Below are 144,179 nucleotides of genomic sequence, written 5' to 3'. Positions count from 1 at the left end.
ATTTTGAAACACTCCCAGCATATACAGCAGTGGCGGCTGGTGCTCAAAATTTTTGGGGGGGGCGCAAACGAAAAATAAAAAAATTACAGCCTCACTGTGCCCATCAAATGCAGCCACTGTGCCATCAATTGTCACCACTGTGCCATGCCATCAAACGCAGCCACTATGCCATCAATTGTCACCACTGTGCCATGCCATCAAACGCAGCCACTGTGCCATGCCATCAAACGCAGCCACTGTGCCATGCCATCAAACGCAGCCACTGTGCCATCAATTGTCACCACTGTGCCATGCCATCAAACGCAGCCACTGAGTCATCAATTCGCACCACTGTGCCATGCCATCAAACGCAGCCACTGTGCCATGCCATCAAACGCAGCCACTCTGCCATCAATTGTCACCACTGTGCCATGCCATCAATTGTCGCCACTGTGCCATGCCATCAAACACAGCCACTGTGCCATCAATTGTCGCCACTGTGCCAATTGTCACCACTGTGCCCTTTAATTGTCGCCACTGTGCCAAATTGTCGCCACTGTGCCCATTCATGCCACTGTGTCAATTGTCCCCACTGTGCCCATTTTCCCCCCACTGTGCCAAATTGTCACCACTGTGCCCATTCATGCCGCTGTGCCAATTGTGCCCATTGTCCCCCCACTGTGCCAAATTGTCGCCACTGTGCCCATTCATGCCGCTGTGCCAATTGTCCCCATTGTCGCCACTGTGCCCATTGATGTCACTGTGCCCTTCGTCGCCGCTGTGCCCTGTAAAATTCCCCTTTCCCCCCCCCCCGCCCAACACTTACCTTTACTGGTCAGCCATCCACGTCCCTCAATGTCTTCTCCCGCCCTCGATGACGCTTCAGCCAATCAGGTTACCGATAGCCAGAACCGGTGAACCTGATTGGCTGAGACGCCTGTCAGTCTTATCCAAGGAATGCACCGCCGGTACGTCCCGAGGATAAGCATTCGGAAGCCGACTACAGCCTGAGGGCTGTACTCGGAAAGCCTATCAGAGCCACTGGTTCTGATAGGCACTTCCGTACAGCCAACCAGCTGCTGTTATTCAGGTGGCCGGCACTCTAGGTCCGGCCATCTGAATAGACCAGCGGCAGCGGCGACAACAACATCGATTCATGCAATGCAATTAATCTATGTTATTAGTCAGTGGTGGTGCGGAGCCAGAGGGGGCGGCGCTCCAGCGCCCTCTATGGACGAACTGGAAAAAACATGAAATACCCCCTCAAGGGTGGGACTTTATAAGTGACACAAACACGTGAATGAGTAGAAAAATATATAGCAAATTTATTTAAACAATTTAAGTAAGGACATCATACAGTGTCCTAGCAAGGATAAAAAACCACATGCAAGTGGTATACAGATCCTATTTGTAAAGCAATAAAACAGACATAAGACAAAAATTGGTCCAACCCGACAGCCGTTTCGGTATCTGTGATCCTTCTTCAAGGGGTATTACAGACGATCATTGTGTCAGAGAAATACATGTCTATTAGAAAAGAGATATATACATATATTACATAGAAAAAATTCAACTTAAACAATATTTACAACTCAAGTGACCGAAATTGTTAAAAAACATGGGGAAGGGGGAGACAAGAAAAGGACAGCCATACAACTATGTCATTTGTCAAAACAGATATGAGCTACTTACAGTCAATAAGATCTGTAGATAGAGTCCTGTCTCAGTGTGAAAGTACGCCAAAAACAAGGGGAGAATGCTGTATATGGAGATCAATGTCTCTGTGTTCACGGGGAGGATATACAATCATAGCCTACCAAAAAGGTCCACGCCTAGGGAAGGAAGGGAAAAAGGAAAGAAGAAAAAAAAAAAATATATATATATATATATATATATATAATGGGCCAAATCCTCAGCCAGGCGGCGTAACTTAACTTTCAGCAGTTAAGTTACACTGACTTAAAGTTTTTACCTAAGTGCCTGATCCACAAAGCACTTACGTAAAAATTTCAAGCCGTGTAAGTTAAGTGCCGCCGTCGTAAGGCGTTCCTCCTCTCCGGGGGGCGTTTACAATTTAAATGAGGCGCGCTCCCGCGCCGGCCGTACTGCGCATGCGTGTGACGTCATTTTCCCGACGTGCATCGCGCGAACGTAATTGACGCCGGGCGGCTTTGTGGATTGCGACGGGACACTAAAGTTGCGACGGGTGAAAAAAAGACGCGCCGGGAAAACAAATAATTAAAAAAAAAAATGACAGCGTCGCTCAGCATGCATTCCTGAGAGGGAGAACTCCATGCCAATTTTCAAAGAAAAAAACGGCATGGGTTCCCCCCCCCAGGAGCATACCAGGCCCTTAGGTCTGTTATGGGTTGTGAGGAGACCCCCCTCCGCCGAATATTCGACGTAGGGGGTCCCCCTACAATCCATACCAGACCCGTATCCAAAGCACGCTACCCGGCCGGTCAGGAATGGGAGTGAGGACGAGCGAGCGTCCCCCCCCCTCCTGAGCCGTGCCAGGCCGCATGCCCTCAACATGGGGGGGTTGGGTGCTCTGGGGCAGGGGGGCGCACTGCGGGCCCCCCCACCCCAGAGCACCCTGTCCCCATGTTGATGAGGACAGGACCTCTTCCCGACAACCCTTGCCGTTGGTTGTCGGGGTATGCGGGCGGAGGCTTATCGGAATCTGGGAGTCCCCTTTAATAAGGGGGCCCCCAGATACCGGCCCCCCACCCTAAGTGAATGGATATGGGGTACATCGTACCCCTATCCATTCACCTGTAGGCAAAAAGTAAAAGTTAATAAACACACAACACAAGGCTTTTTAAAATATTTTATTATTCTGCTCCGGATGCCCCCCCTGTCTTCGTTATTAGCTCAATTACCAGGGGGGGCTTCTTCTTCCACTCTCCGGTGGGCTTCTTCCATCTTCTCCCCTCTTCCGCTCTTGACTCGGCGAACCCCGGTTCTTCTGCAGCTCTCCGGTGCCTTCTTCTTCAGCGCTGGCTGCCTGCTATGTTTGTGTGTTAGCTCAATTTCTAACAGGCAGCCGGCGCGGTCTTCTGTGACGTCATCTTCTCTTCTGTTCTTCTCCCCTCTTCCGATGTTGCCTCGTCGCCTGTTGTCGCTGTAATGATGGAAGCGCGCCTTGCATCACATTTATATAGGCATCACCGTCCCATCATGCTCCGGTAGGTACCCACGTGGTGGGTGCACGTGGGTAGGCACCCACCACGTGGGTACCTGCCGGAGCATGATGGGACGGTGATGCCTATATAAATGGGATGCAAGGCGCGCTTCCATCATTACAGCGACAACAGGCGACGAGGCAACATCGGAAGAAAGGAAGAGAAGACCCTGACGCCACAGAAGACCGCGCCGGCTGCCTGTTTGAAATCGAGCTAACACACAAACATAGCAGGCAGCCAGCGCTGAAGAAGAAGGCACCGGAGAGCTGCAGAAGAACCGGGGTTCGCCGAGTCAAGAGCGGAAGAGGGGAGAAGATGGAAGAAGCCCACCGGAGAGCGGAGAAGCCCCCCCCCGGAGAGCGGAAGAAGAAACCCCCCCCCCGGAGAGCGGAGAAGACTCCCAGAGAGTGGAAGAAGAAGCCCCCCCTGGTAATTGAGCTAATAACGAAGACAGGGGGGGCATCCGGAGCAGAATAATAAAATATTTTAAAAAGCCTTGTGTTGTGTGTTTATTAACTTTTACTTTTTGCCTACAGGTGAATGGATAGGGGTACGATGTACCCCATATCCATTCACTTAGGGTGGGGGGGCCGGTATCTGGGGGCCCCCTTATTAAAGGGGACTCCCAGATTCCGATAAGCCTCCGCCCGCAGACCCCGACAACCAATGGCAAGGGTTGTCGGGAAGAGGTCCTGTCCTCATCAACATGGGGACAGGGTGCTCTGGGGTGGGGGGGCCCGCAGTGCGCCCCCCTGCCCCAGAGCACCCAACCCCCCCATGTTGAGGGCATGCGGCCTGGCACGGCTCAGGAGGGGGGGGGACGCTCGCTCGTCCCCATTCCTGACCGGCCGGGTAGCGTGCTTTGGATACGGGTCTGGTATAGATTGTAGGGGGACCCCCTACGTCAATTTTTTGGCGGAGGGGGGGTCTCCTTACAACCCATAACAGACCTACGGGCCTGGTATGCTCCTGGGGGGGAACCCATGCCGGTTTGGAATTTACAAATTGCCGTGGAGTTCTCCCTCGGGAATGCATACCAAATGCCGTCGCTTGAATGGGCCTTTACAAGGTGTGACTAACTTTACACTTTGTAAAAGCAGCCCTAGTTTTACACCAGGCAAACTAACACTTACGGCGAAAAAACTAGGCACAAAAGCTTTGAGGATCGCCCTAAGTGCTAATTTGCATACTAACAGAGGCATTTCGACTCGAAATGCCCCCAGTGGCGGATGCGGTACTGCATCCTAAGATCCGGCAGTGTAAGTCCCTTACAGATGTCGGATCTTCTGCCTAACTTAGGAAAACTGCTTCTGAGGATCAGTTCCAAAGTTAGAACCAGAGATACGACGGCTTACGCCGGAGTATCTCTTCTGTGGATTTGGCCCATTATGTATATATCATTATTTGTTGCATTCAAAGAGTTAAATGCAGACACACATTTATAGCAAAAAAGAGTAACTTACCAGATATGGAAATCCATATAGGAGAGGGTATGCATGTGCCAGAGAACAAAAGTTCAGCCACAAGGAGACAAACTACCCAGATTATCCTATGTTTCAGGAAGGGTGGATTGCTGGGTGATCGCAGGCAGAGATCACTGGAAAAAGGAATTTAGGAGTATATATAAATAATATGTATGGCTAGTCTGGTGAAGTGTGCATAAAGGCACAGCACCAAAAACAAACAATAAGCCAAACATCAACAACCAGTGGTCCTACCTGCATTTGAGAAGTCTCCATAAGTCCAGCAGACGCCATGACAGTCAGAGACAATAGTGTCTGCAATGGGCTTAAATAGAGTCCATTGGTGGCTATGGCGCATGCGCGCGCGCGCACGTGCTGCGTAGTGACGCAATTGCGTCTTGGAAAAAAAACAAAAAACGGGATGGGATTGAATAGAGTACATTAGCGGCATAGGCGCATGCGCGCGCTTATGCGCTGCGTAATGACGCAATTGCGGAAATGACGCTATTGTGATGAAACTCGCAAGTGGACACCAGCACATTGATATCAATGCGGTGACTACACTCGAACAATTATTGCCTGCACAGTCCAAATACATTTAACACATGCCATGATAGTCAAAAGCATGGACGTCGCATGTGTCGATCAGCATGGTAACACCATTGCTGCAATGACACATGTAGTAGCGTTGGCATGATGACGCAATCGCGGCAGACGGATATAAAGTCGCAATTATATCAATGTCAATATGGTGATTCCATATATGACATTGATTAAAAATTGAAAATAAAATTAAATTAAAAATTGGAAATAATAAAGGGAGGAGATATCACTTAAATAAGTGATTTTGCCAGTGCCAATCCACCCTTACACAAGTATATAACCCGAATTAGGATGACAATGCCATATATGCCATATATAAACAATACCCCCCAAATGTTATTAGCATGCCTTTCAGCCATGAATGACAACACATACAATTTAACCTTCACTATGACTTATAGTGATGTTTCAATCAATTTTTTGGATGTGACCATTGAGAAAGACCCATCTGGTAAACTTACAAGTGCGTTGTTTAGAAAGGACACTGCATGTAATTCTATTCTACATGCACAAAGCGCACATCCTGTATCTTTAATTAGATCTATTCCTTTTGGCCAGTACTTGCGGCTACGCCGCAACTGTACAAAGGATGAGACCTTTAAAATAGAAGCTGACAAGCTAAGAGATCGGCTCCTTCTAAGAGGCTACTCTCCAACTTGCCTCAAAAAGGCCTTTAGGAAAGCCAGTGCCAGACCAAGAAATGACCTACTTACCAAGAAAAAACAATGTAAGAAATTACCGACCGACGCAAATCCAAATGCCCTTCGGATCATTACCAGGTTTAATAGGCAGAGCAAACATGTGGGCAGGATTATCTCTAAACATTGGCATCTGCTAAGTTTAGATCCATTACTAGCCCCCTATGTACCATTAAGACCCTTGATCACTTACCGTAAAACCAAGTCACTCAAAGATAGCCTTACTCAGAGTGAATACGTGGGTGAATTTCGCACAGATCCATGTAAAAGGCCTGGCACCTTCCGATGTGGAGGATGCAATCTGTGTCAATATATGAACATTGGGGACAATATTCTATTACCTGATGGTAAAACTTTCAGACCTTCCCACTTTGCGAACTGCAAAACACCTGGAGTGGTATATCTACTTTCATGCCACTGTGGGGCTTTTTACGTTGGAAAAACGAAACAACCTTTCTTTAAACGCGCTTCCAGACATATTACATGTATGCGGAAAGCAGACCCGGACCTCCCCCTGGGGCGCCATATTCGAGACGCCCATGGTGGGATGATCCCTAAAATCAAATTCCTCATTTTGGATAGAATACACCCCAACAGTAGAGGGGGCGACTGGAATAGGACCTTGCTGCAGAGGGAGACAAGATGGATAGCCATGCTAGATGCTACTAGAAAACCAGGCCTTAATGAAATAGTTAGCTATCGCCCTTTTCTGGAGGGGTTTTCCTCCGGGGGATGGGAGGAATAGATTTCTCCACATCCATCCCCCCTCCTCTCCATTTTTTTGTTTGACTTCCAAATATCCATGCTCTACTATGTACGACCATTTTTTGTACACTCATTTGCTGTATAATGCTTCGCGGGTGAGGGTATCTGTTTGGCCCCCACCTGACGCACGTGGGGGGCATGTCATGCGCACCTAAGGTTCACCACCTGGGTTTTGTTATGTTTGCCCCCCATATTTGCAGTAATTACTGCTTTCTTGCGTCAGCGCACACTCCATGCCGGCTCCTTCCCATTATTTGGGCGATATCCGGCACGCCCTGTGCGAAAGGCCCTCTCCATCTCCCTTCCTTCTTTCTCTCTTTCCCACCTTTTTTTTTTTTTTTTTTTTTTTTTCCCTTATTGATGGCATTGTCATCCTAATTCGGGTTATATACTTGTGTAAGGGTGGATTGGCACTGGCAAAATCACTTATTTAAGTGATATCTCCTCCCTTTATTATTTCCAATTTTTAATTTAATTGTATTTTCAATTTTTAATCAATGTCATATATGGAATCACCATATTGACATTGATATAATTGCGACTTTATACCCGTCTGCCGCGATTGCGTCATCATGCCAACGCTACTACATGTGTCATTGCAGCAATGGTGTTACCATGCTGATCGACACATGCGACGTCCATGCTTTTGACTATCATGGCGTGTGTTAAATGTATTTGGACTGTGCAGGCAATAATTGTTCGAGTGTAGTCACCGCATTGATATCAATGTGCTGGTGTCCACTTGCGAGTTTCATCACAATAGCGTCATTTCCGCAATTGCGTCATTACGCAGCGCATAAGCGCGCGCATGCGCCTATGCCGCTAATGTACTCTATTCAAGCCCATCCCGTTTTTTGTTTTTTTTCCAAGACGCAATTGCGTCACTACGCAGCACGTGCGCGCGCGCGCATGCGCCATAGCCACCAATGGACTCTATTTAAGCCCATTGCAGACACTATTGTCTCTGACTGTCATGGCGTCTGCTGGACTTATGGAGACTTCTCAAATGCAGGTAGGACCACTGGTTGTTGATGTTTGGCTTATTGTTTGTTTTTGGTGCTGTGCCTTTATGCACACTTCACCAGACTAGCCATACATATTATTTATATATACTCCTAAATTCCTTTTTCCAGTGATCTCTGCCTGCGATCACCCAGCAATCCACCCTTCCTGAAACATAGGATAATCTGGGTAGTTTGTCTCCTTGTGGCTGAACTTTTGTTCTCTGGCACATGCATACCCTCTCCTATATGGATTTCCATATCTGGTAAGTTACTCTCCATTTTTGGATTACCAGCTCTATGGGGTTACTCTTTTTTGCTATAAATGTGTGTCTGCATTTAACTCTTTGAATGCAACAAATAATGATATATACATATTATATATATATTATTATTATTTTTTTTTTTTTCTTCTTTCCTCTTTCCCTTCCTTCCCTAGGCGTGGACCTTTTTGGTAGGCTATGATTGTATATCCTCCCCGTGAACACAGAGACATTGATCTCCATATACAGCATTCTCCCCTTGTTTTTGGCGTTCTTTCACACTGAGACAGGACTCTATCTACAGATCTTATTGACTGTAAGTAGCTCATATCTGTTTTGACAAATGACATAGTTGTATGGCTGTCCTTTTCTTGTCTCCCCCTTCCCCATGTTTTTTAACAATTTCGGTCACTTGAGTTGTAAATATTGTTTAAGTTGAATTTTTTCTATGTAATATATGTATATATCTCTTTTCTAATAGACATGTATTTCTCTGACACAATGATCGTCTGTAATACCCCTTGAAGAAGGATCACAGATACCGAAACGGCTGTCGGGTTGGACCAATTTTTGTCTTATGTCTGTTTTATTGCTTTACAAATAGGATCTGTATACCACTTGCATGTGTTTTTTTATCCTTGCTAGGACACTGTATGATGTCCTTACTTAAATTGTTTAAATAAATTTGCTATATATTTTTCTACTCATTCACGTGTTTGTGTCACTTATAAAGTCCCACCCTTGAGGGGGTATTTCATGTTTTTTCCATAACTCTAGGGATGTGGTGACTTACAAACACTGACATTCTCCTGATTGTGGGGTCCCCCTTTTTCTCTATGGACGAACCGCCACTGATATACAGTATGTGCCTCTTTTCCCACACCCTCTCCAGCAAAGCAGTGTTTTCTCCTATTTGTATTTGTGTGCTTTGATGTTATATTTGTGTTATATACCATCTTGACAGACATTTATAACTTGCTTCTATCTATTGCTGTTCCGTCTGCTAATTGAAACATTTTCAGATTCTCTTGCTCACTCCAAGTTGCACCAAGTTCTGCTTCCCACCTATCCAAGGAAGACAGTACCAATGATTCCGACAGAGTAAGAATCTTATAAATCTGGGAAATTTCATGCCTTGGTGCTTCCTCTAAATTGAGCAATTTTTCAAATGGTAATAAGCTTTCTCCTGATCTTATTGGGTGTGGCAGTGTCATTATAAAATGTATTAACTGATGGTATCTTAAATTATCATTTGTGTCTTAATTCCTGGATTGTGTATATCTCTCCCTCTTTCATAATAGGCTTTAATCATGATTTTGTTTCCCTTTAATCTCTATAGAGTCTTTAATGGTAATTTTTGTTTCTTTCTTAGACTTGGTTCATTTTTTCTATCTTTTTTAAACAATTTAAGAAAGCTTAATTTTTATTTTCTTTCAAGATCAAATCAACAGTATTTTGATCTGTTGTCGCAGGGCCCATAGGCCGGTGCCTATTTTGTCTATTTGATAATCCGGCACTGTCGTTTGCTGAGGAAAACCCAAGCAATCATTCCTTATGCCCCGTACACATGACCGGGTTTCACGATTGGAAAACTGCGAGGAGAGCTTTTGGCCGGGAATCCCGGCCGTGAGTATCCCCCTCGCAGGCGTTGCTAGGGGGGTGCGGGGGGTGCAGTCCGCACCGGGTAACACACGCTAGAGGGGTGACACCGTTTTTTTTAGCTGACATGCCCAGCCTGCCCTGTACCACCCCAGCCTGCTCTGTGCCATACCAGCCTGCCCTGTACCACCCAACCTGCCCTGTATCACCCAGCCTGCCCTGTACCACCCCAGCCTGCCCTGTACCACCCCAAACAGCCCTATACCACCCCAAACAGCCCTGTACCACCCCAGCCTGCCCTGTACCACCCCAGCCTGCCCTGTACCACCCAGCCTGCCCTGTGCCACCACAGCCTGCCCTGTACCACCCCAGCCTGCCCTGTACCACCCCAAACTTTCCCATGCCACCCCAACTGCCCAATGCCACCCTAACTTGCCCTGTACCACCCCAACCTTTCCCATGCCATCCCAACTTGCCCTATGCCACCCTAACTTGCACTATACCACCCCAACCTGCCCTGTACCACCCTAACTTGCCCTATACCACCCCAACCTGCCCTTTGCAACCCTAACTTGCCCTATACCACCCCAAACTACACTATATCACCCCAACATCCCCTATACCACCTTAACCTGTCCTATACCACCCCACTACAGCAACCTGCCACTATACCACTCTATACTACCCTAACCTGCCACTATACTGCCCTATACTATCATTTACAGGGGCTGGTTTGGAGTGCGCCCCGTGCCCGTGCGCTGCCTGCTTGGTGCTGGGCAGCCTAGACAGAGGGGGGCTGACACCATGTTTTACCGCACCGGGTGACACCAACCCTAGTGACGCCACTGCGCCTCGCAGTTTGTCCTGCTCTCTTTTTTCCACCGGGAATCTTTTCCCGGTGGAAAACTTACATTTTTGGCAGTTTTCCTGTGGGGAAAACCTCAGATGGAGCATAAACACGGGCGGAATTCCTGAGGAAAAGCTCTCATCTGAGTTTTCCCAACGGGAAAACCGAACGTCTGTATGGGGGAAAAGTCGAGAGCAGGTTCTCGGTTTTCCCCTCGGGATTCCCAACGGACCTTTTCCCCGTCGGGAATCTCGGTCGTGTGTACTAGGCATCACTTTCATTAGAAGCATTATACCAGCCTTTGTCAATCAAAAAAAAAAACTGATTACAATTTGAACTAAAGAATATATCCACGCTGCATATTCTGTGACCATCTGAAAGCTAGACTCTGGATGCGATGCATAAATGTGACATATTATGCTTAGATTTTGTGTACGATATGATAGATTGCTCATGTATTTTTTTTTTTTTTTGAGTAGGCCATTTCTTTCTTTGCTACTAAACAAAGGAGGTCCTACGGAAGCTGGTTGTTGCGAAATGCGTCGACCTCTTGGATCATACAGTAAAGATAATCTGCTATTGTTATTGATATGGCCTATACTGCATATCATTTTTTACATTTTTAAAATATTTTTACTGTAATTTTGTTATAAATATACTATTTTATAAGTTTTGTGTGACCATCTCTCTATGGTACCAGTAAAGTCCTTAATGTGGATGGACCCAATGCTGTATCCTGGCCTAGGCCAACAAGGCCCAAGCCTAGGGCAGCACTTCGCAGGGGGAAGCACGGAAAGAGTCCCCTGTTAGTGTAACACGAGCTGCTTCTAATGTTGACTGTCCTATCAGCCTGGACCACAAACCTTCCTCACTGTGCTATATGTTTTCTGCTGTACCATTGGCATAGTTATATCTTCTTAGTCCTCTCCATAAAATTATCAGAAATGTGTGCTTAAAGTAGAACTATAGGCAACACTTTGTTTTTCATTTTGGAGAGAAAGGAAGGGTTATAGCCCCTGTCAGTTTATTTTTTACCATCCCTGTCCCAATGCAGAGATTTCCCTTCACTTCCTTCCCCATGGCCAAACAGGAAGTGAGAGGAAATCTATGCCAATTAAGGGAATCCATTGCCCCCCCCCCCCACCAGGCCCTAAGACCCCTTTCACATTGGAGAAGTTTTTCAGGCACTTTAGTGCTAAAAATAGCGCCTGAAAAAAGCCTCAGCTGCAATCCCAGTGTGAAAGCCGAGTGTTAAGAAAAGTCCTGCCAGCAGCTTCTTTGCAGTGCTTTAGGAACAGTAAATACACCGCTCCTAAAGCGCCCCTGCCCATTGAAATCAATGGGCAGAAAAGAGATGAGAGATACAATGAACACCCTTGCTAAGGTATACCATATTGCTCTCAACTCTAGTATCTTGAGACATTTTGTATATGGCAATGCTTATCTCATGTAAACAATATTTTGCCTTGAAAATTTGATATGTACAATTTTCAATAAAAATTATTGGAAAATAAATCAATGGGCAGCGCTGCCGATCCCCTCTAGAGGCCGAAAAGCGCCACAAAAATTACGGTAAAGCGCCGCTAAAAATAGCAGCGCTTTACCGCTGATGCCCAGGCGCTGTGAGTGTGAAAGAACTCTAATGCCGCGTACACACGTTGTTTTTCAGCATGTCCAAAAAACAACGTTTTTCCAACTTCATCATTAAAAATGGCGTTGCCCACACACCATCGTTTTTAAAAAATGATGAAAAAAGCGCGGTGACGTACAACACGTACGACGGCACTCTAAAGGCGAAGTTCTTTTCGGATGATGTCACCCTTTGGGCTGTTTTAGCTGATTTCCTGTTAGTAAAAGACGATTTGCGCTTTTCTGTCTGTTACAGCATGATGAATGTGCTTACTCCATTATGAACGGTAGTTTTACCAGAACGAGCGCTCCCATCTCATAACTTGCTTCTGAGTATGCGCGGGATTAAAACGTCGTTTTAGCCCACACACGATCATTTTTTACAACCCGAAAAACGACGTTAAAAAATGCAGCATGTTCACATTTTTTCAGAAGCCGAAAAACGATGTGAAGCCCACACACGATCATTTTAAATGACGTTTTTAAAAACGTCGTTTTTTTTTCATGCCGAAAAATGATTGTGTGTACGCGGCATAATGCCGCGTACACACGGCCATTTTTAATGGTCTAGAAAAAACAACGTTTTTTTCAACGTGATTCTTGTCAAGCCTGCCTTGCCTACACACAATCATGAAAAAAAAATGCTCGAGCAAAGCACAGTGACGTACAACACGTACGACGGCACTATGCATTCGGATGGTGCCACCCTTGGGGCTGCTTTTCGTGTTAGTAAAAGTTTGGTGAGAGACGATTTTCGCTTTTCAGGTGTCATGCTTTTCAGTCTGTTACAGCGTGACAAATGTGATATCTCCATTACGAACGCTATTTTTACCAGAACGAGCGCTCCCGTCTCATAACTTCCTTCTGAGCATGCACGTTTTTTTCACGTCGTTAAAGCGTACACACGACCGTTTTTCACGATGTTAAAAATGACAACGTGAAAAGCGACGCGAATAAATAGAGCATCATAAAAAATGCTCTGGAGCCCACACACAATCGTTTTTATTGACATTTGATTTTTCACGTCATGAAAAACGGTCGTGTGTACGTGGCATAAGAGTGGGTCTTGAACAGAAAGGGGTGTGGCATTGACAGGAAGGTTATATTTAAATTAGGGGGTACACGAGTTTAGTCAGGCCTAGGGTAGCACAAAACCTAAATAAACTACTGGATGGACCTTTTATGGTTACACAACCTGGTCACATTGCTATAATCATTTTATATGGACTATAAACTGAAGAACCTATGAGTAAATTGCGGAACGAATCATTTGCGTTTTCATTATTTCTTATGGGGAAATTCGCTTTGATTTACAAGTGCTTTGGATTACAAGCATGTTTTTGGAACGAATTATGCTCGAAATCCAAGGTTTTACTGTATTGAGGTTCATTTCAGTAGCACAGCTTATTCAGATTTACAGGAAAAAACATGTGTAATTTACACAGCACTTTACATACGTTACATTCTAATCCGTCTTTGCCGTCAAGGAGCTTCCAATCCAAGGTCCCTATTTCATATAGATATGTACACACATATTTGGACCAGTTTAGACAGGAGACAATTATCCTCCAAACATGCCTTTGAAGGGTGGGGGAAAACCCAAACTAGAACAGGAAAAACATGCAAACTCTGTGCAGACTATGTCCTAAGTAGGCATCATATCAGGCACCCCAGTTCTGCATGGCAGAAAAGCTAACCACTGTATTGCCCACAGTGCCAGTATTGGAATTATGTTTGTTCTTAGCCGGAGGCAGGGGAGGTTCATTGCTCAATGACTGAAAGGAGGTCATGAGTCAGTGTTTGCTCACAAACAACAGTACTAAGTATTTCACAAGCCCTAGTAGTCGGGTGTGCCCAAGATTAGATATCAGCGATACTTTTATATGTAGCAAAGTCCCGGGCCAGTTTTGGCCCAATGGTGACCTCCAGAGCAGGGCTGGACTGGGACAAAAAATTGGCCCTGGACTTCATCCAGACTGGCCCACTTTGACAGGTCTCTCCCACAGTGGCCGGACAACTCCCGCACCCCCCCCCCCCCCGGCCACCCAAGCCCCCTCTCCCCCTTCACTAGCCATTTTGCTTTATTAGAGTAGAAGGGCTGGTACTCTTATAGGCAGTACCAGTGGGGAAGATAGACATTATTTCTCCCGGGGCAAAGAATGAGTTTGGTGCCCCCCCTTATGGGACAAGATTAGGCAGAAGTGAGAAACTCCCAGGCTGCTGTCACTGAAGCCGGCCCACCGGGAAACTCCCTGTAGTCCCAATGGCCAGTCCATCCCTGCTCCAGAGTCAGGGAAAGCTGACATCCTTCTGTGTAGAGTGGGTTTCAAGGCATGGTGGGTGTAATGCAAGATGAAACGGTCGGCGCCAGACACTTTCAGAATGCAAAAATTGTCTCTTGAACAGAACTGTGGGAGAGAGGGTTAGGGCCAGGACACCCTTAGGTAGATGCAATGTTAATTGGCAAACTCTGAGACTTCTATAGGCAGACAGCTATACAGGTGAAAGACATCACTTCTGTATAGGTAGGATGCTTTCTCCTATGGCAATGGTCTTGTAGAAGTTACTAACTGTATTTGTATCCAACTATTTGAAACACGAACAGTTCTCAGCTTACTCCACAATCACTGACTGTGGGTCTTCACTCAAAGAGCTCCCAGTCTCTCTCACTAGACTTCAGATCCAATAGCCACTGGATTCCCTGAGCTCTTCAACTGTTAGCACTCAGTATCTCTCCCTTCTATGTCATGGTAAAGTGGGGACAGGGAATTATGTTTACCATATTTATCCCTATTTGTTCTGTGTTGGTAGAACTTCATTATCAGTTAAAAACTAAATGTGCACACTGTTGGTACTAATCTCAAGGGGCTCTGGTCAGATGAGCTCAAAATTTAACTTTTTGGCGTAAAAGCAAAACGCTATGTGTGGCGGAAAACTGCACATCACCCTGAATACATCATCCCCACTGTGAAACATGGTGGTGGCAGCATCATGTTGTGGGGATGCTTTTCTTCAGCAGGGACAGGGAAGCTGGACAGAGTTGATGGGAAGATGGATGGAGCCAAATACAGAGAAATCTTAGAAGAAAACATGTTTTACAGTCTGCAGAAGACTTGAGACTGGAGCGGAGGTTCACCTTCCAACGATCCTAAACATACAGCCAGAGCTACAATGAAATTAATTAGATAAAAGCATATTCATGTGTTAGAATGACCCAGTCAAAGTCCAGACCTAAATCCAATTGAGAATCTGTGGCAAGAATTGAAAATTGCTGTTCACAGACGCTTTCCATCCAATCTGACAGAGCTTGAGCTATTTTGCTAAGAAGAATGGACAGAAATGTCTCTCTAGATGAGGCAAGAGTCCACTGGGACCTGTAGTCCAGCATCAGGTGCCGACTTATCGGGACATCCCAAGGACTTCTCAGTTTGAGCATTACCAAGTATGGATTATTCCCGCTGTTTCTTTACTTGTTCACGTAACCTGGGGCAGCTTAAGTTAGGTGTAATTAGGTTGAGAACCTTTATGCGTGTTATACATGTTCTACTGCATTCTTTGTAAAGTTGTTTTTACTGCACTAAGCCTGGTTTGAAGTTACTCATAGGGGTGCATGTTGGGTATTGCTGTAATCCTAAAGAACCTGGGTTTGTAAATCACTACAGGGTATGTGTAACACCACTACAAAAAGGTAACCCCCATGGCTGAAAAGAGGAGGTGATTGCCATGGGTAACCGCACGGAAGAGCAGCTACAGCAAGCAGTGCTGGCGTGTCTGGGGTAAGTAGTGACTTGAACCCCGACGGTTCCTGTTTCCCAGCTCCTGAGTGTGCAGGTCCGGAGTAGGGTTGCCACCTCTCCAGGATTCACCTGGACAGTTCAGGTTTGGAATCATGCGTGCGGGTTTCAGACTACCTGAAACCCGGACACATTATTCAGACTGGACTATGGCTTCCGAGCAGGGTTGCTGGCTGCAGTTGTTTAAGCCGAGAGTGTCTGTTACACTCTCTTTCACCCTGCCCAAAACCAACACTAACAACCCCCCCAAACACACACACAGATGGGAGAGGAGAGAGGGCTCGATCTGCACCTCTTCCCCCCACCCCTACCCCTCTGTGTCTGCCCACACTCCAATCCCCGGTTCTGTGCCTCAGAAAAGGAAAGCTGGAGCCGGAAATTTGAAGTCCAGCAGCCTCATATACATCTGGATGAGAGGTGCCCTGTCAAGGGCACCATCCATCCCTGTCTGTGACTGAAGTCTCACCCCCTTCTCTCTCCTGTCTCTGAGGGAGTCCAGTAAGGAAAATCAGGGTTCTCAGAGCACCCCTTACATCAGAGTTCCCCTTTACTTCAGAGTTCTCAGTGTTCCCCCTTAAATCAGGGTTCCCATAGCATCCCTTATGTTAGAGGCGACAGAGTTATCCCTTACACCAGAGTCTGCAGTGTTCCCCTTACAGTGAAAGGGAACGCTGCGAGTTCAGATGTAAAGGGGAACTCTGTGGACTCTGATGTAAATGGGGACTCTTGTTATTAACTTTATATGATTAGAAATGTTATTTATTAGCAAAATATATGTATAGTTTATACTATAAAAAATTGCCATGCGCCGTTAATGTGTTCGGGTTTGACTTGAAGAAAAGGTGGCAACCCAAGTTGACATGGCATCAGCTTTGGGTTGCCACCTTATCTCTTTAAAATGGAACACATATGAATTACAATTACAATTTCTGTGGCTGATTAAGGTGGTAATTAAACTCACTTGGTGCCTTATCTGCATTAACCACTTGCTTACTAGGCACTTAAACCCCCCTCCTGCCCAGACCAATTTTCAGCTTTCAGCTCTGATGTACTTTGAATGATAATTGCGCAGTCATACAACGCTGTACCCAATTTTTATAATTTTCCCCCCCACAAATAGAGCTTTCTTTTGGTGGTATTTGATCGCCTCTGGGGTTTTTATTTTTGTGTTAAATATATTTATATAAATATATATATATAATGTAGCACTACCCCCGGAGGAGCTGCTGGATTTTTTGGGCGGCGTGTTACCTCGTGGCTCCTCCGAAATTCCTAGGGGTGAGTGATGCGTATTGCATATAGTAGAAGTAAAGGAATGTCCAGACAGGTGCTCTTTGCTGTGCTCTTTATTACCCAGCCGGGTAAAAACAGTAAACTTGTGGTGAGGACATAGGCGTGCGCACGGGGTGTGCCGGGTGTGCCTGGGCACACCCTAATCACCCCGTGCTGTCTCCTGAGATCTCCCCAGAAATGCTGCATCCCATTGGCTGGTCCCGCCCATCCTCTACATCACCGCTGACTTAACAGCTGGTGTCTCTTCCTGCATGTAGTGTCATTATCTGACAGCTTCTTACACTGAACAGCTCTGGCAATTTTCACAATACCCTGAATGTGAAACTCCCCCTCTCCGCTATCTGTGCCAACCAATGCTGCCTATACGTGCCAGTGTTGCTTATCAGTGCCAAACAATTCTGCCAATCAGTGCACTGCCAACCAAAGCTGCCTATCCGTGCCAACCAATGCTGCCTATCCGTGCCAACCAGTTCTGCCTATCCGTGCCAACCAGTTCTGCCTATCTGTGCCAACCAGTTCTGCCTATCCATGCCAACCAATGCTGCCAATCAGTGCACTGCCAACCAAAGCTGCCTATCCGTGCCAACCAATGCTGCCTATCCATGCCAACCAATGCTGCCTATCCGTGCCAACCAGTTCTGCCTATCTGTGCCAACCAGTTCTGCCTACCTGTGCCAACCAGTTCTGCCTATCCATGCCAACCAGTGCCAACCAGTGCTGCCAATCAGTGCCAACCAGTACTGCCTATCAGTGCCAGTGTTGCTTATCAGTGCCAACCAATGCTGCCAATCAGTGCAATGCCAACCAATGCTGCCTATCCATGCCAACCAATGCTGCCAATCAGTGCCAGTGTTCCTTTTCCGTGCCAACCAATGCTGCCTATCTGTGCCAACCAATGCTGCCTATCCGTGCCAGTGCTGCTTATCAATGCCAATCAGTTATGCCTATCAGTGCCAACCAGTGCTGCCTATTAGTGCCAACCAGTGTTGTCTATCAGTGCCAACCAGTGCTGTCTATCAGTGCCAACCAGTGCTGCTTATCAGTGCCAACCAGTGCTGCCTATCAGTACCAACCAGTGCTACCTATCAATGCCAGTGCTGCTTTTCAGTGCCAACCAATGCAGCCTATCACTGCCACTCTTCCAGTGCTGCTCATCAGTGCCAACCAGTGCTGCCTATCAGTGCCAATCAATGCTGCCTATCAGTGCCAACCAAAGCTGTAAATCAGTGCTAATCAATGCTGTCAGTGCCAGCAAATGCTGTCAATCAGGGCCCATCAGTGCTACCAATCAGAGCCCATCAGTTCTGCATATGAGTGCCCATTAGTGCTGCATATGAGTGCCCATCAGTGATGCCAGTCAGTGCCCAGTGATGCCAGTCAGTGTACATACGTACAACCAATCAGAGCCCATCAGTGCCGCCTATCAGTGCCAATCAGTGCTGCCTATCAGTGCCACATATCAGTGCACATCAGTGCTGCCAATCAGTGCCTACCAGTGCTGCCTTAGCAGGGATGGTGGAAACACCTCTACAGATAATTGCAATACAAATTACCTTCAAGTGCAACAACTTTTTAGTTGGGAGCTTCACACCATTATAGCACTTTGGAATTTACATTTTTTAGATTGTTACACTTAATTGTATATGTTTTAGTCGCGCTTATAATATGAATTATTGCTTTTGAAGTTAATTTTCGACCACCCTGCTAAGTCCATGTCTTTATGGACCTTGCTTTGTGCACAGGTGTGCAGTCATGTTAAAAACAAGAAGGTGCCGTCCCCAAAACTGTTCCCACAAAGTTGGGAGCATGAAATTGTCCAAAATGTCTTGGTATGCTCACACCATATTATTTGGACCAGTGCACAAAGCAAGGTCCATAAAGACATGGATGAGTGAGTTTGCGGTGAAGGAACTTGACTGGCCTGCACGGAGTCCTGACCTCAACCCGATAGAACACCTTTGGGATGAATTAGAGCAGAGACTGCGAGCCAGGCCTTCTCATTCACATCAGTGCCTGACCTCACAAATGCTCTTCTGGAAGAATGGTCAAACATTCCCATAGACACACTCCTAAACCTTGTGGACGGCCTTCCCAGAAGAGTTGAAGCTGTTATAGCTGCACAGGGTGGGCCAACTCAATATTGAACCCTACGGACTAAGACTGGGATGGCATTAAAAGTTATGTGTGTGTAAAGGCAGGTGTACTAATACTTTTGACTATATATATATATATATATATATATATATATATATATATACACATATACATACACACACACACACACACGTATGTGTGCTTGAGCTTTTGGGTGCACACCCTAATGCAATAGGCTGCGCACGCCTATGGGTGAGGAAAATAAAGATAGGAGAATAGCAGATTCAGGCGTGATAATAGGAAACAGTCCTGCTCCCAAACGTAACACTTCTCTGCGCCACTCCCGCTGGAGTGGGTTCAGTGTACCCGGACAGGCCTCTCTCACTGACCTGGCAGCTGGAGTATCACTCGGACAATTATAGGAATAAGTCTCTGCCACAGACCCTCCTTGGTGAACTTGAACTTGGGAGAAAGTCTCTGCCACAGACCCCTCTCAAAGAGCCTCAGAAGATACCTCTGCCACAGGTCCTCTCTGGGTTGAATTCTCGGAGATATGCCTCCTTAATTGAGTTACGTCTGGATCTCCTTCAACTTGTCGCCCAGGTACCGACCAACAGATGATTAATCCCTCGGTGTCCGGCTACCTCGATCCCGGTGGTTTGTCCAGGCCCTTTCGGACCACCAGCCTCTCAATGGCTTTTCTCAGACCGACTCCCCACCAAACAGCAGTACAGCTTGGGATCATCAAAGTGGGAACCCAGTCACTCACGGGGTCCCTGTCGCTGTTCAGATGCTCCGGTTCAGCATGGCCCCGGAAACCAGGAACACCGAGTGGCACGCACGCCCCGGCCAGGTAGGCCATAACGCCGGGGCGCCGTGATGTAGCCACCCTAACGGTGGGTGCCACACTGGACGAAGAAGACCCAAAACCAATGGCCTCTGCCCCATAAATACCCCTCCCCAGCATGCACAGCGAGGACAAACCCCTGTGATTGGCTGCTGGGAAGAGCACCCAAACCTCGACTCCACTGCTGCCACCTGCAGCACCGGGGGTGGGAGAACACCCCAGTACAACAGAATGGGCTCACAGCACAGCCAAGCTGAGACAGAGATCCGCAATTTGCTACTGTCAACAATCTGGATCAGAGTTTAACTAAACTCTGATCAACACATACATTTAGCTAGCACCAGTACTGTAAGGTACATAGGCGCTACATATATATATATATTATATTTTGTTATAAAATTTTGCAAGGGCTGCATTGATGGTCACCAATAAGGCGGGACTGGTGGACACTGAGAGGTGGCACTGATGGACACTGATAGGTGGCACTAGTGGGCACTGAGAAGTGGCACTAATAGGTAGTACTGATAGCTGACAGTGATGGGCACTGATAGGTGGCAATGATGGGCACTGATAGGTGGCAGTGATGGGCATTTATGGGTGGCAATGATGGGCACTAATCAGCACTGGTAGGTTACGCTGATAGGCAGCACTGCTCGGTGGCACTGATTTGCACCACTGGTGGGCATTGATAGGTAGCACTTGTGGGCATTGATAGGTGGCACTCGTGGGCACTGATTTGTGTCACTGTGGGCAATGGCAGGTGGCACTGGCAGGCGGTAATGGTGGGCACAAATGAGGCAGATGTGCCTCTTCCTCTTCGGGACCCATGTCCCTTGCACATAACCCATTGATTTTCTGCTTTTTTTTCTGACAGCGTGAGGAGAAAAAAAGCAGATTGACAAGCTTTTGTTTACATCACATGATCAGCTGTCATTGGCTGACAGCTGATTACGTGGTAAGGGGCTGGGATTGGCCCCTTACTCGGATCTGTGATCACCCGAGTCTATTGATGGCCTCCCGACAAAGCAGATCCGCGCTGCAGCCGTCATTTAGCTATAGCGTGGATCTGAAGTGGTTAAATTAGCCTCAGAACCTGTGTAATTCATATGTGTTCAGGTTTAACGGGATGAGGTGGCAACCCTACGCCAGGCTCAAGACCCGGATCCCATGAATGAAACTGACGTTAGACTAAGAAAGAGCAAATACAGCTAAATAATGCTGCACAATTGTATAAGCCGAGTCATGCTTCTCAGCAGCGATTATGTAAGAATTGCGCAGATGTTACAACATGCTTGTGATGCTCCTATGAGGTTGGAGTCGTGTGCACATTAACCCCTTAGTGTGACGCTCGGATCTGTGACGCAGATGGTGAACAAAGGGCTTTGTGTGCGCAGCTTTAGTCTGAAGAAGACATATTGTTTTTGGAGATCTATCACATGTCAGCTCATGACTTGTGATCTCCGAATAAGAAAGGGTGCTACTGCTAGATCTTGTCTGCATGGGAGCTCCCCAGACAATACTTGTTTTGTAATTGGATATTTTAGGCCACAGTGGGAGTGGCTTAGCCACAGGGAGTGCATTCTGCGCATCACACCCCCTCCAGCTGTCAGACATAAAGGTTCAGAGACCAGACACACCTTGTACACAGTCTCCCTGACAGCTGCTCTACATCATTGCAGATTCAGCCCAGAGCTACAAATACACCTCAATCCTCATCACATCTCCTGCAAGCAGCAGATCCAGGCAACATGGAGTCCAAAGGTAGGATGGTTTTGTATGGTGGCAATGCTGATTAGTGTGATCATAGATAAGTCTTAAAATATATTTATACAAATAGGCAGAAACTGGCTGCTGCAATATGTAGTTCCCAAGGCAATCCCCCCACCATTTTTTTTTTATTATACAAGTATTTGTATTTTATAGATTGTAAGCTCTATTGTGCAGATCCCTCCAGTATGTGAGTGTGCTGTTGGCCCCCATGTTGTATGGTGCTGCGCAATCTGCTGGTGCTATATAAAATTATTGTGACGGACCAGTCCTTTTTATTGGGCTCCATTCACACTTGAGCGTAGTGTTTTTCTGCAGCCCTTTTTTATTTTATTTTTTTTTATGTTTTTTTCCTCCAAGCTAGACTTAAAATGATAAATGTTGTTGCTGTAAAACCTTGGATTGCGAGCATAATTCATTCTGGAAACATGCCTTGTAATCCAAAGCACTTGTATACCAAAGCAAATTTCCCCATTTAAAAAAAAAAAAAAAAAATGGAAACTCAGATTTGTTCTGCAACCATTTATTCATAAGTCCCTCAGTTTATAGTCCATAATAAAAAAATAAATAAGATTATAGCAATGTGATAAATTGTGTAATCATAAAATGTCCATCCAGCAGGAGCTCCAGAGTATAAAAGAGGTGTGTTACAATATGTTTCTAAATGTAATCATATTGCTACAATTGGAGGTGTATCTCTTCCCCTTTTTTTTTTTTTTTATTTATACTCAGTTGTGACATGACGCTACTCTTATATCAAGACATTGCTTGTATATCAAGTCAAAATTTTGCTTGTCTTCCAAAATGCTCTCAAACCAAGGTTTTACTGTATTCTGAGCTCACACTGCTGTGCGGAGCAGCTCACAGTAAGGGATATGTTTGTCCCCCACCCCCCTGCTTACTGTCTTCAGGTCGGATTGCAGTCTGAATTTTTGGCTGAAATGGATCATATAATACATTATACAATTTTTTTTTTATTTTTTTTTTTTTTTTTTTTGGTCTATAGATTTACTAGAACCATATGAGGTTGAATCTAAATGCTTTTAATTTGTGTGCAATCAGGCATGCCCTTGTACTACACAGTTAAGGGTAAATCTAAAGGAAATGGAATAAGAGAAATTTGTATGGTGTATGGCCAGCTTTTTAAGATGCGTATTTTTCCTGTGCAATTCACACCGAAGCCACTCTGGATATGTGTGAACCTGCTCCATAGAGAGGCAGTCATGATCTCCTGACATGCGGATTTGGATGCGAGGGAAACCCACACCCAATTCACAATAGTGTGAACCCAGCCCAAATGTTGTTACAAGCTTTTTACAGCGTCAGTCATTTTTTGTTTAGCAAATAGGAGAGAAAGGGGGGGCCGCCAAGAAAAAAACGTATCTGCCCAAAATAGAAGCTTGTGTACTTTTACTCCATTTTACCTGTGCTGGACTCTACTAGAATGCTGTAAAAACACACTGGAACTTAAAGCGGTTGTATACCCGAAATTTTTTTTTTTTTTTTTGTTCACCTGAAAGGCAAAAGCCATAATGAGCTAGTATGCACTGCATACTAGCTCATTATGAAATACTTACTTAAAATGAGGTGTAGGGAACTTACCTGATCTACGCTGAGCGAGATATCATCTTGCCTGGCGTGTCTTCTGGGTATCGGCGCTCCAGTGCTGTGATTGGCTGGAGCGGCGATGTCGTCACTCCCACGCATGCGCGCAGGAGACTTCAAACCGGCAAGGGCCGGCGGCTGCCGGCCCTTTAGCCGAGGATCCCTGCTGCGCATGCGCCGCTGCAATCAGCGGCAAATTGCGGGGGAATATATCCTTAACCGTACAGGTTTAGGAGATATTCTTTATACTTACAGCAGGGTTTGACAAATTTGCTTGGAATCTAGGAGCCAGCTAAAAAAGTTAGGAGCCAGAAAACGCACCCCGTCCCGACGAGCTTGCGCGCAGAAGCTAAAGCATAAGCGCGCAGCGCCCGCATATGTAAACGGTGTTCAAACCACACACGTGAGGTATCGCCGCGATTGGTAGAGCGAGAGCAATAATTCTAGCCCTAGTCGTCCTCTGTAACTCAAAACATGCAACCTGTAGATTTTTTTTTTTTTTAAACGTCGCCTATAAAGATTTTAAAGGGTAAAAGTTTGTTGGCATTCCACGAGCGGACGCAATTTTGAAGAGTGACATGTTGGGTATGAATTTACTCGGCGTAACATTATCTTCCACAATATAAAAAAAAAATGAGGATAACTTTACTGTTTTATTTTTTAATTACAAAAAGTGTATTTTTTTTCCCAAAAAAGTGCGCTTGTAAGACGCTGCGCAAATACGGCGTGACAGAAAGTATTGCAACGATCGCCATTTTATTCTCTAGGGTGTTAGGATAAAAAATATATATAATGTGTGGGGGTTCTAATTAGAGGGAAGAAGATGGCAGTGAAAAATTACATTAGAATTGCTGTTTAACTTGTAATGCTTAACTTGTAATACCAACGGCCACCACCAGATGGCGCCAGCTCACACATCTGGTGGTAATACCAACGGCTCACCACCAGATGGCGCCAGCTCACAAAAAATAAATGTTTTGCCCACCTTCCAAGCCAGGACACCATTTCTAGTCGCCATGGTGACCTGGCGCCCGGTATTTGTCGAGCCCTGACTTACAGGTAGGCCTTATAGGTAAAAGTTACAAAAAACAGGTATACAACCACTTTAAGGATAAGAAAAATGCACTGGACTGCATCAAAAACACACACATGCAGAAAAGCACCTTGACTGTGTTTCTATGGTGTGAACTGGCCCTAACAGTTGTCTGTTCCTTATAGGACCTGATGGTGACATTGTGGGGTTGATTTTTGCTAAAGGCAAATGCTGTGTGCATTTCCTCCAGAGCTTGGTAAATGAAAAGAAGCTCTACTGACTTCACCATCCAATCATGTGCAAGTAAAGTGACGCCCCCCCCCCCCCCCCCCCTGTTGCACGTGATTGGGTATTCTTTGCAGTGACGCTGTACCTCAATTTATTAAGCTCTGTAGTAAAAGCTCTTACAATGTGCACCGCCTATCCCTATAATGTCAGCAAAACAAATTTACACATTCCCACCCCCCCTCTTAATTTTGTCGGATGAATATAAAAAAATAGCTTAATGAAATTTGCGCACACACAACAGAAGTGCCCTACATCTCTGAGGGCACCATTTACTAAACCTTTATTTGTCAAATTAAAAATTTCATATAAAAGTTTGTAATAAAAATTAAAACCTTGTTTTGAAAATGTCCAATTTGACATGTAGCATTAGTTTTTCTCTAAGTACATGGGGTGTGGAGTATGTAGTCTGGATATGGAAAATAAATTTCCCTTCCACTGTCGGTCACCATGTCAACTGTTTGCTGAGTCACATTGCATGGGATTAATTGCAGAGTGACGTTTGGCCCAGGGGAACATTAATAAAGGTTGATATAAAGCTGTAAACCTGCTCTACACCTTATAATTCGATGAGTTACAACCTAAAACCTTTGAGATATATATATATATATATATATATATATATATATATATATATATATATATATATATATATATATATATATATATATATATATATATATATATATATATATATATATATATATATATATATATATATATATATATATATATATATATATATATATATATATATATATATATATATATATATATATATATATATATATATATATATATATATATATATATATAATTTTTTAATAACCTCGTACATTTTAAAGGCTGTGTTCACACTTAATTTGGATGGGGCACACAGCAGGGGTCAGTGCATCCATGTTCTCCATTTCAGGGACGAATCTGGCCCAAATGTTTGCCTAAATTCATACCTGAAATGCAGTGTGTGGGGTTTTTTTTTTTTTTTTTTTTTTTTTTTAGTGTTTTTAGTTTGTCGACTAAATATTCAGTACATTTTAGTCTATTAAATTCAAATTGGTTTAGTTGCATTACTCTACATTTTCCAAACTCCTCCTTTAATACAATCCTGGAGTGAAACATAAATTTTATTTATGGTATAAGGCTGGGTTCAGATATGAGCATGTCAGGGGTCCATTACAGGTGCTGCCACCCCCATCCCAGCGTCTGGCCCCTTTCAGGACACCGATGCATGGACCAATTGGAGCCTACCTACCAAGCGCCCCAAGCCTACCAATACAAGGTAGGCTTGGGGCACAGAGAGTGCGCTGCAAACCCATCCAGTTGTGCTGCAACAGCAAATATTTATTCACTGTAACACTGATCCTCCTCCTGGCCAATGAAAAGCTGGTTTTGACACCGGTCACCCAATTGGCTTAAAGGACAGGCGAAAAGAATGAGTGAAGGAGAAAAAGGGGAGTCCATCAAGTTTCTGTCATTCAACTCTATATGGTTGGTACCTGCCAGTAGGAAAGCCAAGGGGACCATATTTTAACAAAGGGTCTGTTTGCCTCTCAGGATGCTCACCCCTTTTTTTTTTTTTTTTATTAATCATATTCCACGTGATCTTGCATTAAAGCTATGTCTAGAGCTGGGCTTTTGGCTGCTAGAAACCTATAGTATATTGGGGTCTTGGTACATTTTCAACGGGTTTGTTTAGTAGGGCGATGCTTGCATCTTTAGTAATAAACATTGTGACTAACGTTTTTTTTAGTGTAACCTCATTCAAAAAAGGTACGGTTCTGCACACATGGTGGACTTGGCCCAAAGTGTGCCTATCTGGCCACACCCCCTAAAGCAGGAGGCCGATGATCCTGGTCCATTTTTTTTTTTTTGAAAGGCCAAGTACCTTTCTGGCATGTACTTTATAGCCAATATCGATAAGGGCAACGCTTAACATTCCTTTATGAATACGTGTGCTCGCTTTATGCCAATCCTCTCCCTCAGGGGCTATGCCTGGATCCCTCTCCCACACGGACTCCTAAGACCAACTACTTGGAGGGTTGGAAGATTATTTATACAACATGGAAACTCCCCAACATTCTCCCTTCTGTAATCTCGCCAGTTATTCCCTCTTTTTGCCATTGGCTCACACAGTAGGCACTTAAGGCTGCATTCACACCTGAGCATTTTGTCGCCTGAAGCGCAACGCTCAAAGACGCTAGAGGGGAAAAATAACATTATTCTCTATGGAGATGGTTCACATCTCCAACGCAAAACACTGAACGCCGAACGAACGCCTGAATTTCAAACAAGTCCCGGACCCTTTTTTGACGCGCGAATCGGGCGGCTTGGGCATTTTCCATTGGTACCAATGACCTGTAAAAAAAACGCTGCATTTTATCGCGGCAAATCGTGGCTGCATTCACACGTAGGCGATTTGCGGCGACAAATTGTACCAATTGAAAACGCCCAAGCCGCACGATTCGCGCATCAAAAAAGGGTCCGGGACTTGTTTGAAATTCAGGCGTTTCGTTCGGCGTTCAGCATTTTGCATTGGAGATGTGAACCATCTCCATAGAGAATGTTATTTTTCCCCTCTAGCGTCTTTGAGTGTCGCGCTTCAGGCGACAAAACGCTCGGGTGTGAATGCAGCCTAAAAAACGCTGCAATTTGTCGTGGCAAATCGTAGTAAAAAACGCTGCAAATCGCCTACGCTTAGGTGTGAATGCAGCCTAACTCCAAGCCTGATTTCAGGTTACTGAGATGTAGAACATGAACAAAATAAAGACCCTGTCAGAGAAAAAGCGTTTTGTGAACTGCACATAATAAATAACATGCAAATGCATATTGCAGCTAGCTGTCCACAATTTGGATGTGGAAAGACCCATACACAGGGGGATAATTACTTAAATTGGTGCGCACAGAATCTGGTAGCATAGCAACCAATCGGCTTGCGCGTTTTATTGTCAAAGCATAGTTGAACAAGCTGAAGTTGGAAGCGGATTCTGTGTGCAGCAGTTTTAGTAAATGGTCCATACAGGGACCCAAAGCCTTAATGCCCATTGCATGAAAAGAAGGGAGAAAATATTTATATTTTTGCTCATCCGGTGTTTTTTTTTTTTTTGCTTTCTCTTTCAGGAGCTGACTCAAAGAAGGAGGTAAAAAAAGATGGTCATGGACATAGTCATCATGAAGGACACTGTAAAGAACACAAGGTACAATATTGTGCACCACCATAACACCGGGCCCCACAGTGACAACCAAAGCTAAAGACCATTTCAAATTGGGAGATGCTAAGGCATTCATTCAGTGGGGGAAAAAGTGCATACTTTACATGATCCTTCAATACTTTACCTGTAACTAGGAACATTGTTTTGGCTGCAGTATACACATTGAGGCTGGGTTTACATCTAAGCCGCATGTGGCTCGCAGCAGGGGTCCGGTGTGTCCCTGTTCTTCGGGGACAATTTTTTCCCCCTTAATTTGGCCCTTTAAACAGAGCCAAAGTAACACAGGACCTCTGTGAAATCTGTTCCGCAGCTGCCCTGGAGATGTGTGAACCAGCCTCATAGAAAGATGGTCACAATCTCCTGTCATGCAAATTGGATGCAGAGAAAACCACATCCAATTTGCAATGGTGTGAACCCAGCCTAGGTGTCTTTCCTTTCTTGGAAAGCTGCCAGGTGCACGATAAAAAAAGTCTTTGTGAAAATTGTATTTTTATCTTATCTTATATTTTTCTCTGTTTAGAAATGCTGTTCAGAGGCTATAACTATAACTATATAACTATAACTGTGTAGTATAGCCTCTGTTCAGTATTTTATAGGAGGGAGTAGCAAAGTCTTTCTCCTCCCTGATGGCTTATGCATGTGAGATACTCAGGGCGTTGGCTGCCCTACCCAAAAGTGTAAGGAAGTGGCACTGAGACCTGGAGTTGGTGTGCAGATAGCTTGGCAAGTTTTTGTACACTTATACCGAGCTGATCATTACAAGGCAGTGGCGTTGCTATGGGAGTGTGGCCCGCACCGGCTGACACCCGCAGGAGGGGTGACACTGGGGCCGCTGCACCGCCAAACACTGGACTGCTTGTGAAGGAGCGAGCAGGACACTCGGCAGTGCGGGGAGGCTACCTGTAACATTCCTCAGTCAGGCTAATATCCGTAAGCTGGAGTTGGTGGGTGGAGCTGGGGGTGTCTGCCGCCTCCTCTCCTCCCGCAGACTCCTTCACTATGGATGATGCCGCAGATGGAAGTGAGGACAGACATGGCAGCCCTGCCCACCCGCCCGGGTCTTCATCTGCAGGCATGCTATGTTGGTTACTCTGCAATGTCACTACATAGTTCTAAGATGCCCCAACCTGCCACTATACTATCATTTACAGGGGCTGCTTTGGGGTGCACCCTGTGACCGTGCACTGCCTGCATGGTGCTGGGCAGCCTAGACAGAAGGGGGGGGGGGGGTGGTGGTGACACCATGTCTTTCTGCACCGGGTGACGCCAACCCGAGTGACGCCACTGGTACAAGGTAGTGATTTGGAAGGGTGCCATTTGTGTGGAGCGGTGGCGTGTGGGTTTTTTTTTCTCTTCCAGGAGCTTTATGCTGAAATATACTAGTATGCACCACATATTAAAACATTATGCCATGCAATCCCATCCAGAGCTGCAGTGTCGAGTCTCTTTATTGGCTTGAGTTCTTCAATCTTCCTTCTGGGTTTGAACTGTTCTGCTGCTTGATTGGCCGGGCTGTGATGTCACTCCCACACACACACATGGGAGTTGCATCAAGGCACAGTGGTGCCATAAATGTTTGAGTTGTTCAGTGTACATGAACACTGACGGGCAGGGAGATGGGTTTATTGCAAAAGACTGATGGGGGTCTCCTCTATCTTAAAAATCCTGTCTGCAGCACAACGTAGCAGAAGTCATTGCAAGTCGGACCAAAAGTAGCGCGACTCAAGTTGCACTGATTAGAACGGTTCAATTGCACAGAATGGGGTTGACTTCTGATGCGACAATCGCTCCCAACTTTGGAGCACTTGTCGCATCAGAGTGAACCGAGCCTTGGTTGAATTCAACTTTAATATCACTTTAAACATTTTGTCAATTATTGCGTATTTCCGTCTTTGACCTCCCCCCTCTTCCAAAGATTGTTGGACTGACGCATTACATTTTTTTTTTTGTGTATCATTTTATAGGGGGAACATAAACATCACAGCTCCAGTGATTCTAGTTGCAGCTCAAGTGATGGTGAAGGAAAGGTAAGTGTCAAGCAAAGGCCATAATATCACTACCCAGCACTTCCCTTACACAGGTTCTTGCTTTGAAACTATGCCAACCTCCTCAGATCCCCCCCCCCCCCTAGCCTTCTAGAAAAAAAGCTGGCGTTTAAAAAAAAATTGTAAACTATTTGTACATGCGACTTGTCAAATGTATTGACTAACTTCAGTAAATAGTTTGTAATATTTGGTTCTTTAAAAAAGACTGTAAAGCCACCTTGTCATGCTTGCCTTGGATAAATATACATATTTACTCTCTAAAAATGGTATGGTTGGCGGCCAGGAAAAATGTGTGGCGTCTCCGGAAGTGGAATGTTTGTAGTTGGGATGAACTAAATCCACAACTACAGAAGAGAATTGTGCAGTTTTGAAGCCAGTAGAAGCATTCCTCTGGAGAGGAAATAAAAAAAGTAATGGCTAGATATCCTTGAGTTATTAACCACCTTGCTACCAGAGTTTTGGAGTGGGTGTTTTTTATTTATTTTTTCCCCCCGTGTTCATGCACAATCTAGGCCTTTAGATCAGTTATTCCCTCCAATGGCATATACATTATTTTCTAAAAACAAAGACCCTGGAGAATAAAATGGTGGCAGTTAATGTTATGACTTATATTAACGTACATGTTTATCACACAAGTGGAAGTGATTGGGGGTGGGGGGGGGTGTTGCAGGCACCTGACTCTACTTTATCTTAGGAAATTTGTTCAGCTTTCCTGCTGAGATGGGATTGTCCTTTCTCAGTCATCCCAAGAATGTATACTGAGCTGCTTAGAGTGAATTCTAAAGAACATAAATAGGCTTGCCTGCTCACAATCTTCTATTTTTGTCACTTTAAGCCCCAACTGAATGTTCAGTTTAAATGAGCTAGGTGTATCAGAAACTAAGGTGTGCAGTCTTTTTTTTTTTTTTTTTTTTTTTTTTTTAATATAAAGCAGCCCTTGCTTGAGTAGAAAAGCCTGTCGGCATGCTGCAGAGAATGACCCTTGCTCTCTGTGGAAGCAGGGGTCTCCCTGTAGGGGTCCAATACACTCCCCTGTTGAATCCGAAGCCAGATCTCAGCACCGAGCATGAGCTTTGATTGCAGAGCTATAGATCTGACTCCACTAAGGGGGCGTGTTTAACCTCTGCAATGAAATCGGTGCAAGGGTCTCTCTACAGCTACAAAAACCGCGCTATTGTCTCCCCACCCCTGACCCTAGGCAGCAGCTGGCGTGTGAATCACAAGAAAATACAAACAAAGAAAAAGCCGCGCCACAACTAACAGTCCATTAGTGTACACAGTCTATGAGGGTGTAGTAAGTCCGTATTAAATGGAATGATGCTTGTATAATGATAAAAAGGTCCGGATCGATCTTAACTGTGATGGCTCCTCCAATCCGCAACACAATAACACTATACACAGAATGACCACCCCCCGGAAAAAGACAAGGAAAGCCGCTTACCAGAAGGCAAGCGGTTAGGGCAGATGGCTATAACCCAGCCTAGGCCTTTTATCCTTGAGGTTTGCACCAGGAAGCCCCCTCCGTCCTCTGAATATGTTGTCCTCAGCTCCACCGTATTTATATGCAAATAAAACAGAGAGCACACATAGCGTGATACTGGGACAAATTCCTAGCAATAGTGTCTAAGGTCCACACCACCTAGTGACAACTTAGCATAAGTGACTCTCCATCTCTCTACAGCTGCTGGCAGGGGACATGCTTTTCTATACAGGCTGTGAGGTTCTACCACCCCTGTAATGCTAATGTATAACCCACAATATATTGACTTAAAGCAATTCCTTTATTTATGCAGTATTCCCAAAACTTTCCCCCCCCCCCCCCTTTATTGTGTAAGCATGAGGGTTCCACCACCACTATAAAGTTGTATATGTAACCTACAGTTCATATATTTAAAGCAGTTTTTTGAGAATTGGCCCTCGTTCACATTGATTGTGGCATTGAAATCTAGCTACCTCATCTGACATGGCATGATTTCAAAGCCGCATGTCAGTGATTTTGGAAGACATCTGTGCAGCTTCATGTACAGATGTCTATGCAAGTCGCACCCTAAATCTTAAAGGGGTCTTATTAGCCACTCCAGATATCCAGGTGCTTCCTCTGGATTTCTCCTCCATCTCCAATGGTATATTATAAACCAAGCCAGAGGCCCACTACCACTCAAAGGGAATATAAACTCCTTGCTGCAGTGTTCCATTAGATTTTTTTTTTTTTTCCAGATCACAATGGGGACATCTATAAGGGAGACCCTTGTCTGTTACCAACACCCCTATTATTAAATAGGAAAAATCCCCCAAGGTGGGGCTTTCATGGTAACAATTGATTCAAAGAACGTAAATGGATTACAATATAATGTATGTAATACTAAAGATATATTATTTTAAAGACAAATTGTTTAAGAACAAAGTACATAGGTGTGTCTTGGACTCATCCACAGGGAGAAATTCAGGCCCTACACGTTTCGGAATAAAAACCCTTCTTCAGGGACCAATGTCCGTGTGGGGTTGTACTGTATACAATATAAATAAAAATAATAAATCAAAACATGTTACAAAAGATTGTTTCTGGTACATAACAGGAAAAACAATTTTAATTTACATAATAAATATGTCATACCCGTCACCACGTATGTGAACTTATAAAGGACCGGAGGACATCAAAGCGGTGGCGCCATGGCTCCTAAGAAGGAAACGGGAGCACAAAACGGGCACAAGGGGCCTCACTCTCCTCCAGGCAAACCTGGGGCGAACACTCTGGAGCGTGAAAAATATATACACTACCCCTGCGTGAGCAAAAGACAGTATGTTTACATGTAAACATACTGTCTTTTGCTCACGCAGGGGTAGTGTATATATTTTGATGTCCTTTAGAAGTTCACATACGTGGTGACAGGTACGACATGTGTTCTGTAAATTAAAATGATTGTTTCTGGTACATAACCGGAAAAACATCTTTTGTAACGTGTTGATGTATTATTTCTATTTATATTGTATACAGTACAACCCCACACGGACATTGGCCCCTGAAGAAGGGACTTTATTCCGAAACGCGTAGGGCCTGAATTTATCTCTGTGGATGAGTCCAACCTGCACCTATGTACTTTGTTTTTAAACAATTTGTCTTTAAAATAATATATCTTTTGTATTAATAATACATTTTATTGTAATCATTTGCGTTCTTTGAATCAATTGTTACCGTTAAAGCCCCACCTTGGGGGATTTTTCCTTTCCACTTTTTTCTAGAAGCCAAACGGCAATAATTTTCAATAACCAGGTACTAGACCTCTGCAGTAATATGCCATGGAGGTAGTACCAATTTTTAACGCTCGAGGGCAGGGATCCTCAAACTCCGGCCCTCCAGCTGTTGCGAAACTACACATCCCATGAGGCATTGTAAAAATCTGACATTCAGACATGACTAGGCATGATGGGAATTGTAGTTCCTGAACAACTGGAGGGTCATAGTTTGAAGACCCATGCTCTAGGGTGTCTGCTTTCAGAAAATCTTTTTTTTTTTTGGGGGGGGGGGGGGTTAAGCACTCTTTAGACCTAAAATTTATACATTCATACATACCGAAGAACGGGGAAGCTGTGTTTAAAAAAAAAAAAAAAAAAAAAAAAAAACTGTAGGGACCAACTCTTTCTTGTAAGACTTTGTTTACACAGCCCTCTAAAGAGCAATTCAGTGTCCTTCATCATAGGGCACTTGGAAGGCAGTGAAGAGGCATTATGTCATCACCTTATTTAGTCCTGGCTCACACTATGTGGTGTGGGCACTGCATGCAATTTTTTTATTTTGGTTTACCACCCCCCACCTCCAAATGTGAACTAGGTCTTGCATAAAATGGGCATTGTGATGTCATGTGCTGCCCTGAAACCATACCAAGGCAATGCATGATATGACAATGATCCTTATTATATTTCCATTGGCCACAGGGGTCACTCCCTTGGTATTACCACCATTCACAGAACACTTTAATTTTTATTTTTTTTCAGTGAGTTCAAGGCATTTTCTGATTGGAAGAGGGTGGAGATTGTGACATCACAGCCTCTCATCCAATCAGAAAACGCCTTGTAATTGCAAATAAAATTTTGGGCATATAACTGGTGGCAGTACCAAGGGATCTCTCCTCCCTCTTCCAGAGGCCCCTCGGGTATGCATACTTGCATTGATCCAAGCTAAACCAATTAAAGTGCAAAAAAATACCAATTGCAAACAGGCAGGCTATTTCTTGCAGAAACCTGCAATAAAGTACACTTGCCTACCTTTTCATAATCCTCTGTGCAATGAGCTGCTTATGTGCAGCTCAGTAGACATTCTGGTGTAGGGATGACTATACTTCTGCACAATCATGGGAATGATTTGATCCTGCACTACCCAATCAAAACGGCCAATGACTTGCACCTGGAAGATCCCAGGGAGATGTCAGCACCAATGAGGGACCTTTGTGTCAGGCCCTTGAAACTTTTTTTTTTTTTTTTTTTGTGCTTTAAGTATACAACAGCGCATGTGTCCGAGTTTAGTTTTAGAGGAAACCTGTACTGAGAGAAATTTGGAGGCTGCTGTTGCCTTCTTACTGGCTGCCAGTGTCTGATGCACAGGAAGTAAAAGAATCTTCCCCCTATTGCTACAAAATGAGTGTTAAAAAAAAAAAAAATAACTGTAGGGACTTTGCAATCTTGTACTAACAGCACCATGGAGAAGGCCACGAGCATAAGAAAAAGGATAAGAAACTGCATAAGGAAAAGAAGCCCAAGGACAAAGAGCATAAAGAAAAGAAAGAAAAGAAAGAGAAAAAGGAAAAATGTGAGAAGAAACCCTAATCTGAATGTTTACATTGATAAAAATGTTGTCTGTATCCTACAAATGTAATGTTTTAATATATTACTCATACATTTTTTATGTACAATAAAATAAATTACAATTTCCTCTTGTACTTATTTTCTCAGCACTAGTTGGATTTAATAAGTGTTTGTGTGTGTGTGTGTGTGTGTGTGTGTGTGTGTCAAAAGGTGCTTAACCACTTAAGACCCGGACCAAAATGCAGCTAAAGAACCCGGCCAGGTTTTGCGATTTGGCACTGCATCGCTTTAACAGACAATTGCGCGGTTGTGCGACGTGTTTTCCAAACAAAATTGGGGGTTTTTTTTTTTTTTTTTTTTCTTCTCCCCACAAATAGAGCTTTCTTTTGGTGGTATTTGATCACCTCTGCCATTTTTATTTTCGCTATAAACAAAAATAGAGCGACAATTTTGAAAAAAATTCAATTTTTTTTTTGCTATAATAAATATCCCCCCCCCCCCCCCCCAAAAAAAAAAATATATTTTTATCTATCTATATCCTCAGTTTAGGCCGATACGTATTCTTCCCATTTTTGGTAAAAAAATCGCAATAAGCTTTTTATCGGTTGGTTTGCGCAAAATTTATATCGTTTACAAAATAGGGGATAGTTTTATTGCATTTTTATTTTTTTAACTGCGACATTATGGCGGACACTTTGGACAATTTTGGGACCATTGTCATTTTTCACAGAAAAAAATTGTTTACTGTGAAAAATTACAGTTGCAGTTTGGGAGTTAACCACAGGGGGTGCTGAAGGTTGTGTGACTTAATGTGTTTACAACTGTGGGGGGGGGGTGTGGTTGTAGGTGTGACGTCATCGATCATGTGATCCCTTTTATAGGGGGACACAATCGATTGACGCCGCCACAGTGAAGAATGGGGAAGCTGTGTTTACACACAGCTCTCCCCATTCTTCAGCTTTGGGACCGATCGCGGGACTCCAGCGGCGAGCGCGCCCCGCAGCTTCGGACCGGGTCGCGGGAGCGCGCCCCCACGGCTGGGCTTAAAGGGCAACGTACATATACGTTGATGTGACCAGCCACGCCATTCTGCTGACGTATATCGGTGTGAAGGGGTCCTTAAGTGGTTAAAGTTGTAAAACTTTTTTTTTTTTTTTTTTTTTTTTGGGGGGCTAAATTAATGTCTGCAAGGTAAACAGACAGAATAGTGTAATGATTCTGTTTAAAAACAAGTAAATACCTTCCTCTATCACCTCCGGCATTCTAGTTTCTGTTCTCTCATTCACTTCCTGGTTTGCAGCACTCGTTCATGTAAGAACTACATTTCCCAGTATGCATTGCGGCATGCCCAGTAATTTACACCTCCTTGATGTCTCTAACATGTAGAGAGCGTCCTGCCGCACAGATGTAGTTCCCAGGAGGGGGTGAGCACGTCACTGACCACCGCAGTAAAGCCTCCCTTCACGGTGGTGAGTAAAAATCAGACAAGCAGGAAGTGAACAGAGAAGAAATAGAGCAACTTCTGAGAAAAAACAAACAGGAAGTGAAAAGAGGAATGTCTGCAGGTAAAGGATGCTTATTATGAAAACTTTTTTTCCTTTACAACCCCTTAACACCTATTCATAATACAAGTATCCATAAAATCTTTTGGTGAACTACAAGTACCATCCAGGACATATTGCCCCTATGCTAAAGGGACAGGGGACTTGTCCTTACAGAGGGTCACTGTGTTTGCTTGTTTTTACAGTGTCTTGGTGGCGTATTCCAGATTCATCTCGCAGGCAGAGATGGTGGATTTTGGACCGATGTGACTTGAGCCCCACTCAGGGCAGCAGCAGAATCATTCTTTGTAGTGGGGCTGCCCAGACTGCAAGGGTTAAGTGCTTATTGGGTCTGTGGGTAGAGAAATGCACTGTGATGCCTACCTCCTTCCGGCAGGCATACACCATGCTGTACAACTTGTCCACCTCTGCAACTTCTGTTCACCAATTGCAGGATTTTGCATATCATAATCGCATACAATGCTGGACATTTTGGAGCTTCTGAAGACAAAATGAGAGCACTGGGTCTGCCAGAAGAGGGAAAGCATAACTTGCTCCTTTAGGCCAGGGGTAAGCAACCTTAGCGATGGATGTCTACTTCACCACCGATAAGGTCACCGGGCACGATGCCAGAAATGCATGTTCCGTGTGTTTCCTGCACCATGTTCAATAAAACAATAACCCCAAATGTAGATCGCTAAATCAGTGGACACAAGTATTACAGTGCAAGGTTCAGGAGTGTGTTGCACTCAGAATGCAGAGATTCGTAGGGGGTTGTGTAGAGGACCATGCTATGTGCTTCTTCCCACCCCCCAAAACACACATTATTGTACTTTCCTCTCCTCCAGCCTCCTACCTGTGCACACAGACCGAGAGGCAGCACAGTTGTGGACAGGGAGCTGGCAGAGTGACTTTTATATTAAAAAGCTGGTGATTGGTTGCTTAGGACCTAGCAACCAATCACCTGTGGGTTAATTTGGCTAGCTCCCCCCCTGCCCTCAGTTCTGAACTGTGCTGCCTCTCTCTGCTGTTCACTGACGGAGGCAGAGGCGGCTGGGGTGGGGCAGAGAGGACCAAATATGCAGCGGAGACTGAGGGCGAAAGACCGGCAGCTAGCAGTAGAAGGTAGGGGTCAGTGGCGCATAGCTGTTCCTGTCACCAAACCTGCAGTCAACAGGTTGCTGATACACCCCCCACTCTCGGCTAAATTACTATCTAACATATGCATAGCAGGGGAGATTTATGCTGAAAGGTATTTTGATAAATAAGATGCACTAAATTACCAAAAGTTTTGTGACCCCCTGCCTTTACATGCACTTGAATGGCATCCCAGTCTTGGTCCGTAGGGTTCAATATTGAGTTTATCCCACCCTCTGCAGCTATAAAAGTTTCAACTCTTCTGGGGAGGCTGTCCACAAGGTTTAGGAGTGTCTATGGGAATGTTTGACCATTCTTCCAGAAACGCATTTGTGAAGGCCTGGCTCGCAGTCTCTGCTATAATCCATCCCAATGATGTTCTATCGGGTTGAGGTCAGGACTCTGCAGGTCAGTCAAGTTCCTCCACCCCAAACGCTCATCCTTGTCTTTATGGAATTTTCTGTGTGCACTGGTCCAAATAATTTTTGGTGGGAATTATGGTGTGGGTTTTTATTTTTATTTTTTTCTTCAGGGGTTGGGTTTGGCCCCCTTAGTTTCATTTGAAGGGAACTTACCATGACAATTTCATGCTCCCAACTTTGTGGGAACAGTTTGGGGATGGTCCCTTTCTGTTCCAACATGACTGTGCACAAAGCAAGGTCCATAAAGGTATGGATGAGTGAGTTTTGGATGGAGGAACTTGACTGGCCTGCAGAGTCCTGACCTCAACCCAATAGAACATCACTGGGATGAATTGGTGCGCAGACTGTGAGCCAGGCCTACTCGTCCAACATCAGTGCCTGACCTCACAAATGCTTTTCTGGAAGAATGGTCAAATAACTCCCATAGACACTCCTAAACCTTGTAGACCGCCTTCCCAGAAGAGTTGAAACTGTTATAGCTGCAAAGGGTGGGCCAACTCAATATTGAACCTTACGACTGGGATGCCATTAACCACTTCCTTACTGGGCATATATACCCCTTCCTGACCAGGTGAAATTTCAGCTTGTGGCACTGCGTAAGTTTAACTGACAAGTGCGCAGTCGTGCGACGTGGCTCCCAAACAAAATTGACGTCCTTTTTCCCCCCACAAATTGAGCTTTCTTTTGGTGGTATTTGATCGCCTCTGCGATTTTTATTTTTTGCGCTATAAACAAAAATAGAGCGACAATTTTGAAAAAAAACTATTTTTTACTTGTTGCTATAATAAATAGCCCAATTTTTTTTAAAAAACATTTTTTTTCTCAGTCTAGGCGATACGTATTCTTCTACATATTTTTGGGGGGGAAAAAAATCGCAAGAAGCGTCTGGTTTGCGCAAAAGTTATTGCGCTTACAAAATAGGGAACAGAATTATTTTTTTTTACTACTAATGGCGGCGATCAGCATTTTTTTCGTGACTGCGACATTATGGCGGACACATCGGACACTTTTGACCCATTTTTGGCGCCATTCACATTTATACAGCGATCAGTGCTATAAATATGCACTAATTACTGTATAAATATGACTGGCATTGAAGGGGTTAAATGTGTACCCTAAATTGTGTTCCAACTGTAGGTGGAGGGGGGGGGACTGACTGGGGGAGGTGACCGATCTGTGTCCCTATATACAAGAGACACAGATCGGTCTCCTCTCTCCCCTGACAGGACGTGAAGCTCTGTGTTTACACACAGAGCTCCACGTCTTGTCCCTGTAGCCGCCGATCACGAGTCCCTGGCGGACATCACGACCGCCAGGCACTCGCATCGGCATCTCAGCGATGCGGCGAGCACGCCCGCGCCGCTGGATGCGCGCGCAGGCCGTGTTTTTACGGCCTGTTAGAGATTGAGAACCACCCCGCGGCCGTAAAAAGTCGTACGGCCGTCGGGTAGTGGTTAAAGTTTGTGTGTGTAAAGGCAGGCGTCCTAATACTTTTGATAATATAGTGTATCTATGAATTATCTGTGGTATGTGTTACTCTTGCATCCATGTTGTCCTTCTGTCATAAGTGACACTCTCAAAGCAACAATACTGTCAGCTCAATACTTCTGGTTCATGCAAACTATTTTCAGTCCTTGCTATTTATGTAATAAAATTAAGCACTGCAAATGGCAGTAGAGGTTATTACTATGAATGGAACACACTGTATATTGAACCATTAATAGTAAAGACAGAAATATCCTTTTTGTAAAATAATTTAGAGCATTATATGTATTTTAATATGGTTTTATTTCCACAACTAGACACTGTACATGTTAACTACCGGTAGTTTGGTTTGCCAAAGGTGTTGGCCCCATCTAGTGGTGTGTGTTTTTATTCCACCATTACAATACAAAAGAGAGGCACTGGCTTCTTCCATCTGGTCATTCTAGCAGTGAAATCCTTATGCCAACTATAGTTCGCAATTTCATTTTCACCCGCCCTTAGGACACTCTCCATACTTTAATGTTATTCCCCCAATAAAAATTGATTGTAACCTCCTCGACCACGAGGAGAGGCATAGCCTGATCACCCGAAGTTCCAGGACATTGATCGGCAGACAGGATCCCTGCAAAGTCCAGCGACCCTGGGCCGAAGATCTCAGCCACCAATTCAGAGAGACTGACTAGGTGGCTTACCTGAATGTGGTGATCCAGAGACAATGGAGATTTTGTTTCCATTTGGACAGGATCTCCTTCTGCAATACTCAAGTGTGGAACTGGGCATACAGTACTGCCTCAAAGGAGGCTACCATCAGACCCAGGACACGCCTGCAAAAAAACTGAGAGATGACCATTTACAGGATACTAAAGAGTCTGCAATTTTTCCAGGGGAAGAAAGACTCTCGCCTCCGGAGTCCAGAATCAACCCCAGGTACTCCAAACGCTGAGTCGGTACCAGGACCCACTTCTGGATGTTTAAACACCCACCCGAATTCCCAGAGGGTCTGGCTGGCTTTAGACACATCCACCTCTCATTCTGAGCCAGAAGCTGCTCTTGGACGATCTTATAAGTAGCCCTCAATGGCAATGCCTCGCTGTCTCAGCAAAGCTAGAATCGGTGCGAGCACCTTGGTGCTGACACTAGGCCAAAGGGAAGGGCCACAAACTGATAGTGGTCTCCTATAACAAAGCGCAGAAACCTCTGGTGACCTGCGCAAATTGAAACATGCAAGTATGCGTCCTTGATGTCCAAGGACGCCAGAAAGTTTCCCGGATGGAGCACAGCCACCACCAGCGAATGGATTCCATGCGGAACTTCCGTACTCTCACAAAGGCATTTAGGGCTTTAAGGTCCAAGATTGGACGGATCCCATCCTTCTTCGGGACCACAAACAGATGAAACCTCTCGTCCTGCGAAACGGGTAAAATTATCCGCAACCCAGCAAATCCTGCACTGCCCCCAATAGGGTAGACAGACGAGCCAGAAGGAGCAGGAGATTGATGGGAAAGAGTTTATTTCCTGTACAAACAGATTCTATCTTATACCCCGAAGTGACCACCACACAGACCCACTGGCCGGAGAGCAGAGAGGTCCACTGAGCCGTGAACCTGCGAAAGTGTCCCCCCACCCATGGGTCGGGCGGGGGCAAAACGTCATGTGGTGGGTTTGGATGCCGGTTTGTTCGTCTTACGCACTCAGGGACGTTTCTGTCCCCCAACTGAGCCTTTGTTGGCCTGGGAGGGTCTACCCATGGGCTGCTTCTGCATGGAAAATGAAGGACCCAGCTTACGGCACGGGTCCTTACAATTTCAAAATTGTCGCTCTATTTTTGTTTATAGCGCAAAAAATAAAAACCGCAGAGGTGATCAAATACCACCAAAAGAAAGCTCTATTTGTGGGGAAAAAGAGAACGCCAATTTTGTTTGGGAGCCATATCGCACGACCACGCAATTGTCAGTTAAAGCGACGCAGTGCCGAATCGCAAAAACTGGCCAGGTCCTTTACCTGCATAAAGGTCTGGGTCTTAAGTGGTAACAAGGTATTTTTTGGACCAAAAAACAAAGTCCAATGACCAGTTGGGTGTTGGAGACCAATCTCACATTTTCACCACCGGAATGGGAAGAAATGTTGGAAAACATGTATAAAAACACGAGATCTCTGTCTAATCATGAAACTGCAATTAAAATTACATACCAGATGGTACTTGACACCTGCCAAGCTCCACACCATATTCCCAGCCCCATCTTCCCATTGCTTTCGCAGCTGCCCGAATCGGGTTTCTTCCAATTTCAGAAATTTGGAATAAACGGTTAGCGTAAACACTGGTACTACCGAACACTTAAAAAGCAGGCAATGTATATGTCTAGAAAACAGTCAGTTTTATAGCCCATATAATGGTACAAAATGACCAATCCTAAAAAGGAAGGAGGTGGAAAGATGGTGGGCAGCAGCTGTCCTCAGAGAAAAGCCAACTCTGTTAGGGGAAGACAAGGAAACAAAAAAGGGAATCGCCAACTAAGTGCAATATGTCAGATACTACTTTCTCAAAAGAAATGCACTTACAATACACAATTACAAAACAGGCTCATCAGGGTCTCATGATGCGCAGTGCGGTCCGGTTTCAGGTCCATCTAGATCAGACCTGGGCAAACTACAGACCTTTTAATCCGGCCCCCGGGCAGTGTTGCCAATAGGGTTGTCCCTACACACACAACCCCCCCCCCCCCCCCCGCCACCACGTTAATCACCGCGGCGGGGAACATTACAGACAACGTTCGTTTGAACAGCTGTTTTCCCCGCCGCGCATAGACACTCCCCCTTGGACAGATCTGTCCAATCGCGAGCAAGGGGGAGCCACATAGACACTCCCCCTTGCTCGCGATTGGACAGATCCGTCCAAGGGGGAGTGTCTATGCGCAGCGGGGAAAACAGCTGTTCAAACGAACGTTGTCTGTAATGTCCCCCGCCGCAGTGATAACAGTAGGTACGGGGGACAATGGCTGCTGTACTGGGGACACATTTAAAAAAAAAAAAAAAGTATCGGTATCGGCAAGTACATAAAAAAAAAGTATCGGTACTTGCACTCAGTCCTAAAAAAGTGGTATCGGGACAACCCTAGTTGCCAACCGTCCGTAGAATTACGGACAGTACGTAAATAAAAGGCACTTTTTCCCTGTTCGTAAAAGTCCGTAATAAGGGAAATGTGCCCGTAAAAAGATCCGAATGTGAGCCGCAGCGTCTAGTCCTCCTACATTATGCATAGCCTCGCCCTCTCTGACCGCCCAGCCCACCACCACCCGCCGCGCAGCCAATTATCAAAGCGCATTTTCGCGCTAACAACACTGCTGCCAGCCTATTCAAAAGAGCAGCGCGGGGAAACTGAGGAACATCGTAGAATGTGTGGACTCTGTGGAGAGCGGCACCGGCGGGATAGCACACAGCAGCAGATGTAGTGGACACACTGCAGACGCACCCCCACTGTGACGGAGTGGACTGAGTGAAGGCAGACGGAGACCGACCAGTGCGCCTGCCTGCCTGCTCTGCCCGACTGACTGACTGTAGCAGTCGGCCAGCCGCCATGCTGGTGCCCGGACCTGGAGTGGACCCTGGTCTTCACTCTCTTCGTTGGAGTAGGACTCCTCGCGACGCCTGCTGCCTGCCCTCAGTGCCACCGCCCTGGCCTTGTCTGGTGAGTCCTCCTCAGTCCAGCAGCAGAGTGTGAAGTGCTATCCTACCTAGACATCATCAGTATGCTGTGTCCTCCTCCTGTGCCCCTTTCACCTCTCCACAGGTCAGATCCGTGGAGAGGTGAAAGGGGCACAGGAGGAAGACACAGCATACTGATGATGTGAAGAAGTGATATGATAATTTATTTGCAGCCTCCTGTGCCATGTCCCCAGCCTCTGTCCCCCTCCTGTGCCATGTCCCCAGCCTCTGTCCCCCTCCTGTGCCATGTCTATAACAAGTACTCGTACCAGTTGTCCAACAATGATATTTACTGCTTTTTATAAAGAAATACAATTGATTTTATGCAGTATTGAGTTTAGCCTTTTGGCCCGGCCCTCCAAAATATTTTTAGTTTCTCATGTGGCCCCATCGAAAAAATAATTGCCCACCCCTGATCTAGATCCACGGATCTGCAGGCAGGGAGAGAAATCTATCCTGTGGCCAAGAGGAAACAGCCAGGTTCAGCGTGGAGGCGCAGATAATGACGTTACCAGAAAGCAGGACCAGGGAGCGCCCTGGAAGGTGAGACTAGCAACAACAGGCTACGCGCTCGGAGACCAGATCCTTCTACAGCAGAGGGAGCTGGTCTCCGAGCGCATAGGCTGTTTCTAGTCTCACCTTCCTTCCAGTGCTCTCCCTGGTCCCGCTCTTTGGTAACATCATCTGCGCCTCCACGCTGAACCTGGTTGTTTCCTGGTGGCCACAGGATGAATTTCTCTCCCTGCCTGCAGATCCGTGGATCTAGATCAGGGATATGCAATTAGCGGACCTCCAGATGTTGCAAAACTACAAGTCCCATCATGCCTCTGGGTGCATGCTTGTGGCTGTCAGAGTCTTGCTATGCCTCATGGGACTTGTAGTTCAGCAACAGCTGGAGGTCCGCTAATTGCATATCCCTGATCTAGATGGACCCAAGACCGGACCGCGCATTATGAGACCCTAATGTGCCTGCAATTGTGTATTGCAAGTGCATTTCTTTTGAGATTAAACATAGTATCTGACATATTGCACTTAGGTGGCGCTTCCCTTTTTTGTTTCCTTGTCTTGCCTTAAACCGATTTGGCACCAGCGAGGGCATCCAAGATAGCTGGTCACCTTCTTACGTTGAATGTACAGAATTTTTTTTTACCACCATCCCAGATGTTCACATTTCCTGTCAGAGATTGATACACACACTTTTTGTAGCCATTCATTGGGCAACTGCCCTGATTTGACATTCCTCCTCTGTATCCTGGTCACAGGTTTTGGCCAGGATGGAGACAATAAAACTCTGAACGTATTCATCACACTCCATATGATACAATTCACCTCGACAGAAAGTGGGAATGGTGGGACGTCCCATTTTGATAAACTTTCATGTCTCCAGAATTTAAATTGGTAGAGAGAGTCTGTATGGGCTACCAGGTTAAACTTTTTTCAGCCCTTATCTTCATACCATGATCATTTCCACTGAGTATTGTATACCAAGCTGAATACAATATTCCCAGAGTTCTGTCTTGACCACACCATTTTTGTATTGAAAATACATTTGCATTTACCTGTGAAGTTTGTATACGTTCTATTTGTCTACCACTGCATGCATGTCAAATAATCTTCCAATAATAAACATTTGTAAACACAAAAGCCATTTGTAGCCTTAAAAACTCAGTCCCAGTGACAAGGAGGAGGAATGATATGCTTGCTTATACTTTTAGTTCAAGAAGTTAAAGTACCTAACCTCTTGATTGACAATCCTTAGTCCAAAAGGCATCTGGTCCTGCCTCCAGAAGAGAAATGAACATTGTCAAATTTGAGAGGTCCAAGGCCGATTTGCACTCTACTGCAGGGGCCCAACAATAAAGATCCAACACATAACATTGAAAAAGACAAATTTAATGTGCTTATGAGACAGTAGCTGTAACAATTAAATAAAAATGCAGAACGCTGTGTGAAGTCTCGATCCCGGCACACACTGCTGGACTTTACAACATTCAAGGACCCCTCTCTGCCTGTTCATTAGCTAGACCTTTATACCAGTACACGTGGCCCAATATTGTACAATACAAAGAGCCCCAAGGAAAGAAGAGTCCAGATGATTTAAAGCTTGGCAACTATGCAGTATTCCTTGGATGCTGAACTGTTTAATAAGGCAAAGCTCCCTTTATTGGAACTGCACTGAACTCTATAGATGAAATTTACAAAAACTGGAGAGTTCAAAATTTGGTGCAGCTGTGCATGGTAGCCAATCAGCTTCTAACTTCAGCTTGTTCAATTAAGCATTGACAATAAAACCTGGAAGCCGATTGGTTTCTGTGCAGAGCTTCTCCAGTTTTAGTAAATCAATTCCTATGAGGCATCATGGGGTGTTGTTGGTCTTCCTCCCCAAACAAAAGCAAAGACTTAACCTGGTGCAAAGGAGGAGTATCTGAGAGCCCGGTCCTCTGATTTCAGTGTGTGGGCTACAGGCACCAGGGGCTACGTTTACCAGCAGAATTATGGTACATGTCATGCATTAGAGAGATCTCCAAAGCGGTATCACTAAGAGTCCAACCATAGAAGCAAATGCTTCTTTAAATTAAAAATTCTAAAATTAAAGTTTGGTATTGGATGTAAAATGAAAAAGTAATTTTTGATTTGTTTCTGTTGCCCAGTACTTGTTGGCCTGTCCACTGGAAACCAGTTGAGTTTTGTGGATCCTAAGCAAGCACAAGCAATCAAAGACTTTACACTGAATACGTTTGATGAGTACTGAGCTGTGCGAGACAGTGGCAGCAAGACCACTATCATTTCGAGTGCATGTTGTCCAATGATCCTTGTCACGGTGGTGAAGGAGAGATTAAAAAAGGGACCGCTGTACAATGATAGAACAGGCAATGCGATCCACGCACAAATAAACAGTACAAAATAGCGAGTGGGTGAAAAAGACTTGCTGTGGGGTGTTTGATGTCATCCTGATACAGGGGAGATTTCCATTCTCAGGACAAGCTCAGACGGAATAGGAATCATCTCACAAGGTGATACGTCAGCCAGTACATGAACAGAGGCTGCACTGCAGCAATGGCCATGGTCAGGTACATACGCAGCTGATTCCTAGCCCCACGCACCAGAACGCCTTCTGCTGCAGCTGCTGACAGGATCTTTAACCGAAGAGTCCGGACCTAGAGTCAATGTAACATTTACATTAGTCAACAAGTCAAAAAAAAAATATAAAAAAAATTGACAGGCCTCATTTTAAATAGTTCCACAATTAAGTATTGGTCTACCTCAAATATAGCATTTGTTTCAGTGCGACTTAGAAAATGAAGGCTCCAACTGGCTGCAATTTACTGTTAACCACTTGCTTACTAGGCACTTTTATCCTCTTCTTGCCAAGGCCGATCAGCTTTCAGCGCTGTCACAATTTGAATGACAATTGCACGGTCATGCTACAAAAATAGAGCTCTCTTTTGGTGGTATTTAATCACCACTGGGTTTGAATTTTTTGCTAAAACAAAAAACAAAGTTTTCATAGTTTGTCATAAAATTTTGCAAACAGGTAATTTTTTTCCTCCATTGATCTGCACTGAGCAGGAGGCACTGGTTAGCAGTACTGATGGGCACGATGTCCCTTTCACAGAAGCCAGCAATCAGCTTTATTTTTTTTTTCCCCCGACGCTGTCAGAGTCAGAAAAAAAAAAAAAGCAGATTACCAGCTTATATTTACATCATGTGATCAGCAGTCATTGGCCGACAGCTGATCACATTGTAAATGGCCGTGATTGGCCCTTTACTTCAATTAGCCGAGTCCTAGAGGCTAAGTGATCACAGCGCAAGCGCGTCCATGTATGCCCTCCCGGCAACATAAGCCCGCACTGTAGCCATCTTTCGGCTATAGTGCAGGCATCAAGTGGTTAATTGGACCATTTGTGAATTAGGCGTTCACAATGGTGTTGCGGAGGTAGAGATCAGGCGACATAGACGAAAATGCTTATTTATATTTTCAGAACAGTTTTAGGAAAACAAAATAAAAAAGGAACATAGAATAGCCCTTGATGACATGGGTAGTACAGCTGGTGAGTTGATAAAGTGTCTACAATACTCTAGAACAAGGTTTCCCAAATAGGGAGCATCTCGAGGATGCTGGGGGTTCCTTGAGCACTGAGCAATTTCTGCTTCTCAGATAAGTTCCCAGTGACCATCACACTAATGTATCATGAGTTGTAGACCTAATTTTTAGCAGGGGTTCCCCAAATCTGAAAAGTTATTTCAAAGTTGAAAGGGTTGCGAAAGACTGCTCTAAAATTCTGGTGACTACAACAAATTCATGTACCTCCCCATTATAGGGGGGCATCAGTGAGATGAGCTCACACCTTGGAGGTTTTTCAAGTGATGGTATTTCACAGATTTTAAAAATCACACTCAGTGGATTTCTTTGGATTTTGTGCTTTATGTTGTGGAATTTGTGGGCTTAAAACTAAAATATTTATGTTTGATTTGGGCGCGTGTGTGTGTGGTTTTGTAAAGCCATATACATTTGGTTATTGACATTTTTTTATCTTGATAGCACTAATGGATATACACTGGGTGTGTCTGAAGCTGGTTTAATCATTGTAGGGCAAACTAATAAATGTTTTATATAATATATAAATATATATATATATATATATATATATATATATATATATAAATAATATAATAATAAAAAAGGCAACATTGATCCAATCATCAATCGGCATTTGCCTAGTTTTGCAATGAAGCCTGCAGAGCATTTCACCCATGATGGGCGTGTCGTGAGTGAAATGCAGAGACTCTTACAAGATCTTCCCCCAGCCTTAGGTCCATACAGAGTTACAGACCTGCTGGAGGAAGCGCTATATTTAAAAGATAAAAATATCCTGGAGAAATTTCACCCTACAATTCAGCTAAGGTGTTTGGTATAGTGTATGCAACCATGTTTCATGTTCCATCTTAAGCATGAATAACAAAGCATAATCTATAATGTAGGGATGTGCCAAAGCTCTAATGTAGACCTGAAGGTTTCCATACTGTCCATACTCAGGTTTAAGGGACGTCAATTTTCTATGAGACATCAGCCAGTTTTTAGAACTGTGTATGATCGCCCAAAAAACGGAGATACCTACCATGAAAAATGCTATGGCGAATGAGCACCAGCCGAGTAGCATGTAATACCCAGTCTTCCCAAACAGAAGCCCACACAGAACAGCCCAGATCATCCTAAAAGGAAAATACAAAGTGATATTAGGAAAGAAAAGTGGTAGAAGAGGAGAAGATTATACATTAAAAGTGCATCTAAACACCTGGAAAGCTTGTATGCTGCATTTTTTCTAAATCTTTAAAATCTCAATAAAACATAAAAAAGTAAAGAAGTGCATCTAAACCAAAAATAAAAATGTAATATATTGCAGCTTGCCAACCATGAGATGTAGTGGCTGCATTTATTTTATTTAAGCTTTGTCCTCCTTTTGTTCTCACCCGGTGATTAAACAAGTACACGACTTTCTGTACCCGTGTGGCTGGAAGAAGCCATAGATGGCACCCAGGCTGGACAACAAATACATCTGCCTTTGTAAAGCCCGTAGACATAGCTGAACGCCAGTCGTCATCGGGCAGTAAAAAAAAAAAGCAGTCGACATTCAGCCGGTGTGTATGGTGTATGACAGCCAGCCCAACAGAAGCCCCCATCAGAAGACAACAGCTCTGTGGGGGAGATCGCTGTACTAGCGTTGGCTTGTTAGTACAGCAGCTCCGACTGTTTTTTTTTGTTGAACACACTGGGTTGAACAGAAAGCAGCTCATAGTGTGTACCAGGCTTTAATCTTCATTACATGGAGGATAATAGGAATATTACTGCAGAACAAAAAAGGTAAGTTTTTTTCCCCCCCCGTTTAGCTTACAGGAAGTAATAAGGACACTACATTTCTGCAAGAACAGCAGGTATCTTCTGTACAGAAATAAGAAATGGACCTGGGCAATTTATCAAATCTACAAATTGTGTTAAAACGTAGCGAGGGTGCATGGAAGCTGCTCTCATAAATTTCTTCTGAATGGTACATTTTCTCAGTTAATAAATTTTCTATTCGGTTTAAGAGATTTGCAAATTTTGGCATTCTGTTTTTAAAATCTATAAACAACGTCCCAACTATTTTGGAATTGGAGCAGTTGTATTTTCAGCCCAATAAATTTACTAGGATTATCAGCTCCATCTAGTGGCCATGATATGGTATTTTCCTGAAATACCTTAAATCAGGAAAATATATATTTTTTTTAAATCAATAACAGTTTTATGTAGAGATTTTCAATACATGTATACATACAAGACCATCCACGTAAGCAACAATTAGTGGAGTGGCCATTAACATTTTTGCCAATATACAGGGCTATGTCTGACCAACTATGTATCCTCTCACGAGGGAGTGAATAGTTCGTACTGAGCATTAGCTATATACTACCTGGTTCTTATGCACAACCCTAAACTATGTATCTTCACTTCAGGAAGAGGTGTTTGAATAAAAGTGATTTACAGAATATGGTCTCTCCAAATACTCACCCCACATATTTGTATCCAGAAAATGCAACAAGATCCACTGTAGTCAGGTCAGTATTTACAGTAACTAAATAGAGGCTGAGAAGAATAGCAAATACTTCCACTATGAGCCAGGCAAGGGCAGAACTGGCCTGCATACCTAGAATTTCCGGGGAGAAGCTGAGAATGGAAATAAAAGATTAAATACAATCAATTGTGACAATACAGCAAATTAATGGCAATTCCATACTATAAGAAAAAGAGGCTCCAAGGGTTAAAAGCAGAGTTTAAGGCATACAGCCAAATACATCTATGTGACCTATGACGCCTGTCAAGGGATTTTAATTTCCATTCAACCAGTCTTGTTATCCATATAACCCTGGGACAGTCAGGTGCTGTACTCCCTATAGAGGGCATGGTACTGAACTACACAGCCTGGCTCAAGATCAACCCCATACTGCAAAAAAATACAGCATTTCCCAACAGTTATTCAATCCCATGGCCCTTCAGGCAAAGTCAAGTTGATGACCGATGTGTTTCAAGAATACGCTCTATAATCATCTGCTTTCAAACTTCTTCCAGGCCGGCAGCTCTTGCAACAGACAAGGGGATCCAATAAATATATACAATATAATAAAAAAACAAAAAAAAAAAAAAAACAAACACACACACACACAAACAAACATCAGGGCCTCCATGCTCTGATATAAGCATCAGCCATTACAGCATTTTCTGTGTGGATATGAGAGGCCTGTTTGGACTTTCCATGCGTTTCTCTGTTGGTCAGCGGAGCTGTGCGTTTATATTCCATTTTATCCAACCATTCATTACAGGACACATAATCAGTGTATTTCACAGATAACAGTGTTATACTGCTGCATTCAGGACAAATTTATGAAAGAATTATTGCTTGCTTGTGTCCCTCAATGGAGATTTTGCAGCAAGTACAACATTTTTATTTTCTTCCTAGTCTTTCACACTGAGGCGCTTTGCAGGTGCTATAACTCTAAAAATCTTATGTAGACAATGAAAGGAGTGGCTCCTTTCACTCCAATGTGAAAGCCCGATGGCCTTCAACAAGAAGACTCAACACAAGGGACACATCATACTAACTGTATATTATGTCCTTTGTGCTGATGTTTGTATTTAACTACTTAAGATATTAAGAGCAATCTGGGTACTTAAGTCTCAAAATAAAATAATTGGATATTTTCTATACATCTGCCTAGGTTAAGCTTACACTGAAAGGTATACTTCTGTTAAAAAATTAATTTTTATGAAACAAATTATATATATATATATATATATATATATATATATATATATATATATATATATATATATATATATATATATATATATATATATATATATATAAAAAAATGTGTGTGTATGTGACTGCTGAGTCAGTGGTCATCGTTGCCACTACAGCAGAAAAGTAAAAAATAAGTATAATTAGGTCATTAGGCCTATGTGAACAATTCCAACTTTCTCCTGAAAGACCTTTGAGCCAACACAGTGCGACTGATTATTTCCACAGCTTTAATCAAGATCTGTGTGAGGCCTTGCATTTATTAAACCACAGGCATCACCTTCTACAGAGAAAACAAGTGGAAGATACAGCAGAGGACAGCACTGTATAATAGTACTCTAAACATATGTACATACATACACACTATATATATATATATATATATATATATATATATATATATATATATATATATATATATATATATATATATATATATATATATATATATATATATATATATATATATATATATATATATATATATATATATATATATATATATATTTTATTAGTATTTCTAAAAGCAAAAAAAAAAAAAAAAAAAATAAATAAAAAAAAAAAAAAAAAAACTTTCTACTGAAAAATTATATAATAAAAAAAAAATTATATAATAATAATAATAATACATCACTCACTTGTTCTGTGTACCCAGAGCCAGGCCAGCTACCAGAAGATAGGTGATAAAAGCCATAACTAGGTAAAGGGAAAGAATGATTTAGTAAATAAGAAAAAAGAGAAACTATATATCATATCTCCACACCTACTGCAATACAAAGACTTAAAGTGTAGGTTCACCCGGAAATGACCATTTTTAACCTTAGATTGATGCTCATTCTGTCAAGGGGAATCGGCTATTTTTTTTTTTAAATTGAAGCTGTACTTACCGTTTTAGAGAGCGATCTTCTCCGCCGCTTCCGGGTATGGGCTGCGGGACTGGGTGTTCCTTCTTAAATGACAGTCTTCTGACAGGCTTCCGACGTTCGCATCTATCGCGTCACGATTTTCCGAAAGTAGCCGAACGTCGGTGCGCAGGTGCCGTATAGAGCCGCACTGACGTTCGGCTTCTTTCGGCTACTCGTGATGCGATAGATGCGACCGTCGGAAGCCTGTCAATCAAATAGGAACGCCCAGTCCCGAAGACCATACCCGGAATCGGCGGAGAAGATCGCTCTCTAAAACGGTAAGTACAGCTTCAATTTAAAAAAAACTACCCGATTCCCCATGACAAAATAAGCATCAATCTAAAGGTTAACAATTTTTTTTTAGGGTGAACTCCCGCTTTAACAAATGATATTTGCACTGTGGAGGCAACACAGTTTGTCTTTTGGCGAAGAAAGACAAAACATAAGCAGGATAAGAGGATGTATCAATATTTCTACTCAGCCATCAATCAGCATCAGGTCTGCCCTGAAAGTCTGAATCCGATTGGTAGCCGTGAGGAAATCCCTCCGGTTCATGTAAAACATGTGCAGACATGGGGCCCTTATAAAGAGACTTACGTTTCAACTATTTTTTTGATAGAAGCTTTACAAATTTTTCAGCATCTGTAACCCGAGGATTTTGTTCGCAAAAATATGTAATAGAATATTTAGCTTTTTTTCTGCTTGAGTTACACACCGAGTTATAGACCCAGTACAAAAACATACATACAAGCACTACTGGCCTTTCTGCCTTGCATACATGTTTTGGGGTAGCTGCTTAATACAACAGGGAGTAACTAGCATTTTTCATGAATTTAGCAATGGTATGCCCCCATACTTCTGACAGGTTTGCTATAAAAGATCATGGAAAAGTAATAAGTGGTTAGTACTTCCGACAAGCAGCACCCAACCAGGCACTACCTGCCTGGAGTCTGCATGGGTTTTCTTTGGAAACTCTGGCTTCCTCCCACACTTCAAAGACATGCTGGTAGGTTATTGAATCCTGTCTAAATTGTCCCCAGTATGTATGAATGTGAATAAGGGACCTTAAAATGTAAGCTCCTTAAGGTCAGGGACTGATGTGAATGAAAAATAAATAAATTTATATATATATATATATATATATATATATATATATATATATATATATATATATATATATATATATATATATATATATATATATATATATATATATATATATATATATATATATATATATATATATATATATATATATATATATATATATATATATACATATACACACACACACACACACACACATCCCTCTCCATTATACACACACATACATACTCTATCTGCATAAATTGACTGCGCCGATATAAGTACCTGTAATAAATTGAGGCATGACGTGTGTGAATTCTACCCCACACACACACACACACACGTCCAACTGCAAGGCCTGAACAGAAAGACCTCCTAAATCCAAACCAGACTTATATGGTCAGCATATATGAAAATAGCGCTTACAGAAAAAAAAAAAAGTTTGGCCAACTCACCTGGAATGTAGAGGTCTGGGGCATTCACATCAAACCTTGGAGCTACAGGGCTGTCCTTCTGGTACCTGACCTCCCAGTCCTGAAATACACAGAATCCCCAAACAGTCCTTATTCACACTTAACCGTTTTGTGCATTCTAAGATGATACTTGTCATGACTGGGGTCTTATGTGAAAGTAAGCAAGATCGCAGTGTGGTAAAAACCATATTGCCACATCACCACAGCTAGAGCTAAAGTAGCTCATATTTACAATACATACACATTTGTCATGTTTTCTCTCTTTAAAAGAGCCTGCCAGAAATGCAGATTTTTCCATTATAAGCTGGCAACACACAGAAGAGTCTGTGGATTGAAATTGGAAGAAATTGCATCAGCCCTGACTATTTGTCTAGACCACTGAATGCCTACCCCTCTTCTCATCTCTACAACAGGAAGTAAGCCCCTTTTCACACTGGGGCATTTTTCAGGCACTTTTGGGCTAAAAATAGCACCTGTAAAGACCCTTTATCACCTACCCTGTAGTCCCAGTGTGAAAGTCAGAATGGTTCAGATATCCCTGACTGGATTATCCATCTTGTACTGGGACATCCATTGCCGTTTGCTCCCACAATTGACATTACCTCAAGCATTCCTTGTCAGTTAGTTGCATCCTGCCATGCCTGAATCAGATCTTACCTGGTGCATGTAGGGAAAGAGGAGCAATCCAATCTTTTTCCCGACATAGACTGTGTCTACAGCAAAATAATACTTTAGTTTACCCACTGGGATAATCCTATCAATCTGGAGGAGAGAAAAAAAAATAAAGAATTGTTAGCTTCAAAATCTTGGCCATTATTTGCATCACACTGTATATAGGTATCACAAAAGACTAATTTAATAGAAAACTGAACTGCTATAAAATACTCTCATGAAGTAGAAATGCTGCTGAACTCTCCTTGAAATGTCAATTGCCAGCATATCGTACTGATCCATCATCTTAAATAAATAAGGACAAGTACATAGAGTTTGGGATTTCTGACTAAAGCCTCGTACACACGCATGGTTTTCTCGGCAAGAAACAGCAAGAAAACTGCTGGCGGAGCTTTCTTGCCGAGTAAACCAAGCGTGTGTACGAGGCTTTGAGGTTTCGCTTCAAGAAAGCTGCCCAGAATCTAGATGAGAAAAATAGAGAACCTGCTCTCTGTTTTCTCGTTGTGCGATTCTCTGCAGTGTTTTCCTGCCGAGAAACCCGAGCGTGTGTATACTTACCTCTCCATGAAAACCCACGCATGCTCGAAATTACTTTGACGCATGCGTGGTAGCTTCCAAGGCATAGGTAGGGTGAAGCAAGATGGCGGTAACGGCATCAAATGTGACAAGCGCATGCTCGTCGTAGTCGATGACGTCACTGCGTTCGTGCCATTCAAAAGAACGGCGCTTTGAATGGTATGTGTGTACACTAGGCCGGCAAGAGAATCTTGCCAGGAAAAACAACGGGCCGTGTGTACAGGGCTTTAAAGTGTTACTAAACCAAAAACCTGCATTCACTATATCTGGTCTCCCACAGTGCGCAAAACATGGGAACGGAAAAGTTTTAGTACATATAAAACTGCTAAACACCTTTTCGCAGAATATAAGAGTCTTGTGACTTGTATTACCCATCTGCTTAAGCTAGTACAGGGAGGGGGAAAAAGTATTTGATCCCTGCTAATTTTGTACATTTGCCCACTGACAGAGAAATGATCAGTCTATAATTTTAATGGTAGGTTTAACAGTAAGACAGAATAACAAAAAATAAAAAAAAAAGCATTTAAAAAAAAGTTATAAATTGATTTGCATTTTAATGAGTGAAATAAGTATTTGACCCCTTCACAAAACACTTGGTGGCAAAACTCTTGTTGGCAATCACAGAGGTCACACGTTTATTGTCGTTGGCCACCAGGTTTTCACAAATCTCAGGTGAGATTTTGTCTCAAACCTCTTTGCAGATCATCTCCAAGTCATTAAGGTTTTGAGGCTGAAATTTGGCAACTCAAACCTTCAGCTCCCTCCACATATTTTCTATGGGATTAAGGTCTGGAGACTGGCTAGGCCACTCCAGGATCTTAATGTGCTTCCTCTTGAGCCACTGCTTTGTTGCCTTGGCCATGTGTTTTGGGTCATTGTCATGCTAGAAAACCCATTTTTAATGCACTGGCTGAGGGAAGGAGTTTCTCACCTAAGATTCGATAGCAACGTTCATTGTCCCTTTGATGCAGTGAAGTTGTCCTTTCCCCTTAGCAGAAAAACACCCCCAAAGCATAATGTTTCCATCTCCATGTTTGATGGTAAGGATGTTCTTGGAGTCATGGGCAGCATTCCTCCTCTTCCAAACACGACTAGTTGAGTTGATGCCAAAGAGCTCGATTTTGGTCTCATTGGACCACAAAACTTCCACCCAGTTCTCCTCTGAATCATTCAGATGTTAATTGGCAAACTTCAGATGGACCTGTACATGCGCTTTCTTGTAAGCACTGCAGGATTTCAGCCCTTCACAGTGTAGTGGGTTACCAATTGTTTTCTTGGTGACTATGGTCCCAACTGCCTTGAGATCATTGACAATATTATCTTGTGTAGTTCTGGGCCGATTCCTCACCGTTCTCATGATCATTGAAACTCCACGAGGTAAGATCTTGCATTGAGCCCCAGACCGAAAGAGATTACAGTTATTTTGCGTTTCTTCCATTTGTGAATAATCGCACCAACTGTTGTCACCCTCTCACCAAGCTGCTTGGCGATGGTCCTGTAGCCTTTTTCAGCCCCGTGTAGGTCTACACTCTTTGTCCCTGACATCCTTGGACAGCTCTTTGGTCTTGGCTATGGTGGAGAGATTGGAATTTGATTGATTGCTTCTGCGGACAGGTGTCTTTTATACACGCAACAAGCTAAGATTAGGAGCACTCCCCTTAAGAGAGTGCTCCTAATCTCAGCTTGTTACCTGTATAGAAAACACTTGGGAGCCAGAAAGTTTGCTGGTTGATAGGGGAACAAATACTTATTTCACTCATTACCACTTAAGACCCGGACCAATATGCAATATGCAAATCAATTCATAACTTTTTGAAATGTATTTTTCTTGATATTTTTTGTTATTCCTTCACTCACTGTTAAAATAAACCTACCATTAAAATTATAGACTGATTATTTCTTTGACAGTGGGAAAACTTACAATATCAGCAGGGGATCAAATTTATTCCCCTCACTGTAGGAGGAGTTTTCATTCTCCACTGATCCTCTGTCAGGACAATGCTGATTGGCCCTGTGCTGATCACAAGCACTTTCCCCAAGAAAACAAACCACCCTCTAGCAATACACACCAAACTGAGCATGTGCAGCCTAACTCCTAATGCTCTGTTCCATCAAGAGATGGGTTGGAGTCAATTAAAGAAGGAGGATCAGAGAAGACAAGATCACACAGCCTTAATACACAATGCAGAGAATTAGCCCCTTATGTTCCACAGTGAGTATAACAAGCATGCATTACTGCATATACAGACTGATTTTACTTTTGGGGGTTTAGTAACACTTTATTACTGAAGCCAGAGACAACCAGGCATGTTTAGAAGGAGGTCAGCAATAGAAAGCTTCCAGATTTCTCTTAATGCATAGCCCCTTTAAAACAAAGTGCCAGCCAAGCCCCTTTTTATGGGCCAGTTGCTGTGTCACCACTGAGCAGAAATTTCCCCACACTGTTTTAGTGGCACTAGTCACTAAGCCAGCAGATCCCTGCAATGGAAAATATACCTGAGATGGACGTTTTAATGTCGTCTTTGTTCCCACTAATAAAATTCCTCTCTTTTTTTGCCCCAGTGACAATAGTTATTTTACGTTGGAACTTAGCCACCTAACCTTTTTTATATACTTCCATTGGAAGTATTGGAAGAAAAGAAACAGAGAAGGTTTCAACACAGCATAAAGAAGGGTATGTGGGAATATCCAGGATCCCAAATCATGTTGGAAAAAAAAAAAAAAAAAAAAAAAAAAAAAAAAAGTTTTACACATTACTCACATTCTTATCCACCATCTCCTTGCCCTGGCTTGCCAGACTGCTTCCATAGGCCATTGCGAAATTAGACATTGGCTCTGACAAGAAAGCCTGAGTTGGTATGCCGAGGGCTGGGGAGCCATGGCTGGGGTACTCTGCTGCATAAGGGCTTGTTCCTGAACTGGTATCATCAAACAGCTGATTAGGTGCGGCCATGTTTGGGTTGGAGCCTCGAAGGCGCCGTTTTGAAGCTGTAAAAGAGAGAGAAAAAAAAAACACACACATGAAGATGGACAAGTGAATTACCTATTTGTTTCTTATGCCTTGTATGCAATCTGGAGCCATTATAGAACCCCCCCAACCCCATTGGATTTTCAGTATATTTTATATTATTGAGATTTAGCCTAGGTTCACACTTGTGCGATGTGGGAACCAGCGCGATTACAGTGCCGGTTCTTGCATCGCATATCTCCCACAGGCTGTTCACACTGCCCTCTGCGGACCGCTGCGGGTGTCAATAGATTGGTTCACAGATCGCAGTGCGAACTCAACTCACACAGGAATCGGAGGTGAGAACACCCATGCGATCCGATTTCAGTGCACTTTTATTCGCTGTATCCAATTCCAGTTCAGCCATACAACTGTATGGCTGAACTCGCATCGTACAGACATGGCATGTGATCGGCACCTGCGGTGCGAATTACATGCAATGTCCGAGATCGCATGTGTGTGAACCCAGGCTTAAGCCCTCGTTCACATTGAATACGGCTTTAAAATCGATACAATTTCAAAGCTGTGTGTCAGTGCGACTTTGAAGATATCTGTGCGGCTTCATGCACTGATGTCAATGCAAGTCGCACCCAAAAGTAGTGCAGGAACTACTATTTCAAATCAATGCACTACCGCAAAGTCAGCACTGCATCGATTTGAACATGGCCATTGCCAGTCAAATTGCATGACAAGCTGGCTGCTCCAATGTGAACAAGGGCTTAAAAAAAAGGGGGGGGGGGGGGACCTTCAGCAAGGTAGATGAAGTCAGAAAATTGGTAGGGACAGTTTGCAGCACAGGTCCCCCAACATCTACAAATTTAGGATGTGGCTAGGCAGGGTCAGTCTACCAAAAGGCAATTTTCCAGTTTTAAGTATTAAAAAATAAAATATGTCACACAATTAAAACAGATATTAAAAGGGCATTTTTTTTTGTCAAATACATTTCTGCTCTGACATACAGGTAGTGTAGAATTTGTTTACCTTAAAAGGATAAATGTCACCTTACAACAGTGCTTCTCAAATAGTGGGGCGCGAGGCTCCGTAAAGGGGGGCTCGTGTGACCTGGCAATTACCCCCGTTTCCAGCCAGTGGCGGAACTACCGCCATAGCGACCAGGGCCGGCCTGATCGTAAATGATGTGTGCGGGGATGCTGATCTGCACGGCACCCCGGCGCTGCAGAGGGGGGGAGGGGGTGGCGCCGACGCGCCCGAAGTGTCTGACACTGTCTGGTCCCCTTGGCACGCACACGCCCTCCCTTCCTCCCTCCTCCGCGTCTCAGGTCAGGTGGTAGCGCGGCGCCGTTGCGTGCATGCGTAAGGCATGCAGTTCAAATTCTAACGGCGGGACCAGGACGGGACTGACAGACTGCCGCCTTACACAGTGCGCTGAAGAAAAGTAAAGGTAAGACCGCCCGTCCCCTCCACCTTATCCAGCAGGCTGACAGGTGTCATCCCTCCTCCCACCTCACCTGTACTCCAATGAGGAGGGCCAGTTTATAAAAAAAAAACGTTAAAAAAAAAAAAGTCAAAATTGATCTTTTGTTGAAAAAAAAAAAAAAAAAGGGAAAAAAAAAAAAACGCAGAGGTGATCAAAAACCAACGCGCAGTTGTCAGCTTAAAGTGGAGGTTCACCTAAAAACCGTATAGAGCAATAACAATTTTATAGACAAAAGATACTATTTACAGTCGCGCGGGGGGGGCCCAAAATGTTTTCTTCTTCCTAGGGGGGGCATGACAGAAAATAATTGAGAAGCACTGCCTTACAAGGGAAAAAAAAAATATACATGTTATTGCAGGTAAAAAACATATTTTTTGGGATACTGTACCCATGATCAGCAGACTGTGGGTGCAATGCCAGGCTCCTGCAGACTGCCTGTACTTCCAATACTGGCAGGTAGTTACTGAATGGCAGGAAGCTCAATGAACTACCTAGAAATCTCATCAGCTCCCTGGTAGCTCATTGAGAACTGTCAGCCCTGAAGGATGATGGTATTTATTTGTAGCTCATTGATTCACAGGGATCGGTGAATGAATGACACGGCCGAGTGGGTGGAGCTTTTTGAATTGTGACAGCGGGACAGGGAGAAGATCGCTGTCACAGGAGGGGGGGAGAGCAGGCAGAGACTGAACATGTTACACCCTAAATATAGGTGTACCATGTTCAGAAAGGTGAACTTATCCTTTATTTCAGGAAATGCATTAAGAAAAAAAGCTGCGCTTATTAACTACTTAAAGTGGTAGTAAACCCGCTGCCGTCCCCCCCCCCCCCCCATCATACCTGAAAAGCAAAAGCCATAATGAGCTAGTATGCACTGCATACTAGCTCATTATGAAATACTTACCTTGGAATGAGGTGTGGGGAACTTACCTGGTCCACGCCGAGGGAGATGTCGTCTTGCCTCGGCGTGTCTTCTGGGTATCGCCGCTCCAGCGGGATTTCTTTTCGGCAAGGTCTGGCAGCTGCCGGGCCTTTAGCAGAGGATCCCCACTGCGCATTGCGAGGGGAATATCTCCTAAACCGTACAGGTTTAGGAGATATTCTTTTTACCTACAGGTAAGCCTTACCTGTAGGTAAAAGTGGTAGTACAGAGTTTACTACCACTTTAACCATTTGATTTTTTCAATATATTTATTGTATAATTTACTCTAAAATGTTGCGCTTGGTCCAAATCTATTTTCTTTACATAACTTTGCAAAACAAAATCTCTACATTTTAAGTTATAAGCACTCGAGAGCAGGATCCTCCTAGCCCTGGTCTTCAAATGTTTTGCAACTGCACGGTTTCTTCTCTAGTAAAGAGCTGTGCAAACTGTTGGCGCTTAATAAATCCGGAATAATAATAATGAACAAACAGACTTCATGTGACACACATTGTTCTCGCCACGTCATCCATATAAAATATGCGTCTTGTACTGCTGAATACTAACCAAAGTACAAATTAATACAACTCTAATGAAAAGAGGTTTAACTGAAACACCTTCTGCCATACAACTTTATATATACACACACTATATATATATATATATATATATATATATATATATATATATATATATATATATATATATATATATATATACATACACACACACACACACACTTTATTTTCAACTCTCCACTTCCCATACACATATTAGGCCCAATTTAGACCAGAGCCAATGAACCTACCAGCATGTCTTTGGAGTGTGGGAGGAAACCTGCACATGGAGACACGCGCCCACAATGGAGGTGGGAAATGGGGGGGGGGGGTGGGCACGCGCCCACCATGGAGGGAGAAGGGGGGGGGGACGCGCCCACCATGGAGGGAGAAGGGGGGCACGCGCCCACCGTGGAGAGAGAAGGGGGGGCACGCGCCCACCGTGGAGGGAGAAGGGGGAGGGCACGCGCCCACCGTGGAGGGAGAAGGGGGAGGGCACGCGCCCACCGTGGAGGGAGAAGGGGGAGGGCACGCGCCCACCGTGGAGGGAGAAGGGGGAGGGCACGCGCCCACCGTGGAGGGAGAAGGGGGAGGGCACGCGCCCACCGTGGAGAGAGAAGGGGGAGGGCACGCGCCCACCGTGGAGGGAGAAGGGGGAGGGCACGCGCCCACCGTGGAGAGAGAAGGGGGAGGGCACGCGCCCACCGTGGAGAGAGAAGGGGGAGGGCACGCGCCCACCGTGGAGAGAGAAGGGGGCACGCGCCCACCGTGGAGAGAGAAGGGGGGCACGCGCCCACCGTGGAGAGAGAAGGGGGGCACGCGCCCACCGTGGAGAGAGAAGGGGGGCACGCGCCCACCGTGGAGAGAGAAGGGGGGGCACGCGCCCACCGTGGAGAGAGAAGGGGGGGCACGCGCCCACCGTGGAGAGAGAAGGGGGGGCACGCGCCCACCGTGGAGAGAGAAGGGGGGGCACGCGCCCACCGTGGAGAGAGAAAGGGGGGCACGCGCCCACCGTGGAGAGAGAAGGGGGGGCACGCGCCCACCGTGGAGAGAGAAGGGGGGGCACGCGCCCACCGTGGAGAGAGAAGGGGGGGCACGCGCCCACCGTGGAGGGAGAAGGGGGGCACGCGCCCACCGTGGAGGGAGAAGGGGGGGCACGCGGCCACCGTGGAGGGAGAAGGGGGGGCACGCGCCCACCGTGGAGGGAGAAGGGGGGGGCACGCGCCCACCGTGGAGGGAGAAGGGGGGGCACGCGCCCACCGTGGAGGGAGAAGGGGGGGCACGCGCCCACCGTGGAGGGAGAAGGGGGGGCACGCGCCCACCGTGGAGGGAGAAGGGGGGGCACGCGCCCACCGTGGAGGGAGAAGGGGGGGCACGCGCCCACCGTGGAGGGAGAAGGGGGGGCACGCGCCCACCGTGGAGGGAGAAGGGGGGGCACGCGCCCACCATGGAGGGAGAAGGGGGGGCACGCGCCCACCATGGAGGTGGGAAGGGGGGGCACGCGCCCACCATGGAGGTGGGAAGGGGGGGCACGCGCCCACCATGGAGGTGGGAAGGGGGGGCACGCGCCCACCATGGAGGTGGGAAGGGGGGGCACGCGCCCACCATGGAGGTGGGAAGGGGGGGCACGCGCCCACCATGGAGGTGGGAAGGGGGGGCACGCGCCCACCATGGAGGTGGGAAGGGGGCCCTACAGCACACGCCCAACATTGGGGGATGACAGGGAATGGACACATTAGTGATCCCCAGTCACTCACACTCCATACAGGTACAAGCACACATCACACCGACTGACATTCTCTATCTATGGAGGAAATATCTCCTTATAGTACATCACAATCTCCCCTCCCCCAGGCTCGGTGCCCCGCTGACTCTCCTGTCTGCACACAAGAAACACCGTCTGCTCTCCTCATGACACCCGCCCTCCATCTCCCTCCTCCACCTACACAGCGTCCATTACTTACGGGCCCTGAAGCTGCTCTCCCGGTTCATAGTTCCAGTAAGGTGACGCGACTTCGCCTCCGCCTTGCCACGTGACGCTAAAACGAGACTAACCAATTAAACAAGAGAGCTGACAGAATGTTCCTACGGATGCTTGTTGATAAAGCTCAGTGAGAAGTTCCAAAAAAAAGATAAGGAACAGGCTGCGATGTGGCATAGGCGTGTAGTGGGCGGGGATTTCTTGTGGACGCGATTGAGTCAGGGGGAGGGGCTAGAGGAAAGGCATGGTACCCGGAAGTGAATGGAGGGGTAGTTTCTTGATTTTAACCACTTCTATACCAATGCTCAGCTCTCAGCGCTGTCACAATAAATGACAATTACTCGCTCATGCAATGTTGTTATACTCAAAAGGAATTTTTATCATTTTTTTCTAGACGGATAGATCTTTCCTTTAGTGGTATTTAAAGCAGAGCTCCAGTCTCTTAAAGTGAAAATTATAAATCGGCAACGGGGGATCTCCGCTTTAACCACTTCACCTCCGGAAGATTTACCCCCCTTCCAGACCAGGCTATTTTTTGCGTTATGGCGCTGTGTTACTTTAGCTGACAATTGCGTGGTCATGCGACGCTGTACCCAACTAAAATGTATGTCCTTTTTTTCTTACACAAATCAATTACCACTGCATTTTTTAACCACTTCCTTACTGGGCACTTAAACCCCCCCCCCCCCCCTCCTGCCCAGACCAATTTTCAGCTTTCAGCGCTGACGCACTTTGAATGACAATTCCGCGGTCATAAAAAGCTGTACCCAAATTACATTTTTTTTCACACAAATAGAGATTTCTTTTGGTGGTGTTTAATCACCGCTGGGATTTTTATTTTTAGCTAAACAAACAAAATAACTTGGACAATTAAAAAAAAAAAAAAATCATGTTTCATAGTTTGTTATAAAATTTTGCAAACAGGTCATTTTTCGCCTTCATTGATATGCGCTGATGAGGTGCCACTGGTGGGCACTGATAGGCACAGAGAAGGTGGCACTGATGGCCACTGATAAGATGGCACTGATGGGCCCTGTTGGGTGGCACTGATGGGGGGCACTGATGGGCACTGGTAGTTGACACTGATGGGCAGCACTGGTAGGTGGCACTGTGGGCACTGATGGGTGGCACTGTGGGCACTGATAGGTGGTGCTGGTGGGCACTGGTTGGCGGCACTGTTGCGTACTGGTAGGTGGCACTGGCAGGTGGTACAGATGAGCAGGCGGCTGCTCTACTTGATTGGCACCGATGTCCCTCTGACAGCTGCCGGTGATTGGCTTTTTTTTCCTCCTCACGCTATTAGCATGAGGAGAAAAAATAGCCAATTACCGGCTCTGTTTGCGTCACATGATCAGCAGGGTCTCATAGACTCGCTGATCACAGAGCGCGCCTCGTGCACCCTGCAGGGGGCAAGCGGGCTTCTCGAGAATGGGACGATGTCCATAGACGCCCTCCCGGCAAATTAGGTAGACTCTGTAGCCGTCTTTCGGCATTAGCGCGGATCTGAAGTAGTTAATTTTTGTGCTATAAACAAAAAAAGACTGACAATTTTGAAAAAAAAAACAATAATTTCTACTTTCTGCTATATAACATTTCCAATAACATTTCTTCATAAATTGAGGCCAATCTGTATTCCGCTACATATTTTTGGAAACAAAAAAATCCCACTAGGGGCAAGTCCACATCCAGTCCTGTGCATTTTGTTTCTGCATCAAAAACACATGGAAAGTCGGTTATATGGTTTTCAATGGCATAGTTTCCACCAGTGCAGTCAGTTCCCAGGCTATCTGGTTCCAGAAAAAAAAAATAGAACATGCATTTTTCCTGCACTGGACTGTACTGTAAAATAAGTAAAATGCATCAAAAACGCACTGGAACGCACTGGAAGGAATCAAACATTTATAAAAAAGGCACCAGACCCCAGAACAGTGGCTGGGCACAAGTGGCTGCATATTATGGGCACAAGTGGCTGCATTTGATGGGGCACAATTGGCAGCCTATGATGGGCACAAGTGGCTGCATATTATTGGCACAAGTGGCTGCATATGATGGGCACAAGTGGCGGCATATGATGGGCACAAGTGGCGGCATATGATGGGCACTATTGGCTGCATATGATGGGCACAAGTGGCTACATATGATGGGCACAAGTGGCTGCATTTGATGAGGCACAATTGCCAGCATATGATGGGCACAAGTGGCGGCATATGATGGGCACAAGTGGCTGCATATTATTGGTACAAGTGGCTGCATATGATGGGCACAAGTGGCGGCATATGATGGGCACAAGTGGCTGCATATGATGGGCACTATTGGCTGCATATGATGGGCACAAGTGGCTACATATGATGGGCACAAGTTGCTGCATTTGAGGGGGCACAAGTGGCTGCATTTGATGGGGCATAAGTGTCTGTATTTGATGGGGCACAAGTGGCTGCATATGATGGGCACAAGTGGCTACATATGGTGGGCACAAGTGGCTGCATTTGATGGGCACAAGTGGCTGCATATGGTGGGCACAAGTGGCTAGATTTGATGGGCACAAGTGGTTGCATAAGATGGGGCACAAATGGCTCCATATGATGGGCACAAGTGGCTACATATGATGGGCACAAGTGGCTGCATTTGATGGGGGCACAAGTGGCTGCATTTGATGGGGCATAAGTGCCTGTATTTGATGGGGCACAAGTGGCTGCATATGATGGGCACAAGTGGCTACATATGGTGGGCACAAGTGGCTGCATTTGATGGGCACAAGTGGCTGCATATGGTAGGCACAAGTGGCTAGATTTGATGGGCACAAGTGGCTGCATAAGATGGGGCATAAATGGCTCCATATGATGGGCACAAGTGGCTGAATATGAGGGGCACAAGTGGCTGCATTTGATTTGCACAAGTGGCTGCATATGATGGGCACAAGTGGCTGCGTTTGATGTGCACAAGTGGCTGTATATGATGGGCACAAGTGACTGCATATGATGGGCACAATGGCTGCAATTGATGTTTTTTTTTTCAGTTTGTTTGCGCTCCCAAAAAATTTTAAGCACCACCACCATGACTTGTTACAGTGATCATCACTGTAACAGCAATCACTCAATGGCTTTTTATTCATGAGTCATTGTTTACTATTCTGATGCTGTCACTGTGATTGGGCCACAGCTATCACATGCCAGGTACCATGTGATCACTGTTGACCAATCACAGTAGTAAACAATGATGTCATGAATGGATTCCATTCATGACTCCTGTTTACTACGTGGCATATGATCGGATAGCAATCTTGTAGTGTCTGGGCCGTTCACATTGGCCGATACTGAGCACCGCAATCTGCTGTGTCCAGTGAACACAGAAGTTTCAGGGTGCGCCGATATGCGCCCCAAAGGAGGCATGTGATTGCATAGTGATCACAGGTATCAGGACTGCTCACATCAGCCTGATACCAATCAGGTATCTGGTGGACACAGTGGTTTCAGAGTGCGCTACTGGGCACCCCAGGGGAGGCACGCAATGTGTACTGCAACATATGAGTACATAGCAGTACCTAGGGAGCCACCAGCCAGCAGTAAATGTACTTCTGGCGGGGGGAAAGTGGTTAAATAGACCCTGTTGGCTTTTACAAGACTTCTTTAGCCCTTTTGCTGCCAGAGTCTTTTTTTTTGTATACGTTTAAAAAATCATTGTACGCCTGAAGATTGCATAAAACCCCCAACACGTTATATATTTTCTGAAAGCAGACACCCTAGAGAATAAAATAGGGGTTGTCACAATTTTACATGATATTACCCGTAAAAAGTCTAGGAAATACAACATTTCTGTAAAAAATACACACAATTACCAAATGTATACTGTATTTTGGCCACTAGATGGCGATAGCACTCATGATTATAGCCGAGCTTTTACACCCTTTATACCTGTGCCATCCAACCAAGACAGTCTATTCATTGTGAATGGACTGCCAATACCTAAAAAAAAAAATTAGACAGGTCTCTTTTTTTTCTCCAAGCAAATACACCACTTAGTGGGTTGAAATGTGTTGGGGTGCAAATAAAAACGACATCACTTCAACGCTAATTGTGTTTTACCGCAGCACAACATCGCGTAGCCAGCCTCATAGTAAGAGCTCATTTACACATACTTTCCCCTCTAAAGAGCGATTGGTGGTGGATCCCTTTTATGCGGGCATTTGACAGGGGGTGAGGAGGTGTTATGTCACCCACTCACCTCCTGTTTTAACCCCTAAAAAAATGTCACCACTGTGCATGGGCATCCGCTGATTTTTTTTTCAGGGAGGGGCGCTTCGGCAGTGGCGATACACAGTCGCATTTAACCATTTCTTCAAACGCTAGTGGGGGTTAAAAGCGCCCCGCTAGCGGCCAAATAGCGCAGCTAAAACGATGGTAAAGCGCCACTTTACCGATAACGCGGTCAGCTGGCAGTGTGAAATAGCTTTTGAGATAATTAAGCTTCACTCCATGCCCAAATACATATAGCCTAGAGAGTGTACTGAACCCCCTTCAGCACAGACCCCCCCTTCAGCACAGACCCCCCTTCAGCGCAGACCCCTCCATTCAGCACAGATGGACCCCCCTTCAGCACAGACCCCCCATTCCGGACAGACCCCTCCATTCAGCACAGACCCCCCTTCAGCACAGATGGACCCACTTTAAGCACAGACCCCCTTCAGCACATACCCCCCTTCAGTACAGACCTCCCTTCAGCACAGATGGACCCCCCATTCAGCATAAACCCCCCGCCCCCATCCAATTCAGTACCTCAGATCAGCCATCAGCGCAGCACAGGCACAGCAGGTTCCCTCCCCCTGTGTACACATAAACACTGGAGGGGAGGTAGCTTCACTCTGCTGGCTGTGCCTGTGTGACATCCAACCCGGGACCGCTCAGACAGCCCGTGGCCGCAAAACTCTTCAACACCTTCTCGATTTTCCAGGGGGGTCAATTGCCCCCCCTTGCCCTATGGAGCGGATGCCCGTGCCACAACTGCATGCATTGTGGCAGAACCTCAATTATTTGTGACTGGGGGGGGGGTCATTTTCACCCTGGCTGTGCACACTCCTATCTGCAGCCTTTGTAGTTTGAGGCCGGGTTCACATATGTGAAGCTGCAGTTTGTGGTCCGGGGTCTGGTACGTTTCTGTTCACTGACTCAGGTGTGAAGTTTTGTCTAAATTCGCACCTCAACCAGACCCAAAAATACACAGGACCCTTTTTGAAACCACACTGTGGCTGCCCAGACATGTGTGAACCAGCTTCACTGAGAGCAAATGTCATGCAAATTGGATGCAGTAAATACACATTAAATTTGCATATATGTGAACCCAGCCTAAGGGGGAGCGGTTGGTGGGTGGTAAAATGCAGGTTCAACTGCGTGTTGTTACTGCCCCCTCCCCAACTGCAAGTATAAATGAACCTATCTGTGTTCTTGCTACTCTTTAGCCTCGTACACATGATGGTATTTTCCGTTGGAAATCGTGTGATGGCAGGATGTTGTCGGATAATCCGACCGTTTGTAAGCTCCATCGGACAGTTGTTGTCGGAATTTCCGACAACAAATGTGGCATAGCATGCTTTAAAATTATCCAAAAACAAATGTGTGATGTCGGATTATCCGATCGTGTGTACACAAGTCTGTCAAAAATCAAAACACGCATGCTCACCATAACACTACAATAGCAGAAGTTGCCCAAAGGGTGGCGCTAAAGAGCTGAAAACAACATAGGTTCGTATTTGTTGGCCAACAATTCTTTGCTGTTTGTATGCAATACAAGTTCACTGCCAAAGCCCTTCGGGAAAAAAAGTCTGAGGCTTTGTCCGCGGGAAATCTGATCGTGTATACAAGGTTTTTAGGCTCGATTCACACTAATGCGTTTTTTGGTGCATTTTGCAGAAATGCAGGGAATTTTTTAACATGGGTTCCTATGGAACATGTTCACATCAATGCTTTTTTGTGCCTCTGCGTTTTTGGAAAGGGTCGGGGACTTTTTTTCCTGCAAAAAGCAGCGTTTTGCATGTAATAGAATTCAATGGACCCACATCCAAAACGCAAGTACCGTGTTTTTACCACGATTTTGCCACGATTTGCATTTTTTTTCTTTTTACCCGTTTAGAACTGGTTGTTTTGCATGTAATAGAATTCAATGGACCCACATCCAAAACGCAAGTACCGCGTTTTTACCGCAATTTGCGTTTTTTTTAACCTGTTTATAGCTGGTTGTTAACTGAAATGTAAAGAAATTCAAATTGATGTAAAAAAAAAATTTAAACGCAAAACGCAAATCGCGGTAAAAACGCAGTAAAAACGCAAGTCAAAAAACGCAGCAAGCACCGCAAAAAGCACTGCAAAAACGCTAAAAAGCAACATGCATAGGTGTGAATCGAGCCTAATGCGTTTTTTGATGCATTTTGCAGAAATGCAGGGAAATTTTTTAACATGATTCCCTATGGAACATGTTCACATCAATGCTTTTTTGTGCCTCTGCGTTTTTGGAAAGGGCCAGGGACTTTTTTTCCGCAAAAAGCAGCGTTTTGCATGCAATAGAATTCAATGGACCCGCATCCAAAACGCAAGTACCGTGTTTTTACCGCAATTTTGCCACGATTTGCAATTTTTTTAACCCGTTTAGAACTGGTTGTTAAAGGAAATGTAAAAAAATAAAAATTGTCGGCTAAAAAATTAAAATAATAACAAAAAAAAATGCAAATAGCAGTAAAATCGCTGTAAAAACACGTGTCGAAAAACGCAGCAAGCACCGCAAAAAGCACTGCAAAAATGCTCAAAAGCAACATACATAGGTGTGAATAGAGCCTTAAAGCGGAGTTCCACCCTAAAGTGGAACTCCTGCTGATCGGAACCCTCCCCCCCTCCGGTGTCACATTTCAGGGGGGAGGGGGGTGCAGATACCTGTCTAAAGACAGGTATTTGCACCCACTTCCAGCCACACAGTCTCGGGCAGACTGCGGGCATGACGTCACCTTCCCCCCCCGTTGTGTTCTGGGAACACTCGGCTCCCAGTACACAGCGGGAGCCAATCGGCAGGCGTAGCGCGACTCGCGCATGCGCCGTAGGGAACCGGGCAGTGAAGCTGGAGCGCCTTACTTCCTGGTTCCCTCACCGAGGATGGCGGGGGAGGGGGCATCAGAGTGACGAGCGATCGCTCATCCTCTGCTGCGGACTCCAGGACAGGTAAGTGTCCTAATATTAAAAGTCAGCAGCTGCAATATTTGTAGCTGCTGGCTTTTAATATTTTTTCAGCAGAGCTCCGCTTTAATGTCATCCAACTTTTGTAGACCAATCTTCAGATCTCACCACCAGGGGGCAGCATGTGATGTCATCCCGGGAGTGCAGGTGAATATAATCTCTGATTGAAGTCAATTAGTAGACTCCCTGAGCTTTTCTCATGAAAGCCACAAAAACTGCTCTGTTGGTAAGGCCTGAGTTTTTGTTTAGATCACAAAATAACTAAAACCAACAAAGCAAAGTTGACAAATGACATCATTAATAATGTGTTACTCATGTCCTGGGAACCTTCTAGGATCTTATAGCATCCAATCACAACGCTGCAGGTTTATCTTATCCCTATTTTATCTCCCAATTACTTTTGTATCAAAATATTTGATTCTCAAAAATAAATATTACATTAGCATAGAATTCTTATTTCTCCTCCTGTTATAAACATTATGCAGATTTAATATTATATATATAATTATTATTTATATTATTTTACCTGTAACAGCTCCTGTAATGTTTGTGAATTGGCTTTTGCAGTCCAAGAACTGCAACTATTAATAATAGAACTTGCATGCAGTATATTCAGCAGATCCAAACAAAAAGATCTTTAGGGGATTGGATAATTAATTTGATCGTTAAAATGAGCAAATATGAAAAGATGCTTAGAGAAGTGATGCTTATGTGAAACATTTCACCCCTGGGGATGTTATTTCATAGGTCCTTGTGAGATCAGCTGAGGTCACGGCATTTATCACTCCTGCAATGTATATTTTAGGTGCCTGATTGACATGACGATGCGTCAGAAGTTGGGGAAGAGTACAGAGTTGCAATCCCATACATAATGAGGTAAGAAGTAAACTATAATATTATACAGTAAAACCTTGGATTGCGAGCATAATTCATTCCGGAAGCATGCTTGTAATCCAAAGCACTTGTATATCAAAGTGAATTTTCCCATAAGAAATAATGGAAATGATTTGTTCCACAACCATTTATTCATAAGTCTAAAGTCCATATAAAAAGATTATAGCAATGTGATAGGTTGTGTAACAATAAAAAAAAAAAAAGCACTGCAGAAACATTTAAAAGCAACATCCATAGGGTTGAATGGAACCCAAGGGTCAGATTAATCCACATGCAGTCCAGTGCATTTTTTGGGAACATAGGATATTTTGGCCTAGATTCACGTACGGCCAATCTACTTTGCGCGGGCGTAGCGTACCGTATTTACGCTACGCCGCCGCAACTTAGAGAGGCAAGTGCTGTATTCACAAAGCACTTGCCTCCTAAGTTACGGCGGCGTAGCGTAAATGGTCCGGCGTAAGCGCGCGTAATTCAAAGTAGGCTGTAGGGGGCGTGTTGTATTTAAATGAGGCTTGACCCCATGTAGATGCATGACCGAACGAACGGCGCATGCGCAGTATCACGTCGTATTTACGCCCAAAGATATGTCGGCTCAATGCCTGTGACGTGAACGTAATTTACGCACAGCCCTATTCGCGTACGACTTACGCCAACGACGTAAAAAGATACGCTTGTTCCGACGTCCATACTTTGCATGGGCTGCGCCACCTAGAGACCAGCTTTATCTTTACGCAGGCGTATGTCTTACGTAAACGGCGTAACTAATTGCGACGGGCATACGTACGTTCGTGAATCGGCGTATCTTGCTCATTTAAATATTCGACGCGGAAATCAAGGAAGCGCCACCTAGCGGCCAGTGTAATTATTGCAACCAAAGATACGACGGCGTAGGAGACTTACGCCGCTCGTATCTTGGCCAAATCTATGCGTAACTGATTCTATGAATCAGGCGCATAGATACGACGGCGGCCATTCAGACTTACGACGGCGTATCTGGACACACGTCGTCGTAAGTCTTTGTGAATCTGGGCCATGGTTTCCAATGGCATAGTTCACACCAGGGCATCCCAGAAAAAAAAGTAGAACATTCTGCATTTTTCCTGCATTTTTCCTGCATTGGACTGTACTGCAAAATGCTTTTGAACACACCAGAATGCACTGAAAGGCACCAGGTGGAGAAAAAAAACCCAGGAAAAAGGCATCTGGAAACGCTTCAAAATACACATCAAAAATGCACATGCAGAAATGCATCCAGAAAGGATCTGGATTGAGTTTTTGTGGTGTGAACCAGACGTGTCATGTTATCCTGATTGTTGATGTGTTTTATGTTTTTTATTTATTTTTATTGCAGTTTGAATTAATGTACTACTGTATTACTGTCACAAGGGGGCAGATGTGCTCCCTGTTTTACAATGTTCATGACTGTCTTTAGAAATCCTCACTGTTCTTCTAAGGTAGCCCATAGATGATTCATTTATATTGGTTCAGCCAGCGAGGTTGAACGAAAAACAGGTGACTCGATTCCGTCATCCACACAACCATTGTGAATGGAAGAATCACTCCTGCTGAAGTATTGAATTCTGACTTCCCCACTGTCGGAATACACTGAGTGGCACTGCGCTCCTCTGCTAAACAGCAGTGCGTTTTGGCTGTGGATCGCATGCGTTTTACATACATTTTCTCACCTGCAGTAGTGTGAACCTAGCCTAAGGGCCCATTCACACTATGTGCAGCTACCTGTATTTTTCCTAATGGGAAAAAACAGGTGTAACCGCAACGACACACAGAAAACAAGAGTTTTCTGTGCGTCATGTTCAGACCAGAACGCTACGTTCCAGAGCTGTGCAATATTATGCCACGTGTGCCACCACACAGCAAGTACAGAACATCACTTGAGAGTTCAGAAAAATGGTGGCGGAGGGCTAAAGTCATACTCTGCAGAGCTCAGTAAGGAGAGCTCTGAGAGCTGATTGGAGGGAAGAGACATACCCTCCACACAGGAACAGAGCTGAGGCTGTCAATCATCTGGAGATCCCTCCCCTGTCACCTCTTTTCTCTTGGTGTCAAGAAAACTTGTCAGAAGTGACTCCTGATAGCAGAGGAAAGAAGCCGCAAACAGAAATGACACAAAGGCGGTATTTAGGCACTTTAGCGTTAAAAATGGCCCCTGAAAACTGACTCCCATTCATTTCAGTGTGTTTTTTCACACTGGAGTGGTGCGCTTGCAGGACGTTAAGAAAAGTCCTGCAAGCAGCATCTTTGGGGTGGGTTAGGAGCGCTGTATTTAGCACTCCCAAAACGCGTTACCCATTGCAATGAATTTGGAAGAGCCTGAAAAGCACTGCAAAACTTCTTTTTTCAGGGATAAAAATCACCCTGCTGGCGACCGAAAAATCCCTGCTAAAACGAGCGCCACTTTAGCGATAACGGGCGTCCCAGTGTGGTACATACTATAGCGGGATATGCTTTGTTCATATTTCATGTCTTAGGTTTAAAAACCACTCTAGCCAATTTTATGCATGGGCAGATATGCCAATGGGGCTGTGCCTCTGGGTCCTGGCAGAGCTCGTGGGCACATCTGTGCACGTTCAAACATAGGAAAATTTCCATATTTCTCTGTTGCCATTCTTTGTGTGGAGAAACCCCATGCGCGTGCAGATGGCTGGGAAATCAGGGCATGCACAGATGTGCTGCAGGGCTCTCTTGGGAACTGAGCTTTGAGACACATTTGCTCAGGGGGCAGTTAGAATGTCTCACCTAGATGAGAAAAGCGGAAGTGCTACATTGCAGAACAAATGAAGTCTACTGTAGGGAAAAAAGCCCTGTAAGGTTAAAGAGGGAGGCAGGGCAGCTTAAGATATAATTTAGGGATAAGATCTGCTTAACCACTTCCATACCAGGCACTTGCGCACCTTCTTGCCCAAGTCAATTTTCAGCTTTCAGTACTGTCTCACTTTGAATGAGCATGTAACCGTTTGATTTTCTTGAATAAATATTCCTTCTGTTAAAAAAAAAAAAAAAATGACCCACCCTTTCCTGTCAAGGCCACACCCCTTACTGTTTAAGGCCCACCCTGAAATTTTCGAGTGGGAACACTAGTTCTTAAGGCCTGGGGGGGGGGCATTTAATTCCCTTAATTTTTATAGATTTCCTCTCACTTCCTGTTTGGCAATGGGGCAGGAAGTGAAGGGAAATCTCTGCAATGGGACAGGGATGGTGAGAAATAAACTCACAGGGGATATAACCCACCCTTACTCTATCCAAAATGAAAGATAGTTCTACTTTAAGCACAAATGTCTGATAATTTTATGGAGAGGACTAAGAAGATATAACTATGCCAATGGTACAGCAGAAAACATATAGCACGGTGAGAAAGGTTTGTGCTCCAGGATGATAGGACAGTCATAATTAGAAGAAGCTTGTGGTACACTAACAGTGTAGCGCAAGCCAGCAGGGACTCTTTCCGTGCTGCCCTAGGCCTTGTTGGCCTAGGCCAGGATACAGCGTTGGTATAAGGGCTTGATCACACCTTCCTGCATGCTAAAATGGGTGTTGCTTGGTGTCCTTTGAAAAGCGGTGGTGGGGGACGGTGCCCTGTGTTGGCACAAAGCAATGCTCTATTTTCCTTTTTTCTCTATTTTTAACTATATTGTAATGTCACAAAATTCCATTTCATGAATTGCTATTTAGACCGACATACACACGGCCGAATGTCGCCCGTTTTTTTTTTTTTTTTAACCGGTTGTTGTCTCCCGACATTCAGCCTGTGTGTACGAGGCTTTAGTGTGTTATACTAGAGAGATTATCTGCTGCTCTCCTCTTCATGAATAGTACATAAAAGTGCTAGCTGACTCGAAACCAACAGCTCTGTATTTTAAGTGCCAATACTCATTGATGTGTTCCTGTTTGGTAAAACGTAGATTTGCGTAACACACGCAACTCAGTGACGGGCCGTTCATATCAAAAGGCACCTCAATGCATCTAAAATGTGACCTATCTGTAGGGTGACCACATTTCCAAACTACCATTCAGGGACACCCTCCCTTTCCAAAAATCAGCTTGTGCTGTAACGAATCACAGCACAGTGATTGGACACAAGAGGCGGGATTTATGATTTCTCCAATCACAAGCAGAGGGCAGGATTGTGCTTCTCCAGGCATTCCCGGCCAGGACAAGTACTGTCAGTGAGTAAAGCGGTGATATGGCGGCCTTTTTTGGCGGCATCAGATTGGCCCGGGGGGTGGCTGTGTCAGTTTCATTCCAGGACACTGTATTGTCCTGGAATGAATGTGCCCGGTATAGACCTGCAAAATGCGGGACTGTCCCGGGCAAACCAGGACACGTGGTCACCCTTCCTATCTGTGCCGTGTGATGCACTCACTATGTTGGGGAAATAAAATAGTTTATAGCACCAGCCGCCATTGCTGTATATTATAGGTAGCTGATGCTACATACAGTTTATATAGCACTGAAAACGGGCACATATATTAGTAATAGAAACGTTTTTTTTTTCGGCCAGCAAGTATTGGGCTTTAAACAATAATATGCTTATTTATAGGATTGGAATTCTTTCAACTAAAAACATAATCGGTTACATAAAATGGTAATAGCATTCGTATGCAGTATGTTTTCATATAATTGTCTGTTCTAGAGCATTTCCACTGTTTTCTTATGACGTAGCTTCTTCTGACTGCGAGGGTTTAACAAGGGCGTGGAGCCCTGGGCTGGCAAGACTCTGTGCTTACAGGATTCAAAGAAGCATCCACCCAGTTTATAAATACAGCAGTAATGCAGTATGTTTGCTACTACAAATGTGTCCCTTTATGTTCATGCCATGTACCGTATATTCATTCCCATGAAATTTTCCAAATCGTGTCATGTTACAACCAAAAATGTAACTATATTTTATGTGATAGACCAACACAAAGTGGCATATAATTGTGAACTGTAAAGACAATTTTTAAATGGTTTTACAAATAAATATCTGCTAAGAGTTGCATGCATTTGTATTCAGCCCCCTTTACTCTCATACCCCTAACTAAAATCTAGTGGAACCAATTGTCTTCAGAAGTCACCGAATTAGTAAATGGAGTCCATCTGTGTGTAATTTCTTCTCAGTATAAATGCAACTGTTCTGTGAAGCCCTCAGAGGTTTGTTAGAGAACCGTAGTGAATAAACAGCATCATGAAGGCCAAGAAACACACCAGACAGGTCAGGGAAAAGTTTGTAGAGAAGTTTATGCGGGGTTAGGTTCTAAAAAAATTTATATATCCCAAGCTTTTAACATCTCACGGAGCGCTGTTCAATCCATTATCCGAAAATGGAAAGAGTATGGCACAACTGCAAACCTACCAAGACTTGGCTATCTACCTAAACTGACAGGCCAGACAAGGAGAGCATTAATCAGAGAGGCAACTAAGAGACCCATGGTAACTCTGGAGGCGCTGCAGAGATCCACAGCTCAGGTGGGAGAATCTGTCCACAGGACAACTATTAGTTGTGCATTCCACAAATGTGGCCTTTATGGAAGAAGAAAGTCATTGTTGAAAGAAAGCCATGAGAAGTTCTGTTTGCAATTTGCAAGAAACCATGTGAGGAACACAGCAAACATTGTGAAGAAGGTGCTCTGGTCAGATTAGACCAAAATTTTACTTTTTGGCCTAAAAGCAAATCACCCTGAGCACACCATCCCCACTGTGAAACATGGTGGTGACAGCATCATGTTGTGGGGATACTGTTCTTCAGCAGGGACAACAAAGCTGGTCAGAGTTGATGGGAAGATGGATGGCACCAAATACAGGGTAATCTTAGAAGAAAACCTGTTAGTCTGCAAAAGACTCGAGATTTGGGCAGAGGTTTACCCTCCATCAGGACAACGATCCTAAACATACAGCCAGAGATACAATGGAATGGTTTAGATGAAAGCATTCATGTGTTAGAATGGGCCAGTCAAAGTCCAGACCTAAATCCAATTGAGAATCTGTGGCAAGACTTGAAGATTGCTGTTCACAGATGCTCTCCATCCAATCTGACAGAGCTTGAGCTGTTTTGCAAAGAATGGGCAAAAATGTCCCTCTCTAGATGTGCAAAGCTGGTAGAGACTTGCAGCTGTAATTGCAGTGAAAGATGATTCTACAAAGTATTGACTTGTAAAGCATTTTGAATAACCATTTATCATTTTCCTTTCACTTCACAATTATGTGCCATTTTGTGTTGGTCTATTACATAAAATACATGTACGGTTTTGGTTGTAATATAAATAAATGTGGAAAATTTCAAGGGGCATGAATAATTTAAAGAACTGTATATACCATGGTGTTATATATATATATATATATATGTGTATATATATATTTCATCTCTATCAGATGCAATCTGCACTTTACAAATGCATGTATCTGAGCGCACCTGCATGATGATTGGTTGCTCTGGGATCTTACACATTGCATGTTCTCATTGCTCTTGGCACTACTTAGTGAATCAGTCTGAATAAATAATGGAAATATTCTTTATGTGCTATAATACTAAGCAAATAAAATATGTAATCCCTCTTATAACCTTTAGGCATTAACATTTCTAACAGGATTATCTGGGGTAAATTTTTTTTTTATTTTGTAAAAATGCATTTGCTTGCCATTTAAATTAGTTATGGACTCTTTCCAATATTTTGAAGCTAAGCTTTTGGTTTTCTTCATGGCAAGTCTTCATCCAATTACAGCATTAAAGGAGGCCTGTACTGAAAGCATGAAGAACGCTGCTATTAATGACCTTCTGAAAATGCTAACTGGCTTTTTCTATCTTCTGACTTCAAAATTTGAGTCGCAGACCTGGAACAAGCATGAAGCAGGTGAATAAAAGCAAATAAAATGCTGTGCTATATTAAAGCAGTTGTAAACCCTCATGGTTTTCCACCTTAATGCAATTTATGCATTAAAGGAGTTCTCTGACCTAAAACTTTTAACCCCCGCTGTGCTCGGGCTGTAAAACTATACAAAATAAACTTTCACTTACCTGCCTACGATCCCCCGTTGTTCCGATATCGCCGTCCCGTTCTCCGGTCCCGGTCTCTTCCACTTCCTGCGGGTCGGTGACTCACAGTGCGCTCAGCCTATCAGCGGCCGCAGCAATGTCCCGTCGCGGCCGCTGATAGGCTGAGCGCACTGTGAGTCACCGACCCGCAGGAAGTGGAAGAGACCGGGACCGGAGAACGGGACGGCGATATCGGAACAACGGGGGATCGTAGGCAGGTAAGTGAAAGTTTATTTTGTATAGTTTTACAGCCCGGGCACAGCGGGGGATAAAAGTTTTAGGTCAGAGAACTCCTTTAAGGCAGTGCCGGCCCAAGACATTGTGCTGCCTGGGACCAAGAATGAAACGCCAAATCACGCCAACCAAAAGGCCCCCACATTCCTTATTTTATATCATGATAACTAAAGGGGACCCGTCATGGCTCTATACATGTATAAAGGAGTATAAAGAGGACCTGTCATTGCTCTATACATGTATAGGAGTATAAAGAGGACCTGTCATGGCTCTATACATGTATATAGAGGACCTGTCATTACTCTTTACATGTAAAGGAATATCAAGATGACCTGTCATGGCTCTATAAATGTATATAGGACTATAAAGAGTACTTGACATGGCTCTATACATGTATAAAGGAGTAGAACGAGGGCCTGTCATGGCTCTATAGATGTATAAAGAGAACCTGTCATGGCTCTATACATGTATAAAGAGGACCTGTCATGGCTCTATAGATGTATAAAGAGGGCCTGTTATGGCTCTATACATGCATATAGGCGTATAAAAGGACCTGCCATGGCTCTATACATGTATCCAGGAGTATAAAGGGACCTGTGAATTGCCGGCGGCCACAATGTCTTTTGCGCAAACTAATCAATGTACGCTAATTGTGGTTTTTTTTTGTACCAAAAATATGTAGAAGAATACATATTGGCCTTAACTGAAGAAAATTGTTTATTTTTCTAAATTTTGGGGATATTTATTATAGCAAAAAGTTAAAAAAATATATATTTATAGCACAAAAAATAAAAACCGCAGAGGTGATCAAATATCACCAAAAGAAAGCTCTATTTGTGGGAAAAAAAGGACATACATTTTATTTGGGTAGCGGAGCTGGCGGAACGGGCTGGCGGGCATCAGTATGCTGTCCCCCTAAAAGTGCTGCCTGGTACCCATGGTACCACCCGGTCCCATCATAGGACCGGCCCTGCATTAAGGTGAAAAACCTTTTTCAGTGCTGCAACTTCCCAGAACCCCCCCCCCCCCCCTGTTTTACTTACCTGGACACTTTTATCTTCTGTTCGGGGACAAGCACACCATCTGCATCTGTAGCTGGTGTCTCATGTCCCGATTTGGATGGATAGATCGATAGCAGCGCAGCCATTGGCTCCCTGTCAGTTTTGTCGGCGGACCTGAACGGCCACTCCATACAATCCTATGGAGTGTCGGATGTCAGTGGAGAAATGTCCGCTGACATCTGACTTGATCCGCCAAAATCAGATCGATGGCGATACATCCCCATCCGTCCATGACGGATCAGATCGCACAATGGACATTTTTATATAATATCATGCACGGTTTGCACTAAGATATTCATGCATTTTATATGTGTCATATGACATTGTTATGCCACGTACACACGATCGGATTTTCCGTCGGAAAAACCTTGGATGGATTCCGCTCAAGCTTGGCTTGCATACACACAAGTTCTCTGAACTTTCGTCCGTCAAGAACGCGTTGACGTACAACACTACGACGAGCCGAGAAAATGAAGTTCAATGTTTCTGAGCATGCGTCGGAATTTTGCGCGTCGGAATTGCTACAGACGAACGGAATTTCCGATAGGAATTTTTTCCGTCCGAGAATCTGATAACCAGCTCTCAATCTTTTGTTGGCGGAAATTCCGACAGCAAAAGTCCGATGGAGCATAGACACGGTCGGAATTTCGGACCAAAAGCTCACATCTGACTTTTCTTGTCGGAATTTTCCGATCGTGTGTACACGGTAATCTTAAAATGGTGCAGCATTTTATTTGCTTTGATATATTTATATACTTATGAGGTTGTTATCAGTGCCAGCAGCTGTACCAATTAAGAAGGTTCTGAGTCATTAGTTTGGTTTGCTCGCAAGCTTATTCAGTTTATAAAGCAGGTGAAGTCAGATTTCCTGAATGCTTGCTCCACGTCGGTGACTCAATACTAAGCAAAAATTCTACACGAGAGCTAGGTGTCTAGTTTTTTTTTTTTTAAGGAGGCGAGTTATGGCAGCCTGCATTTTTCTTTAATGACCGATTTCCTTTATTAAAGCGGGGGTTCACCCTAAAATAAAACTTTCTACCATGCCATTCAGCATACTAGAGTGAGCTACAGTATGCCTTTATTTTATTTTTTTGGGCTGTACTCACAGTTTAATCCGTTTAGTTTCGTTTCAGACTCCCCGCGGGGTGTAGGCGTTCCTATGAAGAGGGGAACATGATTGACGGCCGGCTATGGCGCGTCACGCTTCCCGAAAATAGCCGGTGTAGGACTCTGCTCTTCACGGCGCTATGCGGTGCCTGCGCACAGACTAGGAGCTGACTGCGCAGGCGCCGTGAAGAGCCAAGTCCTATTTCGGCTATTTTCGGGAAGCGTGATGCGCCATAGCCAGCCGTCAATCATGTTTCCCTTCTAAATGTTTTTTTTCTTTGTCTGAATTTCTCACTTCCTGTTTCTCCTCAGTAAGGTGATTAGTAAGCTGTTCTGACTGACTTTCCACCGTTTGGATGATGGTGGAAAGGTTACTGAGGAGAAACAGGAAGTGAGAAATTCAGACAAAGAAAAAAAACATTTAGAAGGGAAATCTAAGGAAAAGGTAAGTGAGCCAACAATGCACTAGCTTAAAGGAACCTATTTAGAAAATAAAAAACAACCCTTTACAACCCCTTTAAGTATCAAAACATTTTAAATTTAGACCTCGGTTTGTAGGTGTCCTTTGCCTCAGTGCCAGAAAACAGTAATTCCATTGCAAAAATTTTTGTGTACAAAGATGAAAAATATTGTTGATGGGCCAGGGGGGAAAACATTCATGGTAGAGGGAAAAAAATACACAGAATCTCTTCTGTGATAAAAAAAAGTTATTTTCAGCATTTAATCATTTCCACTTCGGCTTTAACTATGTGAACTGCACCATTTCTGACCATTGAATTTGCACCCTAATAATGATGGTAGGTAAGTGCTTCCCATGTGAATCAACCATAAGAGTTCCAGAGCTGTGCAAATACAAACAATGACTTCCAAACCACAAAACTCTGCTGAATGTACCAGTAGGACAAACAGTTTCTGCCACTGCCAAGAACAAGCGGCCACCTAATTCATGCATGTCAATAGCAAATGGATGACTTGCTGAAACCTTCTTTCTGAATAGATGTTTGCATATGAATAAACCACAAGTTTGCGTAGATACGTCTGTTTTGAAAGCTATGTAATGGACCAGCAGACAGAATAGAAAAAAACATATTCCATCAACTACTGATTGTGAGCAGTCAGTTATCTTATCTTCCATCAAATCTTATGAAAGATCAGTGTGTGTGTGTGTGTGTGTGTGTGTGTGTGTGTGTGTATGTTGTTGTTTATTATACAGGATTTATATAGTGCCAAAATGTTATGCAGCGCTTTACAATACAGTTATAATACAATAAAATACAAGAGGATAAAGAGTCCCTGCTCAGAAGAGCTTACAGTCTATTAGAGTGGGGCAGGTGGTACAAAAGGTTGTAATTGTGGGGAATGAGCTGATGGGCGTGGTAAAAGATTAGTTGGAGGTGTCCCTAAAGAGATGAGTTTTCAGGGATGGCCTGAAGGTAGCAAGAGTAGGGAATAGCGGGACAGGTTTAGGTAGTGAGTTCCAGAGGATGGGAGAGACTCTGGAGAAATCCTGGAGCCGAGCATGGGAGGAGGAGACAGGGAAGCTTGGAGGTCTTGGGAGGAGCGGAGAGGACGGTTTGGGTGGTATTTGGAGACAAGATTGGTGATGTATATGCCTATTTTTTGGTTAAATAGTCAAAGACAGGGCTTGTGTTGATTGCACTTTTGATGATGGCACACCATTAGGGCTTTGCCTTGGAATAGATAGTGAGTACCATCAACAGTCTAGTTTTTTTTTGCATTGAACTTACACATTAGGCTGGCCATAGACAGATAGGTTTTCTTTTAAACAGCCAGAGGGCTCATTAAAAAAACAAAAACGATCGGAATCCTCCATTGACATAAACATGGTGGATGGAGGAATCCCCCCCCCCCGCTGTGCTATTGTATTCTGACAGCAGGGACTCCTACCCTATACACTGATTAGCGCTGCAGCCACTGATCTATTGAACATTTTCCAACATCCTGTTCGAAAAAAAAGTAGATTGTTACATCAATTTCTTTTGAGAATGAATGGCCTTAGATGGATTGAAATTTGGCCAGTTCCTCCTAAACTAGCCAAATTTTGATCCATCACTGGCCAGCATAGGGCACCGCTGTATCTGACTGCTAGTCTGGGGGGATTCAGCGTGATATTTGGGGATTGCACTCTACACTTTTCACTTACTCACTCTCTGACATTAGAAAGCAAAGCGCTGCCTCTACCAAGATGGCTACCTCCATAGACACAATGCAGAACAAAGTATTTTAGGAAACAATGGGGAATGATTACCTGAAGGGAGTCCACTGGAAATTGTGGCTTGCTTTTCAGAGGGCATTCGAAAGGCAGTGAGGTGATATCATTGCGTGTTTCAACTCTTAATAACCTGACCCACCACATCACATCCATGTGCATTTCACGTTGTTGTAGCACTTCATTGGGTCATGTTCAGCGGAGGCTGCCTGTTGCCTCTTTATGCAACATGCCATTTCATTTTATTACTGACAGAAAGCATTTTAACTGAAGAATGGGTACAGCCCTAAATGACTGCATTTCTTAGTTTAGGTGGGTGGTAAAACCCGGGCTCAACTGCCTGCTTATAAAGCCTCCCTTCATGCCACCCTGGCTGCCTGTGTGAATGAGCCCAAGGGGTCCAGTCGCACAGTTGTGAAGTGTTAAAGCGGTAAAAAAGGAGGGAGGGGGCGAAGAGAACTTCCTTCTGGCACCCCGGGAGGAAGTGGGAGCTAGATGCTCCTAAAAAGAGGGTATCTCACCCCCCCTCCCCCAAATGACATGCTAAATGTGGAATGTCAGGGGGTCACCTTCACTTTAAAGCAGAAGTTCAATTTCTGGGTGCAACTCTACTTTAAGCTTTGACAATAAAAACCTGGATGCTGATTTTATTCAGTCTCCAAAAAAAGTGATTGCAATTTTTCTAGAAAGTGCTGCAGAATATGTTTTTAAACAATATACGTACACATAGGCATACGCACAGGGTGTGCCAGGTGTGCCTGGGCACACCCTAATCATCCAGTGTGGCGCAGATTCCACCTGTTTTTTTAAAAATAAAAACTACTACTGACACAAATGTCTGCCCTACTGACACCATTCACTGCTCTATATATACACTTGCACAGTACACGCACGCACGTGCGTTTGAGCTTTGGGGTGCACACCCAGGGCCGCCATCAGGGGGGTACAGGCAGCACACCTGTAAGGGGCCCGGATGGCAACCCTCTTTAAAAAAAAAAAAAATCCCGGATAGCAACTCCCCTTTTATTTATTTATTTTTTATAAAAAAAAAAAAACATTTTAATATATATTTTTTTTATTAAAGTGCCAATTTTTTTTTTTTTTTTTTAGAGGTCCGGAGGTCCCCAGGGCCCCGGATGGCAACCCCGCCTTTTTTTATAAAAAATAATAATTTTTATTTATATTATTTTATTTCTTTATATATATATATATATATATATATATATATATATATATATATATATATATATATATTTTTAATTAAAGGGCTCAGAGGGCCCCATGTGGCAAACACCCTTTTTTTTTTTTTTATAAATGTTTATTTTTTTATGTTTGTTTATTTATATATATATATATATATATATATATATATATATATATACATTTATTTTTTTATTAAAGGGCCCTGGATGGCAACCCCCCTTTTTTGTTTTTTGTAATTTCTTTTTATAAAAAAAATAATAATAATTTGTGTGTGTGTGTGTATGTATATATATATATATATATATATATTTTTTTTTTTATTAAAGGGCCCAGAGGTCCCCAGGGCCCCTGGATGGCTACCCCCCTTTTCTTATATATATATATATATATATATATATATATATATATATTTGTATTTCTTCTTTTTTTCTAAAGGGGCCCCCCCCGCTTCTCAAGTCGCGGCAGCCCCCCCCCCCGCTTCTCAATTTCAGTATATAATTTCAATATATTTTTTTTTTTTATTAAAGGGCTCAGAGGGCCCCATGTGGCAAACCCCCCTTTTTTTTATTTTTATAAATGTTTATTTTTTTATGTTTGTTTATATTTATATATATATATATATATATATATATATATATATTTTTTTTTTATTAAAGGGCCCTGGATGGCAACCCCCCTTTTTTGTAATTTCTTTTTATAAAAAAAATAATAATAATATGTGTGTGTATATATATATATATATATATATATATATATATATATATATATATATATATATATATATATATATATATATATATATATATATATATATATATAATTTATTTATTTTTTATTAAAGGGCCCAGAGGTCCCCAGGGCCCCTGGATGGCTACCCCCCTTTTCTTATATATATATATATATATATATATATATATATATATATATATATATATATATATATATATATATTTTTATTTCTTCTTTTTTTGTAAAGGCCCCCCCCCCCCCAGGGGGCCCATGCCGGAAGCTGTGTAAGGGGCCCAATAATTCCTGATGGCTGCCCTGTGCACACCCTAATGCAGTAGGCTGTGCACACCTATGTACATACACCTAATGTAACACAGCAGCCTGCAGTACATGTGTGATAAAATATTACTAGTACATTGTTTCTGCTGTATTTTCTTTTGTGCCTGTTTTGTTGATACCCCTGTATGTGTCAGTTGGCTCTCTTACTATTCTTATTTCCTCACACTGTACATGGTGTCACTCCTCTGTGACTGGTTTCTGTCTCTCCTCCTACACGGCTGACACCCTCTCCTCCCTCTCTGCAGCCTCAGGAAGTTCTGACTTTTTCCTCTCAGCTAAAAAGTTTTTCTGTTCAGAGGTGGAGAGGGCAGCTGAGGCGACTAAACCAGAAGGACAGGCTGAGCTAGACCCTGGGCGAGGGGCACACAACAATACAGTCCACTACACTAGATATGGGACTTTAATGTAAATGAGAGAGCAAATGTACATTGTGTATATGAGGCAAACAAAGAGCTAGCGAGGGAACGGATATCAACACTCCAAGGAGAAGCTGAGAGACCAGGGAGACACTGAGACCCAACAGGTACGTTTAGAGACTTTAACCCCTTCAAATGTTGTGCTTTATATTTCGACTACTAAATCGTCCTCCAACGTCTGGTCTTGCTTACGTTAAACGCTTTCCTGTTTAAGAAAGTTCTATTTTTGTTTGCTAACAAGAATCTATTTAATTATTTTTTTTGGAGGGGGGGATGCCAACAGTGCATAAAGAGGGTTTCCATTCCCAAAGGCAATCGGTAAGAATTACGCTTTCTTCACCCATCAAAGGCCAACTTCATAAAGCCTGAATTGCTGATTTGCTATGAGTTTCAATAGGCAATGCATGTATTTTATTACATGAAAGTAATTATCAGGATTATCGAGGCACCGTCCATACATTTATATTTTAAAACCTATTTAGGGACGCACTAAAACACATCAACGGCAATGGTATAGATCAGGGGTGTCGAACTCGATTTCGTTGTGGGTCGCATCAGCATTATGATTGCCCTCAAAAGGGCCGGTCGTATCTGTAAGATTAGATGTCCAGCGCATCCCCTCATCTTACATTAGATGTCGAAGAGCCACCCCACCATCAGAAGTTGAGTCCCCTACTCTCCCTTACATCACAGTGCACCCCCCTTTCCTTATGCTGCTGCTGGGAAGAAGATGGATGCATTGCTTGAAAGCAGAAAGTAAGGGTCTGGAGGAGGACCAGAGGAGGGCTGGAAGGAGAGGTGCAAGGGCCACATGAAATGGCCTAGAGGGCTGGATTTGGCCCGTGGGCCTTGTGTTTAAAACCTGTGGTATAGATAGAAGGGGTAGATGCCTGTGTGCCACAGCGAGTTTTTGAAAAGAGTTCAGGCTTGTTCACACCAATACCTTATGCCGCGTACAGACGGTCGTTTTTTGTGATGAAACAAAACGACGTTTTATGTGATGAAAAAAACCGAAGTTTTTGAAACGTCATTTTCAAAAACGACGTTGCCTACACACCATCGTTTTTCAAAATGCTCTAGCAAAGCGCGGTTACGTTCAGCACGTACGACGGCACTCTGTTCCATTGAAGCTCGCTTCATAACTTGCTTCTGAGCATGCGCGGGTTTAAAAACGTTGTTTTCAACGTCGTTTTGCCCACACACTATCATTTTAATTGACACAAAAAAAACGACGTTTTGAAAAACGACACAAAAAATTCTAGCATGTTCGAAAAAAAATTTGGACGTTTTTCAGAAGACATAAAACAACGTTTTCCTCACACACGGTCATTTTAAATGACGTTTTCAAAAACGTCGGTTTTTTTTCATCACAAAAAAACGACCGTCTGTACGCGGCATTATTTTATTTATTACAGGTAAAGGTGACAATTTACCCAGAACATTATATATATATTTACCCAGAACATTATATATATATATATATATATATATATATATATATATATATATATATATATATTCACATCAGTACCTGCCCTCAAGGAGCTTACAATCTAAGGACCCTCACTCATTCATACATACAAGTACTAGGGCCAATACCTTTTTATTGCGTATGTGTCATAAGCCGCATATTTATTCAATGAGGCTGTTCAGATCTCTGAACAACCAATTAAAAATGAGGCATGTCCATTTTTCTGTGCATGAGATGCTTATTAGAATAATGAAAGTGGGTGAAAATGCACTAAAAGTGCACAAAGGTGGCCACAGATAGATGTGAACTTGGCCTTTAAGTCTGTTTTCTTCTCTGCTTCAGGCTGGGTTTACACCTATGCGAATTGCATGCGAGTTTCTCCGCAACCAATTTGCATGACAGGACATTGTGACTTTCTCAAAATAGAGCCGGCTCACATATCTCCGTTGCGGCTGCGAAACAGCTTGCGTCTTTGGCTCCGTTTCAGGGCCAAATTCAGGCAAAAATTCAGCCCTTATTTCTCCCTGAGCCTGAGTTCACATTGGAGCGATTTGTCATGCGATTTAAGAGATCAAATCGAATGACAAGTCGCAGTCTATTGGAGGCAATGGCACTGTTCCAATCGGTGCGACACCTATTTTGTGGCGCCGCACCGATTTACAAAAGTAGTTCCTGCACTACTTTTGCCGATTTTTCAGGCGCGACTTCAATAGACATCTGTGTATGAAGCCACACGGATGTCTATCAAGTAGCACCAGAAATCGCGCTGACCTTGCTACTTTGAAATCGCGATACTTCAAGTGAAGTGGGCAGGATTTCAAAGTAGCATCAATGACTAAGCACTAGTTTCAGTGCGAAACGCATCTGCAGTCAGGTTTTATTTTATTTTGCTGTGACTTGTAGTGCTGTCCTTCTTTTAATAAAAGTCTACAATTTGTTCAGAGTGCGGCTGTCTAGAGACAATCTTTGTTCTTGCTTAGCATCAATGTGAACCTGGGCTGAAACGGAGAACGGGGGTGCATCGGACCCCTGCTGCGAGTCGCATTCTTCGGAGGTGTGAACCCAGCCTTAAAGTGGAGGTTCACCCGAAAAGTTAATTTTTAACCTTAGATTGATGCTCATTTTGTCAAGGGGAATCGGGTAGTTTTTTTAAAATCTAAGCAGTACTTACCGTTTTAGAGAGCGATCTTGTCCGCCGCTTCCGGGTATGGGCTGCGGGACTGGGCGTTCCTATTTGATTGACAGTCTTCCGACAGGCTTCCGACGGTCGCATCCATCGTGTCACGATTTTCCAAAAGTAGCCGAACGTCGGTGCGCAGGCACCGTATAGAGTGGCACCGACGTTCGGCTTCTTTCGGCTACTCGTGACGCGATAGATGCGACTGTCTGAAGCCTGTCGGAAGACTGTCAATCAAATAGGAACGCCCAGTCCCGAAGACCATACCCGGAAGCGGCGGAGAAGATCGCTCTCTAAAACGGTAAGTACTGCTTAGATTTTAAAAAAAACTACCCGATTCCCCTTGACAAAATGAGCATTAATCTAAGGTTAAAAAAAAAAAATTCTAGTGAACTCCCGCTTTAATGTGTTTTTAGGCCATTCTAAGTCGATGGCAACGCATGAAAATGCATGTATGATGTGTTTTCATGTATTTTCAGCCCCTGGTAACAAGCCTAAATAGTTTATTGGCCAACTAAAAAAAACCCATTAAAAACGCAGGTCAACGCATGTGAAAAAACGTGCGTCAATGCGCATTGAAAAATGTGTTAAAAACTGCATGAAAACCGGTACAAAGAGAAATTAATCAGTAACCCAGTGACTAACAGGTTTCGTCTTTCGTCAGACTTGACCTCGGAACACTTAAACTCTTCTGTTTGGTTGGTATGGGTACCGTCATGTGGTTGTTTACCTCAATAAATAACTGCTATTGTGTTTTCACAAGATCTTCCGGAAGGCAATAGAGCAGGTGTACACATCTTCAACTCCATGCAGCATAAAAAGATCCTGGAGGCTCTCTCCCTTCCAGGATGTCTTTCATAGAGTTGATCCAAGATGAGACATGAAAAGCATCCGCTGTATTCTACACAACAAGCCATGTCTCCTTATACTGATCACCATACATTGTACATTGTGCTGACTAAGACAATGCACTACTCAGCATAGATTATGTATGGCAGACATACACACACATCTGTCTCTGCTTGCAGATATAGTTCAAACCGTCCTAAACGTACATTAATGTACTTACTTTACTTTTTAACAGCTTTGTTCATAATTGTGTAGTGCAAGGTAATAACAATTGAACTTGTTGCTAAAAAATATATCTTTCACTGAATTTAGGCATGAAATGTATCCAGATTGTAACATGATTTTAAAAGACCAGCTCGATTTCTTACTAGTTACAGCAGCCATTTTCAACCATTGTTCCATGGAACATTAGGGTTCCTCCAGAGGGTGACTTTCCGTCCAACAGGCTCTTGGCAGAGCCTGCCAAATGACACCAATGATCTATTTAGCTATCTGTAAGGGTGGCATGCTAACCACCACTGTAGGGGATATTTTTCTTGACCACCAATGTGAGGGTCTTTCTTCCTGATCACCAACATGATGGGCTTTCTTCCTGACCACTAATGTGAGGGGCTTTCTTCCCTGACCACCACAGTGAGGGGCTTTCTTCCCTGACCACCAATGTGAGGGGCTTTCTTCCCTGACCACCAATGTGAGGGGCTTTCTTCCCTGACCACCAATGTGAGGGGCTTTCTTCCCTGACCACCACAGTGAGGGGCTTTCTTCCCTGACCACCAATGTGAGGGGCTTTCTTCCCTGACCACCAATGTGAGGGGCTTTCTTCCCTGACCACCAATGTGAGGGGCTTTCTTCCCTGACCACCAATGTGAGGGGCTTTCTTCCCTGACCACCAATGTGAGGGGCTTTCTTCCCTATCACCAATGTTAGGGGCTTTGTTCCTGATCACCAATGTTAGGGTCTTTTTTCCCTGACCACCAATGTGAGGGTCTTTTTTCCCTGACCACCAATGTGAGGGGCTTTCTTCCCTGATCACCAATGTGAGGGGCTTTCTTCCCTATCACCAATGTTAGGGGCTTTGTTCCTGATCACCAATGTGAGGGGCTTTGTTCCTGACCACCAATGTGAGGGTCTTTCTTCCCTGACCACCAATGTGAGGGGCTTTCTTCCCTGACCACCAAAGTGAGGGGCTTTCTTCCCTGACCACCAAAGTGAGGGGCTTTCTTCCCTGACCACCAAAGTGAGGGGCTTTCTTCCCTGACCACCAAAGTGAGGGGCTTTCTTCCCTGACCACCAAAGTGAGGGGCTTTCTTCCCTGACCACCAAAGTGAGGGGCTTTCTTCCCTGACCACCAAAGTGAGGGGCTTTCTTCCCTGATCACCAATGTGAGGGGCTTTCTTCCCTGATCACCAATGTGAGGGGCTTTCTTCCTGATCACCAATGTGAGGGGCTTTCTTCCTGATCACCAATGTGAGGGGCTTTCTTCCTGATCACCAATGTGAGGGGCTTTGTTCCCTGACCACCAATGTGAGGGCTTTCTTCCCTGACCACCAATGTAAGGGGCATTTTCCCCACTGAAAGGCTTCAGGTTGTGTATCTGAACTTATTTTCTGCAGCCCCCCCCCCCCCTTTTATACCTGAGCCTTGTCTCGATCCAGCGCTGTGCCTGAGTGCAGCGCCTCTCTCCCTCCTCCTCCTCACACGGCAGATTGATAGCAGAGGGAGCCATTGGCTGTTTCTGCTGTCAATCAAATCCAGTGACGAGGGAGCTGGGGGGCTGAGCCAAGATCGGGATCAAGCCCAAACATGTGCCACTCGAGGAGGAAGAGGAGCCCACAGTGCCAGCAGGGGACCATAGACAAGGAGGATCAGGGCTGCTCTGGTCAAAACCATTGCATAAACCAGGTAAGTATAACATGTATGTGTGTTTGTTTGTTTTTATTTTTTTTAAGAACCTTTTACAGTCACATAATAAATATTTTTTTTCATCAGAGGATCCCTAAGACCTGAACATTTATATAAAGGGTTCATATGGGGTGAAAAGTTTGAGAAAGGCCTTGTTAAGTTTTGATTTTTGGGTTTAGATACAATTTATTACATTGCAGTTTACTGGTCATTAGCTCTCCTTTTTTCAGACCTTTTTCTTCCTTTTTATTTTCACCTTGTTATCCAGCATTTAACACGTATTTTATGTCCTCTTGGGGGAGATTTACTAAATGATGGTCAGGATTTCAGACAAGCCCGCCTTTGTTCTTCATTGCATAGTGGATTGATAGGATTAGTAGTATACACAAGAAAGATAACATTGATTTTAATGTCTTCCAGCTCACAGGAAGTGACAAGGATCCTACATTTCTGGCAAATTCCCAGGCATTTTCTGTATTTGCTGAAATTGTTCTCAGCCCAAAAAAGTAAAGCTGGATATATGTTGTTCCAAATTTCATCTGGTTCCTGATAATGTTCATAGTGAGTGGCTTTGTAGACCCCTTCCCACCTGACCTACTTCAAATGAAACATTTCTGCCGATCAGATGTAAAGGAACCAAATGCAGCCCCTGTTCTGGTATTCTGACAGTTGGCAGCATACAATAGCCCAGCAGGGGGGGGGATTAGTCCATCAGCCTGAAAAAAACACGGCAACCACCTAAGGATTGGGAAACTGCATTATATTACATTTTTGATTTGGGGTTTAGATCTGCCTTTATAATTTGATAAGGGCTGCATAATAAAGGATTTTATTTTCTGCCTATGTTTTACTTTTATCGTTCTAAATCAGCTTGGAAGAATATACATTTTTCGATATGATGGTATGTAGCACCCTGGTGTTTAGGCAGGGTTGCTAGTACATTTTATTTGCCAAGCGGTAGTTGCCCTGGTTAATTGTTAGTAGATCCACTGATTCCTCTCTAGTTCTGGACTTGCTGCACTTTATCTCTTCTGTCGCTAGGTGGCGTTATTCTGATGACATTAGATAGACAAGAGTTTAGCAAGGTCAGGTTATGAATGGATGGGGTGTCTCAGCCATTTGGCGGGGGTTTCTTAAGTCCCTTGGCCTGCTGGGAGAGCCTATTTATTTGGGTGGAGACAGGTGATCAGGGTTCTGTGCCACCTGGACAGCTGTCTGGGTGGAAATGTCTTATGCTGCCTGGGCAGCTAGGCCTACCAGCCATCCTGGGGACATCTGGCTACTAGGCTGTCTGAGGGCCTATCCAGACGCAGTGCAGGGTTTGGACTGCAGGATTGTCCAACTGAGAGGAACGATTTAGCCGGACGGGGAAACCAGTTGTGGTCGGAGGTAGAGGGGAAGCTGTCGCCACTAAGGAACCATCCACCTTGTTACCAGAGACCACTGTGAGTAATCTGGAGCCAGTACCAGAGCAATCCTCTCACCAGCCGGGGACAGTGAAGAAGTGGGAAAACTTCAGCAAGTGCCAAGCCAGGAACCCAATGGGACAGCAGAGGTGACGCTTTAGGAGCATCAATGAGTGCCAAGCCAGGGACCCAGCGGGACAGCAGAGGTGACGCTTTAGGAGCATCTGTGAGTGCCAAGCCCGGGACCTAGCGGATCAGCAGGGGTGATGCTTGAGGAGTATCTGTTAGTGTCAAGCCAGGGACCCAACAGGGAAGTGGGGCCAATGCTTGAGGAAGATACCGAGTTCTGAAAGTGGAAGAGCTCAGGGGATCCAGTGGCGATTGGGTCTGAGAGTCTAGTGAGAGACTGGGAGCTTAATGAGTGAAGACCTACAGTGAGAGACTGTAGAGTGTGAGAAGAACTATTTGTGTTACCAATAGTTAAATACAATTCCCGTTAGTGACTGTTACAAGATTTTTTGCCATAGGAGACATCGCTCCTACCTATACAGAAATGGTGTCCGGCTGGAGGCCTTCCACTGTATAGCTGTCTACCTATAGAAGTCTAGGAGTCTGCCAATTGTCATTGCATCTACTTAAGGGTGTCCTGGCCCTAACCCTCTCTCCCACAATTCTTGTTCAAGATACAATAAATCTCTTTGCATTCAAAAGGTGTCTGGCGCCCATCACTTCAGCTTGTATTCCACCCACCATGCCTGGTAACCCTAGGTGTGCGCAGCCTACTGCATTAGGGTGTGCACCCCAAAGTTCAAACACATGTGTGTGTGTGTGTATATATGGGCAGTAAGGCAATGGACGGTGTCAGTAGGGCAGTGGATGATGTCAGTATGGCAGTGGACAATGTCAGTAGGGCAGTGGACGATGTCAGTAGGGCAGAGATTGGTGTCAGTCTTTTTTTTTTTATTATTATTATTATAACTTTGTCCCACTTTTGAGACAGGGAAGAAGACTGAGGACAGAGATTCCCCTGCCTCTTTCTCTTAATCCAAGCAGCAGGGGAAATCTGTACATTACAACATGATTAAGGTGTGCCCAGGCACACCTGGCACACCCTGTGTGCAGGCATATGCTGGTAACCCACTCTACAAGGAAGGATGTCGGCTCTCCCTAACCGTTGAGGTCACCATTAGACCTCTTGGGACCTTGCTAGTGCTACAGGTACAGTATGGAATCTTTTCCATATTGTGCAATCTTTTTTAATACATATGCAAAGATTTTCCTTTATACACATGTAAAGACTATTGTATGGGCAGTCATACTTATCAATAAACCCCAAGAGGTGCATGTTATTTTAGCCGTTGATTGCAACAGATGGGCTCCGTAATAGTTAGGTAATGAGAGCTCCTTATCAGATGCGATTCATCGACCTTGACTCTGTACTTCCTTTTTCCATAGAGAAAAATTGGACATGCTGTGTACAGCACATTTACAATAATTGTGTTGTAATTGACTTGTATTTAGTGCGATAAATCCACCTATAATTCAGTGAAATAAAAAATCAAGCAATTATAAACTAAACACACTCGCATATATGCAATTCAGATGTAAGATCCTTCAGAAATATTCCTTAAAAAGCGATTTTCCTAGGTCCTAATGTTGGTCATCTCCAGGGTAGTTCACTTCCCTAGCAATTTCCATCATATTACAGAAAACAATGGAATGGTTTAGGGCAAATTGCCACCAGTTCATGTATGGAAGGAATGTTTGTAGATTGCTTTCACCTGTTTGTTTGATTTTGTGATTGGAAGCTGGTTAAAATGGCCAGAAAATTTTTAAATAGCTAGAAAATTGCTCTAAATTGCATTGCTCTAGGCAACTGATTTATGCCCCAGTCACACTTCGCTAAGACTCTCTCAGCAGGGTTCCCTGAAAATGGCTGCAGGCAGGAAGCCACATTCAAGGAAACAGGAGGCTGCCAAGCATATCATACAGGGCCGATCATCCACAAGTAATTGTTGCATGACCAGTTACATGTAAACATGTTGTATGCAACTGGTCATGCAGCGATCACCTGCGGATGAACATTTCTGGAGGATTTCCTGACAGCCTCTCATTGCTTTGAATGGTGCTTCCCACCCATAGCTATTCAAAGGGAACCCTGCTGCGTCTCCCATGGGTAATCACAGTCTGCCCCATTCGTGTAAATGGGGCCTTAAAGTTTATCTAAAGCCAAAACTTTTGTTCTATAGTCATGTCTTGTGCTAACCTCCTAGTGAAGTTTTTATTGCTGCCCTGCTGGGAAGATTTACCCACTCTTTGTCCTTCTGCTCCATTGGGGATACCTGTCCATTGGACCACCATCTAATAGTGGCCACACACGTATCAATATCATTTAATTGATAATTCAATAAGACTGAACTGATTGGAGAATTTTTGAGTTACGATTTTTATTAAATCAATTGATTTAGAGCAGGGGTCTGAAACTGGCAGCTCTCCAGCTGTTGCGAAACTACAAGTCCCATCGTGCCTCTGCCTATGGGAGTCATGCTTGTAACGGTTAGCCCTGCAATGCCTCATGGGACTTGTAGTTTTGCAAAACAGCAGGAGGGCCACCAGTTTGGGACCCTTGATTTGGAGTGCTCTCAATCTATTTAGACTTTGACAAGTTGATCAGTCATAGTGGATTTTTGTAAATTGCTTCTGTTCACAAGAAAAAAACTTGTTGGTGAACTGATTATATTTACCGTATTTATCGGCGTATAACACGCACAGGCATATAACTTTAAGAGGGAAGTTTCCGGAAAAAAACTTTCCACAGCCCCCTGCGTATAACACGCAGGCACAGTTTACCCTCTATTTTCAGGGTAAACAAGTGAGTGTTATACGCCAATAAATACAGTAATTTCAATTATATATATATTTTTAAATAGACTGTTTACATGTATAAACCGATTTGTATTTTTCAATCAACTGTTTTAATCTTCTCAGTTTTTCTAAAAAATACCATGTCTGTTGCATTGTTCGTTATTTTAATGATGAATCAATTGCTTGTTTTTTTGGACAGTTGCTACCTATAGATAAGATCATTGTAAAAGATGTTGGCTTTTGCTTGTCTTTATACAAACCATGGTGGGATTTTTTGGGAACACCTAGCCTGTTTATTTATTGCCAGGTTTCACAGTATCGTAGAACTATTTCCAATCTGTAGGTACCTACAGACTTTAGAGTTTGTGTCCATTTAAAAACAGATCAGAAACTGGTTATATAGAGTGCCTTGAAAAATTCTTCACACCAGGGCTGGACTGGGACAAAAATTTGGCCCTGGACTTCATCCAGATTGGCCCACTTTGACAGGTCTCTCCCATGGTGGCCGGACAACTCCCGCACCCCCCCCCCCCCCGGCCACCCACACCCCCTCTCCCCCTTCACTAGCCACTAGCCGTTCTACTTTATTAGAGTAGAACGGCTGGTACTGGTACTTTTATAGGCAGTACCAGTGGGGAAGCTAGACATTATTTCACCTGGGGAAAATAATCAGTTTGGTGCCCCCCCTCCCCATGGGACAAGAATAGGCAGAAGTGAGAATCTCCCAGGCCATAGCTGTTGAGTCAGCTGCCTGTCCCCTCCCCCATGCTCCTCTGTCTCTGTCGTCCCCCCCGCTTCTCTGTTTCCCCCAGATGAGCGCTGCAAGGAGGGAGAGGAGGTGAGCTCTGCGGGAAGGGAGAGACAGAGGAGCGGAGGAGGGCGGTCCGCTGTCACTGAAGCCGGCCCACTGAGCCATCGGCCCACCAGGAAACTCCCTGTAGTCCCAATGGCCAGTCCATCCCATGCTTAACACCCCTTGAAATTTTGTCATGTTATAACCAAATACTTAAACGTATTTTATTGGGATTTTATGCGATAGACCAACACAAAGTGGCACATAATTGTGAAGTAGAAGGAAAATGATAAATGTTTTTCAAATCTGAAAAGTGTGGCACGCATTTGTATTCAGCCCCCTTTATGCTGCTACACCTAACATAAATCTAGTGGAACCAATTGCCTTTAGTCCCCTAATTAGTAAATAGAGACCACCTGTATGTAATTTAATCGCAGTATAAATACAGCTGTTCTGTGAAGCCCTCAGAGTTTTTTTTAGAGACCATTGGTGAATGAACCGCACCATGAAGGCCATGGAACACACCAGACAGGTCAGGAATAAAGTTGTGGAGAAAAAATAAAATAAAAAATATCCCAAGCTTTGAACTTTTTTACAGAGCACTGTTCAATTCATAATGGGAAAATGGAAAGAGTATGGCACATCTGCACACCTACCAAGACATGGCCGTCCACCTAAACTTACAGGCAAGGCAAGGAGAGCATTAATCAGAGAAGCAGCCAAAAGGACCATGGTAACTCTGGAGGAGCTTAGGTGGGAGAATCTGTCCACAGGACAACTATTAGTCGTGCTCTCCACAAATCTGGTCTTTATGGAAGAGTGGCAAGAAGAAATTGTTGAAAGAAAGCCATAGGAAGTCCCGTTTGCAGTTTGCGAAAAGCCATGTGGGGGACACAGCAAACATGTGGAAGAAGGTGCTCTGGTCAGATGAGACCCAAATGTTACTTTTCAGCCTAAAAGCAAAATGCTATGGGTGGCAGAAAACAAACACTGCACATCACCCTGAACTCACCATTTCCATCGTGAAACATGGTGGTGGCAGCATAATGTTGTGGGGATGTTTTCTTCAGCAGGGACAGGGAAGCTGGCCAGAGAAGATAGATACAGCCAAATACAGGTCAATCTTAGAAGAAAACCTGTTAGAGTGTGCAAAAGACTTGAGACTGGGGTAGAGGTTCACCTTCCAACAGGACAATGACCCTAAACATACAGCCAGAGCTACAATGGAATGGTTTAGATGAAAGTATATTCTTGTGTTTTAGAATGGCCCAGTCAAAGTCCAGACCTAAATCCAATTGAAAATCTGTGGCAAGACTTGAAAATTGCTTTTCACAGACGCTCTCCATCCAATCTGACAGTTTGAGCTATTTTGCAAGGAATAATGGGGAAAAAATGTCACTCTCCTAGATGTGCAAAGCTGGTAGAGACATCCCCAAAAAGACTTGCAGCTGTAATTGCAGTGAAAGGTGATTGTACAAAGTATTGACTGAGGGGGGCTGAATACAAATGCACGCCACACTTTTTACATATTTTATTTGTAAAAAAAATTGAAAACCATTTATCATTTCCCTTCCACTTCACAATTATGTGCCACTTTGTGTTGGTCTATCACATAAAATCCCAATAAAATACATCTACGTTTTTGGTTGTAACATGACAACATTTGGAAAATTTCAAGGGGTATGCATACTTTTTCAAGCCACTGCATTTATACATGCCTCCTTACCTTTCACCAAAATACCTGAAAGCCAGCAGTTTCAATTCCATCTCAAGTTAGGCAGACCATACACTAAGAGATATTCTATGTTCACCCTGAAGGCTAAACAGGAGGAATCTAAATCTTGCGGCTGGATCAATTACCCTACTGGGTTATTGTCGACAGCTGTCAAAATATCAGAATGGCGGAAACATCTGCAGCCACTGTCTGGTCAAAACATTTCCAGCAGGTTTCTTTGACAAAAGCCAATTAAACAGAGTGGGAGCTGTCTGGACCACCCACTGAGTGAATTTCACCATTCAACAATAATGGAATTGAAAGTTTGAACTCTCTATCATATTTCCACATGTAAGACCAGTACGTGGATTAGAGTTGCAGGAAGCGATTGTGTTAGTTGCAGGGAAGAGTAAAAGATGGGGCCTTAAAGCGGGGGTTCACCCCAAAAAAAATGTTTAACATTACATTCAGCCGAGTTGTCCTAATGACAATCGGCTGTTTTTTTTTTATTTTATCCCCATACATACCGTATTTTCACCGCCGCTTCCGGGTATGTCCTCTGCGGGACTGGGCGTTTCTAATTGATTGACAGGCTTCCGACCGTCGCATACAGCGCGTCACGAGTTGCCGAAAGAAGCCGAACTGCGAGTCGGCACTATACGGCGCCTGCGCACCGACGTCCGGCTTCTTTCGGCAACTCGTGACGCGCAGTATGCGACGGTCGGAAGCCTGTTAATCAATTAGGAACGCCCAGTCCCGCAGAAGACCTACCCGGAAGCGGCGGTGAAAATACGGTATGTACGGGGATAAAATAAAAAAAAACAGCCGATTGTCATTAGGACAACTCGGCTGAATGTAATGTTAAAAAATTTTTTTTTGGGTGAACCCCTGCTTTAAAGCCTGTTCACACAGCCGCGGCACGACTTCGGGGGCGACTCTGCAAGTCGTCCTGAAGACGACTTCAGAGGCGACCTGCAAAACGACTTCTGTATAGAAGTCAATGCAGGTCGCCCTGAGCCGCCGTTTTTTTTTGCAAGAACAATTTAGCCACACCCACTGTTTGCTGTCACACGATGTGCACATTGCATTACTACTCTCCTTGGGGGAACCAAAGGTGTCCCAGGCCACTAAAGTGTTCGGGTTTGGCTTGAAGAGAAGGTGGCAACCCTAGCGTATGGCTAATCAATCGTTGGTAAATGCAACAAGGGAAATTTCTTTATTTGTATCTGCCACATATTGTAAAAATAGATTATTGCTTCCTGTCCAACAGTCTGCATTGCAATGATAACTACTGTGTATTGCAAAGAACGAGTTGGCTATAATACACCGGCTGGTCTAAAACCACTGTACACAATACATACTGTGTTTTGTTTTTCGTTTTTGTTTTGTTGTTCTTATATAGGGAAATATTTTCTTTCTTTCTTTCTTTCTTTCTTTCTTTCTTTCTTTCTTTCTTTCTTTCTTTCTTTCTTTCTTTCTTTCTTTCTTTTTTTCTTTCTTTCTCTCTCGCTCTCTTTTGCTCTTTTTTGCTCCCTTTTTCTCTGTTGCTCTCTTTTTCTCCTTCACTCTTTTTTTTTTTTTCTCCTTCGCTCTTTTTTTGTTTCCTTTTCTCCTTCGCTCTTTTTTTTTTCTCTTCTCTCTTTCATTCTCTCTTTTTCTTTCATTTTCTCTCTCTCTCTCTACAATAAATATGTATTTAGGTATCCATGTATATATATTATTCTTTACGATGCCACAAAACATTAGATACCCAAAGTTAATATGCTCATACTTGCAATTTAAATATATTGTTAACAAGCTGTCTATTAAATCAATAGTCTCTGGATTTGCAATGATAAAAGCAGTATATTGTAAGATGGCATTTACGAGATAATACAAATGTGCCTGGTGTAGGTCAGGGTACCTCAAGGTGGTCTCCTAAGATCTTTCATCCCTCATGTAGATATAGAAATTCACTATCCGCTTCTTCTGGAAATGTACCTCCACTCATAGCTGTGCATATTACAAGGATGATTTTACTGTAGTTCTACAACCATTCTTTGTGTATGAGGGCAGAAGCATCTATAAATTGCTGCATACTGACAGTGTAAAAATTGCAGCACTGCTTCTCTATTATAATCCTAATAACCATGGCAGCAGAGTACAAATCTAGCGATGACTAAGGCAATGCACCTTTCTAATGTGGTGTGTGTGACATAAGTGACCCATATGTGGTACGGAATGGAGCCAAGTCAAACCTTACATACATCACAATATAGGGGTTATCTATATTGCTGATGTATAGGGGGTTACTTGGCAGGGGCAGGTTGGATTTAAAGCCTCACTCTGGCAAAAAAATCACAGGGGGAGAGGAGACTGAGGAAATGCTTTCAGCTCTCTGCAGAAGAGTGATGACAACATTTTAACGCAAAGTCTCTTAACCAGAGCTCAAGGGAATTAATAAAATGTGGAGAATGTTTGAAATATTATATTGTTGCTGTATATTTTGACATATTAATTGCTCACGCTGATTTGTAATGGTTTAATTTGATGTCTCTGTTTTGCCTAGAACTGTCATCATGAAGTCCTGGATGGTGCTTACGCTGCTTATTGGAGGTTATGTAGTCTACCTCCTACTGGGCGCATGGGTGGTCTCCAGCATTGAAGCTCCATATGAAGGAAAACTAAGACAAGAGCTCAAGCAACTAAAACAGATATTCTTGAATGAGAGCCCATGTGTCAATGAGAGTGGATTGGAAGCTTTCCTTGAGAAGGTGATCAGTGCCAACAAATATGGAGTTTCAGTCTTATTCAATGCCTCCAGTGACAGCAAGTGGGATATGGCGTCTTCCCTGTTTTTTGCCAGCACCTTGGTGACTACTGTTGGTGAGTAGCAATTGAAAAAGGCCAATGCCTGTGTTAGAAGACATTTTAAAAAGTACATAGAAATTGGACTCCTCTACTTTATCCTGGACGGATGAAACTTGAGTGGCCATGAAAATCTTAGGGGTGGCATGGTAAAAATTGTTTTATGAAGTTATTCTTTAATTGTGGCCCTGACATGAAGAAGTTCTGAAGGTCTCTGACACCAGCTGATCACTGTTGTCATAGGTGTGTAATCAGTTTACTTGCCTTATACAAATTTTCTATTGGCTGCACTTCCATCGGCAATCCCAGAATGCAATGTTTGTTGCTTTTGTGACTCTGCCTCCACCTGTCACAGATCAGCCCCGCCCCCATTCCTGTACCAGTCATCGTACAGGCCAGATGTAAGTTTATTACAAGCAGACCGGCAATGAGTAGGATAATGCAACAGCTCCACTCCTGTTACAAACGGAAAACTAGAGAAATCTTATAGGACACCATAATCCATGCAATATCCAACTAGTCACAGAGTAATACAAAGATCTCTGTGCAAACATCTCCCTGTGAAAACAGCTTATCTGTAATATCTCACAGCAAATAGACTGCAACACTTCAAGGGAACTTCCTCATGGTGTCAGCAGCCTGCCGTGACTTCCTTCTAAAGACCAAAGAATTCTCATTGCCAAAACATTATAGGGGGATATAATAGATCAGTCTCCACCTAGGACCAGAGAGTGCTAACTACCGTGCCATTATGGGTCAGTCTCCACCTAGGACCAGAGAGTGCTTACGACCGTGCCATTATGGGTCAGTCTCCACCTAGGACCAGAGAGTGCTAACGACCGTGCCATTATGGGTCAGTCTCCACCTAGGACCAGAGAGTGCTAATGACAGTAATCTGATAATGGGGTCAGTCTCCACCCAGGACCAGAGATTAATAATGACAGTAACCTGATAATGGGGTCAGTCTCCACCCAGGACCAGAGATTAATAATGACAGTAGCCTGATAATGGGGTCAGTTTCAACCCAGGACCAGAGAGTGCTAATGACAGTAACCTGATAATGGGGTCAGTCTCCACCCAAGACCAGAGATTAATAATGACAGTAACCTGATAATGGGGTCAGTCTCCACCCAGGATCAGAGATTAATAGTGACAGTAACCTGATAATGGGGTCAGTTTCAACCCAGGACCAGAGAGTGCTAATGACCGTAACCTGATAATGGGGTCAATCTCCACCCAGCACCAGAGATTAATAATGATAGTAACCTGATAATGGGGTCAGTTTCAACCCAGTACCAGAGAGTACTAATGATAGTAACATGATATTGGGGTCAGTCTCCACCTAGGACCAGAGAGTGCTAACGGCCGTGCCATTATGGGTCAGTCTCCACCTAGGACCAGAGAGTGCTAATGACAGTAACCTTAAAATGGGGTCAGTTTCAACCCAGGACCAGAGAGTACTAATGACAGTAACCTGATAATGGGGTCAGTCTCCACCCAGGACCAGAGAGTACTAATGATAGTAACATGATATTGGGGTCAGTCTCCACTTAGGACCAGAGAGTGCTAATGACAGTAACCTGGTACTGGGGTTAGTCTCCTAGGACCAGAGGTTACTAATGATAGTAACCTGATCATGGGGTCATTCTTCACCCAGGCCCAGAGAGTACCAATGACAATAACTTGATAATGTCAGTCTCCTCTTAGGGCCAGAGAGTACTAATGACAGACGGACAATGGGTCATTCTCCTCTTGGCACCAGAGAGTACTAATAACAGTTTTGTTATAATGGGTCAGTCTCCACCTAGGACCAGAGAGTACTGATGACAGTGACCTGATAATAGGGTCAGTCTCCTCCTAGGACCTGAGAGTACTGATGACGGTGACATAAAGGGTTGGTCTCCTTTAAGGACCAGAGCGTGCTGATATTGGGGTCAGTCTCCTCCTAGGACCAGAGAGTACTGAAAAGACAATAGGTGGTTTCCCTCTTAGGATCACAGTGTAGTAATGATATAACAGCTCCATTTGTTTTTAACACATTAACCATAGGTAAAAGTAGAATGTGTCACCAGTACACCATGAAACTTATTTGCAAATTCCAATCGTTTATTTAAAGATCACATCTCAGTGCAACTTTTAGGAGCCACGCTGGACCCCTACACCATCTTATGCCTGATGAAAGGGTCCTGAAAGCGCTAAATCTTTGCACTTTGATGTGATATTCACAGTAATTGGACTTTGCAAATAGCTGCAAGTTTGTGCTAACAACACATTCCACTTACAGTATGTCTTATGCTGATACCAATTGGGAGTTTCTAGAGCACCCTAGACCTACATGGTCAATAGCTGTGTATGATAGCAATATTTAATCAGGTAATGGGACCGTCTCTCCTAGGACTAGAGTATAACAATGGCAATGACCAGGAAATGGGTCAGCCCTTCCTAGGACCAGAGTTTACTAATGGCTAATTGATTGGATGACATGGAGAGGCATGGCAACAATGTCAATCAGAAATGGACTTTATTAAACAAGCCTATGGTTACTATGCAGAAGGGCAGCCACTCTGCATTGGACCCTGAAGATTAGAAATCTAATTGAAGAAAAAACATACATGGATTTTCTCGGTACCCCAAGGACACATAGAACAATTTATTCCAAAATATACATTTTATTACACAAATCGAGTTAAAAATAACAAATACATTATTAAACGATCAGCCTCTACAATCATAGAGAGCGTTTTTTCCTTGGCAACTATACAGGTATACATCTAATACCCCCAATCCCATGATGAGGTACGATACAAAGGAACACCAACCATTATATGATCCGCTTATGTGTGAGCCGCTTCTTCAGAAGTCAGAAATGGAGGCATAGTTTTAATAGTTGATTTTAAACATAACACAAAATTAATAATAAAAATAACAACAACCACCACATACACAAAGCATCAATCAATTAGAGATCGCCAGGCTGAGCCATAAAGCGAACCCACTGCTTGACTGGCAGGAACCAATGCAGAAATCGTAACTCGGGCATGGTTCTTCCCCGGGGGCGGATGTGGGAGCAGGCCAGTGCAGGTGAAAAAACATAAAATTAAAGTGTGCACAAAAAGATATGTATTCAGAATCTTGAAAATGTATTAAAATAGGGCACATCTAAAGATCAGGAAAACCCTGCTTGGAGGATAAAGTACTAACCCGTTAACCAAGGCTTGTTCAATGCTACTAAAAGGAGAGGGGAGGCAAGAGTATACATGTGTCCTCCAAGCACCCGCATGCAGTTCACTTGCAGCAGATTGCTGCTATCACTGTAGTAGCGGTGTCCACTACGGTAATTTGCAGCTTCTACAGGGATTGCTCAGGTATGATTATATTGGTCCAAGCTGAATCTAACTATGCAATAAAATTCATACCTAAATTTCAGCTTTAATCATGACAGGAACATTTTAATTGACAATTATCTGTTGCTACTGCAATCTTGCACAGATTGACCTGTGTTTACTGTCATTAATAAGCAATATAATGGACTTGAGTCACAGAAATATTAATTCTTGTTAATGGGCTTGTTTACATCACACTATAATTAAAATTGTTTATCTTTAAACCAGGTACATCCATATTTTTAAATTAGTATCAGCTCTTGGAATAAATTATACAGTGTGATACATTGTAACATGCAGCCTATTAAATTAATACTTTCATCCCTGTTCATCAAAATAAAGGTGATAAAATCAAGTGTTTCTTGTAGCCAATGCTTGCCTTAAAAGAAAAGTTTGACGTTTAAAAAATCATACTAACCTAGTTGGATGCAGCATTGGTCAGATGCTGCATCTGTCCCCCGCAGGCTCCAACACTGAGAACCGAGTGATCAAAGGCCGCTGATTGATCGGTTCTCAGAGCTCCATGAGCAGAGAGCCGGTGACTGCAAGTCACTGGCTCTCTGCTCTGCCTTCCACGCTCACTGGAGCGCAGGGCTGTGGAGGGGATGTGAGCAGCCGATTTAGGCTCTCAGTGGCTCGCTAAGCGGCTGAGCTGGGTGGCGGTCCAGACATATGGGCGGGTCCTGACTTTGTCACTATCTTGCCCCAGCCTGGATCGGCTCTGTGATGTCAGATGACAGCAGGCTTCATCCCGCTGTCTGCTGAAAACGGGTCACAGGAGTGCAGAATAAACTGCACTCCTGTGATTACCAGCTGAAGTACAGCTAAACAAGTTTTGGCTGTACTTCTCCTTTTAAATTGGAATTGCAGCTTCTTGTATAGAACAGGAGACTGTTCACATTCTCCTCTGCTATAGGCCACCTGGGCCAAAATCGCAGCTTCTACCATCATTAACGGAGTTCATATCCACTTATACCCTTAACAGCAAACATCTTTTGCTGCTCGGGGACTTCAATCTGTGGGCCAACTCCTCACAGGATCCCATTGCGGACGCCTGCATCGACCACCTGGAAGGGTTAGGACTACAGCAACTTATATGCGGACCCACGCATGCTTCAGGTCACACACTCGACCTAATTTTCAGACAAAATCTGAAAATAAACATTTTGGGAAATGAACCTTTGCCATGGACAGACCACCATGCAATTAGTTTCATAATTTCCAAAATTCCACCAGTGATAAAAGCACCCAAGCCGGTGACAATACACTGGGCTAGATCTCAGAAGAAGCTCCATTCGGAACTCTTCAAATCTACCTTGGGAAACCGAATCGAAACTATTCATCCTCAGTTAACAGCTTCAGATACACTGGATGCCATAAATGCCGCTCTGCTACAATCAGCCGACTTAGTAGCACCGAAACGCAAAGTCCGCATCCGGAAAAAAAAGTCCGGCTGGTTCAACAACCAGCTGTCCCTACTGAAGCAAGAGCGCAGAAGGGCGGAAGCCGCCTGGAAAAGAAGCCCTTCAGAAGATCACCTCATCATCTACAAGGCAATAACAACACAATATCATAAAGAAATCTTCAAAGCAAAGAAACATAATTTTTCTATGACGATTAACAGCGCCATGAACCGCCCCCGAGAATTATTCAAGATGGTCACCCAGACCATGAATCCGGGATGTCTTGAAGTCCCCAATTCAGACACCCAAGAGTTCTGTAATGAACTATCGGATTTCTTCATCGACAAAATCGAAAGAATCCGGGTAAGTATTCTGCAAAATAATACCCCCCTCAGCCCCCTCTTCAATCAACTACAAAACACCAACAGAAACCTTCTACAATCAACTAAGTTCATTCTGGAACCAATCTCCGTCAATACCACCAAAAATATCATTGGTGCGTTGCGGAACAGCACAGCACCCAATGACATCATTCCCACCAAGCTGCTGAAGGAATGCGCCGACATTCTGGCGCCTCCCATCACACAGCTTATAAATCAGTCATTTAAGGAAGGCATAGTGCCATCCCTGCTGAAAGAGGGCACAATCCAGCCCATCCTGAAAAAACCTAACTTGGATCCCAAGGACCCAACTCACCGTCGCCCCATAACAGGCCTAAATGTTCTCTCCAAGATAGTGGAGAAAGTAGTGGTACAACAGCTGCAACAGCATCTGGATACCCACAATCTACTCGATCCATTTCAATCAGGTTTCCGTCCCGGACACGGGACAGAAACGGCCTTACTCAAAATATGGGACGATGCCCTCGAGGCCGCAGACGAGGGAGAATCCTGTCTCCTGGTTCTGCTGGACCTAAGCGCAGCCTTTGACACAGGAGAACCACAAAATGTTACTGATGCGACTGGCCGAGGTAGCCAGAATCGCAGAAGGTGATTTACCATGGTTTTCCTCCTTTCTTGAAAACCGATCACAAACAGTGAAACTGGGATCTTTCACGTCGGAAAAACGCACGGTGCCATGTGGAGTCCCCCAAGGATCCCCCCTGTCGCCGGTGCTTTTCAACATCTATCTTCGCCCTCTCTTTGATATTATCAGTAGCCAAGAACTACTCTATCACTCTTATGCAGACGATACGCAACTGTTTTTTTCGCATCTGCAACAAAAAGGATCATCATCTCAGTTTAGAGAAATGTCTCTCTTCAATAGAAAACTGGATGACTAAGAGTTATCTTAAACTCAACAGTTCCAAAACAGAACTTCTTATGTTTCACGCCAGCCGAAAGAGTCAACTGGCAACAACCTGGACACCGCTGCCCATTCTGGGCCAAATCATCACCCCTAGCTCCAAAGTCAAAAGTCTAGGAGTCATTTTTGACACCTTCATGACAATGGACGCACAAATAGGGTCAGTAGTCAGCGGATCGCACCATTTGTTGCGCCTACTACGCAGACTTATTCCATTTATCCCCAAAGAAGACGTAGCAGTCGTGGTGGGAACAATCGTGAATTCCAGACTGGACTATGCTAACGCCCTTTACCTCGGGCTCCCAAAGTACCAAATCGCTCGTCTGCAAGTCGTACAGAATACGGCCGCCAGACTGGTGACTGGGAAAAGGACATGGGAATCAATCTCACCTTCGCTGAGAACCCTTCACTGGCTGCCAGTAAAAGACAGAATTGTATTTAAAGCACTCTGCCTGACACATAAGTGCATCCATGGGAAGGCGCCGCAATATCTTTGCGACAAGATAGAACCTCACAACTCGAATCGCGTTCTGCGATCCACTGACCAAAATCTGGTCAAGGTGCCAAAAACCAAATACAAGTCCAAAGGAGAAAGAAGGTTTGCTTTTCAAGGTCCGAGACTATGGAACGCTTTACCAACCAGCATTCGGTTGGAGGAAAACCACCTGACTTTCAGAAGACAGATCAAAACTCTGCTCTTTTGATGTCATGAGACACGAAACATCAAGCGCCCAGAAGCGATTCAGTTCGCATGTGCCGCGCTATATAAGTTTTTTCATTCATTCATTCATTCAAGGTGGCTTAGACAGCTGTCTTGGAGTGTCAGGATAGGTGGCCTGTAAAATCCAAATCCCCAGCCATTTGCTGAACCTTATTGTGGACACCTGTAGACAAAAATCCTTGCACTGGTGCTTGCTCCGCAGTGGGATGAAAAAATGTAGCAGGGGGTGTGGCTATCCACATTATCACTGCATAAAGCCGGTAGCTTATCATTCTCAATTAGCACCTGGAGCTGCAGTGTCTGGGAGGGAGAAAGTGTAAGACACAAGCAGAATTTGACTTAAAGGAAGTATTTGCTTACTTTTTTAGGCTTGTGCACCCCTTAGAAACTAGATTTAGTGAAAAATGTATTATATTGCAGTTTTGCAGTGCTTGGATCTGGTGGATGCATTCGTTTCAGCAGTTTTTTCAAGCTTTCCCCCTTTTATTTTTACCTGTTGACCCTGCCAGCACCACAGTTCCATTCTTAAGATGACAATGTTCACTCATTGTACTGTACCACTGAAGACGCAACATTGTGACCTCCAGACAGGAAGTGTTTCAGGACTACAAAACACCTCCTCCTGTCATAAGGGGAAGCCTTCTTTAGAACACAGAAGAGAACTGGGCAATGGTGATATGACTGTTAGCGCTCTCTGTATAGCAAAAAACATTGGGGGCAATTCAATAAGGCTGTTGCGCCACTTTTCTGGCGTAAATTGCTCTTTTTAAGGTGTTAAGCCTAGATATTTTAAAAAAAATATCTGTGACGTTGTTAGTTCTGACAGCAATGCGTGTGCCAAATGTGGGTCGTTCTAGATTTCTCCACTTCTTCATTGTGGCGCAACATCTCCAAATTCATAATAATTCTTAATAAAATACCGGCAGTTCAAATCTTCTGAAAGTGGAGCTGATTAAAGTGGTTGTAAACCCAACCACACAACTTGCACCTACAGGTAAGCCTAGATTAAGGCTTACCTGTAGGTGCAAGAAATATCTCCTTAACCTTCACGGTTAAGGAGATATTTACCCAAAAATGGGCACCGATGTCTACGGCGCATTCGCGCCGTAGACAACAGCGCAGGCGCACTAGCGAGCCGGCTCCATGAATGGAATCATGCCGGGATTATGCCGGAGAGTGACGTCGTCGCTGCTCCGGCCAGTCACAGCACTGAATCGGCGATACACGGAAGGGACATCGAGGCAAGATGGCGGCGGAGGGGAACGAGGAGCAGTTCGGGGGCTTCGATCTCAGGTAAGTCATTCATAATGAGCTAGTATACTATGCATACTAGCTCAGTATGCCTTTCTCTTGCAGGTTTAAAAAAAAAAAAAAAAAAAAACAGGTTTACTTCCTGTTTAAGACCAACTTTGTTTTGGTGTACAGAGACACATTTTACGAAAGTGTCTCGCATGCGTTCAAAAAGTGGCACAGCATGCTTCAAATTTCCGTACAAGTTCTAGACACGTACATAAATTTGGTTCATACTGCGCCACTTGTAGAACGCATGTGATACACAAAAAACCTGTTGGAGCCAGTCTTTATGAATTCCAGGCGGAGCCGGTGCTACCACTAGGCAAACTAGGCAGCCGCCTAGGGCACAGCCACGGCCTCTGTCCCGGTGCGGTGAGGCCCCAGGCGCGTTTGAGCTCAGGTCTCCTCTCCTGATCGCTCACCCCCATTTAGTGGCAGCTGTCAATCCCATGATGTGTCCCGCTGAGTGCCGCGCTGTCACATCTCCTCACTGCCGCCCTGGGACTCCTTTTTCTCCAGCCTGTGTGCGTACAGCGGAGGGGGTGGGCCAAAACTCGGTGGCGATCATGAGAGCATTGAGAGAGGTACAGCGGCTGTTAGTTGAGCTGACCTCCTGGCCGGCGGGGGACACCACGGGGACTCCTAAGCAATACTGCCCGCCCAGTGCTGGGGAGAGCCCTCAGGAGAGATGTGATGGACGATGAGGCCATGGATGGGTAAGGAGGAGGATGAATCCTCCGATCTACATCGAGCTGTGTGTGTATGGGGGATGGGGGGGGTGAGTAGTGCAGGAAGTAGGAGTCAGGTAGGTCAGTGTAATGGTCAGGTAGGATACATGTGTTACAAGGGTAGGGCAAAGGAGGTGGAGTCAGGGGCAGAGCCAAGGGGGGGCCGCAAAAATTCGGTTTCGTCTAGGGTGTCGAAAAACCTTGCAGCAGCCCTGATTCTAGGGGTTATGTTGTTGGCTCACTGGAGAAAGATATGACCACACTGGATTTCTGGCAGAATTAACAGCTTGCACATATAATATATGAAAAGGCAAATTTGGATCTGGTTACTTGTTCCAGCCATGTAGCCACATTTATTAATAGGCATGTGCAAAAGGGAAAAATTTGTTTCGTTTCGTTTTAATTTGTTATTTAATTAATTTCATTAAGTTAGATTCGTTAAATGTGTTAAATTCGTTTTCGGAATTCGTTAGTTTTCGACCGAATTTCGAAAAATCCGGTCGAATTCGAAAATATTTAGACCGGATTCGAAAACAAATAGTCTCTTTTTGAATAGAATTTGTTTTTGAATTCGATTCGAATAGAATTTTTTTTTTCGAATTCCGATCGAATTTCGTCCACGGGTTTTCGATTCGGTAAATTCATTAATATTGCAATTCGGGAATTCGTATGCATCCGAATGTCCGAATAATGAAAAATTCGTCCGAATTTCGATTCGGAACGAAACTAAATGCACATGCCTATTTATTAATGCTTTTCTTTTTAGAACATTTATTTACAGAATATTATATTATGTCTTATGAGTCTTAGCTGGGTTTGACTGTAGATGTCAGTATCATTTTGAAAACTGGTATGGGTGCTGACCTGAAGTGCCCACTCCCCATCTAAATACAGATTTTGTTCTTGGCTGGGAGCCCACCATTACTGAGTCAGCAGTCTGTTTAGATTGTAAACATCATATGTCATGATAAAGGCTGCAGGGTCAGTGAAGTTGATAATCCATCCATGTGATATTCATGCCGACCCTTGTTTACATCTTCTTTATGAGTTCTTAGAAACTTGTGAGGTGATTGGTAAATCCAGGGCAAAGCTCTGGAAGATTGGAAAGTCCTATTTGTTTTGAACTCCTAACTGTAGTAAACCATTGGTTTTACTTCCCGTATATCATGAGTTCTCTCAGAACAAAGACCCGCACTACAGACTTCACCTGGCGCACTATTGCCGCATACAGACGATCAGACATTTCGTCAACAAAACCGTGGATTTTTTTCTGTAAGGCCCCTTTCACATTGAGGAGTTTTTCAGGCGGTACAGCTCTAAAAATAGCGCTGCTATACCGCCTGAAAAACTCCTGCCCAGCTACCTCAATGTGAAAGCCGGAGTGCTTTCACACTGAGGCGATGCGCTGGCGGGAGACAAAAAAATCTCCTGTCAGCAGCATCTTTGGAGTGGTGAGAGGAGCGGCGTGTATACCACTCCTTCACCGCTCCTTCCCATTGAAAACAATGGGAAACCGCGGCAATAACGCCCGCAATGCGCCTCTATAGAGGTGCATTGCGGGCGGTATTAACCCTTTATCGGCCGCTAGCAGGGGTTAATACCGCACCGCTAGCGGCCGATTCCCGCGGCAATCTCGGCGGTATAGCGCCGCTATTTTTAGCGGCGATTTACCGCCACCGCGGCTACAAGTCCAATGTATAAGGGGCCTTAAGGTGAACTTACCCTTTAATGAGCAATATTATTTATTTACTGTATTTTATGACAACTCAATATGTGTATATGTACTAACAAACAGAATATCAAATATCAACGTTTTCATCAACTCACAGCCATGTGCTTCATTGAAAGTCCCAAATTTCCCACTTTTTTTTTTGTAAGTTTGGGGAATTGTAAGTAGGTGGAAAGGTAATTTTGTTTGCATCTAATCCTCCCCTTTAAGAAGCCAGTAAACATACTCATTCAGGAATGCGGAATTCCCCTTTGTCTAGGAAATACTTGGCAGACCTGTAGAGTGTAGCTATAATCAGTCAGCTTTTTGGCATTACATTTCCGCAAAGGGAAAGATTTATACAATGCCATTACACACTGCCATCAAACACTTCCGGCGCCTTCTCCGCCCCCCCCCCCCCGCTGTCTTCTGGGAGACACACAGGTACCAGAAGACAGCAGGGACCAGTGGGATTGCGCAGCACGAGTCGCGCATGCGGGAACTAGGAAGTGAAGGAAGTGAAGCCGAAGATGGCGGCGGCAGCACCCGAGAGTCGAGGGATAGATCGGCTTTGGGCGGCGCCCTGGACAAGTAAGTGTCCTTATTTTAAAAGTCAGCAGCTGCAGTATTTGTAGCTGCTGACTTTTAAAAAAAAAAAAAGATTTGGTGGAACTCCGCTTTAACAAACAGTACATGACAATGCACCACAGCAGCACTTCAGAAGAGGGAAGCACACTGTATAGAGAAGAACATCTCTTATGTTCACTAGGATGTAGGAGGTAGGGTTTCCTTCAAGTTACTGCATGGAAAGTCCCATTCAGATAGAGGATTGCAACTCTTTGGAGAAATGAAAGAGCTTTAAAGCGGAGGTTCACCCAAAAATCCACTTTTTGACATTAGCTCCAGCATACTGCTAACATCTGCAGTATGCTTTTTTTTTTTTTTTGTACTTATCGTTATATGAGCCCTTGTTTTCCGGCTCCGAGTGGGGAATCCTGCGGGGAATGAGCGTTTCTAAGCAAAGAGGAGTTGATTGACGGCTGCTAAGGCACGTCACGCCTTCCGAAAGTACACAAAGTCACACTCGGGCGTTTCAGAAGGCGTGACACGCTTCTGCAGCCCGTCAATCAACTCCTCTTTGCTTAGGAACGCCTATACCCGGAAGTCATCCCCCGCTCGGAGCCGGATAACAAGGGCTCGTATAACGATAAGTACAAAAAACAAAACAAAAAAAACAGCATACTGCAGATGTTAGCAGTATGTTGGAGGGATGTAGCTAATGTAAAAAAAGTTTATTTTTGGGTGAACCCCCGCTTTAATTTTCACAGACTTTAATTTAGCTTCATTATAATTAATAATGGGTCTTGTTTTTAAAGGAGTTTGATTTCCTTCTTTTGTATCCAATTAGATTCAAACTTCCACTGATCTTTAGGCAATGACATCATCATGCCTGCCAAGTGTAAATTTAGATAGTTGCATTTATCAATATGTCCTAAGAGCTGCCCAGAGCCAACACTGAAATTCAGTTTCAGAGTTTAGTTCAGAATTGCACTTGGTGGCCATGGATAACATAGTCTGTGCTTGGCACATATAGCCAAATGAAGCCAAATCTGGCTTCCCAGTTTTATGACCAGAGCATACCCACCTCCAAGTACCGTCCCTTGGTTCCACCCCCTACCCACCTCCCAGTAATGCCCCAAGTATCATTTTGTGGTGCTAAATAATTTGTATATAATTTGTTATTGTCTAATAACAAGAAAAGCATTCAAATAGATCTCCTGGAGCCAGCAACAATAGACCCCACCCCTGCAACAATGAGCAATGAGTGGGGCCAAGGTGCACTCCCTGTGTCTCATAGATACAGAGGTGGCTTTGGAGCAAGCACGCATGAATGCCCCCAGAGCAAGGAACTATGGGGCACTCAGGGGAGGGGCCAGGAGAACTGGTGGGGACCCATGAAGAGGCGGATTGGGGCTGCTCTGTGCAAAACCATTGCCCAGAGCAGGCAAGTATGACATTTTTGTTTAACATTTTTTTTTTTAACCTTCACAAACACTTTTAGTTTTTGCACAATCGTACACATACCTTTGCCAAAGTTCACTGGGTATACACATTCTCAAAGCATGTGTTCAAAAAAACTAAACACGTATTACATTTCGGGCATCTTGGCAGGAATGAACTGTACACCCGTTTTTTTTGATCGATTTATGTACTTTGAATAGTGCTGTCAGTTTATGCAGCGCTTTACATATATATTGTACAATCACATCAGTCCCTTCCCTCAAGGAGCTTACAATCTAAGGTACACATTCATACATACACATGATATTTATATATTGAGGCAAATGATGTCCCTGTACAATATATACTGCCATGGTGTTTTGCTGCATATGCAAACATATTAAAAGCTACCCCTTAACCACTTGCTTACTGGGCACATATACCCCCTTCCTGCCCAGGCGAAATTTCAGCTTCCGGCACTGCGTCGTTTTAACTGACAATTGTGCGGTCGTGCGACGTGGTTACCAAACAAAATTGGCGTCCTTTTTTTCCCCACAAATAGAGCTTTATTTTGGTGGTATTTGATCACCGCTGAAGTTTTTATTTTTTCTGCTGTAAACAAAAAATTAGTGACAATTTTGAAAAAAAACACAATATTTTTTACTTTTTGCTATAATAAATATCCCATTTAAAAAAAAAAAAATGACTTTTTTTTTTTTCAGTTTAGGCTGATACGTATTCTTCTACCTATTTTTGGTAAAAAAATCGCAATAAGCGTATAGTGACTGGTTTGCGCAAAAGTTATAGCATCTACAAAATAGGGGACATAATTATGATTTTTTTTTTTTTTTGGTTTTACTAGTAATGGCGGCGATCTGCGTTTTTTATCGGGACTGTGGCATTATGGCGGACGCATCGGACACTTTTGACACATTTTTGGGACCATTCACATTTATACAGCGAACAGTGCTATAAATATGCACTGATTAGTGTATAAATGTGACTGGCAGTGAAGGGGTTAAATCTAGGGGGCGAGGAAGGGGTTAAATGTGTTCCCTAGGGAGTGATTCTTACTGTGTGTGGAGGGGAACTGACTGGGGGAGGTAACCGATCTGTGTCCCTATGTACAAGGGAGGGACACAGCATCGGTCTCCTCTCCCTGACAGGACGTGGAGCTCTGTGTTTACACGCAGAGCTCCACGTCCCTGCTCAGTTACTGGGCAATCACGGGTGCCCCGGCGGCCATCGCGGCCGCCGCGCCCCCTAGTGGCTGTGAAAGACGAGGACGTTATATGACGTCCTGTCAGAACAGTAGAACTATCGTGCCGCCGTCAATTGACGGTGGCCGGTAGTGGTTAAAGGGGTTGTAAAGGTTTGTTATTTTCTAAATGGGTTCCTTTAAGCTAGTGCATTGTTGGTTCACTTACCTTTTCCTTTGATTTCCCTTCTAAATGTTTTTTTTCTTTGTCTGAATTTCTCACTTCCTGTTTCTCTTCAGTAAGCTTCCCCCCATCATCTGGCTGGGGGTTAGTCAGCCAGAACAGCTTACTGAGGAGGAACAGGAAGTGAGAAATTCAGACAAAGAAAACAAAGAAGAAAAACATTTAGAAGAAAAATCGAAGGAAAAGGTTAGTGAACCAACAATGCAGTAACTTAAAAGAACCAATTTAGAAAATACAAAAAAACAAACCTTTACGACCCCTTTAACAATCATATATTGTTTCTTTATATAATTATGTATCTTGTTCGTCCTTCAAGATACCTCTCGCCCTCCTCAATGCCTCTGTGTTCATTGTATTAAATAGAGAAGCTGGTGTAGCTGTGTTTAATTACCCGGAGAGGATTACATGAGAGACGTACACAGAGAAGATGAAAGGAAAGAGGATAATTAATGTAATTCAGTTTAGAGATCACTGAGTAGGGTTAGGGGTTGAGTAAAGCTGGGTGTGTTTTTATAATGGTATAATATCGTTTTGCTACAAGTATGTGCACGGGTGGACAAGAAGAAGCTATTGTTCTGCTGTCTGTGCGGTGTACCTGGTTTATGGCTGACCATACTTAAAGCGGAGGTTCACCCAAAAAATAAATTTTTAACATCACATTCAGCCGAGTTGTCCTAATGACAATCGGCTGTTTTTATTTTTATTTTTTTTCGTACATACCGACTTTCACCGCCGCTTCCGGGTATGTCTTCTTCGGGACTGGGCGTCCCTATCTGATTGACAGGCTTCCGACCGTCGCATACTGCGCGTCACGAGTTGCCGAAAGAAGCCGAACGTTGGTGCGCAGGCGCCGTATAGAGCCGCACCGACGTTCGGCTTCTTTCGGCAACTCGTGACGCGCTGTATGCAACGGTTGGAAGCCTGTCAATCAGATAGGAACGCCCAGTCCCGAAGAAGACATACCCGGAAGCGGCGGTGAAAATACAGTATGTACGGGAAAAAAAAAAAAAAAAAAACAGCCGATTGTCATTAGGACAACTCGGCTGAATGTAATGTTAAAAATTTATTTTTGGGTGCACCCCCGCTTTAAATGACATCTTCCATTGAACTTGTGCCATTGTTTATTCTGCAAGACTTCTCTTATATTACTCCCCTTTTTTAGAATTCTATTCAATAAGTTGGCAGTCACCAACCAACTGACCACACATTTATATGGACCTTCAAAACTCGTTTAACAAATCAGTCATTTGCCTTATCTCCCCCCCCCCCCCCCCCCCCCCCACTGTCACCAAGACATTTTTAAGTAATTAACTAAAGGTTCCTACAAATAGTGTTGGGCAAACGGTTTGGGCCGAGCAAAAGTTTACAGCAGACATTCACTGTTGTAAATTTTATGGGTGCATTTGGTCCTTTATTTAATCCATAAGCAGACGTCCCTGGCACCGTCCCTACCTGTAGAATCTTATAATGGTTGGATAACGTAACCATTCTGTTCTTGCCCAAAGACTGGTTGACCGGTGGTGTCTAGCCACTTCCATACCAGGCACTTACGCACCTTCCTGCCCAAGCCAATTTTCAGCTTTCAGCGCTGTCGCACTTTGAATGACAATTGCGCGGTCATGCAACACTGTACCTAAACAATTTTTTTAGAATTTTGTTCCCACAAATAGAGCTTTCTTTTGGTTGTATTTGATCACCTCTGCGGTTTTTATTTTTTACTGTAAATTTTGTTTTGTTAATATGTACGTTTTCTTCTTCAATTACGGGCACCGATGAGGTGGCACTGATGAGCACCGATGAGGTGGCAATTATGGGCACTGATAGGCGGCGCTGGTATGTGGCATTGATGGGCACTCATAGGCGGCACTGATGGGCACTCATAGGCGGCACTTATGGGTGGCACAGATGGGCACTGGGCATGGATGGGCACTTAGGCCCTTTTCACATTGAGGCGTTTTTCATGCGGTACAGCGCTAAAAATAGCACTGCTATACCGCATGAAAAATCATGCCCTGTAGTGTTCAATGTGAAAGCCCGAAGGCTTTCACATTGAAGCGGTGCGCTAGCAGGAGCGCACCAAAAGTCCTGCTAGCCGCATCTTTACCGCGGTATAGGAGCGGTGTGTTCACTGCTCCTATACCACGCCTTGAAATCAATGGGAAAGCGCGGTATTAACCCTTTTTCGGCCGCTAGCGGGGGTTAAAACCTCACCACTAGCGCCCGAATATCACGGTAAATACGACGGTATAGCCGCGCTACAAATAGCGCGGCTATACCGTCACCGCGGCTGCACGCCTGAATGTGAAAGCAGCCTTAGAGGTGGCACTGATGGACACTGAGGAGTGGCACTGATGGACACTGAGGAGTGGTACTGATGGCATTGCTGGGCATCACTTATTTACTGATTTTTGACAGTGCCCATGTTATCAGTCAGTGCCCATTTGTGGTCACTGATTGGCATCTATTGTGCTTTTTTTTTTTTTTACATGTGGATGGCCATGGGGGATGTACCTGGCCATCCACATGTTGCCCCCTTCCCTGGGGGTCTTGGCGGCTTCCCTGGTGGTCCAGTTTGGGCATCTGAGGGGGGGCTGCGCTGATAAACAATCAGCACGAACCTCCCCTGTCAGGAGAGCCGCCGATCGGCTCTTTTCTACTCGCGTCTGTCAGACGCGAGTGAGGAAGAGCCGATCAACGGCTCTTCCTGTTTACATTGTGATCCGCCATGATTGCACACAGCTAATCACGTGGTAAAGAGCCTCTTTACCAAGATCGGAGATGCAGGGTATCAAACTGACACCCAGCATCACCGATCGCGCGCTGTGCGCCCCCATGTTATCCTGCTGGACGTCAATAGACGTCCAGTCAGGATTACACAACCACTTCCCGGACGTCAATTTCCTATTGACCGGGCGGGAAGTGGCTAGAGAAGACATGCAGCGTGGGGCCTTTGTCAGTGGGCTACAAGCTTGTTTTAATGGCATCAGTATGAGACCATTTAGAATTGACAGGTGCAACTGACCCCCTTCTGGCTTGGATTTGATCTTCTCTGAGAGAATTTTGCATATTGGAATGCATAACCTGGCTGACCCGAATAAAAAGTTCGCTGACACAGGTTCATATAGACACCATTGTTTTCCTGACTGACTGTAATCAGCAAGAATGAGTGATTTTCATCTTGTGCCCGTGGGTACAATCTATTTAACTCCTTTTAAAGATAATGTACTCTATATATGAGGATTGTATTTCTGAGACTCTACGCCACCCTCTCTATCCATCCTGCTTTTGTCTGCGTTTCCACTATGTAAACATCCAACGTGTAAACACTGCAAAAAAAAATTTGTTCTCCTTTATTTCACTGCAGATGAGGCGTTCAGCAGTGTAATATTTGTTTAGCTGCTGGCAGTGTGCGACGGCATTGTGTAAATCTTTCCATTGCGGAAATGTGATGCCAAAAATCTGACTGATTATAGCTACGCTCTACGGGTCTGCCAAGTCTTTCCTAGACAAAGGGGAATTCCGCGTTCCTGAATGAGTATGTTTGTTTACTGGCTTCTTCAAGGGGAAAATTAGATACAAAAAAAAAAAAAAAATCCCTTTCCACCTACTTACAACTCCCCAAACATACAAAAAGAAAGGTGGGAAATTTGGGGACTTTGAATGAAGCACCCGGCTGTGAGTTGATGAAAACGTTGATATCTAATATTCTGCCTGTTGGTAAAATATACACATATTGAGTCGTCGTAAAATACAGTAAATAAAGAATATTGCTCATTAAAGGTTAAAGCAGAGGTTCACCCAAAAACGTAATTTTTAACATTAGATTGATGCTCATTTTGTCTAGGGGAATCGGGTGTTTTTTTTTTTTTAAATCGAAGCAGTACTTACCGTTTTAGAGAGAGATCTTCTCCGCCGCTTCCGGGTATGGGCTGCGGGACTGGGCGTTCCTATTTGATTGACCGGCTTCCGACGGTCGCATACATCGCGTCACGATTTTCCGAAAGTAGGCGAACGTTGGTGCGCAGGCGCCCTATAGAGCCGCACTGACGTTCGGCTTCTTTCGGCTACTCGTGACGCGCTGTATGCGACCGTCGGAAGCCTGTCAATCAAATAGGAACGCCCAGTCCCGAAAAAGCCGAACGCAAACGACGTAAAAAAAAAAGTGCCGGGCGGTCGTTCATTTCTGAATCGGCGTAACTCCTCATTTGCATATTCCTTGCGTAAAAATACGGAAGCGTCACCTAGCGGCCAGCCTGGAATTGCAGCCTAAGATCCGACGGTGTAAAACACTTACACCTGGCGGATCTTAGGGATATCTATGCGTAAATGATTCTCTGAATCAGTCGCATAGATACGACCGTCGGAACTCTTTCTGAATTCGGCCGTTAAGTTCATAATAGGCTTTAAATAAACTTGAAAGTGTACTTGGTTGTGAGGAGAATCTATAATTTCCATAACCTTGGGGTTATATCTGTCTCTAAAAAAGGAATACTGTTTGCTTTGTTACAGTCGTTTGGCTTTTTCACTTTTGTATTTTGTATTGACTATTTTGCCTTTGCACGCAAATTCTGATTGACATGGTTGTGTTGGATTGGATCCAGCTTGCTGACCCCGTTTCCTGTCTAATTTTCTTAGCTAATTAAGCAGGGCTAACCAGTAGATTTAAGCTGCCCATACAGACTCCTTTTGTGGCCCAATGAGATCAGTATTAGTGAGTTCATGTAGCGGTCTTTATGTGAAAGTGAAAATACTAAAGTGACAACAATATTTAAATCTTATCCCTTAGTTGCAGGATTAGTCTGAAATCTGGTAAATTAGGGCATTAGCTGGATGCTGGACATGTCTGGCATCTGCAGTATAATGGTGTCAATTTTAATCTCTACTGTGGCTTGCACCCTGATAGCCGTAAAATTACAAAAGTGTCAAGAACTACCTTAAATGCATCACCTGCTGGCTGCAAGTGGTAGATGTGAAATATTCATATATAAAGTGTCAAGCCGCGTACACGCGACCATTTTTCATGTCATGGAAAAAAAACAACGTTTTGACAAGCCTGCCTTGCATACACATGATCGTGAAAAAAAAAATGCTCGAACAAAGCGCAGTGATGTACAACGGCACTATAAAGGTTCCATTCCATTGGCACCACCCTTTGGGCTGCTTATGCAAATTTCCCTTCTCATAACTTGCTTCTGAGCATGCATGTTTTTTTCCCCCCGTCGTTAAAGCGTGCACACGACCATTTTTCACGACGTGAAATACGGCGAGAAAAAATAGAGCAGTTCCTAAATTTTTAATGCCCATTTTTCACGTCAAGGAAAAAAGCTCTGGAGCCTACACACGATCATTTTTGATGACCAATTTAAAAAATGGCATTTTTCACGTCATGAAAAATGGTCGTGTGTACGCGGCATCATATTTACCCGACTAATAGATCAAAAAGGGCAAAAAGATTTTATGTGTTAAGTAAATTTAACGTTTACTAAAAAAAAAAAAAATTATACACAAAATGGTACGATACATTTTCTTTTAAAGCCCAGGAAAATACTAAAGAATGTGACAGTTCTGAATGCACCCAATGTTTGATTTGCCAATTATGCTCCTGGAAACCCAGAAGTATTTAAGCTTTTTTTTTTTTTTTTATAGCTTTATTTAAAACTTCAAATATATATACATAGTAACATTACTTAATTTGAATAAAGTCAGTTACAGAGACTTGTACAATGCCATTTTACATCATTTTTACAAATCATATTATATATTGGCAAACCAATATTTCCAGCTAAGCTCTGCCTTTTCTTCTCCCATTTGTTTTTGATCCAGAAAAAATGAAAGTTCACATTTAGAAATTATAATTTTGCTTGCCTTGCTAACAGATATACCGTATTTATCGGGGTATAGCGCGCACCCCTAAAGTTGCCCCGAATTCCTGTGGAATTTTTTTTTTTTGTACTTACAGTTTTGGTGTCTTGCGCGGCGTCCATCGGCGGCCTCGTCGGGTCCGGCGTCCGTCTGCGGCTTCGGGTGTCCTCTTCGTCGGGTCCGGCGTCCTTCTGCGGCGTCCTCGCGTCCTCCCCGCTCGTTTCTTGCGCCGAGTTTTAATACTGCGCCGACATATACAGAGCGCAGTACACTCGTGTATTGTCGGGCAGGCTCGGCTCCTCTCGCTCTGACATCCTGTACGTCAGAGCGAGAGGAGCCGAGACTGCCCGACAATACACGAGTGTACTGCGCTCGGTATATGTCGGCGCAGTATTCAAACTCGGCGCGGGAAAGCCGGTATCGGCGTATACTGCGCACCCACGATTTTGCCCTGGTTTTCAGGGCAACAAAGTGCGCGGTATACGCCGATAAATACGACTTATTTTTAAAAAACTGAAAGGTTACGAACATCCCATAAAACTTCTTTAAGTATGCAAAAGAAAATGCATGCCATTCTTGCTTTGTATTTATTCTTAATTTTCAATGCTATGTTATGCTATAATCTTGGGATTCTTTTTTAAAACACAGATTTTTACATACTGTCCCTGATTTTACTGAGGCTGACAATCCTGATGGGGCCCCCTAGTGGCATGGGGCCCTCGGGCAGTGCCCTAGTGCCCAAATGGTCAGTCCACCCCTGAGTGTATACAATTCCTTATATTCGGGAAGTCAAACCCACCATTTGATAGTGTCAGCATTATTTTATAGCGAGATAAGCGCTCCATTTTAGATACCCCCAAAAATACGAAAATTTGTCTTGTAATCCTTTGTATCCACAAATCTGAGGGTGGAAACACTAGTGCAGTATACAGTAACAGGGGTAATATAATGGCTTTAACAACTAAAGTCTTCCCAGCCAAAGTAAGTTCCCTTAATTTAATAGGTACAGCTTCCTATTTATGTTAGCAGACGTATTTAAGCACTGGTTGTTGACGCAACACAACATTTTCTGGTTTGGGAAGATCTAGCGTTTGATGTTAACTGGCGTGCAATAAAGATAATTATAACTCAGTGAGGGAACAATCAGGTCCTGTATAGTGTGAGAACTCTATTTAAGTATAGGCTATCAACCCAATATGTGTACAGTGGATATGTTTCTAATTGCTTCTCTTTCGTCACTCATTCTATACAGAGAACCTTGCACCAATTACATTTGTTCTGGAAGTTAGTTTATTATTCGTATACTAACTATAATACAAACAAAGAGAAAAATAAAAATTTTGCTCATTGACACAACCTTTTTGCACAAGCCTGGGTTCACATCTATGCACATCTATGCATGTGCGGGTGATGCTTTTTTGCAGTGCATTTTTCATGCACATTTTGATGCGTTTTTAAATACGTTTTGCATTTTTTTAGGGATGTGTTGCTAAGAGGAGGTGTAAACCCGGTAGTAAATAGGTAACCAAATTATCCAAATTGTCTAAATGGACACATTGCATCTAGTCTGTATGATAAACACTCAGCATACAGTAGCAACTTATGCTGAACTAGGTTGTATTCAATACAATCATGTAAAGAAAAAAAATATATATATGTGTGTGTGTGTGTGTATATATATATATATATATATATATATATATATATATATTTATTAAAAATAATATAGGCTATAAGTACCTTAAGCCTAGGTTCACATTGGTCCGATTTGGCATGCTATTTGACATGCCAGATCAGCGGCTATTGCCAGCAATGGCACTGTCCAAATCGGTGCGGCGCCGCACCGATTCCCAAAAGTGGTTCCTGCGACTTATATAGACATCTTTGAAGGAACTCGCACAGATGTCTCTGAAATCATTTCTGAAGTCAGACTGACATGCAGTCGGAGGTTTGTTGTCAAAAAGTACAAAAGTACTTTGCTTCTTTTTTTTGGACTCCACTGGCATGATATCTGATGAATATTCACCACGTGTGGTGCAGATGATAGCATTTGAGGCCTGAACTGACAGTTTTGATGAAAAGTTCAGGAACATGATGGTTATATGTTTGTGTTGCTCAACATTTTGTCCTTACCCCGAATGAGGAAACTGATCGTCTGATCATACAGTATGTTCCGCCCCCGTACCTGCTGACTAGCCAAAATATGTATGAGGGAGCTAACCAGCTAATTTAGCCTGGCTCACTAGTTTCAAGAAACTGACCTTTCCCTCACTAAACAGTTCTAAGGTCAGAGGAGAATATTGCACAACAGCATACTGTATTTTAGCTTTAACCACTTCAGCCCCAGAAGATTTGGCTGCTCAGTGACCAGGCCATTTTTTGCGATACGGCACTGCGTTGCTTTAACTGACTGCGCGATCATGCGACGTTGTACCCAAACAAAATTGATATCCTTTTTTTCCCCACAAATAGAGCTTTCTTTTGGTGGTATTTGATCATCTCTGCGGTTTGAATTTTTTGCGCTATAAACAAAAAAATGCGTAAATTTTGAAAAAAACACAACATTTTGTACTTTTTGCTATAACAAATATCGCCAATTTTTTTTTTTTTTAAAGTGCATTTTTTCCTCAGTTTAGGCTGATATGTATTCTTTTACATATTTTTGATAATAAAAATTGCAAAAAACGTATATTAGTTTGCGCAAAAGTTATAGCGTCTACAAAGAAGGCAAAAGATTTATGGCATTTTTATTATTATTATTTTTACTAGTAATGGCGATGATCTGTGATTTTTATCAGGACTGTGACATTATGGCGGACAGATCGGACACTTTTGACACATGTTTGGGACCATTGACAATTATACAGTGAACAGTGCTATAAAAATGCACTGATTACTGTATAAATGTCACTGGCAGGGAAGGGGTTAACACTAGGGGCGATCAAGGGGTTAACTGTGTTCCCTAGGTGTGTTCTAACTCTGAGGGGGGCTGACTATAAAAGATGACAGATCGTGGTTCCCAGCTAGTAGGAACTCACGATCTCTCTCCTCACAGAACTGGAATGTGTGTGTTCTGCCTCTCGTGCATGCGATCGCGCGTGGCTGGCGGTCATTAGCACACCCGCAGTGCCACGTGCGTGCACCTGCTATCCCGCTTAAAGGAGCCGATGTACAGCTACGACGACTCGTGAGATCTTTAGGGGGAATCTCCACCCTAAACTAAGGAATGAAACCACAGCTTCTGTGGTTATAGGAGGAACAACGTGTGGCATATTGACCAGATATGGTCATCTATGCTAATGGCCATGTCGACAAAAAGGGCTTCACCCCCAATGGGCTGTTATGCAGGTCATGGCGCCTTTTATTTAATTATTTTTTTCCTTTTTTTTTAATATATATATATTTATCATTTGTTTTGCTCAGGCTTGTTCCAGATTTACTTTAACAATTGTTGGGATAAGTTCAGTTAGCCTTACGGACAAACTATTGGTTTTCAGTACGGTCAGATCCGGCCCATAGACTTGAGCAGTAAAGCAAAGTTGCAATATAAATTAATATATATAATATATATAAATGCAAGATGAATTCTAAAGAGAACATTTACAAATCTTATTTAAAATCAAAAGTATAATAAAAGTATAAGAATAAATGACTGAAGCTACAAACTGGATCCTTTACTAACAAAACAATCCTGTTTTATAGACTACCGGGGACTGAAAAAACAATTTTGCACAAATACTGTACCATCAAAATATACAACAAGATAGTATATTCAGGCTGTGGTAGTCCAGGAAACAGGAATTTTTGGCAGTGCTGGGTTTCTCGGTAGCGGGGACTCCAGACTGACATTTCGGGGGCCATTTTTACATATATTGACGGCCTGTCATCTGCCGGCTCAGCGTTGATCAATGGAGCGATCCGCGCTGAGCAAGCGGATGAGACATGTACGGATCCTCGCGGGATCCATATATGTGTGTGTGTGTATATATATATATATATATATATATATATGTATATATGTATGTATGTGTATATATATATATATATATATATATATATATATATATATATATAATGTGTCTAAAAATTTATTTTCTACATATCAATAATGTCTCAGACTTGACCGGAGGAATGCAGCAATAATGAACCCATTTGTGCTTTTTTCTTTTCAGGTTATGGATACACCACTCCACTGACAGACTCCGGGAAAGCATTCTGTATCTTCTATGCTCTTGTTGGCGTCCCTTTCACCATGCTGGTTCTCAGTGCTGCTGTCCAGCGTCTCATGGCCACCTTCACCTACAGACCTATTCGTTACCTCCAGCTTCACAAAGGCTTTGACCGGAAGAAAGTGACCATAGTCCACGTAGTTGTCATAAGTCTGTTGGTGTTGATTCTGTTTCTTATTATTCCTGCTGCCATATTCAACGCCATAGAAAGTTCCTGGAGTTTCCTTGATGCCTTCTACTTCTGTTTCATTTCCTTGTGCACTATCGGCCTAGGAGACTACGTCCCAGGGGAGCAGAATAACCAATGGTTACGACAACTCTACAAAGTGTCCGTTGCATGTAAGTATATGGAATCTGGGAAAGGGGGAGGAGTTGAATTATTTTTGTGAACGAGCACAGCTGCCTGTACAGTATGTAAAACACTTGAAGGGGCAGCTTTGCCAACTGACAAATACATTATATGGAATTCCAATCAACTCTATAAAAAAATCTCCTCTCCCTTCTGAAAAGCGATCCACTGTGGATCCATTAATTTGGGCAAATCAGCTAAAATATGAGCCTGCCCACCACCCAGCTTGACAAACTTAAATTGAAAGATTTGGCTGAACGGTGACTACAGCCGATAACATAGTAGTCAATGTACAGTTTTTTTGACAGCTGCAGGAGAACTGTCTATCATATAGAATAGAATACCGTTTATACTCGAGTATAAGCCACGTTTTTCAGCACATTTTTTTGTGCTGAAAATGCCCCCCTCGGCTTATACTCGAGTCACCTTTTTGCGCCTGATCTCCCGGACTTTAGGGACCTGGTAGCGGGTACTAGGCATGTGCATTTCGTTTTGTTCAGAATCAAAATTCGGACAAATTTTTCATTATTCGGACATTCGGATGCATACCAATTTCCCGAATTGTAATATTAACGAATTTAACCGAATCCGAACGAACGTTTTCGAATCGAAAACCCGCGGACGAAATTCGACTCGAATTCGAAAACAAATTCTATTTGAATCGAATTCGAAAACAATTTGATTGGAAAACAAATTCGAATTAAAATTTAAAGCAAATTTGAATCAAAATCTAAAAAATATAAATCGATTTCTAAAAAAGAATGCAATAAAATAGAATATAAAATAATAAAACAATAAAATGAAAATCAAAGAATAGTAAAGAACAGAATGGAATAAAATAGAAGGTAATCAAATAGAATTCGAATAGAAAAATATTAGAAGAGTAGAATAATAATAAATAAATAAATATATATATATATATATATATATATATATATATATATATATATATATATATATATATATATATAAATATATTTTATTCTGCTCTATTCTAATATTTACAGACCTTTTGTAAAAAATAAAATAGATGGACTTGATTTTGCAGGTTAAACAAAAAAATATGCTATTTTATTTATTTATATATAAATATGTATTTTTACAATGGGGCCTGCAAAGTATTGAACTTGATCAATAGATCATGGGTGCAATGTCAGGCCCCTGCAGACACTCCTGACCGCTTTCTGCCCGTACCTCCATATGGCCAGACAGTTACAAACTACAGGGGCACTGATGAGTGCCCCCTAGGTAGTTAATTGGGAACTACAAGCCATCTGCTGTGATTGCAGACAGGACTTGTAGTCCAACCGTTCACCACCATGTTACTATCCTTTAACGTGTATGGCTAGGGTAAGAAAACTTTACTTAAAAAAAAAGTTAATTTCATCCCGAGTTTAGTGAGATTTGAAAATTACATTTACATGGCTGAAGATGCAGATTCTTCTCCTGGTGTGAAGCTGAGGGACCTTGCATTCTCAACATTTGCACACATTCTGTGATTTATTTTTTTCCCAGACATTGGTAACATTTTCATTATATACAAAGAAAAAACTGCGCTGGATAAAAAGTAAAAAAAAAAATATATAAACTACAGCTGTAATTTAAGTGACATGTAAAATTATAGAAAGATAATAAGCTGCACTTTTAAAGTGGCATAAAAACCAAATGAATAAATAAAAAGTAAATAAGTGAAAAAGTAAGTACAAAATTTACATTATATGGCTTCTAGCAAAAACAAAGACGACTTTTGGTTGCTGTGCCTGTGATGAGCTTGATGCTGTCACAGTTCAGTGAGATGTAAGCGTCAGTCTTGGTTTCATATTGGAGGATCACATGATGGAAAGATTTCACCCTTTTGCTTTTTTTGCTTTTGAATTGGCACTACTGACTGCATTTTTATTCAAGCACTTTCTACTTGCATCCTTCAGATGTTTTTAGACACTACCAGATATGTATCTCTCGAAACAGGTTTGCATTGTTGCATTTTAATATAGATGCTGTGCCTGAAGATTTGTAGTTTTATCTCAGTGTATGTAGATTAGGTTGGATGTGTTCCAGATTTACATATTCAGGCATCAAGTCAGACTTCTAAGAATGAATGCACCCCAGGGGCGGACTGACCATTCAGGCACTGCCCGAGGGCCCCATTCCACTAGGGGGCCCCATCAGGGTTGCCAGCCTCAATAAAAACAGGGACAGTATGTAAAAATCTGTGTTTTAAAAAAAAATCCCAAGATTATAGCTGTCTCGTCTCTCCAGTACCTTTTCAGTGTGTATGTGTATTCTGTGTGTATGTATACTGTGTGTGTATATTGTGTATGTATACTGTGTGGCCCCATAATCTCCTATTGCCCGGGGGCCCCATGAGTTGTCAGTCCGCCCCTGATGCACCTCATTCACATTTTAGGCTGTAGTCTAATTCAGACACTTAGTAATGTTGAAAGGGATAGGTAAGGTGTCAGCTGAAAAATATATTACTGAACAATTTACTGTTAACCTCTTGCTGCCCAGGTAGCCCACAAATTGCACACATGCATCCATGGGCAGCCATAGTTTCTGTGCTGAACACAGTGACCGAACTGTCATAGATAGCTTCCTGTCTCTAGTAAGACCCCTTTCACACTGAGACCCCTTTAACACTCGAGCGCCGCTAAAGTGACGGTCGTTTTTGCGTTGGTTTTCGGGCGCTAGCGGGGCATTTTTTTTATTTTTTTTAAAGCTCACAGGACCTTAAAAAAAAGGAAAAAATACCTGTTTTGCAGCGCTTTCAAAGCCCTTTTAAGGCGCTTTGGAAGCGCTGTACAATCATTTCAATGGGCAGGGGTATTTTGAGAGCACTATTTAGCCCCAAAGATGCTGCTTGCAGGACTTACAGAACCGCCAAGGTGTGAAAGCACACATTGCAATTAATGGGAGGCAGTTTTCAGGCGCTTTCAGAGGCTATTTCTAACGCAAAAAATGCCTAAAAACTGCCTCGTTGTGAAAGGCGTCCTAAACAGTTTTCAGACGTTTTAAATCTGAAAAGCGCCTGAAAACTGCCTCCCATTCATTGCAATGTGTGCTTTCACACTCGGGCGGTGCACTTACGGGACGTTTAGAAAAAGTTCTGCAAGCAGCATACATGTTTAGAGCGGTTTTGGAGCAAAACTGGTCCCCCCCCCTTTTTTTTCCCTTAGGGTCACGCTGTCACCTGCCCATAAAAAATAAACACCCACTTGTGCCCGAAAAAGGCGCTGCAAGAACACAGCTAAAGCACCGCAAAAACGACTGGTCTTATGATCGGGAGCTGGTGGGACAGGTGGTTGACCATGTGACCACTGTGGCAGCAGTCAAGTAATCAGGCAGTCCTCCCCATTCCACTTTCTGGGAGTAAAGAAACTGGTATAGCGATGCCAGGGCTGGGGGACATGGGGGGAAAAGCAGACCTACAGTTAGAGTTGTTGTTACACAGCCAACCCCTAAACAATTACCCCAAACCATTACAGTGTCCATTTTAATCTATCTTCTGAAATGGATTGCCAACAAAGGAGTGCGAGGCATTCATAAATCTTGTATTACAACTGATTTGTTCATTTCACGGCTAGATTGGATTTGTGTTTTTTGCTCATATTAGTGTAAAATGTGATTGCTGTTGCTTTGTTATTCACCCTCCACCATGCACGAAATCCAGTCTGTTGAGGATCATACAGTTCATTAAACACACTTGCTTGGATATTTTTGTGATATTCTGCAAGCCACAGATATTTTCTCTTGCCTAAAACAAAAACAATGGGGCAGTTGACCCTTATCATCTTTGCCAGTCTTCCCCAGAAGGCCTTTTTAGGCTTAATGATAGTTTAATGCATTCTTTCTTAACTTATTGTAGCGCCTACCCCAATTTTCCAGGAGCCTGATGGGGACTACCGGGGCTAGGGGTGGCTGAACTACATTCTCAGTGTGCAGGTTTGTGGGCATGGTGGGTGATGAACAAGAAAGAAATTGGGTGCCAGTCACTTTTATGCTTTAAACAAAAGGTTTATTTCCCCAAACAGGAAAAATGTGGGGGAGAGGGAAAAAGGGCACAGGACACCCTTGGTAATGATCAGCAACAGGCAGATTGGCAGACTTGGGAACAAAACAGGAAGCGCCACCTAAGTGCAATATGTTGGTCACAATTTATTGGGTTAAAAAGGAAATGCACTTACAAACATGTATAAAAAACGGGCTCATCTGTGTGCTGTAATCACAGTGCGGTCTGGTCTCCGGTGCATCCAGGCTCACGGGGAAGGCAGAAGAGTGTAGAAATTCATCCTGTAGTAATCAGGAAGCCAGCCAGAACCAGCGTGGAACACAGACAATGATGTCACAGGAAGCGGAACCAGAGAGAGCACCAGGGGAAGGACAGTATGAGGCAAACCACTGAGAGTCTAGGCTACGCGCTCGGAGCCTTCTGCTCCTTCTAGAGGCCTTTAAAAGGAGCAGAAGGCTCCGAGCGCGTAGCCTAGACTCTCAGTGGTTTGCCTCATACTGTCCTTCCCCTGGTGCTCTCTCTGGTTCTGCTTCCTGTGACTCTGTGTATGGTAACTCTTTCTGAAATGTTTCTGTTCAGGGGGGGCGCCACATTTTCTTACGGTATCTACATAATGTTAGGCAGGCCATACGTTATACATTTTTTTTTTTCATTCAACAAACTGGTCGAACAAAAAAAATATGCCTCGAATGTGTGGATGGGGAAATGACTCCTACTGAGTTTTTGTGTTCTCACGGCAGGGGGGCATTCCCCACCACCCAAACACAATGATCAGTATTGCTGGCTATAGCCAATGGCACTGATTACGTGGAAAAATCCCCAAAAAGGTGGTTGTACAGAGGTTAATTGATAGATTGACTTCTGTGCAGCCAGGGTGCTCATATGTGGGTCGAAATTGTTGGTTCTGTTGAACCAGCTGAATTTTGATCCATGTATGGCCAGCTTTACCTGTATGGCATAGTACTCAGGATTTGTGTGATTCCTTGTTCAATGTGTACACCTATAAAATAAGATTTGAAAACTATTTTCTGTGGTGTGCTGAAATATTTAATTTTTTATGAAAAATGGATAAGCCTGTATTTTATATAAAAAAAATGTGTATATATAACTATATATATTAGTTATAATGTCTGCCTTGAAGTGACAATTTAAAGTGCCTCCTTCATAGTTTTGTGTCCTCGCTCTCTCTCAACAGTTTACCTCTTACTTGGTCTTATGGCCATGCTGCTCGTCCTTCAGACCTTCCACAAGGCCGCCGATCTTCATGGACTCACCGACCTCTTCTACCTCCCTCACCTCCATGACCTGGAAGACCAGGAGCCCATTCTGGACACCCCAGACTCTGCCACTATCAAGGAGGCTGAGCCCAAGAAACCATTCAATACAACAACTCAAGCTGGGTACTCATCCATCAATCGATAACCTAAACAGACAAAAGCTGTGGGGCCAAATAAACTTTTTAAAGGACAATATACTGTTTCTAGTGCATTCAAAGTCCGATATGCTATTCAGCTGCCATCCAAACTATATAACCTGACTAACCTCATGCCAATGTGCCATCCTGTTTTAGGTTCTGTAGTCCATATGTATGGGTTTTGGTGCCAGTTCAACTTTGAGCTGATGTAATTTTATCACAGAAATGTGATTATTTTTTTTATACATTCAATATTCACTTTTTTTATTACCCATAACTTAGAATGCACATGATTGGTATCACCTATTGTGAAAAAATGCACATTCTTATTATTCAATTAAAGCAGAACTCCAGCTAATATAACAAGATAAAAATGAATTGTCCTTTAAAAGATACAATCAGATTTTACTGCAATATTCACCTTTAAGCCATAGATTTCCCCTGCAGTACATTTTTTCTGCCACTAGATGCATGTTCAGTCTGATGTCCAGCATAATTCAACCAGTTTCTGTGAGCCCAGTTCATCCAGGACCTTCCCGGTCCATTGACAGGACATAAAAGCAGAACAGCACAGTGATGAGCTCATTCCTTATGTCGCTGCTTTCCCCTAATATCTGAATGCTCCTTGCAAGCACTTGAACAGATTTGATCCTTGTGCTGATTCTTTCTGTCACACGTACAGAGACTCCAAGAGGCTGATACCAGGTCAAATTCAGGCACTGCTTGCATTGCAAAAAAGAACAGATGCAGTAATGATTACAGAGCTGCATTCATTTGTATCAAAATTAAGGAGTTTAGCTTTAAGTTGACTAAAAATAGCGTAGTAATCGAAACCTTTATAGTTCACATTATTTTATTCAATGTAGTTGTAGTTTTTGACACGAAAGGACTCCTGTTATTTTTATTTTTTATTTGTATTTACATGTTCTTTAAAGATCTGCACTTTCCAATGTAAGCCTTTCAATGTTCAAGATGACTTTTTATGGTCAAACTTCCGTGTTGTGTATGTATGACAGTTCAAACCTGTGCAGAGGGAACGATCTTGTCTGTATTAAGTACCTGGGTGGTTTTGGGGGAAACATGCATGTGATACCTATGTAAAACTTCTTGCATGTTTCTACACATTTGACGCTCTCTCAGGCAGAAAAGGACCAGCCAGGAGATTAAAGCTAGCCATACACTTTAAGGGTTTCTCTTTTTTTAGCCCGTGGACTAAACAAGAGAAAATCAATAGATTCCCTTATTCACGCTAAATAGCACGAATGTAGGAATCTTCACTGACAAGTGTTTGTATTCAGGTAGCTTCAGCTGCCAGAATACTTGGACGATTGCATCTGATAGGAGGCAGTCCATGTTCAACCAAGAAATTTCCGCCCAACTCAGTCAATTTTTAATTGACTTTTTCAAGCTGGTAATGCTGACAGGGCCATCCATGGCTTGAATTTTGGCTGATTCAGCAGAATTTTTTTTAAATTCAAGCAGTGTATGGCTAGGATTAACGAACTGAATGATGACTGCAAAACCATCTGACAAGTTTCAATTCTCATGTTTTATTGAGGGCTTAAACTATTTTGGTTTGGTGCTCCCACAGTCAGGCCTATCGTTGACCCCTAAATATATATGTGGTAGGCTGGGGTCAAACAGACTAAATTCTAAGCAGTCTTTTGACTTGGAAGGCACATGACCAATTAGGCCGAAATTCTACAGCTTCAGAAAACACTCATGTAAAAAAAAACGTCCAACGTTACAAACCTTGTCTGTTGCATCCTGTGGTAGTCCATGGATATTCTGATGTTTGCTTGACTTCAATAGTATGGGCAGGATTGGACAACAGACAATTTGTAGGTAAGCCACAATAAATTAAAGCCCAACTCTGGGAAACTTGAAAAGGATCTCTTGCTGTGTGGGAGCAGTGTTAACTTTTTGTTTAGGTCTAGGGGACTTCAAGAGACGATTTACTTAACCGCTCCTCTGTGCTGCTAGACTGGTACCCACAGCCTTTTCTCCCCTACGCTCCAGTGGTCCGGGGTACTGATGTTGTCAAGCCAATGCGTTGGACGTGATGGTGCAGAGGAACAGTCCGCCACCAGAGTGTGAGGGAGCGCCATCTGCTGGGGCAGCAGAGAATCAGGTAAGTAAACCGGTTTCTCCTCTCCCCATGACAAAATGCGCAGGCACAGCCCCATTGCAAGGTATAACATTCACATTTCCGGGAGTTGGGCTTTAGGAGAAGGAAGAATCATGAGGCAATAAAGTTGTACTGATTACTATTAAGCATTGTTTTTAGCTGTAGAAACTAAATGACAAGCCTGGCATGATATATAATAATATCAAGTTTATTCAGAAAAGCGGTGTAAAGAAATAACGATGTAGTAAGTTCTGTCCTCCATAGACTGACTACAGTAGACTAAAGCCAGGTTGGTGGCTGAGATGGATTCTGATTAGCTGTAATTGTTGCACTTTGTTGTTTTCTTTTTTTTATTTGATGATTGTGGTAAGCGTACCACATAATAAAGGGAATTGTGAGATTGTTGTAAATGTCAATATGAATGTCAAAATGTTCAGACATTCCAGAAGGTGTTTAAAATCGTATATGTTGTGTTTTTTTTTTTTTTATGCTGCTTCTTTTTTTTTTTTATGCTGCTTCTTTTTTTTTTTTTTTTTTTATACTTGCCCAGTAAAGAAAAGCAAATGGCAAAGAGGAACAAGTAATCCAATAGTACCAACCATAGATCAGTAAGATAAAATCTGATTAGCAAGTATTTTTGTTTCAGTGTGCTGCAAGAGCTGAAGAAGGAGCTTGTTGTTTACTCTGGGGGAGAATGTACCAGTCACACTGGATTTAGGGACATTAGTGTTGTGTAACATTCAAATTAAAAACATCTGGGGTTCAATTTACTAAAACTGGAGCTTGAATAATTCTGGTACAGCTCTGCATAGAAACCAATCAGCTTCCAGGATTTTAGTTGTCAAAGCTTCATTGAACAAGCTAAAGTTAGAACATGATTGGCCGCCCACAATGCGCAGCTGCACCAGATTCTGAGCGCTCATATTTAAGTAAATCATCACTCTTTTTGTATTTAAGAAAGCATTGCAGATTTAAGTGATAATGGGCCATATTCTCAGAAGAGTTACGACTGAGTATCTCAGGAAACTCCGTTGTATCTCTGTTTTTTGACTCGCGTATCTATGCGAGTGATTCCTAGAATCATTTTCGCATAGATACGCTGTAGATCCGACAGGTGTAAGTCACTTACACTGTCGGATCTTAAATGTAATTTGCCGCCGGCCGTTAGGTGGCGTTTACGTTCAGGTCTCATTTGTGTATGCAAATGAGCCTGATACGCCGATTCCCGAACGAAATCGCGTCACATAACCGTCGTTTGCGTAAGCGTAAGGTTACCCCTGCTATATGAGGGGTAACCTTACGCCAGTCCGATGTATGCCATGTTAAGTATGGCGTCGGGTCCGCGTCGTCTTTTCCCGTCGGGTACGTCGTTTTCGTAAGTTGTTTTTGAATACGACTTTATGTCAATGACGCACACGTCGGCGTCATTGACGTTTTCCGTCGAGAACTGGAGCATGCGCACTGGGCTATTTTTAGCCCGGCGCATGCGCAGTTCGATCGGCACGGGGCGCGCTTAATTTAAATATAAGCCGCCCCCTTTGAATTCCGCGGGGATACGCCGGGCCTTTTACACTGCGCCGCCGCAAACTACGGAGCAAGTGCTTGAGGAATACAGCACTTGCTCCTGTAAGTTGGGGCAGCGTAGTGTAAATGGCTTACGATACGGCCGCGGGAAAACTACGAGAATCTGGCCCAATGTGTATTGTACACATCTCATAGCAACCAGTCGGATTTGAGTTTACTGGACTCGGGTCATTAACCAAAAGTTTTTGATTGGTTGTTAGGGGTTGCCGCACTGCTTGGTTAAATAGGTTTCTAATGTTTCTTTTTTGCTGTTTTATCTAGCGACCAATCGGAGATCTATGGTGATAAACCTTATAGGGCAAAGATCAATGTGCAGTTACCCAAAGTAACCAATCGGCAGCCATCTTTCTTTTTTTTTCTGTAAGCGCAGAATTTAAATATGAAATTAGCTTTCTGCTTTGCACTACTTTAGACTGCACAGATGTAAGAGACGTGTCCCATCGCTGTGATCAAGCAATGGCAATTTCCTTGCCAACATTTGGATGCACTGCAAAAGTACTGACTCCTTTCCTGTAGGGAAAATTAAAAGCTTATTGATGCTTTACAGAGATTTTACAACATGCTGAATTTTTTGTATGAATGAGAGTAATCCCATCTGATACTTGAGAGTGCTTGTTGTTTCTTAGGAGTTAGCCAGCAAGCTGTCTTTAAATTATAACTAAAGGCGAAACGTATTATTATTTTATTTTGGGTAAGGAAGGCTTATAACCCCTGCCAGGTATTTTGCCATAGATTGTTGTCACCAAAACTAATAATGCGTGACATAAAGGGTGACAGCACAAAATTGCAGATTTTTTTTTCACTTTCACTGTTGGTGATAATGGTAAATTGGACAAATAGAGAGGGGCCCAGACAGCAATGGAAAAAAAAACTGACAGGGGTTCTAATCCTTCTCCAAAAAAAAAAAAAAATCTGTATCGAACAGTGGGCACTATGGTTTTAATATGTCTAGAATCCTTATTAATATCCCCTTACCTCTGCAGTGTAGTATTTTTCCTTTTTATATCAAACTGAATAAAAAAAACTGGCCATACACAGTAAGATTTATCTTGTTTAGCCCCATGGACTGAAAGAGAGAAATGTCTATGCATCCATGCTAAACAATGTAGATGGGGGAATCTGCACTGCTTTGTATTGTATTCTGACAGTTGTCACCCACGGCTATCAGAAAACCATCCATTCGCTGCATGTCTGACTGGTATGTACTCAGCTCCTTTGATGTTCAGATCAAAGGATGTCAGGTGGAAAGGTGCTAAAAGTGCAAACCAAAGCTCACGTTACAGCCTGCTCAACAGGACCTGGTAAAAATTGTTCTATGTATGAGCAGATTTATAGTTGGCCTGTTGGTATACAGTAAAACCTTGGTGTGAGAGTAACTTGGTTTGCAAGACAAGCAAAATGTTTTAATAAATTTTGACTTGATATACAAGTGATGTCTTGATATAAGAGTAGCGTCATGTCACAACTGAGTATAAAAGAGAAGAGAGGAGCCTCTAAGTGTAGCAATATGGTTATATTTAATGAAGGTACAATTTAGTAACATATTGCTACACTTAGAGGCGCCTCTCTTCTCTTTTATACTCTGTAGCCCCTGATGGATTTTGCTTCTAATCCTCTTATGTAGGCTTCCATTTGTGGATGGACACTTTATGGTTACACAACCTATCACCTATCACATTGCTATAATCTTTTTATATGGACTAAAAACAGAAGTACCTATAAATAAATGGCTGTGGTACAAATCATCAGAATTTCCATTATTTCTTATGGGGAAATTCGCTTTGATATACAAGTGCTTTGGATTACAAGCATGTTTCTGGAACAAATTATGCTTGCAATCCAAGATTTTACTGTATATTCCTCTGTCCCTCTGCTGACAACAGTGCTGCAGCAATGATTGACACCAGTGCTGTTGTTAAGCTTCTGGCCCAGTGAAGGATTGCCCATGTAGATAACACACCTTGCTTTAAAGCAGTGATGGGGAACCTTGGCACCCCAGATGTTTTGGAACTACATTTCCCATAATGCTTGTGCACTCTGCAGTGTAGATGAGCATCATGGGAAATGTAGTTCCAAAACATCTGGGGTGCCAAGGTTCCCCATCACTGCTTTAAAGGCTAGTTATACATTTGGGTGGTTGCCATTTTTCTTTAGGATTCATATATAAACACAGCCTTATAACACCGGCTGTGTTTTGTAAAAGGGAAGGCCTTAAACAGGTGAAAATACAATACAGGCATACCCCACTTTTAAGTACACAATGGGGTTTATTTACTAAAGCTGGAAAGTGCAAAATCAGGCTCACTTCTGCATAGAAACCAATGAGCTTCCAGGTTTTATTACCAAAGCTTAATTGAGCAAATTGGGGTTAGAAGCTCATTGGTTTATATGAAGAAGTGAGCCTGATTTTGTACCAGCATTGGAGTCAATCGTCATTGTTAAAATATATATATATATATATATATATATACACACAGGTTCACTTTAGTTTGTACTCTAAACAGACCTTCTGCTTGAATAATGGACCATGTATGAGCAAGCCTTCCAAAGGAAGCTCATTTATCTGTTGTGCACTATTTGTACCACCCACAGTTTTGAATGGACTTACCCACGTTTAGAATCATCTGTCATTGATAGGGTTTTACACGCAGATAGTAATACATTTTTAGAATGTTAATAAACTATGGACTAATGATGCTCATCGAATGATGGAGATGTGCCATTCCAATAACTTATTGTATTTGCTGAAACGGTTTACTGCTAATTGTGTACTCACACCGACTGATGTTCATGCAGTATACATATTTTAATAAAATGTCAGTCTGTCTTGTAACCTTGTCAGTTCATTCCTTTTAAAATGGTTTCTGAAAGATTTTTGATGGTCATGTAATGTTGTTATTTTAATGTATACATTTTTGAAGATGAAGCTTAAAACGGAGTTCCACCCTAAAAATGAATTCTCCATTAACAGCTTGCCTTTAATGTAAAAAACAAACCAAAAAAAATCATGTTTTTTACTCACTTCTATCTGGCTTTTACTAGGCAGAATTCCTAATCTGCCTGGTTCTAGGTGGTTCAACTTCCTGTCCTAAGACCCCATTGCCTCCTGGGAAATGATGACACAAATTTCCCAGGAGTCTCTGGGCATTACTGTGCCTAAAAAATCGCCCAGCATGCACCTCTCCCTGAAAACCAGGAAGAAAAAGGAACTGGGCTTCACATGCCCACACATGATGGATACGGCCACAACATGAGCTGGAGGATATAAGGCAAGTGTTTGCAATGATTTCTGGAACGATTGGGGATCTATTAATATGTTTTAGGGACTATTTAATGTGATTCATTTTAGCTTGCAAAAAAAAAAATTATGCCCGGAACTCCGCTTTAATCTGCTTGTATATTGCGGTCCCTGGTAAAATAAAACGCTCTTGTTTTTATTATACACCTTTAGGTAGATTCACAAAGAGTTAGGCCGACTCATCAGTAGATAAGTCGACCTAACTCTGAATCTACGCCGGAGTTTGTTTAAGCATATGCTCAAACAGAGATACGCTTAAACAAAGCTAAGATAGGACGGCTTGCGCCATTCTATCTTAGCTTGCAATTTTTTGGATGGCCGCTAGGTGGCGCTTCCATTGCGGCCGGCGTAGATTATGTAAATGAGCTTTTACGACGATTCCCGAACGTACGCGAGCCCGCCGCAGTCGATTAACGTCGTTTCCGTAAGGCCTTAGGCGGCCTAAAGTTATTCCACCTATGAGGTGGAATAACAATGTTAAAGTATGGCCGCCGTTCCCGCCGCGAGGTTCGAATTTTTTACGTCGTTTGCGTAAGTCGTCCGCGAATCGGGAGTTACGTCGTCTACGTCCGCGTCGAAATCAATAGGCCCGTACAGCGTACTTAGCCGCAATGCGCCCTGGGAAATGTAGGCGCCCGGCGCATGCGCAGTAGGAAAAAACTTCAAAAAACGTGAGGTCAAGCATCATTAGCATTTAACACGCCCCCCCCCCCAACCCATTTGAATTAGGCGCCCTTACGCCCGCCGTGTTTACACTACGCCGCCCTAAGTAAGGAGGTAAGTGCTTTCTGAATCATGTACTTTCCTCTCTTACTTAAAGTGGAGGTTCACCCGGAAATGTTAATTTTTAACCTTAGATTCATGCTCATTTTGTCTAGGGGAATCGGCTAGATTTTTTAAAATCAAAGCTGTACTTACCGTTTTAGAGAACGATCTTCTCCGCCGCTTCCGGGTATGGGCTGCGGGACTGGGAGTTCCTATTTTGATTGACAGGCTTCCGACGGTCGCATCCATCGCGTCACGATTTTCCGAAAGTAGCCGAACATTGGTGTGCAGGCGCCGTATAGAGCCGCACCGACGTTTGGCTTCTTTCGGCTACTCGTGACGCGATGGATGCCACCGTCGGAAGCCTGTCGGAAGACTGTCAATCAAAATAGGAACGCCCAGTCCCGAAGACCCATACCCGGAAGCAGCAGAGAAGATCGCTCTCTAAAACGCTAAGTACAGCTTCGATTTAAAAAAAACTAGCCGATTCCCCTAGACAAAATGAGCATCAATCTAAGGGTAAACATTTTTTTTAGGGTGAACTCCCGCTTTAAGGCGGCATAGTGTAAACACGCTAGGCTACGCCGACCTTAATTTTAGGCGCCCCTACGTGAATCTACCCCCTTATTTTAGATTCAGTGGCATAATCGCTGGAACTGGGTGCTTCTCCAGGCAATAAAAGCAGATCAAGGCTGATGGCAGGGACTAGCATGGTGCTGTACATAGCATTATGAAAACATCATAGCCCCTTACATCAGTACTCTTCTCAAAAGCCTTCAGCCAGGATGCAAGCAGTGGGCTGCCTCTTTGGAGGAGTTATGCAAATACCAAAATGCCTTGATGGGTGGGTGTGAGTCTGGAGAAGTAGGCATTTCTACTGCCACAGGAAAGCCCAAATCTGATGATCAGCCTCCATGATGGTAGGCCAGAGCTGGGTGATGCCGGATGTCCTCCATCAAGAAATGAGGCAGACTCTATCAAACTTGTTGTAGCTTCTCATTCATACGGTGAGAAATCCAAGCAAGGAATTGTAGTACAGGAGAGGAGTCTATACAACTGAGCAAGACTGGCGGTAAGCCCAGAGTTCAGCTTTAAAGACCAAGTCAAAAAGTCTTGAAAAAAATAAGCTTCCAGCATCTCTTTATGAGAAAAAAAAACTCCACTTTTATATACTCAATACTATTGAGGATTTGGTTTAAACTATAGCCCAAAGGAGAGGATACTATTGTATTGATATGGAAATGTCCTTATATTTTTCTACCCTGATAAAGGGGGCAGCTGTGAACCCCAGAAACACTTTGGATACTCTTTCGATTGTCCCCTGACCTATTGGAGTAAAGTTGAATCTGGACCTTTTAGCAGCGGTGTGGCGCTTAAAGGGGTTGTAAAGGTACAATTTTTTTTCCTAAATAGCTTCTTTTACCTTAGTGCAGTCCTCCTTCACTTACCTCATCCTTCCATTTTGCTTATAAATGTCCTTATTTCTTCTGCGAAATCCTCACTTCCTGTTCTTCTGTCTGTAACTTACCACCGTAATGCAAGGCTTTCTCCCTGGTGTGGAGTGTCGTGCTTGCCCCCTCCCTTGGATTACAGGAGAGTCAGGACACTCTCTACGTTGCAGATAGAGAAAGAAGCTGTGAGTTAGTGGGAAGTGAGAATTTCTCAGAAGAAATAAGGACATTTAAAAGCAAAATGGAAGGATGAGGTAAGTGAAGGAGGACTGCACTAAGGTAAAGGAAGCTATTTAGGAAAAAATTGTACCTTTTACAACCCCTTTAATTTTTCATTTTGTTACCTTACACCACAAGCCAAAGAAGAACATAGACATCCTCTTGGGTGTAGAAGCTGTCTGCCTAGGAACCGGATCACCTACATTAATACGGATACCTTAACCACTTGCGGCCCCCCACCGCATATATACTGCAGAAGGGCGGCCGCTCTGTGCCAGATCACGTACCTAGTACGTGATCTAAAAATTCAGGCTCTAGGGCACACATGCACTCCACCGGCACCCACCAATTATTCGGTACACAGGCAGAACGCCGATCTACCTATGTAAACAAGGTAGATTGCAGTTCTGTAAAAAAAGGGAAGGCCTTCATCTTGTGTGCTTGCAAAGCACAGACATTGATCTTTGCCTTCCCTTAGTAAAAAAAAAATCCTCCCCCACAGTACACAAGCACTGGCTAAGAACACATCTAACCCTTTGATATCACAGGATTACAGCGCTCAGAAAGTTCAATGAGGACAATCAGCAGTGAGAGTTAAAACCAGAGATGTGGTGACAGCAGCATTTCAGAAAATAAATATTAAAGCGGAGTTCCGGCCACAATTTCACTTTTTAAATATAAATACCCCTGTAATACACAAGCTTAATGTATTCTAGTAAAGTTAGTCTGTAAACTAAGGTCCGTTTTGTTAGGTTGTTACAGCATTTAGACACTTTATAAAATAGAAATTGACTGGGGCCATCTTAAGTGTGGGCATCATGAAGCCAGACTGTATGACTTCCTGGATTTCAGCCTTGCAAATCTCACACATGCTCAGTGCTGCACAAGCAGTGTCAGATCAGGTTTCAGCACCTGTGCTGTCCAAGTCACATGATTCCTTGAGACTGGGGAGTGCACAGACTCCTGGAAAGTTACACCCACTACATTCCCAGGAGTCTGTGCGGTGTAGGTTAGGAAGCATTAAGCACCTAGGTGCAGGAAGTGGGAAGATTAACTATTCTGCCTAGCAACAACACTTTCAAGGCATCTAAAAAAAAAAAAACATTTCGGAAAGGACTAATGACATTTTTTTAAAACTTCTGATGTAATGTTATATTTATGGGTGGAACTCCACTTTAAAGTCCATAAATATGAGTACAATGTCCATGCAATAAAGAAGTATTCACTGGGCAAATTTCATCAGGTAACCAAGGGCTGCTCTCCGAGAGTGAATTCAACTCAGGCATACATGTAAAAAGAAGGACAGGAAAAAGCGCCTCTGAGTCATCTGGTTTAATTAAAATAACTGGTGCAAATATCCATCACTTACATTTAAAATTGCAGGAACAGAGGTGAAAGTGAAGGTATTTTGGCTCCATTCAAAATACCTTCACTTTCACCTCTGTTCCTGCAATTTTAAATGTAAGTGATGGATATTTGCACCAGTTATTTTAATTAAACCAGATGACTCAGAGGCGCTTTTTCCTGTCCTTCTTTTTACATCTAACCCTTTGATGGCCCCTGATGTTAACCCCTTCCCACCAAGTGTCATTAGTACAGTAACAGTGCATATTTTGAAAAATCCCAATATGTAGCAGAATACACACTGGCCTAAATTGATGAAAAATTTTATTTTTTTATTTTTTATTTTTATAGCAGAAATTTAAAAAAAATTCATATTTTTTGTACATAGCGCAAAAAATAAACACAGCAGAAGTGATCAAATACCACCAAAAGAAAGCTCTATTTGTGGGAAAAAGGGACATACAGTACTTATCGCGGTATACCGCGCACCCCTAATGTTGCCCCGAATCCTGTGGAAAAAACATATTTTTTGTTCTTACAGTTTTGGTGTCCATCGGCGGCCTCGTCGGGTCCGGCGTCCGTCTCCGGCTTCGGGTGTCCTCTTCGTCAGGTACGGGTCCTTCTGAAGCTTCCGGGGGTCCTCTTCGTCGGGTCCGGCGTCCGTCTGCGGCTTCGGGTGCCCTCTTCGTCGGGTCCGGTGTCCTTCTGCAGCGTCCTCCCCGCGCCGAGTTTGAATACTGCGCCGACATATACCGAGCGCAGTACACTCGTGTATCGTCGGGCAGGCTCGGCAACTCTCGCGCTGACGTCCTGCACGCTCAGGACGCCAGCGCGAGAAGTGCCAAGACTGCCCGAAGATACACGAGTGTACTGCGCTCGGTATATGCCGGCGCAGTATTCAAACTCGTGGCGGGAAAGCGGGTATCGGCGTATACCGCGCACCCACGATTTTGCCCTGATTTTCAGGGAAAAATAGTGCGCGGTATACGCCGATAAATACGGTACATTTTATTTGGGTACAGCATTGCATGACTGCGCAGTTGTCAGTTAAAGTATCACAGTGCTGTATCACAAAAAATGTTCTGGTCATGAACGGGGGCAAACCTTCCAGAGGGCAAGTGGTTAATACCTCGCAACTGTCCTTCTCTGGGAATTCAATGTCTTTGCCCTTCTTAGTTGTCCATATTTTTGGTATAATCTACAGACCTCTATAACCTCTTGGTGGCCGGTCAACAGCCCCTGCTTCTGCCATGGAATATAATAGCCTGCCTACAGAACTTTAGTGCAGCAAAACTAGACTTTGTTTATGATTTAAAGCGGAGCTCCACCCTAAAGTGGAACTCGCGCTGATCGGAACCCTCCCCCCTCCGGTGTCACATTTGACACCTTTCAGGGGGAGGGGGGTGCAGATACCTGTCTAAAGACAGGTATTTGCACCCACTTCCGGCCACACGTCTCGGGCAAAAGACGGGTTTTTCCAGACTTCCCGTCTGTCCCCCGTTGTGTGCTGGGAACACTCGGCTCCCAGCACACAGCGTGTGAGCCAATCGGCGGGCGCAGCGCGACTCGCGCATGCGCCGTAGGGAACCGGGTAGTGAAGCCGGAGCGCTTCACTTCCTGGTTCCCTCACTGAGGATGGCGGGGGGAGCAGCAGAGAGACGAGCGATCGCTCATCCTCTGCTGCGGACGGCGCTGGACTCCAGGACAGGTAAGTGTCCTAATATTAAAAGTCAGCAGCTGCAGTATTTGTAGCTGCTGGCTTTTAATAATTTTTTTTAATGGCACATCCGCTTTAAGTAGACTTATCCTACCAATAGAGGGTGCTGTAATGTCAATTCTCTTTACCTTTGGAACAAGTAAAACATACTCACAATTACTGCCAGAGAAAAATGAATACATCCGTTTGGCTGTCATCACATAACAAGCAAATCATTTTAATACTGTTGAGCATACATACAATAAGGTAAAACACAACACAAGAGACAGCCTGCTGTCCTTGCAATTCTTCTTTAAATGGCCTAGCGCTGAGGGATTTTTCAGCAAACACAGATCATTGCTTCATTTTTACCCATAGCTGTCATACAAAGGATGAGTTCTGAACGGAGTTGTGTGCACATCATGAGAATTGGTACTGTTTTTTTTTTTTTTATGGTCAGGGATAGTCGCTTTAAAAAATAAATAAAGGGAAACTTTTTTTGTATTCCTTTCAGAGAGAACAGGGGAGGGATATCACCCCTGTCCATTTATTTTAGCCATCTGTGTCCCATTGGGGAGATTTCCCTTCACTTTCTGTCCCATGGCCAAGGCCTGGGGTGAGAGGAAATCCCTCCCAAAGTTAGGGGATCCATTGTTACCAGAACTAGTGATCCCAGTGAAAGATTTGCCCTTTATTCGCAAAACGTTGGATTTTCACTTTCTGTGATAACCGTAAACAAGATAAGTAGAGAGATTGAATCTCCCTAATGGGAGAACAGGCAGCAATACAAACCTGATTCTAATCCCTCTTCGCTGTATCCAAAAAATGGATTTAAAAAAAAAATTTTGCTTTTCGCCTTTAAAGGGGTTGTATAGACAAAAATATTTTCCTCTTAAATTTAAGTCTCACAGTAGCTGATAAAGTAAAAAGTAATGTTTTGCATTATAACTAGTTTGATACCTGTTGATATTGAGCTGTTTTATTCACCTCCGTCACTCCTGAATCATTATTCTCACTGACTTCCTGGTTTGCGGTGCACATTCATTCTTGCTACATCACGGCCTAATGGGAACTACAGTTCCCATTAGGCTTAGCCTCCATGCCTGTGAGGCCTTGTACACACGACCGAACATGTCCGCTGAAACTGGTCCGCGGACCAGTTTTCGCAGACATGTCCGACCGTGTGTAGGGCCTAGCGGACAGTTTTCCGGCCTAGTGGACAGGTTTCCAGCGGACAAAAGTTTCTAAGCATGCTAAGAAACTTGTCCGCTGGAACCATGTCCGTCGGACATGTCCGATGGTTAGTACGACTCATCGGACATGTCCGCTGGTTATGACGTATAACCAGCGGCCCGAAATCCCGCGCATGCGTCGAATTGATTCGACGCATCCGTGGAAGCATTGAACTTGCGTGTTAGAGAACGTCGGTGTCTTATACGTCACCGCGTTCTCCGTCTGCTGGGATTTTGGTCTGATGGTGTGTACACACATCGGACCAAAAGCTCCCAGCAGACATGTCCGATGAAAACTGTCCGCAGACCGTTTTCATCGGACATGTCTGCTCGTGTGTACAAGGCCTGAGGGATAAGAGAGCATCTTCACGCAGGGCTGTAGTCATAGGGAGGGGGTGAGCACATTCTGCTTTCCACCATGCAAAACGGCTCAGATGCTGGTGGAAAGCAAGAAGAGGAGAGACAGGAAATGGCATTTTCAAACCTGGATTACTGTATTTTGGAGGTCAAAAGGAAAAACGAGGTAAGTGATATTTAAATGCTCTAGCTTACAGCAATCAATTGATCTAATAAAAAAAAAACTTTAGTGTT

General features: G+C 43.6%; 3 protein-coding genes and 2 long non-coding RNA genes across 7 annotated transcripts; 3 read left to right on the top strand and 2 right to left on the bottom strand.

The window, feature by feature from the left end:
• Positions 1 to 1,273: 1,273 nt before the first annotated feature.
• Positions 1,274 to 4,899, bottom strand: LOC120914441. The gene is made up of 3 exons (XR_005743673.1): positions 4,628 to 4,899; positions 1,672 to 1,811; positions 1,274 to 1,506 (listed from the first exon to the last, which is right to left on the bottom strand). It is a non-coding gene; the product is annotated as an uncharacterized LOC120914441 (long non-coding RNA).
• Positions 4,900 to 21,410: 16,511 nt separating this feature from the next.
• C9H19orf33 (chromosome 9 C19orf33 homolog) lies at positions 21,411 to 34,930 on the top strand. 2 transcript variants are annotated; one of them, XM_040323529.1, is made up of 4 exons: positions 21,565 to 21,821; positions 27,868 to 27,944; positions 29,924 to 29,986; positions 34,694 to 34,930. In XM_040323529.1, the coding sequence occupies exons 1-4, from the start codon at positions 21,809 to 21,811 to the stop codon at positions 34,823 to 34,825; spliced, it is 285 nt and encodes a 94-aa protein (XP_040179463.1). In that variant the 5' UTR covers positions 21,565 to 21,808; the 3' UTR covers positions 34,826 to 34,930. The 2 variants fall into 2 exon arrangements, with proteins under 2 accessions (XP_040179462.1, XP_040179463.1); XM_040323528.1 differs by lacking the exons at positions 29,924 to 29,986; positions 34,694 to 34,930 and having other exon boundaries at positions 21,411 to 21,821; positions 27,868 to 27,946.
• A 10,734-nt stretch (positions 34,931 to 45,664) lies between these two features.
• On the bottom strand, positions 45,665 to 62,683 carry YIF1B (Yip1 interacting factor homolog B, membrane trafficking protein). Its single transcript, XM_040323526.1, has 8 exons — positions 62,527 to 62,683; positions 57,400 to 57,626; positions 54,048 to 54,152; positions 53,373 to 53,451; positions 51,565 to 51,622; positions 49,639 to 49,794; positions 48,212 to 48,305; positions 45,665 to 46,249 (listed from the first exon to the last, which is right to left on the bottom strand). The coding sequence occupies exons 1-8, from the start codon at positions 62,552 to 62,554 to the stop codon at positions 46,094 to 46,096; spliced, it is 903 nt and encodes a 300-aa protein (XP_040179460.1). The 5' UTR covers positions 62,555 to 62,683; the 3' UTR covers positions 45,665 to 46,093.
• A 7,275-nt stretch (positions 62,684 to 69,958) lies between these two features.
• On the top strand, positions 69,959 to 132,463 carry LOC120913538 (potassium channel subfamily K member 1-like). 2 transcript variants are annotated; one of them, XM_040323524.1, is made up of 5 exons: positions 69,959 to 69,983; positions 70,563 to 70,633; positions 99,726 to 100,042; positions 124,043 to 124,438; positions 129,653 to 132,463. In XM_040323524.1, exons 2-5 carry the CDS (start codon positions 70,629 to 70,631, stop codon positions 129,877 to 129,879), a joined length of 945 nt encoding a protein of 314 aa, XP_040179458.1. In that variant the 5' UTR covers positions 69,959 to 69,983; positions 70,563 to 70,628; the 3' UTR covers positions 129,880 to 132,463. The 2 variants fall into 2 exon arrangements, with proteins under 2 accessions (XP_040179458.1, XP_040179459.1); XM_040323525.1 differs by lacking the exons at positions 69,959 to 69,983; positions 70,563 to 70,633 and adding an exon at positions 84,818 to 85,107.
• A 1,999-nt stretch (positions 132,464 to 134,462) lies between these two features.
• LOC120913537 lies at positions 134,463 to 140,545 on the top strand. The gene is made up of 3 exons (XR_005743539.1): positions 134,463 to 134,772; positions 138,578 to 138,581; positions 140,536 to 140,545. It is a non-coding gene; the product is annotated as an uncharacterized LOC120913537 (long non-coding RNA).
• Positions 140,546 to 144,179: the final 3,634 nt, after the last annotated feature.

The sequence above is a fragment of the Rana temporaria genome, chromosome 9 (assembly GCF_905171775.1).
Source record: "Rana temporaria chromosome 9, aRanTem1.1, whole genome shotgun sequence".
NCBI classification, from domain to species: domain Eukaryota; kingdom Metazoa; phylum Chordata; class Amphibia; order Anura; family Ranidae; genus Rana; species Rana temporaria.
This window is presented reverse-complemented; position numbering and strand designations above follow the sequence as displayed.

What these genes read in the sequence shown, in the direction of transcription:
- C9H19orf33 (XM_040323528.1), top strand. Translation starts at nt 21,426, where the DNA reads ATGGTGAACAAAGGGCTTTGTGTGCGCAGCTTTAGTCTGAAGAAGACA. An exon ending in AGGCAACATGGAGTCCAAAG is followed by an intron (nt 21,822 to 27,867) that starts GTAGGATGGTTT and finishes TTTCTCTTTCAG; the next exon opens with GAGCTGACTCAAAGAAGGAG.
- YIF1B (XM_040323526.1), bottom strand. Translation starts at nt 62,554, where the DNA reads ATGAACCGGGAGAGCAGCTTCAGGGCCC. An exon ending in CCCAGACCTCTACATTCCAG is followed by an intron (nt 51,623 to 53,372) that starts GTGAGTTGGCCA and finishes CCCTTTACCTAG; the next exon opens with TTATGGCTTTTATCACCTAT. An exon ending in TCGCCATAGCATTTTTCATG is followed by an intron (nt 46,250 to 48,211) that starts GTAGGTATCTCC and finishes CATTGACTCTAG; the next exon opens with GTCCGGACTCTTCGGTTAAA.
- LOC120913538 (XM_040323524.1), top strand. An exon ending in CACCTTGGTGACTACTGTTG is followed by an intron (nt 100,043 to 124,042) that starts GTGAGTAGCAAT and finishes TTTTCTTTTCAG; the next exon opens with GTTATGGATACACCACTCCA. An exon ending in CTACAAAGTGTCCGTTGCAT is followed by an intron (nt 124,439 to 129,652) that starts GTAAGTATATGG and finishes CTCTCTCAACAG; the next exon opens with TTTACCTCTTACTTGGTCTT.